Below are 144179 nucleotides of genomic sequence, written 5' to 3'. Positions count from 1 at the left end.
TCAACAGGATACCTATCTGACTTCTCAAATTTCTACAAACATGAACTATTCTATCTCTCAACAAGATTGTAATGCAGTACTTCAAATGCTGACCCTGGGGGTGTGGTCATCTTGGTCAGTACAAAGATCCCGACCAAACAAATTGTTTTTCAAATTGAAATTAAAGTTCTTGTCATAAGTTTGATAACCCAGGTTGCACTAACACTAGTATCAAACTATGTCCCACCAAGTCATGCCTTCTCTTACCAAGATCTTGAAAACCTGCCAATGCAGTTAACTTCCCCTGTCTCTCTCTTAGGGCATTTCAATAGCCACCACCCCTTATGGGGATCGACTAAATTCGATAGACGTGGCTGACTACTTGAAACCTTTCTGAATAAGCAAAGCCTTACTGTTTTCAATACTGTTGCACCCACTCACAATTACCAACTGGGCAAACTTCTGCTATCGATCTATTGATATGCACCCCGATTCTGTTTCCAATCATGGAATGGTTTGCTATGGATGATCCCATGGGAAGTTACCATTTTCCAATTGTGATCTGTTCGCTGCACAACCACCACTAGCCCAACTCTGCAGGAAACGGAAGTTCTCAATCCAACTGGGTCAAATTTAAGTCAGATGCCACCCTGGACAAGAAATTTATACAAACACAGTTGATAGATGTGTTTGTATAAACTTAACTCCTACTATTTGCAGCTAAATGTTCAATTCCATATTTGAATCCTACGTCCCAACGGCACTACATCTGTTGATGGAATGAAGAATGCACAAAAGTAAAGAAGTTAAAAAATAAAGCATGGAATTTATTTTGCAGATCCCCATCCACCGCTAATCTTATTAACTACAAGAAGCTAAGGGCAAAAGAACGTTTCATTCAAAGACAAGTCAAGAAAAATTCTTGGATTCGGTTTGCATCTACCGTGAATAGATGCAAACTTAAGCAGATTTCCGGGACGTTTCCAACCAACCATTCACCAATTATTTCGTGGAATGGGCAAGAACTCTCTCTGCTTCTGTAGATATAGCAAATGCCTTGAGCAAAACCTTTGCTCAAGTTTCAGCGGCATCAACTTATTCTCTGGATTTCCAGAAAATAAAGACCATGACTGAACAGTGAACCATCAACTTTCAAACCTCAGTATTCCTTCCATATAACCAGCCTCTACAATATTCTGAACATCTACAGGCCATTAATACAGCACGTAACAGTGCCTTACCTAGGTACGGGCGAACCGGGTGGTCACCCAGGGCCTGGGAATGTAGGGGGCCTGAATTACGATATTTTAATGTTTTTAAATATATATATATAAAAAAAAAATGGTTGTTTCTTGATATAATACTATAAAACGGGTCAGTGGCTTTGTACCATTATTTTGTTCGTAGTGAACTGTCCAAGACGATAATTGGCATCATTTTAATTGTATCTGTTATTGTGATGTCCTTCACAACGAGTGGGTGAGGTATTGCACTGCTTCACCAGTGGAGAAGACTAATGTTACTTATTATCGGTGGTTGCCATCACCCAGACGGCACTGTTTCGAAGCTTGTTGGCTTACTCGTCGGTGGGTGGGCAGGTAGTTTTGCAATAGTGACAACCAACCCAGTTATGAAGTATAAGTCCACAATACAAAATGCCTGATGGTGTATAGTGGTATCAACCAGAGGTGCCCAAACTTTCTCAGTAATTTTTTCACGGTGCCCCTAGGCCAAAGAAATACCTAACAGTTCTGTTTTTAAGTAGTTAGGTCCAAACAACTTAAGTAATGTTGAAACTGTGAACTATCTAGAACTAGTAGTTCTCGCGGCGTCCGACAGATGTCAAGTATCCCTGTGTTTCCCTCGAAAATTTAAAATATCCTGTGGCGCCCTGCAGCACTGCAGCGCACAGTCTGGGAACCGCTGATAGAAACTAAGGCGATTATTTTGCATGAAACATGGGACTATGCTTAAGATTCACTATTGAAGGGTTAAGTGGCACAAAAAATGGTGCAAAGGCATTGACCCATTCAATAGTGAATCTTAAGCGTAGTCCCATGCTTCTTGCGAAATAATCGTCTCAATATAATAAAAAGGTAAAGTGCAGCCATTATCAACCCACTGCACTGCGGAATTGAGGAATCCTTCAATTCAACAATTCATGCTGAGGGAAATGGACCATAATCTATCGACCGTATTCAGCAGTCAGGGGCTTGAACCCCGGTCTACTCAAAGAGTGTGTGCTACTCAGTATAATACTATACTTTAATTGTACAAAAAAATTCAGTAAATGTATTTATTTATAATCAGATGTTAAAAGAAATTAATTTTTGCCTATTTTTATTATTTAAAAATAGTTTTAATGCAACAAAAACTCATAATAGGTTAGCTTTCATCGAAACGCTATCCCAGCGATGCTTATCACCGACGGTTTTCAACTGACCATCGTTTCAGGACCTTAAAAAATGGCGAAAAGCTTGAAAGGACTCCGTTGATATACAGTACAAAAACAATAAAACCGTATTTCTAGACCTGAATTTTAACTCACAAAAAATGCACTGCCTAAATCTTAAGAACGACAAGTGTGCACGTCATTTTGTTTCTTGCAGTTGGTAAAAAGAAAAACTGAAATCTGCCCCGCTTATCCGAAGTGCCTGTAAATCCGTACTTGTCCGTCTATCAAAACTGACAATCTCCACCATGTCAAACAGCGAACCGGCAAATTAGGAACGAACATTGACTGCCCCCCTAACAAGATCCCGGGGTGACTTTGCACTAAATGAATCTGTGGAAGATCAAGAAGAAAATAGGCTTGCCTGCATGAAACGCAATAGGGAAACTGCAGCCAAAGCGGATGGCGTTCCCACGATGCCATTAGAGAATAGCGTTTCCACAGATATGACAGCCATATCAAATACCGATAAAACTTACCAATACAATCGTGAATCTGAACACCTGTATGCAGAAACTGTAACTGACGAAGTCTTTTCCCTTAGATCCGGCTTGGAAGCTCTCATGGCCAATCCGACCAACCGGATTACGTCTGCGACTCGCGGAGATATAATAAAGATATGGAGTCAGATGGAACGCTTCCTTTTTGACCTTCACGTCAACAACGAGCGGCTCAAAGCCAAAGTGGAAACCTATCAGGAAGAGTGTGGAAATGAAATGCTACAGCGCACCCGCTCTTATGCAGATGCGCTGAGGAATCCTTCAAAAAAGATTACTGAAGCACACAAGCCAACCCAGATAAAGAAAACGATACTAAAGGAGCAACACCTGGTTGTATTAAAACCAACAGAAGACAGCCCCATGGAATCGAGTGAAGCCGTCAAGACGGCCGTTGTACAAAAATTACCAAGCGACTTAAAGAACACCCGTATTAAATCAATAAGAAAAACCAGGAACAGCGGAGTAATAATTGAGACTGCAACGCGACACGAAGCCCAGACAATACTGGACAATCCAAAAATTTCCACCATGGGACTCACAGCTGAGACACCGAAAAAGAAAGGCCCAGCAATTAGTTTTCGGCATCAATAAAAACCTCAAACCGGAATAAGTGGCTGTAGAAATCTATTGTAGAAACCTTGAAGGTGAAAGCGAATTTACCAGCATAGAAGATGCGGCACAACCAAAGCACCAGACCAAAGGAAAATCCTCCCAGAATGTAAACTGAGTCATTGACCTCTCAACACAACCTTGGCAGGTAATTAAACAGCAGGACAGGGTGTACCTCGAGTGGGCCTGCCATTGGTTCAAAGAAACCCCAGGGACTCACATCTGGTGAGTATGGGCTTGGCACACCCAGGGTCCTGAGCTGGATATCATCATTCTTCTCTTTCTTGGTGATTCCCTTCTAATTTTTCTCTCTCTCTCTCTCTCGGGGTAATTCAGAATTTTTTTTTTGGCTGGTGCAGCATAAGCCTCAGGCTTCCTTGCACCATATAGCTAATAATAATAATAATAATAATAATAATAACACCAAGTCGTCCCAAAGTGCTTTCACTGCTGCAGGTTCGGCCATACTATACACACATGTACACAGGTCGATTCCATGCGGGCACTGTGCCCAAAAAGGACATAACTTTAACACCTGCCCTAACAAAACTGAAGAACCGGTTTGCGCCAACCGTAAACTAGCAAAAATGGATTACAAGCATTCGATAAGGGATAACAAGTGCCCGGTTTATCTGAAAGCAAGAGGCACACAACAACAAAGAATGAACTATGGCTCCATATAAGACATATAACTGTAGAATCATGAAATTTATGCAGCTAAATGCTCAGCGAGCGCGTGCTGTCATGGACCAAATAAGAATAAAGGCTGACGAAGACAATACAGACGTCCTGTTCATCCAAGAGCCCTATACAAATGCAAGAAAAGTCAGGAGATATCCGCTTACGTATAAAATTATACAATCAGAAGAATACACTCCGTGGGCGGTTATCCTTGTTAGGAACCCGCACATAACTGCCACCAAAATCCACACCCTCTGTACCCCATGGGCGGTGTGTGCCCAGCTTATAGGACCTATGGGATCGTTCCACGTCATCTCACTGTATTGTGGTCCAGGCGAAGACAGCCCCTGCCATTAGGTATGTGCAAGCAGTCCAAGCCCTCCTCCCAGATGGGAAGATTATTCTCTGTGCCGATGTCAACTGCCGTTCTGCAATGTGGCTTCCTTGCACCATATAGCACAGAAACTCGGAAGACCGCCCGAGCAATCAGAACGGCCGGCAACTCGAGAACTTTCTCGCTACATCCTCTTCTGTAATCCTTAACAAGCCTAAAAACATGCCTACCTTCAGTAATACCCTATGGGAGTCCACAATAGACATCTCAGCAGCCACAAGATCCATTGCCACTAAGTTCACTGACTGGAAAGTCCGCGAGGCCTTGACAATTTCCGACCATAGGGTGATTACTTTTACCCTTCAACGCTCAATAGAATCAGCACCTCCGCCTAGAAACAATATCATCCGTTATGCAATTAACAAAGCAGATTGGAACCTCTTTAATTTAACGGTCCAAGCTTCCCTTCAAATTCCTGGAAACACCAATTTCACCAACCTCAACCACATACAGCATCAGAGGAAAATAACATCAATTATAACCAATGTCTGTGACAAAACAATCAAGAATAAACACCCTTTCCCGAGTGCTGTCCCATGGGGCAAAACAACCAACTGGATCATCTCCGCCATCAGGTTCATACAGGACGGAAATCATTTCAACGTGCTCGCCGTACCTGGCCCCTTCATGAAGTTGATGCCCTACGCAATAATTATCGTAGGCTAAGAAATGACTACACTAGTTTAATTAGAGCCAAGAAGAAACAGTCTTGGGAGCACCTGGTCTCCACGACTGGAAACAGCATCCCCTGGGGAGTTGTGTATCGCATTGTTACGAACAAGCTCCCCAGGGGTGAGGTCATCTCTTCTAGAGTCACCCCGCAGGGCATCACAACTTTCACATGGAAAGAGTCAGTAAACAACATCTTGGACACCCTGTTCCCGCTAAACACAGATCCTCAATCCAGCCAGCAACAAGAAATCTGTACTGAAAACGCATCCTACAGCACCACTTCTATAGAACAGCCTTTCAACTTAGATGAATTAAAACTTGCCATTGACAAAACAAAAAACAAAAAAGCCCAGGGTTAGACTTCATTGAAGCAGAAGTAATTAAGAAGCTTGCAGAGACGCAATCAAATCTCCTTCTAAGCCTGTTCAACTATTGCCTGGAAACTGGACTCTTCCCAGATGACTGGAAAGAGGCAAATCTACACCTCATTTTGAAGAACCCAAGTAAACCACCAGAGCAGCCAAGGTCATACAGACCCATAGCACTCCTTCCCGTTTTAAGCAAAATATTTGAATGTCTTCTCTTATCCAGATTGGAAAAACACTATAAAAATGCAAATCTCCAGTCCCCAAACCAGTTCGGTTTTCGGGCAGGCCGTTCAGCAGAAGATGCTCTTCGACAGCTCACGGATTCAGTCAAAAATTCAGCCACCAAATATTTCTTAGTAATATGAGTGGATTTCGCCGGGGCCTTTGACTTGCTCTGGTGGCCAAGTATACTACGAAGACTCAGAGAAGCTAGCGTTCCAGCAAATCTTTACGGCTGCATACAGGACTATCTTCACAACAGACGTGTTAGAGTCAGAAATGTCTATCGAAAAGTTTCCAGAAATGTCTATAGGGGATGCCCCCTAGGGCTCTGTCCTTGGCCCTTTCCTATGAAATGTGGTCATGGACGAGTTCCTGAATCAAGACCTGGGGGATGTTTCCACCCGAGCCTTCGCAGACGACTTGATACTGACAGTCACTGGAAACTTCAGAGCTTCCCTGGAAACAACAGCCAACGGAGCCCTTACAAAACTACAAGAATGGGCCAGCCTCCATAAACTTCATATATCCCCTGAGAAAACTACTTCAATTCTACTCAGAGGAACCCTTCAAATAAACAGGCCGCCGCAGATTAAATTTGCTGGTAGAACTATCAAACTGACAACTGAGTTGAAGTACCTTGGGGTAATCCTCGAGCCGAAGCTCACTTTTACCCACATATAGACTACCTTCATCGCAAAATCAGGAACTACACGGCAATGGTAGGTGAGGATCAGCGGGTCTGACTGGGGCCTAAATCGCCGCTCACTGCAAATGCTATACAAAGCTGTATTTATTCCTACTATAACCTATTGTGCAGGTGTCTGGTATCATAGTGCACTCATTGTTTGTAATCAAAGGAAGCTCACCTCCATCCAGCATAATATCCTTCTCATTATCACCTATGCCTGCTGCACAGTAAGCAACCCAGCGCTCCAACTCTTGGCAGGAGCTCGCCCTCTGGATCTGCAGATAATTCGCAAAGGCGTGCACTACCGGCTCGCAAAGAGACTCCCTACCACCATCCTGGATTTCGCTACAAACCCAGCAAACACCATCAAAGAAGAAAATAAGCGCCTTGCAGTCAAGAAAATAAGCGCCTTGCAGTCTACCTTCTTAACGCCTGGCAAAACAGATGGAATACCACCCCCAAAGGTTCCATCACTAAAAAATGATGGAATACCACCCCCAAAACCCGAAACAGATGGAATACCATCCCCAAAGGTTCCATCACTAAAAAATTCTTACCTGAAATAGCCCAGATCTACCCTAAAGCTCCAGCATGGTACAGCCCAGGGTTATATACCACTTTCCTGATTACAGGCCATGGATCCATAAATCACAAATTTGCCTCTATAAACATCGTGGATGACCCTCGCTGTCTTTGTGGTGAAAACGAACACTGGGATCACCTATTCTATGTTTGCCCGCTCTACGAGGACCTGCGAACGTTGCTCATATCAAAAATGCATGCCTTGCCACGAGGAAATGAACATTTTCTGATCAATGAGGAAGACCAGTACCACGCTTTCTCTGCCTTTGCCCATGATCTCTTCACCAGAAGAAGATCACTGGTACAACAACATCCTGAAACTGATGCACATTGATCAATACCCTTTTCTCATATACTGAACATCTTCACCTAGATTGTGACCACTTCTAGCTACTCAATTTGACACTCAGGTCGCTTGAATTGTTTCAACCGGTCTCCCTTGAAACGTGGTTGTCTTCCCACCTCGAGGGCCCTCTTCTACTTCCGCTTAGGTAGGAGAATTCCCACCCAACCTGCGGAGAATGCCTTCCCTTACATCCTCCATCGCTCTGTCTATACCTCATTTCCTTTATCCTCTCCAGTACATCCTGTATTCCCTGTACCCAATACTGAACGGTATCTATCTTAGAGGGGCTATGTGGAATTGGCTTACTGCGTGAACTAGGTTGATGACAAAGTACGAAGGATTACTTGATTTCACGTATAACTGCATTTGTCTGCATTTCGACTTGGGCAGTTTAATACCACAGGAGTAGACTGTTGTTAATACCACAGGAGTAGACTGTTGTTAATACCACAGGAGCGGACGCGCTTAGACAGGGCTCCTCAGTTAAGTGTTTTACTTTTGGATAGTGCTTTTAAATATTTGATTTATTTAGATATTGTTGGATTATTTTGTTATAGGTTTTCTTGTAACTGTTTGATTTTAATAATATTATAGATATAATTTTTTAAAGTTACTTTCATTGATATTTATTTAATTTTATAATGGTAGTTACGAGATCTGCCTTAAACACATCTCAGGGTATCGTGACTCACACGGGAATAGCCGATGACGATTACGGGTGAGTCATGATTTATTCCGTTGTGGAACCTGTGGAATGTTTTCCAAGGTCGACCTGGTGACTAATCTTACCTCACTTGGGGTTTCTTTTCTTTGTGATCGATGTAAGGAGTGCACTGATCTTAAATTACAATTTGGTGCACTGATGGAACAATTTGAGTCCCTGAAAAAACGAGTGCTTGCCCTCGAAAATAATGCATCTGGGAGCTCGTCAGGGACTCAATACTCCAGCAATCTACCAAGTGATGCACACCCCATTCGAGCCTCAAAACAGCAAAACCAAGTGCAAACTACTTTGGTTAAAAAGGACATTGTTTTATTAGGAGACTCCATTGTCAGGGGAATGGGGAATATTTTTTGTAATAAAGATAGGTGGAGCAGAACCAGGGTATGTCTGCCGGGAGCAACTATTGATGATGTCACCAACAGATTGTCAGATTTTAAAGGGGTTAAAGAAAATATTATTATTCATGTGGGGACAAATGATATTAAACGTATACGATCTGACGATTTGTTGGAAAAATACAGGACCATGCTGAGGCAATGTCGCGAGCTAGGCCATAATGTCTATGTGTCTGCAATACTGCCCAGACACGATAGGAGGCATTATATGTTAAGAGCCTTGTGGATTAACTCAAGACTTGAAGGAATCTGCAAGGCTTTAGGGGGTAAATTTCTATCAGCATGGCCCACACTTGTAGGTAGAAGGAATTTGTTTTGTAGAGACGGGATACACTTAAACAAAGGTGGTGCAAACGTTTTTGCCAGTATTATTGAGGATACCTTAAAGGTTCAGGGAAACTGCTAGTTAGGGGGGTTGTGGGTAATACTGACACGCGTTTATCTGATAATATTGGTCAATGTAACCCTTGCACATACCTTAAGAGTTCATATCGGTTACCCCAACTGGACGTATTATCTAGATGTTCTGGGGGCAGAAACATTTCACGTGAGCGGGTAGCTAATATCAGGGAAGAGAGACTAAAAAACTTCAAGGGTTGTTTTAGGGTTGTTAAATATACAAGAACAGTAAATCTTAATTGTTTATACAGTAACGTTAGAAGTGTCGTCAATAAAATGAGCGAATTCGAACTGCTGGTTAAAACAAGTAACGCGGACATAATAGGGCTTACAGAGACGTGGTGCCACCCGGAAATTGGGGATGATGAGTTTCAGTATGGCTTGTATAATGTATTTAGGAAGGATACGTTAGATAGAAGGGGTGGTGGAGTAATGCTTCTTATCAGAAGCAGCCTGAGTGCGACGATAACTTTCCGGATTCAGACATTTCACATGCTAGTATAGAGTCTGTATGGTGTGAAATAGTTGGAAACAAAGGTATAATGCGAGTAGGAGTAATCAACAGACCAGGTGATTTTGAAGTTTATGACGAAAGCCTCTACATGCAAATGAAATGGGCAAGTAAGCATCAATGTCTTATTATGGGTGATTTCAATTTGCCTCTAATTGATTGGAGTAAATGGGAAGGAAACTCAACATGAGGAACAAAATTTTTAAATCAACTAGATGACTGTTATTTGTATCAACATGTCAGGGAAAGTACTAGAGAAAAGAATATCCTAGACCTCATCATCACACATGAATCAGATGACATAACAGGGCTGACAGTAGAGGAACCAGTAGCAGGAAGTGATCACGGAGTTCTACGGTGGATGGTGACGAGAGAGGTAGCAGAAGTAAAAGACAAACGAATGGGTTTTAATTTCAGAAAAGGAAATTACGATGCCTTAAGGTACTACATGGCCTCTATTAACTGGGTAGATATCGCGCAGAGAATGAATACAATTGAACTGTGGTACGCTTTTAAAACATTAATAACAGATGCCTTGAATGCGTATATACCATTAAAAAATAGTCCACGAGAAGGGTTCCAAGTTGGATGAATAGTGAAGTTGCCACATTACTTGAGCAGAAAAAGGTGGCATGGAAAGGTTACAGAGCAATAAAAAGTACTGAAGCCTATAATAGCTACAAGGTGATGTGTAATAGAGCCACAGAAAAGGTTCGACAGGCAAAGGCAGTTTATCAGAAATCACTAGCAAACAGAGCAAAGAGGGGGGATAAAGAATTCTTCACATATATAAATGCCAAGAAGAGCAGGACAAACCAGATGGGACCTTTACGTAAGGGAAAGGGGACAGTATTAAACACACCAGCTGCCGTTGCAGATGAACTCAACAGTTATTTTGCATCGATATTTACAAATGAAAATCCTTTTGTGGCAATGGGAAATTGTGGGAGCGAAGTTGAAAAATATGTAATTAATGATATTGAAATTTCGCAAGACTATTTAATGAAAAAACTTTCGAGCCTACAGACCAGAAAGCTCCTGTAGCTGATGGAATATATCCTATAATCTTAAGAGAGGCGGCAAGCGAGTGCATTGAACCATTGAGGCTAATTATGCGAGCATCACTAGACTCTGGGGAGATTCCCTTGGATTGAAAAAGTGCAAATGTATCTCGCATACATAAGGGTGGCTCTAAAAGTGAAGTTGGAAATTATCGACCTGTCAGTCTGACTTCAGTAGTAGGGAAAATCATGGAGGCAATGATCAAGGGTGGAATTCAGGATCATTTGGATCGAATTGAAATTTCTATTCGATACTCAAGGATACTCAGCATGGTTTTGTAAAGGGAAAATCATGTTTAACAAATCTGGTTCGCTATTTTGAAAGGGTCACTCAAGAGCTGGATTTAGGGAATAATTTCGACATCGTTTATTTAGATTTCAGCAAAGCTTTTGACTCAGTCCCACATGAGCGGTTGCTTTATAAGCTGGAACAGGTTGGAATCACTGGGAATATCCTTAGATGGATAGAAGGATGGCTTCAGGGCAGGAGGCAGAGGGTTGTGATAAATGGCTATTCCTCAGATTGGGTTGATGTAAGAAGTGGGGTTCCCCAAGGATCAGTATTAGGACCACTGTTGTTTTTAATTTTCATAAACGACATTGATGAAGGGATAGAGGGCGTGATGTCTAAATTTGCAGATGATGTTAAAATTGGTAGAGTAGTTAATGATCACTGTCTAGCTGAGCTTCTTCAGAGAGACCTAGATAGACTTCAAGAATGGTCAGAAAAATGGCAGCTGTGCTTTAATCCAACAAAGTGTAAGGTATTACACCTGGGAAACAGTAATCCCAAAAAAAACTTATTCGCTTGGTGGAGTTCAACTAAACCCAGTACTGGAGGAAAGGGACTTGGGTGTTACGATACGGTCAGACATGAAATTCTCTGAGCATTGTAAACAGGTTGCAAGGAAGGCCCATGGTGTCCTATCGATGATCTATCGAACTTTTGCAAGTAGAGATAGGGACGTGATAATCCCATTATATAAGGCTTATGTTAGACCACACTTGGAATACTGTGTTCAAGTATGGAGACCGCACCTAAAGAAAGACATCGAGCTTCTTGAAAGGGTGCAAAGAAGGGTAACTCGCCTGGTGAGGTCGGCAAAAGGGAGTCCTTATGAAGAAAGACTTCGAATATGTGGGTTGCAGAGTTTGGAAACTAGACACCTTAGAGGAGATTTGATTGAGGTGTTTAAGGCTCTGAGAGGCATCAGTAAAATGAATGAGGACGAAATTTTCAAGATTATAAATGATGCTAGAACTAGGGGACATAAATTCAAGTTACGGGGGGGAAATGTTTAGATTGGACTGCAGGAAGTTTTATTTTAGCCAGCGAGTTATAAATTAGTGGAATAAGTTGCCTTCATGGGTGGTAGAGGCCGACAGTTTGGGGAAATTCAAAGGTCATCTGGATAGTACTTTCGGGTAAGGGAAGCACATAGGATGATAGTTTTAATTTCCTTTTTTTTATTTTATTAATTATTATTATTTAGTTATTTATTTTATTTTATTCATTTATTTTTTTTTGTTTTTATCATTGTTTCGTTCGGAATTTTTTTTTTTTTTTTTTTAATTTTTATTTTGGCTGGTGCAGCGTAAGCCATAGGCTTTCTTGCACCATGCGGCCGTTACTAATACTAATACCCTTTTTTTTTTTTTTTACTTGGTCTCTTTCCAGGAAGCTCAGGCGACCTGGAGGAGACTAGCCAGAGAATTATGGGCAGTCTGGCTACCTCCTAGTGGTGTGTGCGGGCAACGTGGGGTCCCATCAGGGGCCCTGCGGCGAAAAGCCAGGACACCCAACAGAACCCTGTACAATACTTCATTTACAACACAAATTTTTTTTCTGGCTTTCACAGTGATACTGTTTGTCTCCACAGAGTTCATATGGCGCAGATGTGGGAAACCACCGGAGGCGCCTTTCCCCCCAACACTATGCACACTATACACTATGCAGTACAGTACTTGGGGGGGGGGGGGGTGAAGGACGTAATTTTCTGCTTTTACTGCAAATTATTTAGTCATGCAAATATTATCTTGAAAACTACTGGGTTCCGTTCTTTTAGATGGTCATTCTCAGATAGCTGCCGAACTAAATGAGTAATTTGCATCTATATTCACACACGAGTTATTCAAAGACTCCTCCTTGAATAACTGATGTGTGAGTTATTCAAGGGCCAGATGTTTATAAAACTCTAACAGGGATGGTAAGTTATTATGTAGCACAGAGCGAAACAGAAGACAAAATAAAATAAATGAGAAGTTTAATGTTAAATTGTAAAACACAATATGTTAAATACATACAGTACAAAAGAGCTTTCGGTTATTATGGAAACCTTCATCAGTCATGAGTGGCACTACACGCCCTTATGTTCTACGTCTTCTAAACTGTCAGTTTGACTGATGCAGGTTCCCATAATAACCGAAAGCTCTTTGTACTGTATGTATTTAACATATTGTGTTTTACAATTTAACATTAAACTTGTCATTTATTTTATTTTATTTTGTCTTCCGTTTCGCTCTGTGCTACATAATAACTTACCATAATGAATCCAGAGCGCACAGGCCTCTTTACCTATGCTCTAACAGGGAGTTAAATGATTTTGTAATAACTGAGAGCAAAGTGGAGGAGAAATTGTTGCAGTTAAACATAAGAAAGGCACCTGGAGTAGATGGAATCTATCCAGTTATATTAAAGGAGTTGCAAAGGAAGTAAGCAAACCGTTAGCCATAATTTTGAGTGCATCCTTAGACTCGGGCCCCAAGTTCCCACGGACTGGAGATGTGCAAATTATTATTATTATTATCATCAGTTCATTCCCATAAGGAAACCACCCCGGGACGGCAAAGTGCCAGGAGGGTGCAATTTACATACTAGAGTGCGAGATACTACGGGCTTTTTCACTCGAGATAGATATCTCGGTGAAAAAACGAAGTCCATCCTGTTGGAAGGAAACTTCAAATCCGCAGAACCCCAATCATGAAGATAAACAACACACCAATCCGACTATATACTGAAGTTAAATACCTAGGTCTCCACATAGATGCAAACCTCACCTTTTATCCTCATCTGAAGTACCTTGCCGTTAAAATAAGAAAATACGCAGCCATGATCAGAAGAATAAGCCGGGCTGACTGGGATCTGAAGCATAAGGCCCTCTCTCTCTAATCTACAAAGCGGTATTCGTACCGATTGTCTGCTATGGGACCTCCATATGGTGCACTAGAGTAACACTAGAGCGGAACAGTCATAAACTCGATTCAATCCAGCGATTTATGCTTCTGTCTGTTACCAAGGGCATACCTCACAGTCAGCACCCCTGCTGTCCAAGTCATCGCAGGATCACTTGCCCCTCTATCTGGAAGTACTGAAAAGCGGCCTCTACCAGCGCCACAAGAAAGGTATTCCCACCGAACTACTGGATCTGCATCTGGACCTCACAAATGAAATTAAGCTACAAAAAAGGCGTGTCGCCAGCCACCTGCAGCGTGTATGACAGGAGTCCTGGAATGTAACAAATAAAGGACAAGTAAATAAGACGTTCTTCCCCACAATCACCCCTTACCTATACCAAGGCTCCTCCCTGGTATTCACCTGGACTGCAGGCAACTTACTGGTGAAACTTTCTGCTTATTGGGCATGGCCCATATCAGCAAAAGTTAACAGCGCTCGGTATCGAAAACAATCCTTACTGCCACTGTGGAGATGAGGAGTCCTGGGTCCACGTCATGATAACTGCGCCCTCCGGTGCGGGTTGTATGAATGAGCGACACTTCTTCAGAGAAAAGACCATAATAACCATTTTTGGGGGATTCAGTTTAAGACCGAAATGGTTGAGGTTGTTAGAGAGAGCTATATGATCTTATTATAGATTTCCGATGTGATCACTCCTCTGTCGGCTGATGGTGGTATTTCCGTTAGGAACTTTATATCGTCGGCGTAGGTAATAACATCATCTCTGTTACAAACGAAATAAGGGGATGCGCTCTACATTGTAACAGCAAGTGTCTGATTCTGACCATTTGTGTTCCTTCCATGTAATGTTCACCAATATAGAGGTACGATTGTAAATAATTTTAGTTTTTTGTAAATATTTGTATAGTTTTGCATTGTATAATATACACTGTGCTGCCACTTTATTAAGTACACCCCTGCTGTGCACACAAATTGTTTGTCCCACAACGTTGCAAGTCACTTGACCACAGTTGTGGATATAAATGCAACAGAACAACCTTTCTACTATCAGTTAAGTGTACAAATCGTAGCAAGAATGGAGGAAAGGAGTGATCTAACGGACTTCTAGCGTGGCATGGTACTAGGTGCAAGACGTGCTGGACAAAGCCTCTCTGAAACGAAAGTTCTCCTAAACATTTCACACACCACAGTTTCAAGGTTGTATCGAGAATGGTGCAACGAACAGAAAACATCTCAATGGCGCTCCTGTGGAAGAAAATCGCTTGTTGATGAGAGAGGTCAGAGGAGGATGGCTAGAATTGTACAAACAGACGGGCCACAATGTCGCACGTCATGTCAGAATACAACTTTGGTGCGCAGAACAAAATATCGCAACGGACCACTAGTCGCACTTTGTCGCGAATGGGCTACAACAGCCGACGGTCACATTGCGTACCTTTGTTATTAATGAAGAACAAGAGAGCACGCTTCGTGTGGGCACAGCAACACCAGAACTGGATTATCGAGGATTGGAAAACAGTTGCTTGGTCTGACGAGTTCAAGTTCCTGGTGCATCATGTTGATGGAAGGCTCAGAATTTGGCGAAAACAACACTAATGCATGGACTGTCATGTCTGAAGACTACTGTGCAAGGTGGTGGGGGCAGTGTTATGGTGTGGGGAATGTTTTCTTGGCACACGTTGGGTCCATTGATACCCATAGATTCACGTCTGAATGACACATCGTACCTAAACATCGTTGCTGACCAAGTGCATCCGTTCATGTTGACAGTTTATTCTCAGTCAGATGGTTACTTCCAGCAGGATAATGCGCCGGTGCACAAAGCCGAATCAACATGGAATGGTTCCAGGAACATGATAATGACTTTTCTTTCCTGCAGTGGCCCGCTCAGTCCACGGATCTCAATCCTATTGAATATCTCTGCGATGAGGTTGAAAGGGCTGTTCGCTGCAGACCTACACCTCCATCAAATCTCAAGGAACTGCGTGACGCACTCATTGCTCCGCCCACTTCTCCCATTAGCTCGAATAAATATCACTAGGAGGAAAACGTTTTTAATATATAGAGAGATAATAATGGAATGCCACCATTAAGGTCGAGAAACTCACAACCACACCGATCCCCAATCGGGAGAGGAATCTTTCAGGGAGCTGCCCTGAGCCCATTGTGGTTCTGTCTAACACTCAAACCACTATATAGCATGCTCAACAGCAGCAAGCATGGATATAATTTCAAAGGAAGGAAAAACCTGTACACCCTCATCCATCTGATGTACATGGATGACATCAAGCTCTATGCTGCAAAAGAGAAGCAACCCGAGCAACTACTTCGGATCACCGAATAATTCACAATGCAAAACCCATGGATTGCATTAGGGGAAATTAGTCGTCCAAAATTACCAGCTGCCTGGTAAAGAGATCGAAGCCATGACAACAGGAGAGACATACAAATAACTGGGAATGATGCAGGCTCAGCAGTTACACCAAAAGGAAACAAATGCCTATCTGAACGAATCCTGAAAGCAAAAGTGGAGGAGGGAACGCAGTTAAAGCCATAACCTATGCAATCCCAGTGCTAACATTCTCCTTTGGGACATAGATTAGACTAACTCAGAGCTGGAAAATATCATGAGAAAGACAAGGACAATGATGACGGAGAGCTGCCAACATCACCCGAAGTCAGCCGAGGGGAGAATGAAAATAGCTTGGAAAGAGGGAGGAAGGGGCCTGATAGACCTCACCGAGCAACAGAAAACCTGACGGATTACTTCCAGAAAAACCCAGCAGCACTCTACCAGGCCATAAAGAAGGTAGACCAGCAGCATACCCGATTCAACTTAAGCGCGTAGTCCTCTCCTGCCCAGTCCTCCCCAAAGACGGCGCAGACGAAGCTAGAAATTTGATAATTTGATAATTTATTTATCCCTATTTTGTGTTACAATTGTTGGGAGATAACAGCAAGAAGGGAGGGAGAACACATAAGCCAGAGGCTTTTTAGGGGGTGTTCCCTTTGAAAAAGATAACAATAAAAACAGATACATCATGAATCGGACATGTTTCTACATTCCATTACCGAGACTACATAAACCAACCACACATGTCGCGTGGTTAACAACAGTACATGCTTATAATTACATTGTGAGTACTTTTACAATAACAAGTATGAAAGAAAAGTTATGAAATAATTGCATAGAATGTTACAATTTATGACAGCTATTCCTTCAACTTGTTTACACAATTTCCAAACTGGTATGCATTGTGGAAAGTTCAGGAGTTGAGTGGAAGGTGATTTCGATCAGACCTCCCTGGTGATGTGTTCAGTCAGGAGCTTCTTGAACTTGTTTAGTGAAATGGCATTTTTGATGTTTTCAGGAAGATTATTCCAGGTTTTTGCGCCTCTGTATTTTATATTTTTCTGCCCGATGGCTTTTCTGAAAAGCGGAACCTTCAGGTTCGCTTCATTTCTTAAATTATATCTTATTCCTTCTTCTTCTATTGTTATAAAAAAGGATCTGAAGAGAGGAGGAAAGTTTGGTGTTTTCAAAGCATTGTAGACAAAGACCGCTTCAGCTTTTTGTATCAGTTGGTAGATGCTTAAGAGTCTCGCTTCCTTATATCTCGAAGTCACCGATGCATTCCAGGGAAGGCCCAAAATTGAACGAACACATCGATTGACAATTGAATTGATCCTCGTAAGGTTGTATTGACTGGTCGTACCCCATGAGATAATTCCATATGTGAAGTGAGGCTGTATTAAGGAAAGGAATACTAGTCGGAGAAGGGAAGGAGGTAGCTAGGCAGAGGCTCGGGCGAGTATTCCTGCTAGTGACGAAGTTTTCTTTCGTAAGGTGATCATTTGTTTATCCCAACTCAGCTTGTCATCTAGCCAGATTCCTAGAAACTTGGTATCATTCACCCTTTCCAGTTGTTTTCCTTTGTATGTTATTTCGAAATCAATATTCAATGGTTTATTTTTCGTCCTAAACACCATATATTTGGATTTTTCTGGGTTTAGTATCAGCTGATTCTTTTGAAGTCAACTATGCATTTCAGAGAGCAGGGCAGAGATCTTGCATTGAAGTTGGTTAGGGTCTTTATCAGTGATTAGAATGGAAATGTCATCGGCATACGCTACTAGGTGGGAAGATGGAAGATGAGAGAGAAATTCATTAATGTAAAGAATAAATAGGATCGGTCCGAGAAGTGAGCCTTGAGGTACTTCCCTAGAGAAATAAGAAATGTCTGAAAAAGACTGGTTTGTTTTAACGACAAATGGCCTATCACTAAGGTAGTCTTCAAGGAGAAGGTTAATTTTTCCTCTCAAGCCAAGATTGTTGAGCTTGTTGAGTAGGATATTATGATTTATGCAGTCAAAAGCTTTTGATAGGTCTAGAAACAGTGCTATTGCATAGTGACCCTTTTCAAGACAGTCCGTGATCCTGGAGCAGAAGTCAACAATTGCCAGGTCAGTGGATCTTTTTGAACGATAAGCGTACTGTTGTTGATGGATAAGCTGATTGACTTCCAGGAAGCCCATGAGTCTGCCGTGAAGAATTTTTTCGAATAATTTTGCAAAAACTGAGAGTAGAGCTATTGGACGAAAATTGTTGATAGAGTTACAATTTTTCCCCTTAGGAACAGGAACAATGACTGCTTTCTTGAATTGAGACGAGAATTTACCAGATTGAACGGAAAGATTGTAAATATACTTCAGTGGTGTTAGAATTGAGTTAAGGACCTTTTTCAGCAGAGCAGGAGATATTTCATCAAAGCCAGGGGCTCCCTTTTCTTTTAATTGATGTCCTGCTTCTAAAATCTCTTGATCTGAGAGCGGAGCGAGGAAAAAAGAGCTCCTCATTGAGTGCTTGACAGATTCTTTCGTTGCATTATCTCTAGAATCAACTTCGTCTTTAAAAAGGTTATTCACGCTTGAGATAAAGTGATTACGGAATGCTGCGGCTTTTTCCTGGTCATCCGAAATGAGTACCTCGTTCTCAACTACATCTCCAACGTAGCTCTGTGGTTTCGTTTTTCTTCCAGGTAGTAGCTTGTCCAAGACTGCCCACTTTTCCTTGCTTGTAATGACGCTTTTAAGTTGGGAACTATAATATTTCCTTTTCTCCGACCTAATACTGTCGGTGACTTTGTTTCTGTACGTTGTGTATTTGTTTTTATCCTCCTCCTTTCCTGTTTCTCTAGCAATTCTTGCAAGTTTGTCCCTTTTCTTTAGCATGTTACAAATTTTGTTTGACATAAATGGGCATAATTTCCATCTTGGCCTAGTGGTCTTTTTATTCCCTGGGATCCTGATGTATGACGCGCATTTTTCGTAACTATTTAGGATATACTCAAAGAAGAAGTTCGTCGCAATTTCAGGATCATCTGTAGCAGCCACTCCATCCCACGAAGACTGCTGGAGATCATAACAGAGCTGATTGAGAGAGCCTGGAGTCACAGATCTGTGAGTGTGCATGATCTCTTCCACAATTTCTTCATTTTCAATTACCATTAAGATGGGACGATGATCAGAAATGGTTGCATCCAGTACTGCATAGGTTAGTGAGCATTCCCCAATTGCGAAGTCAAGAAGGGAATTGTGGGACTCTCCCATTCTAGTCGGGATAATTCCGTCAGTCAGAAGAGAAAAACCATTGGAAGAAATGACATCTAGGAGGTCTTGCACTTGAGAGGAAGAGCTTTGAAGTATGTTAATATTAAAGTCTCCCATCAGCAGAAGACTAAGGGATTTGCTTGTGAAGTGAGATAGAATATTGTCAAGAATTACAAGGAAACTGTTTATTGAAGCTGAGGGAGGTCGGTATAGACACCCAATCACCAGAGAAGCAATGCGGATAAAAGCGATTTCACAAGCTTGATCAGGCAGATTTGTGATAGGAAAGGCAGAGCATCGCAGATGATTGTGAACGTAAATAGCAACTCCACCCCCTTTAGAATCACATCTGCAACTGTGAAAGAGAGCATAGTCTTGAAATCGGACTGAAACTTCAGGGGAGAACCAGGTCTCAGTAAAAACCATCAGGTCTGGATGGAGATTCCATGATGTCAGTTGCGCGAGGATTTCATCATTATGTTTTACAAGACTGCGTGCGTTCATATAGAATACAGTAATTGCATCTTTTGATGCTGTAGTAAGGCATAAGTTATTTGGTTTAATTGTTGGCAAGTGACATGGCAGAAAGGTATTTTCACAAGAGTTAGAGTCATTCAAATTCTGGTAGGATGAAGAGATAGATGAATCGTTTATAGAAGTTCTTCCCAGTTGAGATTTCAGAATATCTGAAAAATGCTCGATATGTCATTCCCGTTGACTAGTTTCAATTGCTAAGTCACTGGCTGATGCCCCAGTACGAGGAAGAGGGGGGCGTCCATAGAAAGGCCGAATAATGGCTCCCTCAGGCCAGCAGTGATCCTTTAGTAATAGATCAAAATCCGTTTGTTGACACTGAATATAGAAAGAGCTGTACGAATCGTGTTTGGAATTCATTTTTATTACGTTTACTTCTATCTGCAGTTGAGTTCTGATATGCTGCTCTACTTCTGTACCGCACAGTTGGGGTTCGAGTCACGAGACGAAAATACTCTTGGTTGAACTTTTAGTTCATGGGACTGCTCTGATTGAAGAGTTGGTAGCTGTTCTCACAACAGCAGGGGTGTGTCGATGTCTTCCTGCCTGATTATAGGCAGATTGATTCCGTTGTCCTCTGATGTTATCTGCCTGCCTCCTGGAGAAAATGACATCTTCTAGGAGTGGATTGACAGATCTATTGCCATATTTACACGCTTTCTGAGATTGACTAGTAACTGGGCCATATACTGGAGTATGTGGAGGTTCCTTTACAATAGATGCATAAGTGGCTTCTGCTATAGGAGTCGGTTGAAATGTGGGATTTGCCATAGATTTTGCCAAGTTTCTTGTAGGACTGGAGTTTTGAATAAGTCTACTGGAGTTTTGGATAAGATTTGTTAAATCCAAAATTTTTTGTAGTAAGATATAATTTATTTCGCGAAGTTGGGCGTTTTCTGACCTGATTTTTTTAGTTTCGTCAAGACGAGAAGCCATCATGGATTTTTGAGTGTCCAGGATTTGAAAAATCATTTTCGTGGTCATCTCATTTGGCTTTTCAACTTGTGAGACTTCGTGGTTAAGAAGGTGAGAGAAGGAGCAATTTGTCTGCTCTGATATCACGTCATGAGGTATGTCCTCGGATGGCCCACTCTGTTGAGTGCCATTTGACGATGAGGTGAAACACTGAGATTCGCCGTCGGAAAGACTTAAAAGATCCGTTGGGGTTGAATCTGAGTTATTTTCATTTTTCGTCTGTTTTTTCTTCGTCTGCCTGTAATTTATGCAACAGGGACCTTTCCACGAGTCGATAGCTGCCTGTGACATCTTTTTCCAGTTTACGGTTGACAAATCTATGCATTTTATACAGTACACAATACCGCATTCCGCATTGCACTGGAGGAAGTCTTTGCATTTCTTTTTACACATATGGCAAATAATTTGCACTTGCGGAGCCATTGTAATTAACAGTAAAACAATAAATTTCTTTTTTATATTAAAATGAAAATTAAATATGCAAGGTAAGATGAAACATTAAATGCAAAATATAAAATATGCAATATTCGAAACAATATTATTGCTATTTGAACTAATTTTACAGTAAACTAATCAGAGAATTAGTTGAAATACTTTAGAATTCTTTAAAATACATTCAAAGATTTGAGTGCGATTTCTGAGATAAGCTTAGAACAGTCCTAATTTGAACTACACGTAGTACTTAAGGTCACACCACTGCAGATTAGTCAGTAGTCTTTTGAAAGGCACGGTCCTCTTTGTAGGAACAATGACAGGTGACCTTGCGGGCTGTAATCAGACAAAAACAGTAAAGTGACTGACCTTGGTTAACCTGTGAGACAGTAATCCTTACGCTGAAAACTTCCCAGCTTCGTGACTGCCTATAGAAACTGTATGAGATACCTTGTTGAAGAGGAACATAAATTTCGTTTACTATCGCTTGAAAACTATCTTTCGAGTACTTCTTTCTTCAGAGTTGTGAAGAGCAACGCTCGCTGACCCGTAGTGTATCAAAATGTTGGAACAGATTCATCTTGAATCATCAATTCTAGCATACATTTGCAGGAGAACGAATACAACACCACAGTAACCATTCGCGCACGCGAATGGTTACTGTGGTGTTGTGTTTGTTCTCCTGTGGTTAAATGTGGTACTGTGGTTAAATAAGACATTCCATGGCAGATACTACAATGACCTCCATCAAGATCACATAGATAAAATCGCTTCCAATGCATGGCTCACGAGTGGGAAGCTTTTTCCCGAGGCTGACGGATTCATGCTCGTTATCCAAAACCTGATACCAGAAACTATAGAAAATACATCTCCAAGGAGTCTGGAGTGTAAGATGACGCATATCGATTACGCCACCTGGCCTCAGAAATGACGAACACATCACCGTGGGATGCAATGTGATCACCCAGACTGAGTACACTCATAGATACGACCAGTAGCGAGGACGTAGTAGTTGACCAGTCTTGCGAGTAGCACAGTCATTTTGCCACCGTCCTCCCCACACCGGGGTGGAAAAGGCCTGGGTTCGAGTCAGTCGATCTCAGGCTTAGATAGCAAGTTTTTTCCTCCCCAGAAACTGGGTATATTGCGTCCAGTTATACAGGCAAATCGACCAGAGAACACACGCAATTTACAGACACATTACTTAAATGATTATATAGAAGAAATCCTGGGTAACTCTAATAAAATAATTTGAAAAATTTGAATATCAGTTGATCAAAGAAAGTGTACCGTATTACAATTTCGAACCTCAGGCAGTACTAGAGACCCCAACCCACAAGGCTACAACCCTCAAGACCCCACCCCTACTGACCCTTGCCATAATAACGGACAAGACAAACCCGCACACCAGATGGGACATAACCCTTGTCGACAAGAAGGAAAAGGACAGTTATATGAATGTCATAGCTGTACCCAACACTGGCAACCTGCAGAAAACCCATGCAGAAAAAATCAGGAAGTACACGAACCTAAGATGAAGATCAAAGAGGTGTGGTATATGCAACAACTAACGACCATCTCGATCATCGTGTCATTCACCGGTATGGTGTCAAAGACGCTATATAATAGCCTAGAAGCAATAGGTCTCCCAGCGAACATATACACGGAAATCCAGAAAGTCGCAATTCTGAACACCTATAGGTTGGTCAGAGAGTTCCTTGACCAACAGTAATACCAGACAAAACAACCATATGTGTACTTGGTAACAATATCCCTCACTGGATGGAACCCACCAATCAAGAAAAACAATATAAGAGCAACAACAACAATAATAATAAGGGGGCGTGATTTACCCAGAGGTTACGATCCTGTATCACAAATGTGATGGACCTGAGTTCGAATTCCGGGGAAAGAAATCGCGAAAGCCGCTTCATCGGAACTTCCTTCCTTAAAGTAGAAGTCATGGCTGAGGCAGAATGTTACCTTTTGGTGTCACTCTACTGATCCCAATTACTACCACTGGATACAAAATACCAAAGCTAAACAAGTGCACATTCAGAGCTGGATGAAGATGAAAAGTATAAATATTGAACATACTGCATCGAGAGTGGTGGAGGATAAAGTCAATTGTGTTTAGGCCTTAGGCACAGTGGGGATCGCTTCCAAAAGTCTTAGACAGTGCCCCCCTCTGGATACTGTCAAAAGTCTTAGACAGTATCCAGAGGGGGGCAGTGGAGCAAGTGGCGATGTCACATATACAACAAGTGAAGGACAAGACCATCCCAACCAGCAAATGGAAGCGCTTCTTGGGCAATTGCATTAGTGACTACTCAGAGAGGAAGCTGGGGTTTTTTTGACCAGCAAAACAGGCAAATCAACCAGAGAACACACGCAATTTATAGACACTATATATATGGGTAGATGTAATCAATTACGGTCGAACCTATATAATTTTTTTTTATCTAGGAAGGAAGAAAAGCCGAAGCATGGAGTCAATAGAGCATAGAAATGAAAACTTTCATCGTGTGAGCATACTATTAAATTACCAAGCTCAAGGCTGATATGAATATGAGAAGAAAGGATGAAACTAATCATCAAGTTATTGATCCAGGAAGAATACAAGGTTATTACCGTGTTGGCCAAGATTTTTGTAGCTCTGGCGAACGCTACGTTTTTATATATATTTAGTCGTTTTATTGACTTAATTGTTATACTAAATTATTTTGTATAGTTCTAGTCAAGCTCCTTGGTTTATTTGAATTTAGACAGCTTTCAAAGTTAATACTTAGTGTCCGTCGATCTTACCTTCCGTAATTTGCGGCCATCGTTACACGATACGGAACAGGGTGTCGGAAATCCCATGACAGAGTACCGTTTTCATGGGACTTGAATTCTGAAGTCACAGGATCTCCTGCTAGATCATTGGTATGGCTTTCGAAAAAAGAGATCAACCCTAGACATGTCCATCAAGGCAGAATCTCATATCCATAATGCCTTTGTCAGAAAACAACATCTAGTCATGATCAACTTAGATCTTGAAAGGGCATTTGACACTACCTGGCGTCATGGTATCATTATGGATCTTTATCATCTGGGACTTAGGGGTCATTTGCCTAAAATAATTAAAATATCCTGCATTTGCGCTCTTTTCAGGTCCGATATAAAACCTTGCTCTCTGTTTCTCATTCAGTAAGGAGTCCCGCAGGGATCAATACATAGTTTTTTTTTATGAAAACCCCAAACACGAGAGATATTAGAACCTATAGTACTTAGTACCGTGCTTAGGTTGCAGGTTGAGAAGACAAAAGAAGATATTTGTTGACACTGGACTTGAACTTGTGTGGACTGTAGTTTTCAGGAAATATGTATGAAGGAAGGTTGTTCCAGAAAACGACAGATGAATGAATAAACGAAGAAGATGAAAAGTTGGTTCTGTCAATTTGAAGTTGGACAGTAAATGGATGTTGGCTGGTGGCAGCACGTGCTCGGACTGTTTTGAAAGAGAGAGCCGGAATTATAGAAACCAATTCAGAAGAACATTGCCCATGGAAATATCTGTAGAAAAGGCATGCAGCAGAAACAGTACATCTATGAGACAGTTGTTGTTGTTGTTATTGTGGTGTTTTCTGGGCAAGAGCTACTTAGGCCATATTGTGCCTCCCAAATTATTTGAGTTACTCTATGAGACAGACAATGGAGAGACTCTGTTAGAGAGGAGTCATTAATTAACCTAAGTGCCCTCTTCTGAATGGAATCTAGAAGCATGAGAGAGATTTTGGGGGCACCACCCCAGATGTGGGAACAATATTGCCCATGGTAGGGCCGATTTTTGCGATTTATACAGAGTGAGCAGCTGTTTGGAAGAAAAGTAACGCCGAGAGCGAAAGAGAAAACGAAGTTTTTTAGATGCAGAGGAAGCAATGTTTATAATGTGCTTGTGCCAAGAGAGATTAGAAGTCAGGGTAATTCCCAAAAGAGATATTATTTTGCCTAGAAATCGGAGTGTCACTAAAGATAAGCACAGGAGCAGAAGAATCCTTTTTGCGAGATATAAGACACGACTGAGTTTTACAAGGGTTCAATTCAACTAAGTTGTCTTTGCCCCACTGGAGAATTACCTGAAGATCGGCATTTAAGGAATTGGTAGCAGATTTTCGAGAAGTTGAAGCTGATTGAGCAGGGCAAAGTTTCACCAAATGGAAAGTGAAATGCAATGTGCTATCATCGGCAAAACTATGGATAGGATTTCCAGTCCATGGAAGAAGGTTATTAATATACAGGAGGAAAAGAACTGAATCGTGGAGGAAACCAGCACTAGTGGAGAAGTTAGAAGACAGAAGTTAGAATACAGAGAGCCATTTACCATCACCCTCAGTGAGCAATCAGTGGGAAAACTGGATAACCAATTACAAAAAACAGTTGGAAAACCATTAGATGGAAACTTTTTTAGACTTTTATGCCAAACTCAATCGAAAGCCTTTGAGATGTCCATAAATGGGTAACATAAACCAGAATATCAGCAGTGGATCGACACTGACTGAATCCATACTGGCGATCGTTGATCAGACGGAAGGTTTCTAGGTAGTTTAAGAGTTGGCGGTTAATTGATTTCTCCATTACTTTAGAAAGAGTAGAAGTAATTGTAATTTGCCGATTGAGGTGGTCTGCAGCTCTCCACAAGGTTCTATTCGGTCTCGGCTTCGGTATCATGTGGCTTTGTGGGGTACATTTCTTCGAATAAGGCCCCTCTTCCACTCATCCTCTATTCTGGATATCATGACCTCGTCTCTTTCCACTTCAGCTGCTGTGTGTTTTATTTCTTCTTGCTCTTCCTCCTCTTGTTCCATGGTATGCTGTTCCTCCTCTGGTTCCATATTGACTATATTTTTTTTGTGCTTTGTAGCAGATCGCTGACATCCTGTTGATTTTTCCCAGATGGCAGTAGCCATTACGTTCTTCGTGATGATGGTCCTTCTTTGGTCTGCTAATTGCTGTTCGGTGACCTGAATATCCGGGTATCGTACCAATCACTTGGTATGTAGTCGCGATCTGTACATTGTCATATCGGTCTCTAGCTTGGTTATTTCATAGTATGTTCGCATGATGTATGTATTCATTTTAATGCCCAACTTTAAGCGTTGGCGTTTTCTTCCTTCCTGGGTGGTCACTAGCACAGTTGTGCAGGAAACACTTCCAGTTGGTGGGCTGTATGTTCTTGCCCTTCTCTTGTGGTAGCCTTATGGGGAATAGCAGCACTTGCTCCACTGTCTTCCTCGGGACCCCTCTGCCTAAGGCCTGAACGCGAGCGACTTTATCCTGCGCCACACTCGATGTAATATGAATAATATTTAGCTGCGACATCATCCATCTATGGAGGTGGACTTGTTTAGCTTCGGCTTATGTCCTATGTTCAGCGGTTTAATTTTTTTATTTATTTAGTTTTCGCGAGTGACACCGGACAGCGCCACTATCTGCTCAGCCATCACTCCTACCTTTGGGAAGGTAAGTCCAATGGGGTAACTTTCGCGATGTTTTTTTTTTATCATTTTAATATTATTATTATATCGGTCTCCTAGAGTAGTAGTAGAGCCGCGTTCGCTTCCACCAATGCAGGATTCGAATCTGGGTCTACCAGGCTGGTAGTCCAATGTCCTAACCACTGGGCTATTATTATGATGATGATTGTTGTTGTTCTTATATTATTTCCCCCTGATTGGGGGGCTTCCACCCTGTGACGGGTACTGCTACCAAGTACATAGGGTGGTTGTAATGTCTGGTGTTACTGTCGGTCGAGGAAATCTGACTATCCTACAGGTATTCAGGATTGCGACTTTCTGGAGTTCCTTGTAGGTATTCGCTGGGAGACCTATTGCTGCTAGACTGCTATGTAGTCTTTGGTATCATACCAGTTGTTGACACGATGATCGGGATGGTTGATACTTCTTGCATATGCCACATCTCCTTGATCTCATATCTCAGGTTCGTGTACTTCCTAATTTTTTACTCATGGGTTTTCGGGACATTGCTAGTATTCCGTACCGCAATGTCAATCAGGTACGTAGCCTTTTCCATCTTGTCCACAAGGGTTTTGTCCAGTCTCTTGTGCGGGATGGACTTACCCGATATTATTTGCGCAGTCCTAGTACAGCTTGTGAGTTCGGGTCTCTGGTACTGCCTGGGGTTCGTACTTGTAGTATGGTACACTTTCTTTGGTCAAGTGGTATTTCCTCACTAGCTTCTGATGTATTATCCTGGCTACCGGGTTGTGTCTATGAGTGTACTCAGTCTGGGTGATCACTTTGCACCCCACGGTTATTATATTAACGTATCAACTCTGTGGTACTACACTGGTAGAGAATGAAAAGGAGCTGGGGGTAATTGTGCAGGCAGATATGAAGTTTTCTGATCAGTACAGACGGTCTGCAAAAGTAGCTCACGGTGTCTCTTCAATGATATACAGGAATTTTTCTAGCAGAGATAAGGTGATTATCCCTTAGTATAAGGCAATGGTCAGGCCACACCTTGAGCACTGTATACAGGTGTGGAGGCCTCATTTTTAAGAAGGGGGTAGAGCTGCTGGAATGAGTAAAATTTTGCAGACGTGTCTGGAGACTAGGCCGGTGTGAGGTGATGATTGAGGTGTATAAAACTTTGAATGGTTTGAGCAAGCTGGATGCTGATGGGATTCTTCCCCTGGCTCAGAATAATCACCTGAGAGGGCATAAATTGAAATTGAGGAGACATTTGTTGGATAGATGTGTGGAAGTTTGCTTTTAGACAGTGGGTAGTTCATTGGTGGAACAGACTTCCATTTTTTGTTGTGGAAGTTGATAACCTAAATTTATTTAAGGCTGGGTTGGACAGGTATTTGGCATGAATGGAGGAGCTAAATCAGTTTTTTTTTTTTGTTTTTCGGCCGATACTGCATAAGCTTACCTTCTTCCATCGTGTGCCTCTACTAATGTTAATGCTAAGGTCTGGATGCCTCATTTTAGGATGTAGTGCTGCTGGAAGAAGTACACAGAAGGCCAAGATTTGTTAGTGGAACAAAGGGTTGATCTTACCAAGTGCTGCAAATTGCAGAATTTGGAGACTAGGTACTTCCAAGATGATCTCATTGAGGTGTACAATGTGTTGAATGGTTTAAGCAAGCTCAATGCTGATGGAATTCTTCGTCTTGCTCAGATTGCATATTTGAGTAAAGAGAGTCGTAAAATAGATGTGTGAAAGTTGATAGCTTAGAGAACTTCAAGGTAGAAATAGACAAACTTTTGGATTGAATAGATGGGTGAAATGGGTTTTTTTTTTTTTTGGCTGTGCTGGATAAGCTTCTACAATGCTAACTTGAAAGTGTCTAAAATTATGTACATGCATGATAGGAGGGAGTATATGATGAAAGCGTTGTTGATCAATTCAGCCCTGGAGAGATTGTGCAAGGCTCAAGGGGTAGAATTTTTCTCAGCCTGGTCTATGCTTGTTAATAGGAGACTTTTTCTTCAGGGACGGGATACACTTAAATAGAAAGAGTGCAAGAACAGTTAAGTGGGTCGGAACAATGCTAGCTTGGGGGGGGGGGGTTACATGGACTAATAGTTAACGGTAGCCTCTGGCAGAAGTGAAATGCAAGTCAATGGGAACTTCCAGTACTGCTGGAAGTCATAGTGGAACAAGTAAATACGAGTGTTAGGAAACTAAGTGTAACAACAAGTGTGTGTATACTTGCATGTCCACCAATGCTATGAATATAGTTAATAAATTCGATGAGCTTGAAATGCTAGTGAAGACATCAAAGGCAGATATTGTTGGAGATGTGGTCACACAGACATAAGCAGTGCAGAATTGTAATTTGGGGAGTACAATGTGTACAGAAAGGATTGACAGGACAGGGAGGGTTTATGCTGTTAGTTAAGAAACACAAAATCTAAGCAAGTGCATCCAATTGATGTCAGTGGACAATGCAATGTTGAGTCTGTCTAGTGTGACATAAGCATTGGGAAAGGAAAAATGAGGTGTGTTTTAGGCCTAATGAATCTGATGAGTATAATGAGCACTTGTACAGAGAAACAGAGTGGGCAAGTAAATCAGCGTCTTATAATGGGGGATTTTAATTTTATTTCCCAGATATTGACTGGAATTTGGGGACTGGTCACTGACACACTAGCAAGGTTTTTGTGGATTTATTGTTTTCTCATCAGCATGTCCTGGAGGCAACTAGGAGTAATACTCCTGATCTGATTATCAGTAGTGGTTCTTCATGCATTAAGAATCTGCAGATAATGGAATCACTAGGTGGCAGTGAACAGTCTGCTGAAGTGGGATTTACTCAAAGAAGTAACTACCATCAGGAGTAAAGGCAACTACGGTCGTCTGAGACAGTATTTAAATTCTACACGGTGGGACCAACTGATGATGTTACCAACAGCAAATTCAAAATGGAAAGCATTGAAAGAATTCATCTTGGAAGCTACTAGGCGTTGCATACCAACTAAGAAATATTGTTCTAGTTTAGGCCTAAATAGATGTCAGATGAACAAATTAGACATGTGACAGAAGAAAAAATGCATGGGATACATATGAAATAACAAGTGACACTGAAGCCTATGATAGATAATAAGCTGGTCTGTAACCAAGTCACAAAGTATGTTAGGCAGATTACGAGAAATCTGGCAAAGGATGCAAAGAAAAAAAAACAGCAGGGTTCTTTACTTATGTAAACTCTAGAAGGAAGGGGATGAAACAGATTGGTCCACTTGATATGGATGGTTCAACTGTCGATGATCCTGCTCAGGTAGCTAACAAACTATTGCAACTACATTCACACGAGTTATTCAGGAAGGGGAATGCCAGAGGTGAAGTAAATTCTGGCAGTGAGATAGGTGGCGCCTCCGTAGCCAGGTGGGAAGGAGCAGCAGTGCAAAGCACACGCTTCTTGATTAGACCAGGGTTCGCGCCTGTCACCACAAAATACGGAGGATGCGGAAAGGTCAGGGAATGACCATCGCATATCTCGGAGCAATATGGCCTTAGTTGCTAATGCTCTTCAAAAACCAAATAAACAAACAACAAGCAGTGAGCTAGATGATTTTGTAATAACTAAGAGTAAAGTGGAGGAGAAACTGTTAAGATGAACATAAGGCATGTGGGGTGGATGGAATCTATCCAGTTATATTAAGAGGCAGCAAAGGAAGTAAGTAAACACTTAGCCATAATTATGAGAGCTTCCTTGGATTCAGGGGAGGTACCCATAGACTGGAGATGTGCAAATGTGACCCCAATCCACAAAGGAGGATCAAAGGTAGACATAGGTAATTACAGTAACTGTTAGTTTAGCTTGTTCCTTGGGAAATTAATGGAGGCAATGTTTAAAGAAGTATTGCAGGATCACCTGGACAAGAATTCTGTTATAGCTCGAATACAGCCTGGGTTTGTTAAGGGGACGTTTTGCCTGACTAATTTGATTGGATACTATGATGTAGTCACAAAGGAACTGGATGCAAAGAATAACTTTGATATTATATACTTGGATCTTAGAAAGGCTTTTGATACTGTTGCACATGGAAGACTGCTGCACAAATTGGAGCAGTGTGGCATTGGAGGCAAATTGCTGCTATGGATAAAGGGGTGGTTGAGTAGGAGAAGACAGGGTGGAAATCAATGGACACTGGTCTTTGTCCACTGTTATTAGTGCAGTCCCTCAGGGTTCAGTGTTGTTTTCTGTATTTATAATTGATATTGATGATGGTATATCAGGCTTAATGTCCAAGATTGCAGACAATAAGGTTGGCAGGGTTGTTAATGACAATTATGCTGCTGCAACAGATCTAGAAATGTTGAGCAGATGGGCTGAGAGTTCGCAAATGAAATCTAACATTGACAAATGTAAAGTATTACATATGTTGTTTTGGTTTTTAGGAGCATTAGTAACTAAGGCCATATTGCTCCGGGATATGCAGTGGTCATTCCCTGACCTTTCAGCATCCTCCCTATTTGGTGACGGGCTCGAATCCCGGTCTAATCAAGAAGCCTGTGCTACGCACTGTTGCTCCTTCCCAACTGGCTACGGACGCACTAGTATTACATATTGGAAGCAGTAACCCCAGAGTAACGTATCAACTCCGTGGTACTACACTGACAGTGGTAGAGAATGAAAAGACCTGGGGGTAATTGTACAGGCAGATATGAATTTTTCTAGCAGGAATAAGGTGATTATCCTCTTGTATAAGGCAATGGTCAGGCCACACCTCCTTGAGTACTGTCTACAGGTCTGGTTGTGTCATTTTAAGAAGGATGTAGAGCTGTTGGAACGAATACAGAGAAAGGCAACAAGATTAGTGAATTGAACAAAGGGGTTAACTCTTACAAAGAAAGGCTTTTGCAAATTAGTGTCTGGAGACTAGGCACCTGCAAGGTGATCTGATTGAGGCATATAAAATTTTGAATTGTTTGAGCATGCTCAATGCTGATGGGATTCTTCCTCTCGCTCAGAAGAATTACCTGAGAGGGCATAAATTCAAATTGAGGAAAGACTGTTGTAGGATAGATCTGCAGAAGTTTGCCTTTAGCCAGCAGGTGGTTGATTGATGGAACAAACTTCCATCTGTCGTAGAAGTTGGTAGCTTAAATAGATTCAAGGCAGAGCTTGACAAACATTTGAAGCGAGTGGATAGGTGGAAATAAGGTTTTTTTTTTTTTTTTCTGGCTGATGCTATATAAGCTTGCTTTCTTGCATCATGTGCCTTTGCTAATGTCAAATTTCGTTTAAATACATCTATAGAAATTTAGCATTAGCTAAATTTCTATATATGTATTCTCTCGTGACACCTACTTTTTGTCTTAAATATGCCACTGACTCTCAGGTAGTTCTCAATGATAAATACTATTATTCTTTTCTTTTTTTTTCCTGCTCTACTTTTGTGTTTAAGTGTTAGCAGCAGTAGTCATATAGTATGTCTGATGATTGGCAGCATCTGGAACATCAGTTCAACTCTGCCATGTTTCTCTGGGGTGATACAGGACACCCTGTAAGTAGAAAAAAACAAGACATGAAAGAAACCATTTCAGGTTATGTTTGGAATGAGATTTGAAGGAAATTTTGATGAGAGTTAGACTTTTTCATTTAAAAACAGGAGAATCATTTAGAGATAGATAACCTGAAATATTTAAGCAATGGCATGACCCAACTGTTTGCAAGAAAAGGAATATAACCTAAAAGAAATAGTGATACAAGGTGTTTGCAACAAAAGAAATTATACAGAAAATTTACTACAAAATTTAATTCAAATTCTAAAGAATGTAAAAGTGTGAGCAGATCTCTGTTCTGGCACCATAATCCTTGTGCAGAACACAGGTCTTTTTGGATGCATAGTATAATCCTTGAAGTTAACTGCAGTTTGTGATTAGTTTGGGCTGGTCTGCATGTGGCATTGATGGGTACCAGACAACAAGCACCAGGACTCCATGGTGTTTATTGCGTGGTAGTCAAATGGCCAGGAATAATATTGCACTACTCATTTCCGCCCTCTACACAAAGTTCTTTATTATCAGATTTAGAATGGTAGAGTGTAACTAGTGTTGTTTGGAAGCCACACTGATACTATACATCTTATTCTTGCCCCTTCCAAATAGCTGGTCCTAGACAATTGTGTTATATGCCCAAATGTAAATTCAGGCCCTTGCAGGTGGCATAGTGGATATATTCTCCACTCTTCCCATGCCAGGTGTGAAAATGGCAGCTTGAATCCCATAAATGATGCAAAATTTTATGGCCTTTTTCACATGGATGCTTGCTTTTTTTTTTTTCACCTTGACATCTGTCCCATGGCAGCTCATTGTCAAAAAAATTAAATATATCGTGGTTGCAATGAGTAAATTTTTCTGGATATGTGATGGAAGCACAGATTGTAAATGGATATTTTATACAATACTGTACTGCATTCATTGAAGATTAAAGACCATATTTTGGGAAATAATTTTCCATGGTAAATGAGGTAGGGCTATAATCAGAATTAGAGCTGACTTTTACCAGCATACTTCTTTGGGTTGTGAACAGCAGCCAGTAACAAATTACATTTTTTTTAGTGTTCATGTATCTTTGTGTTAAGCCTGCAATTTTTGCAATACTAAATGAAACTTCCTGTATGTCACAGGCTAAACAGTAGCCTTATCCTCTCCCAGATGTAGCCGTTGATAATTAACATTTCACTGATATATTTATCGTATCACTAGTTGAGGAAACTGGGAAGATACTGTAACATGTCTGTTGTTTACAAAAATTTACTAAGCGAATACAGTAGCTGATGTATCCTCTTGGAAGTAGTAGATGTGTATTTACTTTTGCCAGTTTCCAGGGAGAACTGCTGAATCTTTGAACACCAATTTTCTTTGTCAGACATGTTCATATCTCACAGTATACCCAAAACAGCAGTATGAGGTGTGGTGTAATGAAAGTACTCTGTTTGAATTAAACAAAATTTCAAATATTTCTATTGGAAGCTAGGTTATAAACTAGCATCAAATTGAGGATGAACTGGAATAAATGCAGTTTTTAAAAAATAACTGCTGCATTCATTAAATGTAATATTTTAGTTTTGCAAACCAGACAGTATTACAAACAGAAGAGAAAAAAAATCTGCCAATGTGCTACTGGGTTTTTAAAATTGGAGTATCAATCTTTCAGATCCTGTATGTATGGAAATGTAACAATTTCTTGCGGGAGCCACCTCAGAGTTAGAGGATCATCATACAGAAACCTTCATTCATACGACTGTATATTCTGTGATCTTAGGGAAGTGTCAAACTAACACTGAAAGAGGAATGTGACATTGCTTTGCCATCTGAGCCCACTGTTCAGACAGTTTACACCATTCCCTAAGTATAATTCCTTGGGGGGGGGGGGGTAGATGGGAAATGAGTGCTTTATATTTTTTATTTATTTAGTTAAATACAAGTTTTTGAAAACAACAATGTTAACAAATCTTTTTGTACATGTGTAATTGATAGGGGAAAAATAAAAAGAAATTCAGTATCGGGATGGTAAAGTTATTGACACAAGCTGACTTCTGGAAATGAAATAAAAAATATTTAATTTCTCTAGTCAGTCTGAGGGCATTATTTTAAATGACTTTCCTCTCCACTGTCTTTAAGATAACACTTCTAATCTAAATTTAAACTATCAAATTTGCATTTCCCTAAACCAGTGGTTTCCATACTTCATGGAGTGGCATCATTATAGATCAGCAAAATGTTTACTGCATCCCCTCTTCAAATTGAAACATTTTTGCAAGTAGTTCCACAAATTCAAACAGTTTACTCATTGGTGCATTTATACCTTTTTTAATCGAAATGTTGGTGGAGGTAGTGTGTGTGGGGAGGGGAGTTCCCCACCCCAGCCACCAGTGTTTCCAGTCATAGCTGCACTGCATTATAATCTATTACGTGTGAAAAATCAGCCCCAGAATCTGCCAGTTTATGAATTTATTTCAAAAGTTAGCATTATGAATATAATATTGCAGTACTTATAGTATTATTAACCCATTTAGTGCTACACCAGATTACAATTTGTTTCACCAAGGAATGGTGACACGTGTTGCAAATGCTGAGCAAAACTGATAAAAATTGACACATGCACTTTTGCTTAAAATCTGCAATTTGTTGGTGGAGGAAGCATTTCAAGACAGTGAGAAGGTGTTGATTATATTTTGGCTATGATTATTGGACAATAGTGGAATGAATCAGGCATGAAACAAATTTTAATAATTCTTTATCAACTGTGGCATAAAGAATCAGGCTTAACTCTGGAAAAAATTGGTACATAGCTACCAGCAGATGGGGGGGAGGGAAGAACTATGTTGACTGACAGTAAAATGCATGTAGATACATCCCATATTTTTTTCCTTTTTATATATCATTACAACAAAACTTGTTCCATGTATATTCTGCAAGGAATGCAGTATATAATACTGGATGATACAATTATTTAAGTTAGAAAAAGAATTTAATGTTGCACGGCAATATTTTTTGCTCTTAGTTCTTATTTGCAACAAAAATTTAGATAAAAATTTTTGGGCTATCACAGCAAAATTCCCTTCACCCCCAGTCTGGAAACCACTGGCAAAACCTTTTAACACTGACTCTTTTATTATTTCAAAATGCATGAAGATAAGAATAAGAGAAAGGAAAACTTTTGAGTACATTATATATTATAGAAACAGAAGCACATAGGTGCACGAAGTCCTCAATTTAAGACAGAACTAATCAACAAACTAATATGTCAACAACCTTTCATACTTTCACAGCATTTAAAAATACAGCCAAACTTTATAGAATTCCAAAGAAAATAAATTTCTAAACTTCACAACACTGGGTTCATTAATCCTAATATCATATATATTACATCTCTCAACTTCTGTCTTCTTGATATATAACTGTGAAATTAATATTACCATTTCAAGTATTAAACTAATGCATTGGACAACAAATGTTTTTTTTGTTCCAGAGTAAAATCAGAAACCAAGAAATATCTCAGATTCTGTCGATTTGCTATATAACTGTGAAATTAATATTACCATTTTAAGTCTTAAACTAATGATTCATCCAGACAACAAATGTTTTTTTGTTTCAAAGCAAAAACTGACAAATTACTTCAGTGGACTTAATGTCCAGTTTAAAATTAAGTTAACCAAAGTTCTAATAAGTATACCATTTATAGACAAAATTGAACTACAGAGCTATCATCACTGTTATAAGAGATACTTCTGCTGAATATTAATTCAAATAACAAGCTTTAAATTCTTATTTAACATCAGAATGGAGAGATGCATTTCCTCCAACTTATAACATTTTAATCTTTTTGGTCTAACTTTAAGTGTTATACCAGTTATTGAGTAACTCAGGAAAATGTTCTATCCATCACCAGAATACACAGCGACAATTTTGTTTCTCTCCTTGAATTATCTAAGTGAGACTACACCTTGCAAAGTTTTGTAGGATTCTTTGAAGTGAAATGAATCCATTGAATACTTCTGAGCCCAGCCATCCCACCAAATTTGACCAATTTTATAGCATTATACTACAAGGAGTTGAAGTGGAACTTTTACATAATTGATTTAAAATCTTTTAATTAATTTTTCTATTATCTTTCCATGAAAGTGTTAAGGGAGGTTGCCATTCAAACTATATTTTTCTTTTCATTAGAATACAAAATATGAACTGGTTTAAAGAGACCTTTTTTTCGTTTTCAGGCACATCAGTTGTATTTTTGTGGTTATATTAACTGTGTAAGCTGTCATATTTCATATAACATATAAATAAGATCCACCATTTGTACATAATGGAGACTGTTTATCATCATAAATACAAGAAATTAAAACCGGAGACCCCTTCCAGTTACCTGCTGCATATTATCCTGCAGAAAACAATTCAGAGGGTGCATAATAATCCCTACAAATATACACAGGGTAAACAATGAAATATCCCTGCAAAATTCAGTGATCAAGTACAATTCATATATATATATTACGACACGCAAGCACAATTTAGTCTAGATAATAGGCCATACAAATGAGATCTCAAAGGGAAATAAAAAACATCGATTTTAATATACTCACTCCCCCACCCCAAACTTCCCACAGTGAAATGTACCAAGTCATGTTTTTCTGTCCTGGAGATGAGATTTACTGAAAATTTATGCATTTGGAAAAGCTAGCTGCTTTATTGTTCATCAAGAGCATTCCACTAAAAAAACTTTGTGAAAGTCACTACCTACTGTCACATCACACACTGAGGCTTGGCAAGTCAGAAATGCACAGGTCCACCACACAACATACAAAAACACCACAATACGGTGGCAATGTGAGCAGACAATTCCTATTTCTGTACAGGAAAGATGAACACATTTTAAAACTGAACACGGGGATCCATACCATTGACATTAGCCATACCGTGATATCATCTTCGTTCAGACTGAGTATCTCCATTTCTTATGTCACTATGGCTGGCTGAATCAGACTGACTGCTGTCTGTGCTATTCCCACTACTACTGTGTGGCCCATTTGCAGCATTATCCGAAGACATCCGACGTTTTGGTTGAAATTCTGTAATTATTACAGTGACATTGTTGACTGTCACTGCCTTCTGCTGTGCACTGCTTCTATCAATGTTCTTTAGTCTGGGTCTACAAAAATAAAATGTTTAAAATTATGAATAAATATGAATTTTTTTAGTACAACAGGTATATACCAAAATATATAAATTGCAAAGTAATGATAAAATGAGTAGCCTTAAATTATTTTAACAGAGCATTAATTTGCAAGTTATAGTGAGTTGCCTATAATTCAAATAAGTGGACCAGTTAATGTAATATACTTTTTCTAAAGTGATGATGTTAGCTACATGAAAGACCAAAAAGCTAAGGAAGCATTATAATTAAACTAGCCCATCATTTTATGGTAGCAGATAGCCACTCTAACAATGAGGTATAACACCACCCCTCACCATTTTGACGAGGAGGAGTGAATTACTCTTACAAGTTGGCAAGCTTGTGATAACAGTAGTATTCATCATATAGTACAAGGAAGCCACAGGCTTTTGCTCCACTGGCAAAAAAAAAAAAAAAAAAAACCCCAAGTAGATAAGAAAATACAAATTACACGCTTTCCTTCTCACACAGGTAACTATCCAGTTGACCATTGAATTTATTCAAATAGTCAGGTTCAACTATCTACAAGGGCAACTTGTTCCAGCAATCAAACCTTCCTACAAATGTAGTCACAAAGGAACTGGATTCAAAGAATAATTTTGATATCATATATTTGGATCTTAGAAAGGCTTTTGATACTGTGGCAAATGGAAGACTGCTGCAGAGATTGGAGCAGTGGGGTATTGGAGGCAAACTGCTGCTAGGGATAAAGGGATGGTTGAGTGGGAGAAGACAGATTGATAATCAATGGACACTGCACTTCGTGGACTAATGTTATTAGTGGAGTTCTCCAGGGTTCAGTGTTAGATCCACTGTTGTTTTCTGTATTCATTAATGATATTGATGATGGTATATCAGGCTTAATGTCCAAGTTTGCAGACGATACGAAGGTCGGCAGGGTTGTTAGTGACACTAATGACAATACGCTGCCTGTAACAGGATCTAGAAAAGTTGAGAAGATGGGCTGAGAGGTGGCAAATGAAGTTTAACATTGACAAATGTAAATTACTGCATATGGGAAGCAGTAACACCAGAGTAACGTATCAACTGTGTGGTACTACACTGACAGAGGTAGTGTGAAAAGGACCTGGGGGGGGTAATTGTGCAGGCAGATATGAAGTTTCTGAGCAGTGCAGATGGTCTGCAAGAGTAGCTCATGGTGTCTTGTCAATGATATACAGGAATTTTTCTAGCAGGGATAAGGAGGCGATTATCCCCTTGTATAAAGAAATGGTCAGGCCACACCTCGAGTACTGTATACAAGTCTGGAGGGCTCATTTTAAGAAGGATGTAGAGCTGTTGGAACGAGTACAGAGAACTGCAACAAGATTAGTGAATGGAACAAAGGGTTGCTCTTAAGAAGAAAGGCTTAAGTTTTGTAAATTAGTGTCTGGAGACTAGGCACCTGCAAGGTGATCTGATTGAGGTGTATAAAGCCTTGAATGGTTTGAGCATGCTCAATGCTGATGGGATTCTTCCTCTTGCTCAGAATAATCACCTGAGAGGGCATAAATTCAAATTGAGGAAAGACAGTTGTAGGATAGATGTGTGGAAATTTCCCTTTAGTCAGCAGGTGGTTGATTGCTGGAACAAATTTCCATCTGTCGTAGAAGTGGATAGCTTAAACAGATTCAAGGCAGAACTAGACACATTTGGAGCGGGTGGATGAGTGAAATGAGAAGGGTGTGTGTGTGTTTTTTTTTGGCAGATGCTATATAAGCTTGCTTCCTTGCATCATGTGCCCTTGCTAACGCTAATCTAATCTAATCTAAACCTCAACCTTTGTAATTTGAATTTATAACTGCTAGTTCTGAAATTCTTTATAACAAAATGTAAAGTGTGTTAGTTGTCTGATGGCACTGGGGTTTCCTCCCCCATCTCCGTATTGTATTCTTTGTAAGTGACAGAGAACTCTGTGGAGGCCAGAGGTTTAAAAAGTGTGTGGGGGAGTGGTTTGTTGTTTCTCTGACTGTTTAGCCGTTGGGCCCCTATTAGGACCCACCGTTGCCCACACTTTGCCACGAGGAGGCGGGTCAGGCACCCAGTAGATTATTTAAGTACTCTGGCAGGTCCCCACCACCTATTTTTCAAAGATTTCAGTGGCTAGACCTAAAAAAAAAAAAAAGGGGGGGGGGGGACTAGAACTTGGAAAGGCCAAAAGAGGTTTATGAGAAAGTGGTGTTGATTAGAAATTGGCAGCATTGTTAGGGGCATACTTAGTCAGTTTTGTTAGAGTGGCGGGAGACCAGAAACTTGGGGGGAGACAGGTAGAAGGATGGGGATGATAGAGTAGGCACCCCCAAAGATGTCAGTGAGGGACGATCCCCATCAGGCAAAGTATGGGGAGCAGGGGGGAGCCATACTCTTCTCCTCCCCTCCTGCCTGGGGATGGGGTTTTAAAGGGAACCGGGTTAGAGTATCCAGTTCAGATCGCCAAATAGTACGTTGGCAGCAAGGCTGCTGTATGTCTTTGTCGGTGATGGTTGTCAGGTCCATGCCTTGTCGAATCCGGTAAGAAGGTCAAACTGCCCATCCTGCTCCAGGGGTGGGATATGTTGGCTGGTAGTGGGGAACCCGCCAGTCGAAGAGGGTGGTGGGGGGGGGGAGAGGGATTTACTTCATTCATAATCCACATTCTCACTCTACTTGCATTCTATTTTTATACTTTTTCTCTTGTAGTTTATAATTTATTTTTTCTGTTTGGTTATATATATATATATATATAGTGCTTTTTTTTTGTAAAAAAAAAAAAAAAAAATAGGTGATGGTACTCATTCTTTGCTATCAGGAAAAATTGAAAATGAAAAGGATATGAAAAGGACTCCGAAATTTTTTTTTTTCCCTGAATAAGAACAACAAATTAAGTGTATTAACACACAGTTTACTTAACATAAATTTATTATTCAAGTACGGGTAGTACTTGAATAATACTCGGTAGTACTAGACTTTGAGTTAATTCATTCCTAGCGTGTGCTCGTAAAGCAGGAATTTATTTCCCATAGACATAAGGTTAAAAATATGGGTTAGGTTCTCAACAATGATTGATTTATTGAAAGAAATGAAAACATAGTCTGTAAAATCAAGCAAATTATAATAACAGAGAAATTATTTACGACTTGCAAATGTTAAAGAATGTTTATTCTTCATCACCATCGACTAAATGCATACTCGTTGATCACTCATTATTGGCTCGGCACTCGTTCGTTTGTTGCACAAGGAGTCATCTTCTTCAGAAATGTTTCAAGAGGAGTTTGTTTCCAAGACAATCTTCTCTTTTCTTTATAAATTTCACGATTGCATGCATAAGCATTTTTTAACGGCACACACAAATTGCAACTAACACGATTCGCGAGAAGTAACAAGTTTACGAAGCTTAAAAAAAAAAGGAATGAAGAGAATATTCTGAAAATTTATTTGTTTTTTATATGATTGAAGATTTCAGTAAAGGGGAAAAACATTTCACCATAATAACATGAAAAACCACACAATTCCAGCTATCGGTAAATGCAATAAGATCAAGTTTACTACCCGTTTATAATTGCTTGCAGTAAGAAAAGCCCAATAAACCAGAAAGTGCAAATTGTTTTTACTGTTTTATGGTCTGACCTTCAGAACTGTACTTTAGAAAAATATTACAAAGGCATTTAAAATTGATTCTTATAACGGAACATATGATAACGATGAAAGGGTAGTGCATTTTAATGATTTGAATTGGTAACTAATACAATTTATAAACCCCACTCATGACCTTATATGGCCTTAAGGTCACGCTCGTGACCTTAATTTTTTAGAGACACAAATAGCTTAGTTATACAGCGAAAACTTCAACTTCCGAGATCTTGAAACGAATTACCAAAAAAAACACGTTTTTTGGTAACTGGGTTCACATTATGATATTTTAACAACGATACGATGGTGTCTCTGGAACTGGTTAATATCATAAAGCAGGGTATACCATATTGTATAGCTACACATGTGGTTGGAATGTGGTATTTATGAATGTTTAACATTCATATTTTTGCAATCAATGTTCATATTTTTGATTTTGTTGATACTTGGGTGGAAAAAAAAAAAAAAAACTCTTAAACCTGGGGACTCGTAAAGCAAGAACTGCCTGTATATAAAAAAATAAGTAAAATGTGAGTAAAATAAGTAAAAATAATTTTATAATAGTTTTTGTAGAATATTCCAAATTTTTATTAAGTTCTCACCTGACACCCTATGCCAGGGGTCGGCAACCTTTTTTGAGTGAAGAGCCATTTTTGATCTAATTACAAAAAAAGGAGAGAGAATCCAGAGCCACACCTAGCTCAAGCTGGGAGGGGGGGGGAACGAGAGTTTAAGAAATGGAATACAGTGGGAAGGTGTTTATTAAAAAAAAATATATTCTTTGAAATATTTATTAATACTGAAAAAAACGTAAGAAACATCCAATTAGGTACAATTTAATGTGACTTTTGCTGATGAACTTCTTGAGCAAGTCTCTCTCAACATCATGAGAGTATGTTGTAATTTAACATGCTTGCATTGTTTAGACGACGGTTTCTTGATTTATTTTTAATATAGCTCGTGTTCAAAAATATTTGCTCACAGAAATAAGTCCAAGTGCAAATATTTTCAAATTTATATATGGGTTGGTAAGCTACTCCATGCACTGAACACAATTTGTTCTGCATATTAAAGTCATCTATCGCTGTCCATTTGTGTAGAATTGCAAGGGCAGCCTTTTGCCTCTCCAAATCCTCAATTTCAGTTTTAAGGCGCACTCCACATGTCCTTGATTTTTTTAAGTCATCTAACTCCATTTCAAATTGTGCTTCATGTGAGCTGTAAAGTTAAAGAGCCACAGGTTGCCGACTTCTTTTCTTCCTCTTTGCGTGCCAGTTGTTGAATGACGTTTCTGAAGCATCCACGAATGGACATATTTTACTGGATCGAAGCAAGCAGGTCAGCGGTGGGCCTACAATTAGTGAAAAAACTGTTTTTGTCATCAACGAAGCACTGGTTGGACTGGTGATCAGATTCATTTGTGAAAATCCTCGTTCACATTCACTCGATGAAACTGGTATCATACTCCACCAATAACATTAGTCCACGATGAGCAGCGTCCATTGATTACCACTCTCACTCTCTCTCTCTCTCTCTCTCTCTCTCTCTCTCTCTCTCTCTCTCTCTCCCCCCCACTCAATCATCCCTCCATCCATAGCAGCAACCCAGCTCCAATGCCACAATGCTCCAATTTGTGCAGCAGTCCTCCATGTGCAACATTATCAAAAGCTTCTCTAAGATCCAAATATATGATATCGAAGTTCTCCTTTGCCACCACATCACAGTATCCAATCAAATTGGTCAGGCAAGACTTTCCCTTAACAAAACCATGCCGTGTCCGAGCCATAAATGAAGTCTTGTCTGGATGATCCTGCAGTGCCTCCATTAATTTTCATAGAACAGAAGTTAAACCAACAGGTCTATAATTACTTGTGTCGCCCTTTGATCCTCCTTTGTGAATTGGGGTCACATTTGCACATCTCCAGCCCATGGATACCTCCCCCGAGTCCAAAGAGGCTTTTTTTTTGGTAGTTGTTGGTGCATCGGCTTCTGTGGCCATAATGCACCTCCCAAGGTTTTTGCAGTACTTTGATCCAAGCCCGAGGGGGATTCGAACCCGCTTCCTTTGGGTTGCCAGGCAGGCACTTTACCCACCCGGCTAGCACGGTCGGCAAAGAGGTTCTCATAATTATGGCTAAGGGTTTGCTTACTTCCTTTAATATAACTGGATAGATCCCGTCCACCCCAGGTGCCTTTTTTATGTTCATCTTCAACAATTTCACCTCCACTTTCCTCTCAGTTATTACAAAATCATCCAGGTCACTGCCAGAGTTTAACTCACCTCTGGCATTCCGATCCCTGAATAACTCCTCATGGGTGAATGTAGGTGCAAAATACTCATTTAGTTTGTTAGCCACCTGAGCAGGATCATCAACAGTTTAACCATCAATATATAGTGGACCAATCTGATTCATCCCTTTCCTTCTACAGTTTACATAGGTAAAGGACTCTGTTGTTTTTCTTTGCATCCTTTGTGACTTGGTTACAGACCAGATTATATCTAACATAGGCTTCCATGTCAACCATTAATTTATATGTATCCCATGCATTTTTATTCTCAGCCACATGTCTCATTAGTTCATCGACATCCACTTAGGCCTAAACCTTGAACAATATTTCTTAGTTGGTATGTAAAGCCTAGTAGCTTCCAAGATAAGTTCTTTGAATGCTTCCCATTTTGAATTTGCTGTTGGTAACATCATTAGTTGGTCCCACCGTATAGAATTTAAATACTGTCTCAGACCACCGTAGTCACCTTTACGAAAGCAAAAACCCTTCCCTTTATCCCTGATTGTAGTTACCTCTTTAAGTAAATCCCACTTCAGCACACTGTGATCACTGCCACCTAGTAGTTCCTTTATCTACAGATTCTTAATGCATGAAAAAAATCACTACTGATAATCAGATCAAGAGTATTACTATCTCTAGTTGCCTCCCAAACGTGCTGATGTAGAAAACAATCATCCAATAAATCCACAAAAGCCTTGCTAGTGTGTGAGTGACCAATCCATAAATTCCAGTCAACATCTGGGAAATTAAAATCCCCCATTATAAGACTCTGATTTACTGGCCCACTATTTCCCTGAACAGTTCCTTATTATACTCATCAGAGTCATTAGGCCTATAACACACTCCTACTCTCAATTTTGATCTCCCAATGCTTATGTCACACCAAACTGACTCAACACTGCACTGTCCAGCGATGTCGACTGGCTTCACTTCCTTGGATTTTATGTGTTTCTTAATTAATAGTATAACCCCTCCTACCTTCCTGTACACACTGTACTCCCCAAATTCCAGTTCTGCATTCCTTATATCTGTGACACCTTATATCTCTGATATCCCAACAATATCTGCCTTTGATGTTCTTAGGAATACCTCAAATTCATCAAATTTATTTACCAAACTCCTGGCAAGGGTGTACATGCAAGTATACATGCACCTATTCCTATTCTTAGCTATCCTACCACAACCCATGTGTTTACTTGCACCGCAATGACTCCCAGCAGTCTCTGAAACAGCCTGCATCTTGTTTTCCAGGATGCTGCTCATTCCAATACAAGCATTGCGAGAATCACTCACCTCTGCCAGTGGCTACTCTAGTTAATCTATTAATCCTTGTACCCTCCGAAGCTAGCAGTTTTCCGACCCATCTAACACTGCCTCGATAGCATCAGCAAATATTCTTGCACCCTTTCTATTTCAGTGTATCCCTGTTAACAAGTACAGACCAGGTTGAAAAAAAAATTCTATCCCTTGTGCCTTGCACAATCTTTCCAGGGCCGAATTGATCGACAAGGCTCTCATCATATACTCACTCCTATTATGTCTGGGCAGAATTGCAGACACTTTCAAATTCAACCCTAATTCACGGCTTTTTTTTAACAGTGACCTCTCTAATTAGAATATTCCTCGGATAACTTTATTTAAAGCATTGCAGAAGCTGTCACGTAATTGTTTATTCATAGATGGAGTGCAATTATCAGTAATTTCCATGTTCTCTGCTTTAACAACTTAATGCCCTTTCCTAATTTCCGCAATGAATAGTACAAATTGCTTTTTGATCTTGCAACTCATATCATCAAGTCCCATAACTGTTTTAGCTTGGATACACCATCTCAGGGATATCTAATTAAGTTCCCTATGTCAGATTGTCACATACGACATACCCGATATTCTTCCTGATGAGGTAGAACATGCATTGAAGAAAATGAAGAATCGAAAAGCCCCGGGGGAAGATGAAGTTACTGTAGAGTTGTTAAAATTGGCAGGAAGAGACATAACACAAAAACTGGCAAGGCTCTTCACACAGTGCATTAGAAAAGGTGTGATGCCTAAGCAGTGGAATAATGCAATCATAGTTTTGCTGCATAACAAAGGAGATAAATCAGAAATTGGAAATTATAGACCAATTAGCTTGTTATCCCACATCTACAAGTTGTTCACAAGTACATTAAAGGGTCATTACTAACAGATTAGAAAGAATACTTGATGAGAATCAATCGAAAGAGCAAGCTGGCTTTAGGACAGGATTCTCAACTATGGATCACCTTCACGTAATATCATAGCTAATGGAGAAAGCAAATGAATATAAAACACCATTATGCCTGGCATTTGTGGATTATGAAAAGGCATTTGACTCCATACAGCATAAGGCAATGTTTCGGGCACTGGAAAGACAAGTCATAGATACTCCATATATTATGATTTTGAAGAAAATATATGAGTGCTACATCCTTTATTAGACTAGACAAAGACAGTAGCAAATTTAAAATCGAGAAAGGAGTTCGACAAGTAGACACAATATCTCCGAAGCTGTTTACTGCTGCACTTGAGGAAGCTTTCAGAAAATTAGACTGGTCGCAGAAAGGAGTCAATGTGAACGGAGAGTGCCTAAACCATTTACGATTTGCAGATGACATTGTGGTCATAAGCCACGATCCCAAAGAATTAGAGGAAAATCTTAATCAGTTATGCACAGTTAGTAAGGATTTTGGACTAAAGATGAATATGGCTAAAACAAAAGTAATGATGAACAAGTATGCCACAGAAAGGGAAATAATGATTGAAGGAGCAGTAATTGAAAAGGTGGAGTCATATACTTATCTGGGACAAGTTATTAGCTGTAATAATGATAAATGGCTGGAAGTCAAGAGAAGAATAAATTTTGGATGGATAGCATTCAGGAAATATAGTCACATACTGAAGAGCAACATCCCAGTTTGTCTGAAACGTAAAATAATGAATCAATGTATACTCCCCACCATGACTTATGGAAGTGAAACTTGGGCACTCACCAAAAGAATGGAAGAGAAGCTGAGAACTACACAGCGAAGAATGGAACGAATTATATTGGGAATCAGACTGTTAGATAAGAAGAGAAACACATGGATTAGGCAGCAAACTCAAGTAAAGGACATTCTTATCAAAACTAAAGAAGTAAAATGGTCTTGGGCAGGACACATAGCTCGAAGAAATGACAGATGGACTAAGAAAATAACAGAATGGTATCCAAGAGGAGCTAGAAGAAAACCTGGTAGACCAAAGCGGAGATGGATAGATGAAATTCATGAGTTTTTGAGTAGTAAATGGATGGCCAGTGCTCAAAACAGAAGGAACTGGAAAGTTGCTGGAGAGGCCTTCATCCTGCAGTGGATTGAAAATGGCTGATGATGATGATGATGTCAGATTGAGCTTGGGGGACGATTTTGATTTAGATCTTTATCTTATTTCTGTTAACTGCACAATTGTTTATCCCATTGACAATATTTCTAGTGCAGATTTTAACCAGCAAATTATCCGTTTGTGGAAACTGTTTGTTTGCCCATTCTGTTTCAGCCTTGCTTTCACCTTTAACATTACGGCTTATTTATTTTAATCCATTGAACCTCTTTTTGATGATATACTCGTATATACAGCGTAAACACAGAACTAATATTTGCAAATGACATTGGCATTTCATGAATTTCCTATTGTGACATTACCATGCCTTATAGATGTGGTGGGAACAAATATCGCAATATCTGACTAGAAAGACATTGTATTATTGTCATGTTTACGTGTACAGAAACTGTCTCACATTTCCGTGCCCTCTTACACCCACTCAGAATATCATTTCTTAAAAAGTATATAAAAGATATCTGGTCCAGTGACCGCAAATATATTGTTTAATTCAAAATCTTCAATCACACTGCATGTTTATGTGGAAGGTTTCCATGCGCAAATAGCATTTTCGTTCTCCGTTTACCAAGCTATACATTGTCGGTTTATTGCACGCTTGCTCAAGGTCATTCCAGATTACTGAAGTCAGCATGGGACATAGTCTCAAACTCCAGAAAGCATGTCACGGTAAGTTGCATCATTAATGGTTTTTTTATTTTATTATTTTTTTTTAGTGCAGGATTTACAAGGTTCTACTGTATAAATTTTAAATGCAATATAATACAATACTATCGTGTGTTAGATTATATTTCATATAGGATAAGCTGGTAGCTACTTAACCCTATAATAGCCATAACTGGTCCACGAGGCCAAACCTAGTAAAGGATGAACGTTAGTCAAAGCAAAAGTAAAAATAAAAATAAAAAAAATTAATAAACATAATATATATCAAGTCAATTATAGGTAATAGGACACATTGAAAGGGAGTTTATCAAGGGCTAACCCTCTCAATATGTCCCCTACAATTAACCCGGCTATCAGTTTCTGATATCATCTGCCTGTTTAACACAATCAAAAGGTAATTCATGCGATAAATGGATCAGTATAACTAAAGTTAGACAATAATTTTGTTGTTAACAGGCTGGATGACTTTAGCCCGACAGATAGCTAAGACAGCAAAAGCATATATTAAGGAAGAAGAGAAATAAATGAGAACCAATAACCTTCAATTAATGTCGTATTCATAAGTACAAAAGGAGCATAAGCTAAAAAAGGAGAACAGATTCGAGGTTTAAGAATAGCGATAGTACCTCAATCCCCCTCGAATTACTCTAATAGTTCATGAGGTAAGAAAAATATAAGGTTATTGGTTCTCATTTATTTCTCTTCTTCCTTAATATATGCTTTTGCTGTCTTAGCTATCGGTCGGGCTAAAGTCATCCAGCCTGTTAACAACAAAATTATTGTCTAACTTTAATTATACTGATCCATTTATCGCATGTGTTAAACAGGCAGATGATATCAGAAACTGATAGCCGGGTTAATCGTAGGGGACATATTGAGATGGTTAGCCCTGGATAAAGTCCGTTTCAATGTGTCCTATTACCTATAATTGACTTGTTATATATTATTATTATGTTTATTAATTGTTTTATTTTTACTTTTGCTTTGACTAATGATCATCCTTTACTAGGTTTGACCTCGTGGACCAGTTATGGCTATTATAGGGTTAAGTAACTACCAGCTTATCCTATATGAAATATATTTTACTAATTGTACTTAAACTATACAAAAAATAAATATTTAAGTGCACCAGCTTCATCAGGCAGTGTTAGGTGGGTCGGAAAACTGCTAGCTTGGGGGGAGACAAAGACCAATAGATTGACAGTAGCCACTGGCCGAGGTGAAAGAGATTCTTGCACTGCTTCTATTAGAATGAGCAGAAGCCTGAAAAACAAGATGCATGGTATTTCAGAGACTGCTGGGAGCCACAGCGGTACAAGTAAACACATGGGTTGTGTTAGGGTAGCTAAGAATATAAACAGGTGCAGGTATACTTGCGTGTACACCAATGCTAGGAGTTTAGTAAATAAATTTGATGAATTTGAGGTATTGCTCAAAACATCGAAGGCAGATATTGTTGGGATATCAGAGACGTGGTGTCACACAGATATAAGGGATGCAGAACTGCAATTTGGGGAGTACAACGTCTACAGAAAGGATAGACAGGATAGGAAGGGGGGAGGGGTTATGCTATTAGTTAAGAAACACATAAAAACCAAGGAAGTGAAGCCAGTCGACATCGCTGGACAGTGCAGTGTGGAGTCAGTTTGGTGTGACATAAACATTGGGAGATCAAAATTGAGAGTAGGAGTGTGCTATAGGCCTAATGACTCTGATGAGTATAATAAGGAACTGTACAGGGAAATAGAGTGGGCCAGTAAATCAGAGTGTCTTATAATGGGAGATTTTAATTTCCCAGATATTGACTGGAATTTGGGGGCTGGTTACTCACACACTAGCAGGGCTTTTGTGGATTTATTGGATGATTGTTTTCTACATCAGCAAGTTCGGGAGGCAACTAGAGGGAGTAATACTCTTGATTTGATTATCAGCAGTGATTCTTCATGCATTAAGAATCTGCAGATAAATGAACCACTAGGTGGCAGTGATCACAGTGTGCTGAAGTGGGATTTACTCAAAGAGGTAACTACCATTAGGGGTAAAGGGAAGGGTTATTGCTTCCGTGAAGGCGACTACGATGGACTGAGACAGTATTTAAATTCTATACAGTGGGACCAACTGATGATGTTACCAACAGGAAATTCAAAATGGGAAGCATTCAAAGAACTTATCTTGGAAGCTACTAGGCTTTACATACCAACTAAGAAATATTGTTCAAGGTTTAGGCCAAAATGGATGTCAGATGAACTAATGAGGCATATGGCAGAGAAGAAAAATGCATGGGATACATACAAATTAACACATGACACAGAAGCCTATGATAGATACAAGTTGATATGCAACCAAGTTACAAAGGAGGTTAGGCAGGCGAAGGCAGATTACGAGAAATCCTTGGCAAGGGATGCAAAGAGTTCTTTACTTATGTAAACTCTAGAAGGAAGGGGATGAATCAGATTGGTCCACTTGATATTGATGGGTCAAGTGTTGATGATCCTGCTCAGGTAGCTAACAAACTAAATGAATATTTTGCATCGACATTCACACATGAGGAGTTATTCAGCGAGGGGAATGCCAGAGGTGTATTCAACTCTAGCAGTAAGCTACAGAATCTTGAAATAACTGGGAGTAAAGTGGAGGAGAAACTGTTGAAGATAAACACAAGAAAGGCACCCGGGGTGGATGGGATCTATCCAGTTATATTAAAGGAGGCAGCAAAGGAAGTAAGCAAACCCTTAGCCATAATTATGAGAGCTTCCTTGGACTCAGGGGAGGTACCCATAGACTGGAAATGTGCAAATGTGACCCCAATTTACAAAGGAGGATCAAAGGCTGACAAGTAATTATAGACCTGTGAGCTTAACTTCTGTTCCAGGAAAATTAATGGAGGCACTGGTTAAAGAAGCACTGCAGGATCATTTAGACAAGACTTCAGTTATAGCTCAGACACAGCATGGTTTTGTTAAGGGGAAGTCTTGCCTGACCAACTTGATTGGATACTATGATGCAGTCACAAAAGAACTGGATGCAGGGAATAACTTTGATATTATATACTTGGATCTTAGAAAGGCTTTTGATACTGTTGCACATGGAAGACTGCTACACAAATTGGAGCAGTGTGACATTGGAGGCAAATTGCTGCTATGGATAAAGGGGTGGTTGAGGGGGAGAAGACAGAGAGTGGTAATCAATGGACACTGCTCATCGTGGACCGATGTTATTAGTGGAGTCCCTCAGGGCTCAGTGTTGGGTCCATTATTGTTTTCTGTATTTATAAATGATATTGATGATGGTATATCGGGCTTAATGTCCAAGTTTGCAGACGATACAAAGGTTGGCAGGGTTGTCAAGGACACTACTGACACTATGCTGCTGCAACAGGATCTGGAAAGGTTGAGCAGATGGGCTGAGAGGTGGCAAATGAAGTTTAACATTGACAAATGTAAAGTACTACACATGGGAAACAGCAACGTATCAACTCTGTGGTACTACACTGACAGTGATAGAGAATGAAAGGGACTTGGGGGTGGTTGTGCAGGCAGATATGAAGTTCTCTGAGCAGTGCAGACGGGCTGCAAGAGTAGCTCATGGAGTATTGTCAATGATATACAGGAATTTTTCCAGCAGGGATAAGGAGGTGATTATTCCATTGTATAAGGCGATGGTCAGGCCACACCTAGAGTACTGTATACAGGTCTGGAGGCCTCATTTCAAGAAGGATGTAGAGCTGCTGGAACGAGTACAGAGAAGGGCAACAAGATTAGTGAATGGAACAAAGGGGTGCTCTTACGAAGACAGGCTTAAGTTTTGCAAATTACAGTGTCTGGAGACTAGGCACCAGCGAGGTGATCTGATAGAGGTGTATAAAGCCTTGAATGGTTTAAGCATGCTCAATGCTGATGGGATTCTTCCTCTAGCTCAGAAAAATCACCTGAGAGGACATAAATTCAAATTGAGGAAAGACAGATGTAGGATAGATGTGCGGAAATTTGCCTTTAGCCAGCGGGTGGTTGGTTGGTGGAACAGACTTCCATCCCTTGTGGTGGAGGTTGATAGCCTAAATAAGTTTAAGGCTCAGCTGGACAGGTATTTTGAACGAACAGAGGGGTGAAGTGGAAGTGGGGGTTTTTTTTTTTTTTTTTTGGCTGATGCTGCATAAGCTTGCTTTCTTGCATCAAATGCCTCTACTAATGCTAATGCTAATCAGTTGAAAGTGAAAGAATATTCAGTACTGGTGGTAATTTGTATGAACCCGCAAGAAATAGGCTATGTCCTGAAAATGGGGAACTGATGTTTTTGAATTACAATTTAAGAGTATTCAATTTTGATTACTCTGTGCAAAAATATTTTTAAAAATGTTTACGTAATCCATTTCAGTATATATATAAAGTTATCTGATGAATTTCTTGGCAGTGATTAACTGACTTAAATTTAGCAGGAAATGGCTGATTACCTACAGATTCACTGGTGCATCCTTAACTTCTACACATGAAACTGAGTACACTTTATACACACAGTTAAAATAATATAATAAAGAAAAAAAAAAAAAAAAAATAGCATGTAATGTCACAGTATAACATACAGAAGTAATTTGTCAATGTGTGCTTGTTCCAGAAACATTCATAGCAGTTTTAAACTGACTTAATGTTCCATGGAATTGTCCAGACCCCTGGCTAGTCACTCTTCATGGTTTTTGGAAAAGAAAACCTTAATATTAATAAAGAAAATAGGTCTATATATATGTGAATGTAAGAATGAAGTTTCAAAGACATACTTCATTCTATTTCTTTATATGTATTAAGCAGTTTCTGAACTTCATCTTTGTACATAAAAGACCTGTGGTTACAGGTCTTTTATGTACAAAGATGTTAGCCAAAGGTTTTATGTACAAAAGAGGTTACCCAAAAGGTTTCCACAAAACCATTCTTTTAATTCTAATCTATATAATATCGGTGTAGATACAGCACAGATGCCAAAAGGTATATATACACCTTTTGGCATCTCTCAATATTATGTGATTATCTTCACAACTGGGTCGTCATTTCCGCAATACCAGGGTACCTGCCCATCCACTGATGATAGGCCAATAGCCTTGAAATGGTGCCACCTGGGTGGTGGTACTCACTGAGAATAAGTAACAATAGTCTTCTCTATTAGTGAAGTGTTACTTATTCGAGGTAGTGCAATATCATGGCAACTCGTCATGAAGGAAGAGCACAATATGAAAAACAGAGCAAATGATGCCTACCACAACAACTATTTCATAGTTTCTTAAGAGTTGTCTATGGTGTATCTACACCGATATTATATAGATAATAAACTCTTAAAGTATTATGCCTTGTGCATTTAGTTATTTTTAATTCTAATATGCTGAGGCATTTTTCAAAGCTTTTTTCCTGTAGAAGCTCCACAGGAAGAAGGATTTCAGGCTTAAAAAAGTTCTCTTTCACTTTTGTGGAACTGAACTTTGGAAATTTCTCACTTAAGTAATGAAACCTTGAATTCATTTTATCCATCACATTCACAAAACCCTTCAGATATTCCACTGATGAATGCTGCACTAAATTTGAGCAGTGCCATTATGTTATAGTATGTCTCTTTCAGATGAACAGAGTAGGCAATGGAGATGAATGTGTACTTGTGACAGTTTCCTAAAAACTCCATTGATATCATGGAAGTAGCAGACAGACCATTTATTGTACAGAATATTGCCAAACTTGGTTTCTTTTTTGATAGTGAGATGCGTTGATGTATTTCTTAACCATTTCTGGTATAGTCCCGAGGTGAGAAATTTGCCTTTATCTTTGGAGTGAATTATATCTAATTAAGTCAATCAACTCAACTTAGGTTAACAGTGCCGGCTGCAGTGCCTCTTCGTCGGGTGTGTACTTGGGATCAGCTGAAATTCTCAGGACTCTGTCAATTGTACCTTCATTGCATTCTATTTGGTCCTCTGAAGAATCTAGTCCATGTTGTGGAGGTACTAGAATTGGCATACTGTCATTGCGAGAGATATGGTTTTGTTGCTGGGAATCCAGTTATCTTCACACTAAAAAGCATCACAGGCACTTTTGTAGCATAAACATCACTGGCATTTTCCTTTTGTTTCACCAATCATGTAATCCATTCAAACAAGCAAGTGAAAATAACGTTATATTCAGAACTTATTCTGGTTAACTAGAGGACATCCAAAGTATAACTAGTAAATTTTCAGAATATCTATTGTGATTTAGTTAGGAAAGAACTGCACATGGCAGGATTTGTTGGGGTGATTTTTATTTACCCTTATGGGGCATGATGATGAATATGTTTCAGTAATTCACCAAATCTTACCTAAAACAATTTATAATAAAATATTTAAATTATGAATAAGGATAGAGATATATTTAAACAATTACATAAATATGAACGTATAAACAATAATAATTATATTAAAGAAGGTTAGCTGAGTTTATGTGAGTGGTGCAATCAGACTCATGTTACAGACTTCTAGAGGAAAATTGAAAAACATATTTGGAATTGGCATCCAAGGATCTATCTACTGCAGAGAATTTTTTTCCAATGAAAAACCTTTGTTAACCTGTGCAATCAAGCAAGCTTTCTTTCAAATTTATTAGAGGTACGCAGCAAGGTGTAAATTTATGTTAATTTATCTGATACAAATTTGATTACACAGATATCACACAAACCTCATTTTCTTTGCATTTTTATCTGGTGTTGAAGGTTTTTTGTCTTTTTCTGGCTTTGGAGTCATCTTTTGTTTTGGCTGGGCTTGAGTGAACTGCTGGGCTACTTGCTGGGCAACAAGTTGGGGATTGATACGAGGTTTCCTGCAGAGATGACATTTTAATAAAAATTAAAGGGATGAAAAGGGAGACAAAAACTTAATAGTGAACAGTGACTTTAAAAAATAATTTGTATTTCATTGAAAGTTGTATAATTATTAAGGTCTACAGCCATTCTCATAACACATTTACAATGATAAAACATGTATAATGAAGAAAGTAAGTCAAAATGCTTATTGAAAGGGACATCTGATAACCATGATTACAATTTTCTAAAATTTCCTCATCTTACATAGACAATCTGATATAAAGTTCTATAATAACATTTTCGTCACTGAAATTGTCCCATTTAAAATGATCCTGTATATGCTTTGAACTCAAAGTAAGTGGAGTGGCAGATCAATGTACACAAGAAGTGAGTCTGCTACATTTACAAAATGCAGTACACATTAATGTCAAATATGGCCTCCACAAAGTGATACAAGTGGCCAAGCACTGCAAATGCTGTGTTCAGAAGTTGGCAAATGTCACTAGCATTAGTAGGCATATGATGTAAGAAAGCAAGCTTATACAACATCAGCAAAAAAACCCCCTTTCCATTTCACTAATCCACTCACTCAAAAAAATTTTTGTCCAGTTCTTCCATGAATTTATTAACTTCCACAATGACAAATGAAGTTTACTTCACAAATCAACCACCCGCTGCCTAAAGGCAAATTTTCAACATCTATTATACAACTGCCTTACCTCAATTTGAATTTATGTCCCCACCCCGCATGTGTGTAATCTGAGCAGGAGGAAGAATCCCATCAGCATTGAGCTTGTTCAAACCATTCAAGGCCTTATACACCTCAATCAAATCACCTAATCTCCAGATGCTGCAATTTGCAGAACTTAAGGGTTTCTTGGAAAGAACAACCCTTTGTTCTCACCAATCTTGCTGGCCTTCTCTGTATGCAGTACTCAAGGTGTGGCATGACCACTGCCTTATACTAAGGAATAATCACCTTCATATCCCTGATATGCAACATTCCCATATATCACTGACAAGAGCTCATGAGCTGATCTAACAGCCTATCTGAACTGAGCATAAAACTTCATATCTGACTGCACAATTACTCCCAAGGTCTTTATCATTCTCCACTACCCTGAGTGGAAGAGTGTAAGTGTACTTAGGGTCAAGAGGCACCAGGGGTTTCCCCCATCTCCATGTAGTTTACATTGTGGTGTGTTACAGTACGCTGTAAATGCCAGAGATTTAAAAGTGTGTGGGTCTTGGATCGTTTAGTGTCGTATACCGTTGTTCTTCTGGGCATTTAGCCACTGGATCCCAATTGGGAGCCTAACGTTGTCCCACTTACACCCCGTGGAGACAGACCAGGAACCCAGTAGCTTATATATACTCTGGTTTTCTGAGATTTCGGTGGCTTTCGGAGGGCCTTAAAAAAAAAAAAAAACTGGTAAGGATGAGCTGGAATTAGAAAAGACAAATGAGGTTTATGCGGTTTAATTTGGACAAAATTAAGTTTTTGCAGTTTGTGTGGGGTATACGCTGGCATATTAGGGAGAGTTGGGGGGAGAGACTGAAGACAGGGGGAAAAGACAGAAGTATGGGGATGATAGAGAAAGCGACTCCAGGATGTTCAGTGAGGCAGTACCCCACCGGAAGGATAAGGGTTGGCGGGGGAGGGAAGGAGACAGGACTACTCTCCCCAGTGGGAAAAAAAAGGGGGGGGGGAAGGTACCAGGCAAGGGAGCCCGGTATAGATCGGCATTAGGAATTGGCAGTAGAGAGCACATTGTCACTGTTGGTAAAGAGTCCAATTTGGGTATTTGGTGTGATTTGGCGTCATTGATGGGACAGGGGTTCCGTCCGAGACAGGTTAATGATCAGGGCAGTCTTCAAGTGGGTGGTGGGTGCCAGTTGATCTCAATGGCAGGATACATTCCAATTCCCAGATCTCTTACATTCTGTGTAGGGTCTTTTGCTTCTGGAATAAGTCCTTTGCAAAGGTGGTGAAGGCTGCGTATTTTTCAGCTGTGTCAAGCAGGTGGTGCTCCATATTCATGGGGATGTAGTGAATTCTCATCATAAGAGAGCACCCAAGGTCCTCGTAAATGTCACAGTGGTAGAGAAGATGCTCCCAGGTCTCTGGGGAGCCACAATGGCAGTTTGGGTCTTCCACAATCCTAAACCTGGCCAATTTAGCTTTGAAAGACCCGTGCCCCATGAGAAGGAAGGTGACGTGGAGTTCTGGTGAGAACCATGTGGGTAGCTGGGGGTAGATTCTTGAGATTTCAGGGATGAATTTCTTGGTGATGAATCCCTTTGTGGTTTGGTCTCATCTCAGTTGCCATGTCCTTTGAAGGTGAAGGGCGAGTTGTGCTTTTTCCACTCTGACACTATTTGCAGGGTCGGTGGTAGCAGGTAAGGGATCTGCCCTTGGAGAGATAATGTAGTAATTCACACTTAACTACCTCTAGGTCCAGGGATAGTGCACCAGACAGCACCTGTAAGGCATGTGTGCTGACAGTGCATCACGCTGTAGTGATGGAAAGTAGGATGGTTCACTGGATTGATTCTAATTTTATTGTATTTACTGCAGTTGTTGCTTTGGAAAACCAAGCTCCTGCCGCATAAGTGATGATCGGTACAAATACTGCTTTGTAGTAGAGGGTTAGGGTTCGCCGTTTCAAGCCCCAGTCTCGCCGAGAAACTCTTAACCACGGCACTATAAATTATTTATTTTTTGGTGGAGATGAATCAGATATGGGGTTTAGAAGATGCTTGAACAGTTTTCTGAGCACGGATAGCAGTTTCTGTCTAGAATTACTCCCAGGTATTTCAGCTCTGTGGATAGTTTTATGGTCGTTTGTTGGATTTTAATTAGGGGAGGTCTGGTGACTTGCAGTGTTCCCTTCAGTAAAACTGAGTTGGTCTTGTCCAGTGAAATCTGCAAGTGGTGCTGTTCAGGCCAAAATTGGAGAATCATAAGGGCTTCATTTGCTGCATGTTCTAGTTGTCTATAGCAGTTGGCTGCCCATCAGATCATCAGCAAACACCTGGGTGGAGACATCTCACAGACTGGTGTGCAGGAATTCATCTAAAATAATGTTCCAAAAAAAAAAAGGGTCCCAGGACAGAGCCCTGGGGACACTCTGTGCACTAGTCTGGTCACCTGGCAGAATGGTGTTTTGACAGTTACTTTCCTTTGCAAAAGATAATCCTTAATGCAGTAAAATAGGTTATATGGTAATTTGGATTCCCTGAGTCTGCCAAGGACACTTGGCCACCAAAGTCAATGGAAATGACCTTCCATGAGGATGGAAAGCATCCTGTTTTTAGGAAATGGTTGAAGAGATTTAAGATTATGGCCAGGGTATATTCCACGACTTTTTTTTTTTTTTTTTTACTATCTCTGGTTCTAGCATGTCAATTCCAGGAGATCTCATATTCTTGAGTTTGTTGGATGCTAGGCAGAGTTCTTCCAGTGTGAAAGGCAGATCTATTGTGTGCATGCAATACTTTTCATTTTCCTGGCACAGGTTAATCTGCTTCGGGGTGGCTGGGGAAGCTGGTGTCTTGAATGTGGTATTTAAGATATTATTAATGCTACTATGCCATGTGGTCATGGAACTGTTTGGCACTATTGTGGAGGGGATAACCTATCCTCCGGAGAGTTTGTTTGTGGTCACTCTATAAACCATGCCCCAAGGATCTTCATTGCTGGTAGCAGAAACCAGGTCCTCCCAGGACTTCTGCTTCCTACGCCTAATTAGCATGGTATAGCGGTTTCTTGCCTGTCTACGTGTCTGTCTGAGTAAATTTGATGTATGACAAATGTCAGTAGGATGTCTTGAATGAAGGAGACGTCCAGTGACAACACTTCTATTGAGTTTACTTAATCACTGGCGACTGCATTCACACCGAATAGATTGGTTTAATTAAAACAAACATTGAGCATTGCACTACAATAAGTCCAGCGGATGTTGGTGTTTTAATCTTCTGGGAACTTCGCTGTTAGACAACAGGTTCATCGCCAGGTAATTTGGATGCACTTCTAGTTGTTGTTAGTATTTCTCACTGTAATTGCGTATTTCTTCTTTTATTGTTGGCATGTTCAGGTCTCTATGTATCGTTTTATTGGTGACATACCAGGGTGAGTTGGTAATGATTCTCGGCATCTTTGATTGAAAGCGTTGTAGTATTTCTATGTTTGAGGTGCTGGTGGTGCCCCAAAGCTGGATGCCATAGGTCCACATGGGTTTCAGTATGACTTCATATATAAGTAGCTTGTTTGCCAATGATAACTTGGAATGTCTTCCAATTAGACAATACAGCTTGCTAGCCTTTAGCCCAAGTTGTTTCCTCTTTGTCCAAATGTGCTTTCTCCAATTTAAGCACCTGTCTAGATGGATGCCAAGGTACTTAGCATCGTCTGCTTGCAGTATGGCGTGGCCATGTTTCCTGTCTCATTGTGAATGTAACGAGTAGATTTTGTCTCACTGGTTTTCATCCGCCATTTTTTTTTGCCAAGTTTGTGTCTAGTTAAGCTGTTCTTCAGCGGTGTTCAGGGTATACAACGCTGGTCCCAAGACACTCCCCTGTGGCACTCCAGAGAATAGTGGGTATAACTTGGTTTGTTCTTCTTTCAGTTTCACTTGGTAATATCATTCTGTGAGGTATGATTTTATAATTATATATAATTGGTGAGGTAGTACCTGCTTCAGTCTGTATAGTAATCCTGCATGCCAAACCTTGTCAAATGCTTGGCTGATGTCTAAGCACACAGGCGAGCAATATTTTTTTTTTTGTTTCCAGACAATTGTTGATAAAACTGACAACTCTATGCACTTGTTCAATAGTGCCATGTTGCTGTCTGAATCTGAATTGATGTGATGGAATTAAGTTTTCTTCTTCTAGGATCGGTTTCAGCCATTTAATATTAGTTTTTCTATCTGAAGATTGTTAATGCCTGAATAATCATTGCTGATAATTAGATCTAGAGTATTATCCTCTCTGGTTGCCTCTCAAACATGCTGCTGTAGAAAACAATTGTCCAAAAAATCCACAAAAATCTTGCTACTGTGTGAGTGACCAACCCACAAGTTCCAGTCAATAGCTGGTTAAAATCCTCCATTATTAGACATTCCGATTTACTGGCCCACTCTAATTTCTCTGTACAGACAGTTTTGTTGTACTCATCACAGTCATTAGGCCTATAATACACTCCTCCTTTCATTTTTGCTTTTGCAGTGCTTATGTCACACCAAACCGACTCAACACTGCACTGTCCACCCATGTCTACTGGATGCACTTCCTTAGATTTTGTTTCTCTTAACTAATAGCATAATCCCTCCTTCCTTCCTATCCTGTGTATCTTTTCTGTACATATTGTACTCCCAAATTCCAATGTTGCATTCCTTATATCTGTGTGGCACCATGTCTCTGACATCCCAACAATATCTGCCTTTGATGTCTTGACCAGCACTTCAAATTCATTACTATACACCTAATGTTGGTATACATGCACCTGCTCTTACTCTTAGTTACTATAACACAGTATTTACTCATTCCATGATGACTCCCAGCAGTCCTGGAAATCCCCAGCACCTTGCTTTCCAGGCTGCTATTTATTCCAATATAAGCACTGCAAGAATCAGTTTCACTTCTGCCTACGGCTACTATTAATCTATGTCTGTGAATCCCCAAAGTTATTAGTTTTCCGACCCACATAACAGTACCTCAATAGCCTCAGCAAATGTTCTTGCACCCTTTCTATTTAAATGTATCTCGTCCCTGTATAAAGTCTCTCCTGCTAACAAACACATAAAAAGTAATAAAAGTAGAGGTCGGTGCATATCTTATATCCCTAATGTGTTCAATGGGTAACAGATCTGAAGAACATGGAGGCATGGTTGGGATATGAGAACCATATGTGGATAGGCAGTGTCCCCTGGAGCACAGAAATCCAGATGGAGCACCAGTCTTAGAATGGTTTCAACACAATGTCTTGCTGTCAACATGCTATAAATAACGACAACAGCGGCTATAGTGGCTACTAGCACTAGTGGTTATTGGCCCCAATGATTTTGAGTACTAACCCAGTATGCTACTCCCTAAGCACAGTGTATATAGTGTTAATTGTAATAAGGGTTCACCCCAACTTTGTGATGAATCACATTGGGTGAATTCAATCATCACACTGTATTATATTCATCATCCAATGTGATGAATACAATCTCTGTAAAGGCCAGATTTATGTAGGTTAGTGATTGTTCATGTAGTATTAGTGTGCATTGTGTTGTTTATATGGCCTCTTAGTCTAGGGTTATTGTCCAGAGCCATGAGGAGGCAGATTGGGCAATAGGGAGTATGAAGCACTTGTGGGGCAAACCCTGAGGTAGCCAAGGCTACAGGCAGGGAAGAGGCCATTAAAAAAAAAAAGAAAAAAAAAAAAAGTGAAACTGGGAGAGATAGTGGGGGGGGGGAAAGAGGCCATTAAAAAAAAAAGTGAAACTGGGAGAGATAGTGGGGGGGGGGAAAGAGGTAGAAGAATAGAGGGGACAGTAGTAGAGGTTCCCACCGGGTGAAGGGGTAACCCAGGGTTGGGGAGTGAGAGAACAACCACTGCAGGTGGTAGGAGTGAAAGATCATTGGGGAAGAGATCCCTATGTTGGAGCCAGTGTGGGATAGACCACCTGTTTGGTGGTCTATCCCACACTGGCCAGGAGTCAAGCCCTACTAACCAGTGTCTGCATCCCACACCACCGGCAAAGTAGCCACAGAATGGTGTCTGCTTGGATGGGCATGAAGCCACCATGCCATGGCTACTTATGGCCCACGTTCTTGTTCTAAATTGTTTTTTCCCGCCTCTCATCCATCTTTCTCGCACCAAGGGGGGGGGGGAATGCAATTGTGTGTAGTGCAACTCAGTATACCAATATGCACAATAAGTGTAGGGTTTGTGTTCTCACACATCCTTCAGGCATTCATTTCATCTGTTCAATTTTTTCTTTCTGTACTTCACTCCCCAGGCACCTCAACTTACTATTACTTTTTGGTTGAAGAGCAGCTCTGGCTGCAGGCCAGGTGTGGGGGGGAGATGCAGTGAGTGTATTGGTGTTGTTAGTACTAAGATCAGTTTGGGTTAGTAGGTATACACTAAAGTATTGTTTAATAATTGTCTTTTCATACAGCCAGTTACTCATTCCTTCACTCACTCTCATTCACTTTCTTTTGCTTCCTTACTGGATTACTCGCTTTCACTATAACTAGCATCATTCCTTTTTACTACAATTTCTGTTTCACTGTATCAAATTCATTCATAGCCATTCTTTTACTCTCACCGATCCATTCATTCCTTTCACCCTTCTTTCATTCTACATTGCACTGCCAGGCAACAAGCTTGCTTATGTTATTTAGCTGATCAAATGCTTTATGTTACTCCCTGAGCGTGCTGGGATAGTCAATAGCAGTAATTGCCCAGGCATATTACTGCTATGGACAATAATGGTATTGTCTTTAGAATAAGAAACGTGTCATCTTTAGTGACAGACCATTTCTTGTTGAGTTCCAGTTCCAGTTCCCTAAGGAGCTCTTTCCCTGCATTACTGCAGATGCTGATGAGGCAAGAATGTAACCCACTTCTTGTAGTGGTCTGCTAACTGTGCTTCCTGACATGGACATAGACCCTCCCCCATTGTATTCTTTTGTTGCAACCAGAGTGTGACAACATGTCCAAGTACCACTGAACATTGTTAACAGCATCCAAATATTAGCGCATCATAACTCACATGAATGGTAATTTGCGATGTTGACTATCCAGCTTCTGAAAAATCCAATTATCCAATTCATTTTAATTACATAACGTAACATACATGTAAAAGCATACGCAAGCTTAAACAGTCATTTGCTCACTGTTTTGTTTACCTGCTAACATTTATACAAGTTTCAATATTAATAGTTAAAACCAGCTATTCTCCTGTTACATAAGATGGGCATATATAGGTCTAGAAAAAATATCAAAATTATGACAATGACAGTGGGTAGATACTATAGTGTCATAAAATGGATGGTGTTCAAAGGATATGAGCTCCATTTTGAGAGGAGGGACTATAACGAATTAAAATATTTCTTGGACTCCAGGATGGCAACTGTATTCTGTTGGCCACATGCATTATGGGAAATATTTAAGAGAATAATTCTGGATGCCACAAACACAAGATTTCAAGATTATAAATGATGCTAGAACTAGGGGACATATATTCAAGTTATGGGGGGGGGGGGAATGTTTAGATTGGACTGCAGGAAGTTTTATTTTAGTCAGCAAGTTATAAATTACTGGAATAAGTTGCCTACATGGGTGGTAGAGGCTGACAGTTTGGGGAAATTCAAAGATCATCTGGATAGTACCTTGGGGCCAGGGAAGCGCATAGGATGATAGGATAAGTTATGTTAAATTTCCTTTTTTTTATTAATTATTATTTTTTTTTTATCATTGTTTTGTTCGGTTTTTTTTTTTTTTTGGGCTGGGGCAGCATAAGCCATAGGCTTTTTTGCACCGTGCGGTCATTACTAATACTAACACATTCATTCTGGTGGGGAATGTACTACAAAAAGAGGATACCAAAATGGATGACAAGACAACTAGCAGGATTAACTGAGGAAAAGAAAACTGCATGGAATAATTTACATATGAAACCAATTAATATCATGTAAGGGATTTTATTAATAACATGGGGCAATGCCCCTGTTTTCACTGTGTATTAAAGATATTGATGAGGGAATAGCAAGCATATTGTCTAGGTTTGCAGATGATATAAACATTAGCAGGGTAGGTAATGACAGGAATCAAGGTGTACTGTAGCAAGACCTGGAAGATTTAGGCAGAGGGACCGAGAAGTGGTATTTGAGATTTTAAATCGATAAATGCAAACAGTAATATCAGAATAACATACCAATTGGTTGGTACCACACTGAAGATGGTGGAAACAAAAGGATATAGTTACAAAGGATACATTCGTCAGGCATGAAGTTCTCTGAGCACTGCAGATGGGTTTATTCAACAAGCTCATGGGGTTTTGTCAATGATATAAGGAATTTTGCCAGCAGAGACAAGGAAGTGAATTCTCCTATTGTATAAAGCAGCAGGCCACATCTTGAGTACTGCATACAGGTCTGGAGGCTTTATTTTAAGTGCGTGGAACTGTTAGAAAGGGTGCAAAGAAGAACAATCAGATTATTCAAGAACACAAAAGGTACTCTCTTACCACAAACAACTTCAGTTCTACAAATTGCATCACTTGGAAACCAGGCACATACAAGAAGACCTGACTAAAGTGTTTAAGGCTTTAAATGGATTGAGTAAACTAATTGCTGTTGGCGTCCTTACTCGTTTTTAAACAACACATAAGGGTGATTTTCAGAGAGATGTGAAAAAATCTGCCCTCAGCAAGAAAGCAATTGATTATCCTGAAAAAGGCCTCTGAGGCTGGGTAAATTCATGTCTTGATGATAAATAAACTCATACACCAACCATTAATTGAAATAGCTCTTTACTGTGACTAGAATTTACAAATTAAAATAACATATTTACAATAAAATTTAATACATAAAATAATGTTATTTGTTGTTATTTGGTTTTTAGGAGCATTAGCAACCAAGGCCATATTGCTCCCGGTGGTCATGGGCTCGAACCCCGGTCTAATCAAGAAGCGGATGCTACGCACTGCTGCTCCTGCTCACCTGGCTATGGAGGCGCCTCTACATAAAATAAAACTGCTATGATACACTATATAAGAATTAAAACTGTAATAAATTTACCTAAAATAAACTGGATTAAAAGCGATAAAACCTGTAGCTTTTGGAAGCATCAGCTTCCTTCCTCAACAGTAATAAATCTTCTGGCAACACTTCCTTATATATAACAGGCTCACGATATTTCACCACATGGTTCCATCGGCGCATGGTCAGAACTGGAAGCGGAAATCGCTCGAGAGGACGAAAAGCAAAACCGTTCATCCATACTTAGGACAATAGTTTCAAATAGAGGATGCAAACGCATACCCCTGTCCCTATTCATGGTATTGTTGTCAGATGAACAGATTTGCAGGCTCTCGAGCCATTTACGGTCCCAGGGTCACAGCAGACCTTAGAAAATGCGGATACTCCCAGAGGATCATGGACAGATACAGCAAAGGAAGTGTCCAACTGTAGGGAACCGTTTGTTCCTGTGGCTACCGCATACATTCCTTACTGAGCGGTTAACCAGAATTTTATGGGGTTTCAAAGCAGCTTCCCGGGCGGAGGTTACACACAGTTTTTTTTTTTTTTTTGGTAGTTGTTGGCGCATCAGCTTCTGTGGCCATAATGCCCCCCAAGGTTTTTGCAGTACTCTGATCCAAGCCCAAGGCGGGATTCGAACCCGCGACCTTTGGGTTGCCAGGCAGGCACTTTACCCACCTGGCTAGCCCAGTCGGCGCACACAGTTGTGTCCCAGGTAAAAGATTCAATCGCAAAGGACCTTAGTAGTGGAGTTGTTTACAGGATAAAATGCCTGGATTGTGGAGAATGCTATGTGGGCGAAACAAAATGGCAGTTAAAAGATTGTCTAGGGAAGCATTTAAATGCTATAAAAACCGCTGATTATAATGTCTGCTGTGGCTGAGCATTATTGGGAGAGGCACCATCAAATCTCCCCAGGGGATGCGGTTATTGTAAATCGAGCGCATGGATTCTGGGACCGTAAATGGCTCGAGAGCCTGCGATGGTTGGTTGTTATTTGGTTTTTAGGAGCATTAGCAACTAAGGCCATATTGCTCCGGGAATATACAGTGGTCATTCCCGGACCTTTCCGCATCCTCCGTATTTGGTGGGGATGTCGAGAGCCTGCAAATCTGTTCATCCGACAACAATACCATGAATAGGGACAGGGGTATGCGTTTGCATCCCCTATTTGAAACTATTGTCCTACGTACGGATGAACGGTTTTGCTTTTCGCGCTCCTGAGCGATTTCCGCTTCCAGTTCTGACCATGCGCCAAATGAACCACGTGGTGAAATACCGTGAGCCTGTTATATATAAGGAAGTGTTGCCAGAAGATTTTACTGTTGAGGAAGGAAGCTGATGCTTCCGAAAGCTACAGGTTTTATCGCTTTTAATCCAGTTTATTTTAGGTAATTTTATTACAATGATTTTATTACAGTTTTAATTCTTATATAGTGGATCATAGCAGTTTTATTTTATATATTAAATTTTATTGTAAATATGTTATTTTAATTTGTAAATTCTAGTCACAGTAAAGAGCTATCTCAATTAATGGTTGGTGTATGAGCTTATTTATCATCAAGACGCAATTGATTGTTGGACAGACTTCCATCTAGCACTGTGAAAGTGGTAGTTTGATAGATTTAAGGAAAATTTAGACTAATTATTAGAGGGGATGGGCAGATAAGGTTGGTAGTGGGGTTCCCCCCCCCCAAAGTTTTCTTTTTGGCTGGTGCTGTATAAGTTTGCTTCCTTGCACTTACCCCTACTAATACCAAAAACCACCAATGGAGTTAAATAAGCAAAAACTGAGTATGATATCACTGGCAAGGAGAGCTAAGAAACAAAGAAATGTTAGTACCATTAGATCATTATCAGAGTCCGGAAATAACACAAAAAGCATAATGTTTACTCATCAGACAAAGGACAAGTCAAAGAGGTGACAGCCAAAATATACCAGTGAGTGTGAACCTAGATGAATCCACATAATGCAAATGTTGATATCATTGGTGCTCACAGGAGAGGAGAAAAGACAGTAAACTAAACAGGCACCTTTACAAGATGAACTTATAACTGAATCAGCAGAAATCAAGGATAGCAAATCTGACTGATATAAAATAAATGACATGATTTCGGAGAAGTCTATTAGAAAAATAGTGAAACCAAGCAGGAAAAGTCCCAGAAGTGGAAGGTGTACACTTCATAATAAGGTATTGAATTAAACTCAACAGATAGCATACTGATCCACAGTTGATGGTGTCAACACCAACAACAATGAATGTTGCTATTTGGTTTTTAGGAGCATTAGCAACTAAGGCCATATTGCTCCAGGGATATGCGGTGGTCATTCACTGACCTTTCCGCATCTTCCGTATTTGGTGGTCACGGGCTCAAACCCCGGTCTAATCAAGAAGCATGTGCTATGCACTGCTGCTCCTGCCCACCTGGCTACGGAGGCTACAACAATGAATGCTGATAAGCCTTATGCTCATATTGGAGAAAGCCACAAGTCTTTTTTTAAGAACTAAAGCGTAAACATGGTGACTGTTGCCGGTGATACATTCATTGCAAACCACGGATGGTTTCAAAGATTTAAGGCATGTGCTAAACTATATAACATCAAAGTGACTGGGTTATTGTTATTTTGGTTTTTAGGAGCATTAGCAACTAAGGCCATATTGCTCCGGGAATATGCGGTGGTCATTCCCTGACCTTTCCGCATCCTCCGTATTTGGTGGTGACGGGCTCGAACCCCGGTCTAATCAAGAAGCGTGTGCTACGCACTGCTGCTCCTTCCCACCTGGCTACGGAGGCGCCAAAAAAGTGACTGGGAAGGCTACTAGTGCAGACACAGTAGCAGCTATAGAGAAGACTTTGGCAGAAATCATCAAAAATGAGAATTACCTGCCACAATTGGTTTCTAATGTGGATGAGACTGGGTTATTTTGAAAAAAACATGCCAGCTCATTATTACAGAGCACAAAATCAAGAAAAAACTGTCAGATTTATCAAAGGACAGGCAGACACTTCTATTTGGTGGAGACTGCAAAATAAAACCACTGTTAGTTTACCACCGCAAAAACCCAGGGGCCTTCAAAAATATTTCAAAGACATCACTACCTGTTGTACCAATCAAAGGGCATGGTTGACTCAAGATTATTTTCAAGACTGGTTTCTCCATCATTTTGTGCATGAGGTTGAAAAATATTGACCTACCATTTAAGATATTGTTGTTAGTTGATGATGCACGAGGTCGTCCAATAACTGTGCATAACTATGGTGAAAACAAAGGTTTTCACCTTTGTTTTTATCCTTGCCTACAACTTCCCTCATACAACCCATAGATCAAGGTCTCTTACTTTTAAAAAAGCATTACCTACGAATAACATTTATAAAGCTGTTAAAAACAGTGATGCTGCCTGAAATCATATCTACCATGAAAGCACTCTGGAAGAAGATCACTTCCCAGTTTGTTCAAGATGCTATGAGATCAGAAAAGCACAAAAGGTTTAATTAGCAAATTCATAGATAGAAATTACCAGGAAATATGAATTAAATCTAGAGGAAAATGATTTTATTAAACTGCTGCAAAGTCATACAAAGGAAATAAGCAACAAACTTTACCAGAGTTTTAAGGCCAGAGAAACGGAGATGACGTTTTAGAGAAAGAATAAGACTCTGAACCATAAAAACAATTTGAGCCGCAGACAGTAGAATGCTTTAACATGATCAATAAAGGATTGGATAGCTGAAAAGCCCAGGATCCAAACATTGAATGGTTTACGAAAGTGTTTAGAGCAGTCCATAATGATATTGCATGTTATAAGCTGATTTATGATGAGTATATTTACTGGACAAGTAAATATACTTCGATAAATCAGAGAATAAAGGTCCAACACCATCAACAACTGCAGAGTTTGAGCACATAATAATTGAACAGTATGTATACGTATTCATAATTTCTTACAATTACGTTTTTATATGTACTCTATAGGTATAATAAAATTTTCATTTTCATAAGGGTTTTTTCCATAAGTAGTACCTGTTTAGTTTCAACTACTCTTTGAAACAAATATATATGTCAAAAATATATCTTATTTGAGCACTGCTCCACTTACACGATTTTTCAACTTACATGGAAACCTTCAGAATGAATTAACCACATAAATTGAGGACTAACTGTATACTGAAAAGGGCAGCATGTGAGTGGATGAGAAGCACTAACCCTAGGCCCAAACTTGTTTATATTTCAGTGATGGATCGACAGGAAAGGGTGCACTCAGGTCTGTGTAATAGTTGACCTACCTGCCTGCTGTGTTGCTGCAAGATGTAGTTCCTGAGATCCCCATTAGATTTCAGAAATAACGTGAAAATTATATGATTCTCCCCTATTACATAAAGAACACGCTAAAGAGGTGATGGCCAACTATAAGCCAGTGAGTTTGAACCTAGCTGAATCCACACTATGCAGGAACGTTGGTGACATTGGTGCTAAAAGTAGAATAACATGCTATTAATATTTCAGTAGGGTAATTTAAACACAGACTTCACTTTTAATCACTACCCAGTATATAGTTATAGTTATTTTTATTTTATGGGCATTTTCTTCTGAATTGACACCAAGATAAACTTGTTTGTTATTGTATGTGTAGAACTCAACTTGCAATTCTGTACTCACCATACCAATTTTCCTCCTCGTGATGTTTCCAAAAAACTGAAACACAAAAATTCAATGATGTTAATTTCTTTCCCCTTTCCATTCTTCAACTTGTATAGAGTACTGGGAGCATCAAGCATTTGGGATTACCATAAAAAAATAAAAATAATAAAAAAATATAGTAAATACTAACATAACTTACCTAGTAGAAGTTCCTTTACGCACATCACACATCAAACACTTAAAAGCCTCTGCTGAGTTGCGGTATGTACACACACTACAGTCCCAGTAGTTTTCTTCAGCACCTTTCGATTGGCGTTTAGTTCTCCTTAAGATAACAAATGATTATTCATAAAATGTTACGAATTTATCATCCAGTGAAATCAAATATATGACTATGAATAGTATAAAACCAGTAAATGAAAATTACAATTAAAACTTCGATTTCAAAAAAATCAAATATGAGCAATTCTTTATGGGTAAATTCAAACTGGACCTACCTACCATATTTTTAGAAGTTTTAGACAACCACCAAATAGCTTTATATATATATATATATTATTATTTTTTTATTTTTATTTTTTATGTAAACCCCAAACACAAGAGGTATTAGAACCTATAGTACTTAGTACCGTGCTTGGGTTGGAGGTTGAGAAGAAGAAAGAAGATATTTGTTGACATTGGACTTGAACTTCTGTAGATTGTAATTTTCAGGCAATACGTATGAAGGAAGGTTGTTCCATAAAACGGCAGCTGAATGAATAAACACGGATGATGAAAAGTTGGTCCTGTGAGTTTGAAATTGGACAGTAAATGGTTTTTTTTTTTTTTTTTTTTTGATTTGGTAGTTGTTGGCGCATCGGCTTCTGTGACCATATTGCACCTCCAAAGGTTTTTGCAGTACAGTGATCCAAGCCCGAGGCGGGAATCGAACCCGCGACCTTTGGGTTGCCGGGCAGGTACTTTACCCACTCGGCTAGCCCGGTCGGCGACAGTAAATGGATGTTGGCTGGTGGCGGCACTTGATCGGACTGTTTTGAAAGCGAGAGCGGGAATTACAGAAGCCAATTCAGAAGAACAGTGCCCATGGAAGTATCTGTAGAAGAGACATGCAGCAGAAACAGTAACGTCTATGAGACAGCGAGTGGAGAGACTGTTAGAGATGAATCATTAATTAACCTAACTGCCCTCTTCTGAATGGAATCAAGAAGCCTGAGAGAGGTTCTGGGGGCACCACCCCAGATGTGGGAACAATATTCCATGGCAGGGCAGTTTTGCGATTTATACAGAGTGAGCAGCTGTTTGGAAGAAAAGTAACGCCGAGAGCGAAAAAGAAAACCAAGTTTTTTAGATGCAGAGGAAACAATATTTGTAATGTGCTTGTGCAAAGAGAGATTAGAAGTCAGGGTAATCCCCAAAAGAGATATATCATTTTGCCTAGAAATCGGAGTGTCACTAAAGATAAGCATAGGAGCAGAAGAATCCTTTTTGCAAGATATAAGACAAGACTGAGTTTTAGAAGGGTTGAAATCAACTAAGTTGTCTTTGCCCCACTGGAGAATTACCTGAAGATCGGCATTTAAGGAATTGGTACAGATTTTCGAGAAGTTGAAGCTGATTGAACAGGGCAAGGTTTCTCAAAATGGAAAGTGGAATGCAATGTGCTATCATCGGCAAAACTATGGATAGGATTTCCAGTCAATGGAAGAAGGTCATTAATATACAAGAGGAAAAGAGTGGGGGAAAGAACTGAACCTTGGGGGACACCGGCATTAGTGGAGAAGTTAGAAGACAGAGAGCCATCTACCATCACCCTCCGTGAGCGATCAGAGAGAAAACTGAATAACCAATTACTAAAAAAAGTTGGCAAACCATAAGATGGAAGTTGTTTAGAAGACCTTTAAGCCAAACATGATAAAAAGCCTTTGAGATGTCAAGAGCAACTACTTGTGTTTCACCGAACTTTTCCATTGAATTAGTCCATAAATGGGTAACATAAACCAGAACATCACCAGTGGATCGACACTGACTGAATCCATACTGGCAATCGTTGATCAGATGGAAGGAAGAGTTGGCGGTTAATTGATTTCTCCATTACTTTAGAAAGAGTAGAAGTAATTGCAATGGGACGATAATTGGATGGGAGGGATTTGTCACCCTTTTTAGGAACTGGCTGGATATGAGCAAATTTCCAAGCAGAAGGAAATAAGAAACCTTTGGAATAAGAAAGTTAAAAAAGGTGGCAAAGAATAGGAGTAAGTTCAGGAGCACAGGTTTTGAGAACAAGTGGAGAAATACCATCGGGACCTGGAGCTTTCTTAGCATCAAGATTCGTCAAAATCTTTCTGACATCCTTTTGACGGAAGACCACAGGAGGCATTGAATGGAGAGTGTTGGGAATGGTGGGAGGTGTTTTACCAAGATCATTAATATATGAGTTGGAAGAAAAATGGGATGCTAGCAGGTCAGCTTTATCCTTGGCTGAAGTGACAACAGCACCATCTGGTTTGGACAGAGGTGGGAGCAGAGATGGCCAAAAGTTGCGGCCTATAGCTTTGGCAAGGGACCAGAATGCTCAGCTACCATTAGGGCAAGAAGCAAGTTTTCTAATTTTAGTCTGTTCAAACTTTAGTTTGGACTGATTAATAACTGCTTTACAATTGTTGCAAGCTTTGGTGTAGGCAGAAAATGAAACTGAAGAATTAGAAACAAGCCAATTACGATATGCAACATTCTTCTCTTGTACAGCCTTAGCACATTTATTGGAAAACCAAGGTTTAGATAAAGGTACGAGATTTTAAAGTGGAGTGTGGAATAAAGGATTCCATTCCTGCAAGAATAATTTCACTGAAACGATCTGAGCAAACGTTGAGATCAGAAGTTTTGAAACATTAATCTGACCAAGGAAAAGAAATCTCGCAGGTCATTCCATTTTGCATTCTTGTAATGCCAAACTTAGAGGGGAACTTAGAGGGGCTTAGAGGGGAACAGGTATCCTGTGTGTTATCAGACACTCAGCCTAAAACACTGATGGATCCAATATCTCTCTATTACAGAAGATTTAGGAGAAGTCCGGTTGGCCTGCCTCCCTAAAATCCACTCATGCACACCTTCTCGATGGTAAGCCCTGTTACGTCACTTAGGTGGCAACGAACGTGTAGAGTGGTTCTCTTCAAGACGCCTGGTCAGCGTGAAGAGGAAAAGACCAAACCCTCCAGCAATGAGAGCACAACAATACAAATGGCCCTCAGTCCCCAGCAGCTTTCACTCTCCCTCTTACGGCAGCGAGAGGATCAGAGTGGAAGCAGAGGGTGCTAAGAATCTCTGGGTACGACCAGGCTGCCATGCACGGAAATTGAACTTGGCCTGTTATAACGTAAGAACACTCATCGGTGAAGACAGGATATTAGAGCTGGAAAAGGAATTAGAAAATGTGAATTGGAATATCATCGGTTTGGCTGAAACAAGAAGAAGAAATGAATCACTTATAAGTTTATCAAGTGGAAATCTGCTGTACACCAATGGAAACAGTGAAAGGAGTGAAGGTGGAATTGGGTTTCTGGTCCATAAAGATTTTAAAAACAACATTTTGGAATTCAAAAGTACATCACCAAGAGTGTCAAGACTAATACTCAAGATTTCTAAGAGATACAAGCTAAAGATTATAATGATTTATGCACCAACATCGAGCCATGATGATGAAGAGGTTGAAGAAATGTACACTGAAATTGAGACTCTTCTAGATGAGCAGAAAACCCACTACACTATTATTATGGGAGACTTCAATGCTAAGGTTGGAAAAAGACAAAACAGCACAGAAAGGGGAACTATAGGAAATTTTGGAATTGGTGAAAGAAATGAAAGAGGTGAAAGACTTGTGGAATTTGCAGAATCTCAAGGACTGTCAGTAATGAACACTTTTTTCAAGAAACGGGTGAACAGAAAGTGGACATGGAAGAGTCCAAATGGATTAACTACTAATGAAATCGACTTCATCCTCACTAACAGAAGATATATTGTGAATGATGTTACCGTCCTGAATAAGGTAAATGTTGGAAGTGATCACAGAATGGTAAGATGTACACTTGATATAGATGTAGGAAAGGAAAGGAAAAAACTGACTCGAGTAAATAATACAAAGGTCTTTGAAATAACAGAGGAGGAGAAAAAGCAGTATGTACTGGAACTTAAGAACAAGTTTGAGCTTCTGCAGACTGCTGAGGACCAAGATATCAATGAGGAATATTACAACTTTTTGAAAGTGATAAAGCCCAAGAAACCTATAGGGAAAAAGAAATCCAAAGAAGAAAAAATTAGTCAAGAAACACTTGTCATGATGAACCGAAGACGACAAATGAAAAGCAAGAAAAACACTGACAGGGAGAAAATCGAGTATACTGAGTTATGCAAAGCCATTAGAAAGAGACTCAGAGAGGACATAAGAAGATTTAACACAAGAAAAGTAGAACAAGCATTAAGGGAAAACAAAGGATTTAAATCAGCAGCCATGAGCAGTAATACAGAAAGACAAATGATACTGAAACTGAAGAATAGCGATGGTGTACTTATAAACAGCAGAGAAGGCATAATTCAAATAGCAGAAGACTACTATAGAGAATTATACAAGGAGCAGGGGAATGATGCCAGCAGTGGGGAAGATGGATTGCAAAGTAGCAACACGTACGACATACCCAATATTCTTCCTGATGAGGTAGAACATGCATTGAAGAAAATGAAGAATCGGAAAGCCCCGGGGCAAGATGAAGTTACTGTAGAGTTGTTAAAATTGGGAGGAAGAGACATAACACAAAAACTGGCAAGGCTCTTCACAAAGTGCATTAGAAAAGGTGTGACGCCTAAGCAGTGGAATAATGCAATCATAGTTTTGCTGCATAAGAAAGGAGATAAATCAGAAATTGGAAATTATAGACCAATTAGCTTGCTATCCCACATCTACAAGTTGTTCACAAGGGTCATTACTAACAGATTAGAAAGAATACTGGATGAGAATCAACCGAAAGAGCAAGCTGGCTTTAGGACAGGATTCTCAACTATGGATCACCTTCATGTAATATCACAGCTAATGGAGAAAGCAAATGAATATAAAATACCATTATGCCTGGCATTTGTGGATTATGAAAAGGCATTTGACTCCATACAGCATAAGGCAATGTTTCGGGCACTGGAAAGACAAGGCATTGATACCCCATATATTATGATTTTGAAGAAAATATACGAGAGTGCTACCTCCTTTATTAGACTAGACAAAGACAGTAGGAAATTTAAAATTGAGAAAGGAGTTCGACAAGGAGACACAATATCTCCGAAGCTGTTTACTGCTGACCTTGAGGAAGCTTTCAGAAGATTAGACTGGTCGCAGAAAGGAGTCAATGTGAATGGAGAGTACCTAAACCATTTACGATTTGCAGATGACATTGTGGTCATAAGCCATGATCCCAAAGAATTAGAGGAAAATCTTAATCAGTTATGCACAGCTAGTAAGGATTTTGGACTAAAGATGAATATGGCTAAAACAAAAGTAATGATGAACAAGTATGCCACAGAAAGGGAAATAATGATTGAAGGAGCAGTAATTGAAAAGGTGGAGTCATATACTTATCTGGGACAAGTTATTAGCTGTAATAGTGATAAATGGCTGGAAGTCAAGAGAAGAATAAATTTTGGATGGATAGCATTCAGGAAATATAGTCACATACTGAAGAGCAATATCCCAGTTTGTCTGAAACGTAAAATAATGGACCAATGTATACTCCCCATCATGACTTATGGAAGTGAAACTTGGGCACTCACCAAAAGAATGGAAGAGAAGCTGAGAACTACACAGCGAAGAATGGAATGAATCATATTGGGAATAAGACTGTTAGATAAGAAGAGAAACACATGGATTAGGCAACAAACTCAAGTAAAGGACATTCTTATCAAAACTAAAGAACTAAAATGGTCTTGGGCAGGACACATAGCTCGAAGACATGATGACAGATGGACTAAGAAAATAACAGAATGGTATCCAAGAGGAGCTAGAAGAAAACCTGGAAGACAAAGGCGGAGATGGATAGATGAAATTCATGAGTTTGTGGGTAGTAAATGGATGTCCAGTGCTCAAAACAGAAGGAACTGGAAAGTTGCTGGAGAGGCCTTCATCCTGCAGTGGATTGAAAATGGCTGATGATGATGATGATGATGAATGCCAAACAACACGAGGTTGGGAATAGCCATGAGATAAAGGCTCCATTGGAGAAGAGACAATCACCAATTATGATCTGAAGTGCCTAAAGGATCTCTCACTTCAACCGTGTACTTATAAGAGTTGTTTGTGAGAAAAAGATCAAGCGTGTTGGCTGTATGATTAGGATTGTCCGGTATTCTTGTAGGTAAATGAACAATCTGTGCAAGGCCATTAGTAATTGCAAAAGCCTCAGCATCTCGACCTACTGGGTCGGTGTGACTAGAAAACGGAAGCCAGCTGGAGTCGTAAATAGTAAAATCACCAAGGAAAATTGCCTCACTGTTAGGAAAGTTGGACTGGAGAAAGTCAAGTTGCAAAGAGAGGAAGTCAAAAAGCTCCAAGTGATTAGTGGAGTTGGGAGATTTGTTGTTATTTGGTTTTTAGGAGCATTAGCAACTAAGGCCATATTGCTCCGGGATATGTGGTGGTCATTCCCTGACCTTACCGCATCCTCCGTATTTGGTGGTGACGGGCTCGAACCCCGGTCTAATCAAGAAGCGTGTGCTACGCACTGCTGCTCCTTCCCACCTGGCTACGGAGGCGGCAGGAGTTGGGAGAACAGTAGAGACAACAGATGAATTTTACACAATGAGGTAGAGTGATTTTAAGCCAGAGAAGATCAAGAGAGTAGATTCCAAAATGCCAAGTCTCTGACAGGGAATATCAGAATGGACATATGCACAAATACCACCTTTGAGGCGAAAGGAATCGCACAGCGAATAATTTGGGCATCTGATATGAGCAGTAGTTGAATCAACCAATAACTGAGATTCTGTCAGAAAAAGTACACGGGGTTTGGCAGACTGCAAATGGACATCGTTAAGATTAGAATTGAGACCACGTATATTTGTGAAATGAATTAGGAAGTGCTTGGGAGGTTTAGATCTTTTAGCAGATAAGCTTGTCCTATTAGTTTGACAATTCATGGTATATTCAATAGGTAAGAAAAAGTGGGTGAGACATGCTGTATGAAGTAATGAAATTTTTGGATATGGTGTACACATGGTAAGAATATACCCAGATCCCTTACATAATGTGGCCTTGACAATGCTCCCTGCATACACACTACTCGGACTCCCTCCAGTCACTATCTGGCAGAGTAGAGGTAGCAAGATTATACACTAGTTGATGCGGAAGCCTCCTAGAGAGTACCAATAGGTTCGGTCCAGTGTACTAACTAGCGGCCGGCCTGCGAACACCGTTTTGGAGCTGTACCCTCAAGATGTAAGGAATATTGGATCTCGCCACAATGCTCATCATAACCTCAAAAGTCATCAATCATACTGCATGATGGAAGGGATAGGGAAGGGTTGACTGGAACTTAGCTCTAGAGAGACTAAACATGTGTTCCACCACTTCAAGCCTCCAATAGCCTTCCGTCTCCTTCAAGCCTTCCGTCTCTGACAAAATTCGTGTCTCTGCTGAGGACCATGAGATCGATGTTATCGCCATCCAGGAACCCTACACCGCTAGAATACAATCTGGACCATCAACGAGGATTATGGGCTTTCCCATCACCACCAGAGTCATTCAGCCTGTCCCTGAGGACCCAAAATCCTGCATTGTCGTCTTCAACCATGAACTGGACATCTTGGTCGTGCATGGGCTCTGTAACAAATTTGCTACCTGTGTTCAAATCATTAGCCCAGTACTGACATTTTATCTTATTTCACTGTACTGCCCACCATCTACAGACTTCAATGACTCACTGAATTACCTAGAATTTGCACTCAATTTCCTTGAAAACAAGTCAGTCCTTCTTGTCTCCGATGTCAATGCCAAATCCCATTTCCGGCATAGCAATACCACGGACCTTCGAGGAATAATGCTAGAGGATTTCATTGTCTCCCACAAACTCATAGTCCATAATCAGCCAAACCAGCACACCACCTACAGCAGCTCCACAGGCGAATCTAATATTGATGTCACTGTCACCACCAACAATTTAGGCCCGTGTATCCATGACTGGCAGACTATACAAGATTGGACCCTTAGCATTCATAGAGTTATCACATTCGATCTAACCCCAAATGCAACTAACACATCTAGGATGCCCAGACCACCTGCATTAGTGCGGTTCTCCATCAAGAGCATCGACTGGTCTTCGTTTGATGACTCTGTAGTCAGACTTTATTTCACATGAACCAAACTACCTGAACTCCTGCACAGCCACTGAAATAGCAGACATGATGCAGCAAGTGTTGTTGAAGGCCTCCTACAGGTCGGCTAGGAAAAAATCTATCCATCCGACTGCCTGCTCTTGGTGGTGTCAAGAGCTTACTGCACTCCGCAGAGAGGTCCATCGTGCCCGTCGACTTTATCAATGCCATCGCGACTGGCCTCCCTGTGAAGTAGCTAGATTCCACGGCAATTATATCGCTAAAAAGAACGAATATACCAAAGCTATAGCTGCCCAGAAGAAAACCACCTGGTCGGAGTTTGTCCGAGACTCAGGGAATTCCAACCCCTGGGGACTTCTATACAAAATAGCGAGGGAAAAGACTTTCAGGCCTGAAATCTTCGGCACTGTAACTACTGGGAACACCGAGACTTCTAATAACTGGACCGACTCCATCAACTCCACACTTGACAGACTGTTTCCTGAAGATAATCCAGCAGACGATCTACCTGAGCACAGAGCAATAAGATTAGCTAATCAAACCTATGCTTCCGAGGAAGAAACAAATCCCTTTACAATGGAAGAGCTCACAGCCGTCCTCAACAGGATCAATCCCCAAAAATGTCTAGGAATGGACCTCATTGAGTACGTCTTTGTCCTTCGTTTGTTCAAGCTTAGACCCCTATATCTCCAATTGCTCTACAACAAATGTCTTCAAGAGGGAGTTTTTCCCAAGGCGTGGAAAGTGGCCCTGCTGCGACTCATAAGGAAGCCCGGAAAACCCCCAGGAGATCCGCACTCTCTTAGACCAATTGCACTCTTGGCAAATCTAGGCAAAGTTCTAGAAAGGCTCATGGCTCTCCGAATCACACAACTGTTCCAGGAAAAGAACGTATTCTCCCCAGCGCAGTATGGCTTCACACCAGGGCGATCTACAGAAGAGGCGCTGTTTGACTTCGTCCTCCATATTGAAAACTCCACATCTAAATATGAACTGGCCATCTTGGTGGATTCTGAAGGTGCCTTCGACACTGTCTGGTGGGACAGTGCATTGGCATACCTCCACCTAGCTAACTGTACCTCCCATCTCTACAAGCTCTTCCAGAATTATTTCACAGAGCGCACTATCGTGGTTAAATCCAATCTTCTGCAGATAACTAGACCAACCTCTCGGGGTGGCCACAGGGTTCTGTCTTGGGGCCCTTTGTGTGGAACATGGTCCTGCACAGCTGGCTTTCTAAAACTTTTGAAGGATGCAAAATTGTGGCGTTTGCAGACGACCTGACTATGGTTGTTTCTGGGAAATCACGCTCCGACCTTGAAAACAAAGCAAATCTTGTCCTAGCAGATCTCTACTCCTGGACAGTTCTCAACAAGCTTCAAATCAGTACCAGCAAAACAAAAATGATGCTTTTTAAATCAAAGCTTGACCTACGTCGCCCACCACAAATCAAGATCTCCGGAAAACAGCTTCCTACTGTGACACAGGCTAAAGTCCTAGGGGTGATCATTGACCATAAGCTGAGCTTCCTTCCACATCTACAATACCTAGGGGTCAAAACGAAAAGATTTTCAGCTGCAATCATGAGAATCTCCAAGAGCAACTGGGGACTCTCCAATAAAACACTCTCTCTGTATTATAAAGCTGTTTTCATTCCCATTGTGACCTACGCAGCAGGAGCGTGGTTTCACCGGGTTCAACGAGTACATATGAAAGTCAAGGTCAACTCCATTCAACGTGCTATGCTCTTGGCCACTCACAGATTATGCCGAACGGTGTCTACAGCTGCCATCCAGGTGATAGCTGGAACTCTGTCGCTTGATCTATTTGTTATCTTCAGAGGGCTGAAGATAACAAATAGACCTTAGTTGGTATTTTCTAAATACCAACGAAGATAACCCTGTATCTTCGTTGGTATTTTTACCAACGAAGATACAGGGCCTAGAACTAAATCTCAATACTGACCCCAAAGCAGAAAGAGCTCGCTGTTATAAGGAACTCGTCAACATTTGGCAGTCTAGATGGAACACCTCACACACACAGGTTCTGTTACCAGAAAATTCCTCCCTGATGTCACTTTCACAACCGCTGAAAACGGTAAAGACCTGGCTTTCTCTCACCTTGGAATCCTCCTACTTGGTTACCGGACACGGGTCCCTCAACGAAAAGTTACATCTACTGGGTTTGCTACCAACAGATCGCTGTTTCTGCGGCAGTTCAGAGAATTGGAAACATCTTCTTTTCGAATGCAGGTTGTACGATGACTTAAGGACCCTGCTGCAGGCTGTGCCAGGTATCTCAGAACAGCAACCAGAGCCTCTACTCCAAACACCTGACAATCTAAAGGCATTCCAATCCTATGCATCTGAAGTCTTTGAGCGCAGGAAGCAGAGCTACATAGTTGTTACTGCACCTAACAATACCTCTTCGGTGACTTAAAGAGTTCTATATTCGCATGCCACCATCTTCATTTTTTTTCCTTCTTTTTCTTCTCCACGTGCTGTCTGGAGTTCCCACTCTAGTGCAGCCAGTTTATTATTCATTCATTTTCACTTCATTTCATTTATTTATTTATTTTATTTATCTTTCTCTTTATTTTCTAAATCAAATTATTCTTTTCTTTATTTTTATTAAATTATTATTGTTCTTATTTATTTAATTTGTTCTTCACGCGCTCTGCCTTGAGATCCCACTCTAGCGCAGCTGATTTATTTACTTATTTTATTATTTTATATCTATTTTTTTTTTTCACGCGCTCTGCTTCGAGTTCCCACTCTAGTGCAGCCAATTTATTTATTTATGTTATTTTATTATTTTTATTCCTTTTTTTTTTTATTATATATATATATATATATATATATATTTTTTTTTTTTTCACGCACTCTGCCTTGAGTTCCCACTCTAACGCAGCCAATTTATTTAAATTGTTTTTTTTTTCCTTCTTCTTCTTATTTCTTTATTTTTTATTATTATTTTTTTATCATTATTATTTAATACATACATATATATATATATATATATATATTTTATTAATTAATTTATTATTATTATTTTACTTTTTTTTTTTTTTTTTCCCCTAACTGAAATATGACTCTAGGAGAGTCATATTTCTCCTAGGAGACGCCCGGTTACAGCCATTGACTAGGGGGTGTAGATACATATTCTGTTATGCAACAGAGAATAATATTATACGTAACACTCGTTACTAAATTATACAATGCATGTAGCACTTATTATCAGAATTATACGATATATTAATAACTTGTAATCTGCTTAAGACAATAAATAAACGAGAAAAATTTTATACTACTGCGTTTAAAGCATAACATCACCATATTTACATTAGCATGGATATTCCCAGCAGAACAGTATATAGAATACAATATAATACAGAGTAAAATGTTCATTTTTACTGTTTTCAGCAGTCTGTTTCTTCTGTGGGAGTAGAGTGGAGTGGAGTAGGTGAGGCATATCCAGGAGAGTGTTTCCAGATGAGGTCGGGATTCCTGTCAGCTACTGTATGGAGGTTCTTAGTCCTGTTTATTTTTTCTTACATCTGTATCTGCAGGTAGCAGTTCTCAAGAACTTCTTTTCTGTATGTTTTGCTTGTGCAGAGTTTTTCAGGGTTGATTTTTTAGGGTATTAAACAGCTTTAGAGTGTTTGCTGAAAAAAATCTTCCCAGACTATCCAACTGCAAAAATGCGGGCTTGAGTTGCTGTTCCTTACCTGCAACTCATCTTTGTTTTTCTCCAGGTGTTACTATCCACTCTCGGTGAATCCAGCCGTCCCGTTAAGATCTGAGCAAGTGTCATTATATTCAGTAGTGATCGTTTGTCTCCAAGAAGTCACTTCTAAATTGGAGTATAGTATACCTCTTGAGATGGTAAAAGGCTTAGCTGAAAATCTGTTCAGCCATCTCAAGAGCAAGTATTCTATTCTTAGAAAAGCGTTGATAGTGCTTTTGGGAGCTGAAGACCAGATTTGTGACGTGTACAGAGGAATAGGGATAACACATCTATTAATATACTGAATCATTAAATTGGTGTTTCTAATGCTGGTGAGCTCCTGCCTGGTTGTTCAGAGCGGCGCATATGTTTTCCTATGGATGTAAGCATAGTGCGGAAGGAAGTTCCGTCCTTCGTCCCACTTGAGTCCAAGATCAACATGTGACAACCTTTTGGACAAGGATGTCGTTCATGTATATTCTTATTTTGTTTGGATTTATTTTATTTGTGAAGGTCATTTGTGCAGTCTTGTCTTCGTTTAGGTGTAGCCCGATAGAATCGAGGTATTTTTGTAGTTCTTTTATTTTGGCGTTGGCTTTTTATTTTATTTTTGTTTTTTTTTAGGAGCATTAGCAACTAAGGCCATATTGCTCCGGGAATATGCAGTGGTCATTCCCTGACCTTTCCGCATCCTCCGTATTTGGTGGTGACGGGCTCGAACCCCGGTTTAATCAAGAAGCGTGTGCTACGCACTGCTGCTCCTTCCCACCTGGCTACGGAGGCGCCCTTGGCGTTGGCGTTGGCCTCTTGGTTGCAGTAGCTGGCAGATTTTTGGTCTCCTGAGGTAATAAAAAATTTCACATTGTCTGCATATGTGATGAATTGCTTCCTGTTTCGAGCTAAGAAGGGTTCGTTCAAGGGCTATGGCAAAGAGTGTGGCAGATAATACGCTGCCTTGTGGGACTCCTTTATCGACTTGGTACATAGCGCACACATTCCCGTTTGTTATTGTGATTTGTCTGCGCAAAAGAGTGTTCATAAAAAAATGGAGGACATTTTCCGTAATGGATATGTTGTCGAACGTGGCTGCTACATCTTGAAAAACAACATCCAGTTGCTGCTTGTTATTTAGCGCTTGCTGGATACTTAGTAGTGTTCCCATTAGGTTGGGGATGGTTGATCTCTGAGGAAGTACTGAGTGCAGGTATTCAGGTCAGTGTTTGAAGCAATGTTGGATGATGATTGTTTTTTCGAATATTTTTTTCAAAGAGCATCCAACAGCGATTGGTCTGAAGTCTTTTACAGATTTAGGGTTTTTTATTTTGGGGATAAGGTTTTACGTAATAGCTTTTCCACAACTTCAGGAAATCTTCTTCCACCATTATTCTCTGAAATAGATGTAATAATATATCGATGATGAAACAGCTACAGATTTTAATCATAAAAAGTGGGAATTTGTCTGGCCCGATTGTAGCTTTATTTGGGAGACTGTTGATTGCTCTTTTTAAGTTGTCTCTGCTGATACTGATTTCCTTCAATTCTTCGTTGTTAGTCACAATTTGATTAGTGTTGATAATGTCTTTAATTTTCTTGATTACATCCTGCATTTTGTTAATGTTAACTTGATTTTCCTTGAGGAGTGTTCCGAACTTAGCTTCAGCCCAATCCTTAGAGGTTTTCTCAGTCATTTTATGCATGTAGATTTTTTTGTTGGCAATTCTTTTGTCCTTTTTTAATTTTGTTATAATCATTTCAAGGTGTGCCTGTTTCTTAGCCTTCGTGAAACGTGCTCTTTCATGCTCTTACCAGATGCGATCCTCTGGATGCCTTGTTCTTTTCCATTTCCTGTACAGTTTTTGTTTATTTTTGAAAATTATTTTTAATTGTGGGCTGAACTAAGGGTTTGCCCTCTCTGACACTTTTAGTTGCTTAAGAGCTGCTTCTTGCGCTATATGTAAAAGTGATTGCGAGAGTGTTGTTACGGCAGCATCGGTGCTCAAAAGGTATAGGTTTTGCCGGTTGTATTCGGTAAGGTGTTTTAGAATTACATCATTTTTAATATATTTTGTTGAGAAGATTACCTTTGTTATACTTTTCGAATGCCATCCAGATTGTCGGATGTCTCGTTGTCTTCTCAATGTGGCTTCAAATGTGAGTGGTCGGTGAACTGACGCAAATTTCATAATGTTCTCCTTCAACTTTATATCTGAAGTGTTATAGTAAATCAAGTCCAGGCACTGAGTTCCTCTTGTTGCTGGTGTTTTCAGTTGGCTCATATTTAAGACGTGCATTTTATGACGTTGTAGAGCAGATATCATCTTTTTAGGGCACAAAAGGTGATATTGTTGTAAATGTTGGAACTAATGACATTAAGAGTAAGAGATCTGCAGAGTTACTCGACAAGTACAGGTCAATGTTGAAAAAGTCGCGAGTTAGGGTTGAATGTGAAAGTGTCTGCAATTCTTCCCAGACACCATAGGAGAGAGTATATGATGAGAGCCTTGTCAATCAATTCAGCCTTGGAGAGATTGTGCGAGGCTCAAGGGGTAGAACTTTTTCAGCCTTGTCTGTGCTTGTTGACAGGAGAGACTGCTTCTACAGGGATGGAATACACTTAAATAGAAAGGGTGCAAGAATATTTGCTGATGCTATCAAGGCAGTGTTAGGTTGGTCGGAAAACTGCTAACGTGGTGGGATACACAGACTAAAAGGTTAACAGTGGCCGCAAGCAGATGCAAAAGTGATTCTTGCACCGCTTCTATTAGAATGGGCAGCAGACTGGAAAGGAAAGTAATGGAGATTTCCAGGACTACTGGGAGTCATAGTGGAACAAGTAAATACATGGGCTGTATTAGGGTGGCTAGGAGCAGGAACAGGTGCATGTACACCAATGCCATAAGTATAGTTAATAAATTTGATGAGCTTGAAGTGATAGACAAGACAACAAAGGCAGATATTGTTGGGATATTAGAGATGTGCTTTCACACAGACATAAGCAGTGCAGAATTGGAATTTGGGGAGAACAATGTGTACAGAAAGAACAGACAGGAAGGGAAGAGGGGTTATGCTGTTAGTTAAGAAATACGTAAAATCTAAGGAAGTGCATCCAATTGATGTTGGTAGACGATGCAGTGTTGAGTTTGTTTGGTGTGAAATAAACACCGGGGAAAGGAAAAATGAGAGTGTGTGTTATAGGCCTAATGAATCTGATGAGTATAATGAGAAATTGTGCAGAGAAATAGAGCAGGCCAGTAAATCATAGTGTCTTATAACGGGGGATTTTAATTTCATTTCCCAGATATTGACTGGAACTTGTGGGTTGGTCACTCGCACACTAGCAAGACTTTTGTGGATTTATTGGACGACTGTTTTCTTCAGAAACATGTTCAAGTGGCAACCAGAAGGAGTAATACTCAATCTGATTATCAGTAGTGATTCTTCATGCATTAAGAATCTGCAGATAAAGGAACCACTGGATGACAGTGATCACAATGTATTGATGTGGGAATTATTTAAAGATGTAACTACCATTAAGGCTAAGGGAAGGGCTTTTGCTTTCGTAAAGGTGACTACAGAGGTCTCAAACAGTTTTTAAATTCTGTACAGTGCGATCAACTAATGATGTTACCAACAGTGAATTCTAAATGGGAAGCCTTCAGGGACTTAATTTTGGAGGCTACTAGACTTTTCCTTCCAACTAAGAAATACTGTTCAAGGTTTAGGCCTAAATGGATGTCACATGAATTAATATGGATAGTGGCAGAGAAGAAGAATGAATGGGATGCATATAAAATATCAGGCAATACAGAAGCCTATGGCAGGTTGTTGTTATTTGGTTTTTAGGAGCATTAGCAACTAGGGCCATATTGCTCCGGGAATATGCGGTGGTCATTCCCTGACATTTTCGCATCCTACGTATTTGGTGGTGACGGGCTCGAACCCCGGTCAAATCAAACGTGTGCTACGCACTGCTGCTCCTTCCCACCTGGCTATGGAGGCGCTAACCTATGGCAGGTATAAACAAGTGTGTAATACTATCCAACTGCATAAATGTGGGCTTGAGTTGCTGTTCCTTACCTGCAACTCATCTTTGTTTTTCTCCGGGTGTTACTATCAACTCTCGGGCTTTCGGTGAATCCAGCTGTCCCGTTAAGATCTGAGCAAGTGTCATTATATTCGGTAGTGATCGTTTGTCTCCAAGGAGTGACTTCTAAATTGGAGTATAGTATACCTCTTGAGATGGTAAAAGACTTAGCTGAAAATCTGTATAGCCATCTCAAGAGCCAGTATTCTATTCTTAGAAAGCCTTGATAGTGCTTTCGGGAGCTGAAGACCAGATTTGTGACGCGTATATAGAGGAATAGGGATAAAAAAAAACGTAAAGTGCAGCCATTATCAGCCCACTGCAGGATGGACGCCTCCTCAACAATTCATGCTGAGGGAAATGGACCATAATCTGCCACACTGGTCCAGTGCGGGTTGGCAGATCGACCGTATCAGCAGTCAGGGGCTTGAACCCCGGTCTACCCAAAGAGCGTGTGCTCCTGCACTCCCGCTCCAGCCCACTCGGCTACGGATAACACATCCATAAATATACTGAATCATTAAATTGGGGTTTCTAATACCAGTGAGCTCCTGCCTGGTTATCCGGAGCACCGCGGATGTAAGCATAGTGTGGAAGGAAGTTCAGTCCTTCGTACCACTTGAGTCCAAGATCAACATGTGACAACCAACGGAGGTTAGGCAGGCGAAGGCAGATTATGAGAAATCTTTGGCAAAGGATGCAAAGAAAAACAGCAAGGAGTTTTTTACTTATGTAAACTCTAGAAGGAAAGGGATGAATCAGATTGGGCCACTTAACAAAGATGATCATGCTCAGGTAGCTCATAAATTGAACGAGTATTTTGCATCTACATTCACACATGGGGAGTTATTCAATGAGGGGTGTGCCAGACGTTTATCAAACGCTAACATGGAGCTAAATGATTTTGTAATAACTGAGAGCAAAGTGGAGGAGAAATTGTTGAAGTTAAACGTAACGAAGGCACCTGGAGTGGATGGGATCTATCCAGTTATATTAAAGGAGGCAGCAAGGAAGTAAGCAAACCCTTAGCCATAATTGTGAGAGCTTCCTTGGACTCGGGGGAGGTCCCCATGGACTGGAGGTGTGCAAATGTATCACCAATTCACAAAGGAGGTTCAAAAGGTGATACAAGTAACTACAGACCTGTTAGTCTAACTTGTGTTCTGGGGAAAATAATGGAATCACTGGTTAAAGAAGCATTGCAGGATCATCTAGACAAGACTGCAGTAATAGTTAAGACGCAGCATGGGTTTGTCAAAGGGAGGTCTTGCCTGACCAATTTGATTGGATACTATGATGTGGTCACAAAGGAACTGAATGCCAAAAATAATTATGATATCATATACTTGGATTTCAGGAAAGCTTTTGATACTGTTGCATATGGAAGACTGCTGTACAAATTGGAGAGGTATGACACTAAGGGTAAGTTGCTACAATGGATAAAAGGATGGTTGAGTGGGGGACAACAGAGGGTGGTAATCAATGGACACTGCTGTTCGTGGACAAATGTTATTAGTGGAGTTTCCCAGGGTTTAGTGTTGGGCCCATTATTGTTTTGTATATTTATGAATGAAATTGATGAAGGTATATCAGGTTTAATGTTCAAGTTTGCAGATGATACAAAGGTTGGCAGTGTTGTTAACAACAGTAATGACAGTATGCTACTCCAACTGGATCTAGATAACTTGGGAAAATGGGGTGAGAAGTGGCAAGTGGAGTTTAACATTGACAAATGCAAAGTACTGCATATGGTTAGCAATAATTGAAGAGAAATGTACCAACTGGGTGGTACTACACTCAGGGAAGTGGAAAGTGAAAAAGACCTGGGGGTTAATTGTGCAGCCAAATATGAAGTTCGCTGAGCAGTGCAGACTGGCTGCCAGGGAAGGTCATGAAGCCTTGTCAATGATATATATATATATATATATATTTTTTTTTTTTTTTTGGTAGATGTTGGCGCATCGGCTTCTGTGGCCATAATGCACCTCCCAAAAATTTTTGCAGTACTTTGATCCAAGCCAGAGGCAGGATTCGAACCCGCGACCTTTGGGTTGCCAGGCAGGCACTTTACCCAACCCGGCTAGCTAATGTCAATGATATATAGGAATTTTGCTAGCAGGGGCAGGGAAGTGATAATCCCGTTATACAAGGCAATGGACAGGCCACCCAGAGTACTGTGTACAGGCATGGAGACCTCATTTTAGGAAGGATGTAGAGTTGCTAGAATGAGTACAAAGAAGGCAACAAGATTGGTGAGGGGAACAAAGGGGTGCTCTTACCAAAACAGGCTTAAGTTCTGCTAATTGCAGTGCATGGAGAGTAGGCACCTGCGAGATGATCTGATTGAGGTGTATAAGGCCTTGAATGGGTTGAGCAAGCTGAATGCTGATGGGATTCTTCATCTTGCTCAGACTAAGAACCTGAAGGGGGGGCACAGTTTCAAACTGAGGAAAGATGGTTGTAGAATAGATGTGAGTAAATTTGCCGTTAGCCAGCAGGTAGTTGATTGGTGGAACAGGCTTCCATCTTTTGCTGTGGAAGCTAATAGCCTAAATAAATTTAAGGCTGAGCTGGACAGGCATTTGGAACGAATGGAGGGATGAAATCGAAGGTTTTTTTTTTTTTTTTTTGGCTGATGCTGCATAAGCTTGCTTTCTTGCATCGCATGCCTCTACTAACACTAATGCTAATATTTTTCTAAAACATATTTCTGGAGGTCACTACCATAAACCAATAAAAACAATTTGCACTTTCCAGTTTATTGGGCTTTTCTGTTAGCACAATCTATTATAAATGGGTAGTAAATTCGATCTTATTGCATTTGTGATAATGATTATAACTGGAATTGTGTTTTTTTACATGATGGTATTATGATGAAATGAGCCCCCCTTCACTGAAATCTTCAATCACATAAAAAATAAATCAATTTTCAGAATCTTCTCTTCATTCCTATTAACTTATTACAATGGTGGAGGGAAAGGGAGCAAAACCTTGAATTAAGGTTGAATTTGAAAGTGACTGCAATTCTGCCCAGACACGATAGGAGGGAGTATATGGCGAGAGTCTTGTCAATCAATTCGGCGCTCGGAGAGATTGTGCAAGGCTCAAGGGGTAGAATTTTTCTCAGCCTGGTCTGAGCTTGTTAACAGGAGAAACTGCTTCTACAGGGATGGGATACACTTAAATAGAAAGAGCGCAAGAATATTTGCTACTGCTATCGAGGCAGAGTTAGGTGCGTCAGAAAATAGAGGACCTACACGGACTAATAGATTAACAGTAGCCGCTGGCAGAGGTGAAAATGATTCTTGGCACTGCTTCTATTGAAATGCAATTGAGCACCAACCTGGACGGCAAGGCAATAGGGATTTCCAGGACTGCTGACAGTCACAGTGGAACAAGTAAATATATGGGTGGCGTTAGGGTAACTAAGAGTAGAAACAGGTGCATGTATACTTGCATGTACACCAAAGACATATTGTTGGGATATTAGAGATGAGCTTTCACGCAGACATAAGCAGTGCAGAATTGGAATTTGGGGAGAACAATGTGTACAGAAAGGATAGACAGGACAGGAAGGGAAGAGGGGTTATGAAATACGTTGTTAAGAAATACGTTAAGAAATACGTAAAATCTAAGGAAGTGCATCCATTTGATGTTGGTGGACGATGCAATGTTGAGTCTGTTTGGTGTGAAATAAGCACTGGGAAAAGAAAAATGAGAGTAAGTGTGTGTTATAGGCCTAATGAATCTGATGAGTATAATGAGAAATTGTGCAGAGAAATAGAGTGGGCCAGTAAATCATAGTGTCTTATAATGGGGGATTTTAATTTCATTTCCCAGATATTGACTGGAATTTGTGGGTTGGTCACTCACACACTAGCAAGGGTTTTGTGGATTTTATTGGATGACTGTTTTCTACATCAGCATGTCTGGGAGGCAATTAGGAGTAATACTCCTGATCTGATTATCAGTAGTGATTCTTCATGCATCAAGAATCTGCAGATAAAGAAACCACTAGGTGGTAGTGATCACAGTGTGCTGAAGTGGCATTAACTCAAAGAGGTAACTACCATCAGGGCTAAAGGGAAGGGTTTTTGCTTTCGCAAAGGTGAATACGGTGGCCTGAGACAGTATTAAATTCTATACGATGGGACCAACTGATGATGTTACCAACAGCAAATTCAAAATGGGAGGCATTCATCTCAAATGGGAAGAATTCATCCTGGAAGCTACTAGGCTTTACATACCAACTAAGAAATATTGTTCAAGGTTTAGGCCTAAATGGATGTCAGATGAACTAATGAGACATGTGGCAGAGAATAAAAATGCATGGGATACATATAAAAACAAACTCAGGGGGATCACATCTGGTGAGTATGGGCTTGGCACACCCAGGGTCCTGAGTTGGATATCATCATTCTTTTTCTTTCTTGGTAATTTCCTTCTACTTCTCTCTCAGGGTAACTTAGGAATGAATTTTTTTTTTTTTGGCTCTTGCAGCATGAAGCCTCAGGCTTTCTTGCACCATATAGCTAATAATAATATTAATTATTAAAAGGTGACACAGAAGCCTATGACACATATAAGCTGGTCTGAAACCAAGTCACAAAGGAGGTTAGGCAGGCAAAGGCAGATTACGAGAAATCTTTCGGAAAGGATGCCAAGAAAAACAGCAAAGAGTTCTTTACTTATGTAAACTCTAGAAGGAAGGGGATGAATCAGATTGGTCCACTGGATATCAATAGTTCAACTGTTGATGATCCTGCTCAGGTAGCTAACAAACTAAATGAATATTTTGCATCTACATTCACAAATAAGAAGTATTATTAAGGATGGGCAATGCCAGAGGTGTATTAAACTCTGGGAGTAAGCTAGATAACCTTGTAATAGCTGAGAGTAAATTAGAGGAGAAAAATGTTGAAGATGAACATAAAAGCACCTGGGTGGATGGAATCTATCCAGTTATATTAAAGGAGGCAGAAAAGGAAGTAAACAAACCCTTAGTCAAAATTATGATTGGACTCAGGGGAGGTACCATGGACTCAATCCACAAAGGAGGATCAAAAGAAGACACAGGTAATACAGACCTGTTAGTTTAACTTCTGTTCCAGGAAATTAATGGAGGCACTAGTTAAAGAAGCATTGCAGGATCATCTGGACAAGACTTCAGTTATAGCTCAGACACACCATGGGTTTGTTAAGGGGAAGTCTTGTCTGACCAATTTGATTGGATACTATGATGTTGTCACAAAGCAACTGGATGCAATGAATAATTTTGATATCATATATTTGGATCTTAGAAAAGCTTTTGATACTGTTGCACATGGAAGAACGCTGCACAAATTGGAGCAGTGTGGCATTGGAGGCAAATTGCTGCTATGGATAAAGGGATGGTTGAGTGGGAGAAGACAGATTGGTAATCAATGGACACTATTCTTCATGGACTAATGTTATTAGTGGAGTCCCTCAGGGTTCAGTGCTGGGTCCATTGTTGTTTTCTGTATTCATTAATGATATTTATGATGGTATATGATATTTATGATATATATAGATATATATTCATTATATATCTATATTTATAGATATATATTCATTAATGATATTTATGATGGTGGTTGGTTGGTGGAACAGACTTCCATCCCTTGTGGTGGATGTTGATAGCCTAAATAAGTTTAAGGCTCAGCTGGACAGGTATTTTGAACGAACAGAGGGGTGAAGTGGAAGTGGGGGTTTTTTTTTTTTTGTCTGATGCTGCATAAGCTTGCTTTCTTGCATCAAATGCCTCTACTAATGCTAATATCAGGCTTAATGTCCAAGATTGCAGATGATACGAAGGTCAACACGGTTGTTAATGACACTAATGGCAATACGCTGCTGCAACCGGATCTAGAAAAGTTGAGCAGATGGGCTGAGAGGCAGAAACTGAAGTTTAACACTGACAAATGTAAAATACTGCGTATGGGAAGCAGGAACACTAGAGTAACATACCAACTGTGCAGTACTACACTGATAGTGGTAGAGAGTGAAAAGGACCTGGGATAATTGTACAGGCAGATATGAAGTTTTCTGAGCAGTGCAGACGGTGTGCAAGAATAGCTCATGGTGTCTTGTCAATGATATACAGGAATTTTTCTAGCAGGAATAAGGAGGTGATTATCCTCTTGTATAAGGCAATGGGTCAGACCACACTGAGTACTGTATACAGGTCTGGAAGCCTCATTTTAAGAAGGGTGTAGAGCTGTTGGAATGAGTACAGAGAAGGACAACAAGATTAGTGAATGGAACAAAGGGGTGCTCTTACGAAGAAAGGCTTAAGTTTTGCAAATTACAGTGTCTGAAGACTAGGTACCTGCGAGGTGATCTGATTGCAGTATATAAAGCTTTGAATGGTTTGGGCATGCTCAGTGCTAATGGGATTCATCTTCTTGCTCAGAATAATCACCTGAGAGGGCATAAATTCAAATTGAGGAAAGACAGTTGTAGAATAGATGTGTGGAAGTTTGCCTTTAGCCTGGTGGTTGATTGCTGGAACAAACTGCCATCTGTCGTAGAAGTTGATAGCTTAATCAGATTCAATGCAGACTTGGACAAATATTTGGAGCAAGTGAATGGATAAAATGAGAAGGGGTTTTTTTTTTTTTTTTTTTGGCTGATGCTATATAAGCTTGCTTTCTTGCATCATGTGCCCTTGCTAATGCTAATGGTAACAGAAAATGCAAGTGCAGGTCAAAGTTGTCCCCAATTCACAAAGTGGGATCAAAGGGTGACACAAGTAATTACAGACCAGTTAGTTTAATTTCTGTTCCAGGTAAAATAATTGGTTCACTGGTTAAAGATGCATTGCAGCATCATCTAAACAAGACTGCAGTAATAATTCAGACACAGCATCAGTTTGTTAAGGGAAATTCTTGTCTGACAAATTTGATTGGATGCTATGATTTGATTACAAAGGAACTGCAAAAAATAATTTTAATATCATATACTTGGATTTCAGGAGAGCTTTTGAGATTGTTGCACATGGAAGACTATTGTATGAATTGGAGCAGAATGGCATTAAGGGTACGTTGCTACAATGGATAAAAGGGTGCTTGAGTGGGAGAAGACTGAGGGTGGTAATGAATGGATGCTACTCTTTGTGGACTAATGTTATTAGTGGAGTCCAGAGGGTTCGGTGTTGGGCCCACTGTTGTTTTGTATATTCATCAATGAAATTGATTAAGGTATATCAGGCTTAGTGTTGAAGTTTGCAGATGGTACAAAGGTTGGCAGGGGTTGTTAATGACAGTGTTTTTTTTTTTTTTTTTTTTGATTTGGTAGTTGTTGGCGCATCGGCTTCTGTGGCCACATTGCACCTCCCAAGGTTTTTGCAGTACTTTGATCCAAGCCCGAGGCGGGAATCGAACCCGCGACCTTTGGGTTACCGGGCAGGTACTTTACCCACTCGGCTAGCCCGGTCGGCTAATGACAGTGTGCTACTGCAATAAGGTCTAGAAAATTTGGGCAGATGGGCTGAAAAATGGCAACTGAAGTTTAACACTGACAATTGCAAAATACTGCATATGGGTAGAAGTAACCCCAGAGGAACGTACAAACTGTGTGGTACTACACTTAGGGTGGTAGAAAATGAAAAAGACCTGGGAGTAATTGTGCAGTTAGATATGAAGTTTTCTGATCAATGCAGACAGGCAGCAAGAGCACTACATGGGGTTTTGTCAATGATATACAGCAGTTTTGCTAGCAGGGTAAAAGGAGCTGATTATCCCTTTGTACCTCCTTCCTAAAATGACGCATCCAGACCAGTACTGCATGCAGGTCTGGATGCCTCATTTTTGGAAGGATATGTAGATTTGCTTGAGCATGTACAGAGAAGGGCAACAAGATTGGTGAGGGGGAATGAAGAGATCCTCTTACCCAGAGAGGCTTAAGTCCTGCAAACTGCAGCAACTGGAGACTAGCCACTTGTGAGGTGATCTGATTGAGGTGTATAAGGCCTTGAATGGGTTCAGCACTCTGAATTCTGATGGTATTCTTCCACTTGCTCAGATTACGAACCTAAGGGGACATAAATTCAAACTGAGGAAAGAGCATTGTAGAATAGATGTGCAGAAATTTGCCTTTAGCTAGTCGGTGCTTAATTGCTGGAACAAACTTCCATCTGTCATTGTGGAATTTAATAGCTTAAATAAATTCAAGAAGGAACTGAACGAACTTTTAGAGGGAATGGTTGTAATTTTTTTTTTTATATTTTATTATATATATTTTTTTGGCTTATGCTACATAAGCTCATACTCTTGCTTTCTTGCATCATGCCTCTTGCATCATGCCTCTATTACTATCTATTGCAATTTATTTAAGATCAACAGTGATCACAAAACAGTGTTCAGGTGCTATATCGAAGATGGAAAAGCTATTAATAATATGGATGGAAAATCAGATTCAGAAGCGAGTGCCTCAGTCCAATGGCCATTCAAGCAAAACAAGAAGTATTTATGAAGATATTAAGGATAAGTATGGCGCACCTCAAGCCAAGTTCGTGGCAAGCAATGGTGGTTTAATAGCGCTGGTTTCCAAAACATTAAAGTATGTGGTGAAGTCATCAGTGCTGATTCTGCTGCTGCAGAGAAATTTTTTGATGTGTCGGAAAAAACCTCTTCTAAATCTCCACAGTTCTCAACTTCTGCAGTGGCGTGCTTATCAACTGGAAAGTTAATTCTGGCAACGATGCTCGAAAGGTAAAACTTGATGTTATGCCTGTCTCCTCTCTTTCTGTAAATTTTATAATTTCTGTAATTTTGTACACTTTTGTAATTTTATTTACATGTTTGTTAAAAATTTATCTTTTGCGTTAAGCAAGCATAGTTTCTGGCAACACTGGTAAGCAGGCATAGACTTGCATGCAGTCAGTAGTGGTTTCTGGACTCTCAGCTCTGCAGAATGTGATTGCAGCAAGTGTATCATGCGTTCCAATGACAATGTCAGTGACTAGTCGACAGATAAAAGTAAATAATTTGGCGTTGATTTACTATTTTATTCCAGGAAGGTATTTATTGAAACCTATCACAATGCATAATTGAAAATATAATAATCTGATTTAATTCTTTTATAATTGTATATTATAATTGTATTTTTGTAATGATATTTGTAATTTTACTTTTAATTTAAATTTATTTAATTTTTTCTTATTAATAAAATTAATTATGCATATGAATACGTATAAATATTACAATAAATTATAAAACTGTTTATGACAATTTTTCATTATACACCATTTTAAATCCTAAAAAATTTTTTTCCCATGTGTACCTCACAGACATTTTATTTTTATTTGGCCTTCCATTTAAATAGGTTGTCTATTCCTGGTGTAGTGTATACTGTTGATCATCAAGCAGCACTGGGGACTACCCTAATTCCATGTTTGTATACTCTGCGTCGCAATACAAACTCTGCAAAGGCCAGAGACAGTGAGAGTTTTACTATTGATCTGCACAGTAGTTTTGGGATGTTCTTCCGGCCATTTGGCAGCAGGGCTGTAGTGGGGTCCACACTGCCCATCCTCTCCCTGTGGAGGTAGGTTGTGCAAAGGGGAAAAAAAGGGGAGAAAAAAGAGAGAGAGAGAGGGAGAGAAAAAAAAAGGCACTTGATTCGGTTCATCCCTCACGAAAGGTTACTGTATAAGCTGGAACACAGGATTACTGTAAAAATTCTAAGATGGACTGCCGAGTGGCTGCAGGACAGAAGACAAAGGGTTGTGATTAATGGATTCTTCAGATTGCTATAAAGGCAGAGCTCCTTCAGGATGACTTGAACAGGCTACAATAATGGTCAGAAAAATGGCAGTTATGTTATAGTAACCCCCAAAATAAATTATATGCTTAGTGGAGATGAATTAGAAACAGCAGAGGAAGAAAGGGATCTAGAAGTTATAATATGGGCAGATATGAAGTTTTCTGAGCAGTGTAAACAAGTAGCCAGGAAAGTCTATGGTGTCCTACTGATGATGAATTGAACATTATCCTGTAGAGATTTGGAGGTCTTAGTCCCCCTGTATAAGGCAATTGTAAAACTACATTTGGAATAGTGTGTTCAAGTATGGAACTGATTGCAGTATTGATTGGGAATTAAGTGGTTAATATACATCGATGAGCCAAAACATTATGACCACCTACCTAATATGATGTGGTCCTCCACATGCAGCCAAAACAGCTCGCACCCGGCAAGGAATGGATGCTACAAGATTTCTAAATGTGTGTTATGGTATCTGGTACCAACATGTAACCAGCAGATCCTTTAACTCCTGTATGGTCCACGGTTGAGATGGCACAGATCGGAATTGCTGTTGAAACACAAACCACAGATACTCGACGGGATTGATGTTTGTTTGTTTGTTATTTGGTTTTTAGGAGCATTAGCAACTAAGGCCATATTGCTCCGGGAATATGCAGTGGTCATTCCCTTGACCCTCCTCCGTATTTGGTGGTGACGGGCTCGAACCCCGGTCTAATCAAGAAGTGTGTGCTACGCACTGATGCTCCTTCCCACCTGGCTACGGAGGCACCTGGGATTGATGTCTGAGGAATTTTGAGGCCAGGGCAATATCTGGAAGTTTTTCCCCGTGTTCTGCAAACCAGTCTCGAACAATCCGGGTGGTGTGGCATGGCACATTATTCTGCTGAAAGACTGCACCAACAGAGGGGAAGACCATTGCCATGAAACCTGGTCAGCAATTATGTTTAGGTAGGTGGTAGACATCAGAGTACCTGGCACATGGATGACTGGACCCAGGGTATCCCAGCAGAACATCGTTCAAAGCATGACACCGCCACTGGCTTGTTTCCATCCCATGGTTCATCCAGGCACGATCAATTCCCCAGGTAGACGACGCACACATACCCAGCCATCCACATGGTGCAACAGAAAATGTGATTCATCAGACCAGACGACCATCTTCCAATCACTCAAGATCCAGTTTCGATGCTCGCGTGCCCATTGTAGGCACTGTCGCTGGTGAATTGTGGTTGGCATGGGCACTTGGAGCGGCCTGCGGCTACGCAGCCTCATTTTCAGCAGGGTTTGATGTACTATGTGTTGTGACACATTACTCCCGTCATCAACATTCCAATTACCGGCAAGTTGCACCACAGTCACCCTTCTGTTGCACGTACCATCTGGAGAGCCTTGCTCACCCAACACTTCGCCAGTGGTTTGTGGGTTTCCCCTCCTCGGACCACTTTCGGTAGGTACTAAACATGGCTGACCATGAGCATCCCACTAGCCATGCTGTTTCGGATATGTACTGACCCATCCATTTCGACATTACAATTTGGCCTTTGTCAAACTCGCTTAAGTCTGCTACCTTTCCCATCTGAAGAGAGTAACACTAATTAATGGAGCTCAGTATCAAGTGTTTTTTATACCATGTCTTGACTTGAGTGTGTGTGGCAGTTCACCTGCTGTTGCTTCTTTCTGCATAACGACTCACTGGTCAAAATATTTTGGCTCATCGGTGTAGTATTTCTCCAGGAATGAATAAAAAGATGCTTCCCCCCCCCCAATGATCATTACTATAAATTAAAGCTTAAAACCTAAGATTACAGGGACTTTAGCATTAGTAGAGGCATTTGATACAAGAAAGCAAGCTTATGCAGCATCAGCCAAAAAAAAAAAAATAAAAATAAAAAATAACCACTTCCACTTCAACCCTCTGTTCATTCGAAATACCTGTCCAGCTGAGCCTTAAACTTATTTAGGCTATCAACTTCCACGACAAGGGATGGAAGTCTGTTCCACCAACCAACCACCCGCTGGCTAAAGGCAAATTTCCGCACGTCTATCCTACATCTGTCTTTCCTCAATTTGAATTTGCCCTCTCAGGTGATTATTTGCCCTCTCAGGTGATTATTCTGAGCAAGAGGAAGAATCCCATCAGCATTGAGCATGCTCAAACCATTCAAGGCTTTATACACCTCTATCAGATCACCTCACTGGTGCCTAGTCTCCAGACACCGTAATTTGCAAAACTTAAGCCTTTCTTCGTAAGAGCACCCCTTTGTTCCATTCACTAATCTTGTTGCCCTTCTCTGTACTCATTCCAGCAGCTACATCCTTCTTGAAATGAGGCCTCCAGGCCTGTATACAGTACTCTAGGTGTGGCCTGACCATTGCCTTATACAAGGGAATAATCACATCCTTATCCCTGCTAGAAAAATTCCTATATCATTGACAACACACCATGAGCTACTCTTGCAGCCCATCTGCACTGCTCAGAGAACATATCTGCCTGCACAACCACCCCCAGATCCCTTTCATTCTCTACCACTGTCAGTGTAGTACCACAGAGTTGATATGTTGCTCTGGCATTGTTGTTTCCCCATATGTAGTACTTTACATTTGTCAACGTTAAACTTCATTTGCCACGTCTCAGCCCATCTGCTCAACCTTTCCAGATCCTGTTGCAGCAGCATAGCGTCAGTAGCGTCCTTGACAACCCTACCAACCTTCGTATTGTCTGAAAACTTGGTCATTAAGTTTGATATACCATCATCAATATCATTTATAAATACAGAAAACAATAATGGACCCAATACTGAACCCTGACGGACTCCACTAATAACATTAGTCCACGATGAGCAGTGTCCATCGATTACCACTCTCTGTCTTCTCCCCCTCAACCACCCCTTTATCCATAGCAGCAATTTGCCTCCAATGCCACACTGCTCCAATTTGTGCAGCAATCTTCCATGTGCAACAGTATCAAAAGCCTTTCTAAGATCCAAGTATATAATATCAAAGTTATTCCCTGCACACAGTTCTTTTGTGACTGCATCATAGTATCCAATCAAATTGGTCGGCCAAGACTTCCCCTTAACAAAACCATGCAGTGTCTGAGCTATAACTGAAGTCTTGTCTAGATGATCCTGCAGTGCTTCTTTTACCAGTGCCTCCATTAATTTTCCAGGAACAGAAGGTTTTTTTTTTTTTTTTTTTTATAAAAACCCCAAACACGAAAGGTATCAAAACCTATAGTACTTAGTACCGTGCATGGGTTGAAGGAGAAGTATGGGGGAAGGGGGATGCCGGAAACTTTGCTCTAGAGACTAAACATGGGTTTCACCACTTCAAGCCTCCAATAAGCAAAGTGGTGGTATTTCACCAGTTGATGTTAAACTAACAGGTCTATAATTACTTGTGTCGCCCTTTGATCCTCCTTTGTGAATTGGGGTCACATTTGCACATCTCCAGTCCATGGGTACTTCCCCTGAGTCCAAGGAAGCTCTCATAATTATGGCTAAGGGTTTGCTTACTTCCTTTGCTGCCTCCTTTAATATAACTGGATAGATCCCACCACCCCAGGTGCCTTTCTTGTATTTATCTTCAACAATTTCTCCTCCACTTTACTCTCAGTTATTACAAGATTCTCTATCTTACTGCCAGAGTTGAATACACCTCTGGCATTCCCCTCGCTGAATAATTCCTCATGTGTGAATGTCGATGCAAAATATTCATTCAGTTTGTTAGCTACCTGAGCAGGATCATCAACAGTTGACCCATCGATATCAAGTGGACCAATCTGATTCATCCCCTTCCTTCTAGAGTTTACATAAGTAAAGAACTCTTTGCTGTTTTTCTTTGCATCCCTTGCCAAAGATTTCTCGTAATCTACCTTCGCCTGCCTAACCTCCTTTGTAACTTAGTTACAGATCAACTTGTATCTATCATAGGCTTCTGTGTCAAGTGTTAATTTGTATGTAATTTTTAAATTCAGTGTTTTTCTTACATTTGTAGTCTTCTTACAGTGTCCAGACGTTGTTGCTTTTTCATTCTTATCTGCCATTATTAACTCTTCAAAAATGTCACTGCGTTGGTTGCATTAATTATGATACAACGTTCGAGTGAACTGTCCGTTATGCACGATGTCAAATATTGTACTGAGTGATGACTAGACTTCGGATAAATGCATATAACGCAAATATTACAAGCAATATACTTGATCATTTTTTAAAATATTGATCTCGGAACTACATAACAAGTCACTGTACTGCAATTAAATTAGCATGCAGAAAATTTCACAGAGCGTGGGAAAATTACTCAAGTCAGCATAGGAAACGTTTTAATGCTGTTTTGCTATTCAATTTCAAGCTATGGACTCCATCAAATGAAACGATTTCGTTAAATATGCCAAAAGAGCGTTATAGCAATTAGTTACAGCGTTATAATCAGATATGGGTTATAATACAAGAACAGCGTTACGGCAAATCAGCGTAAAGCGAACCGCGTTATAACGAGGGCCCGCTGTATATTAAAGGAGGAAGCAAAAGTAAGCAAACCCTGGAAATCCTATCCATAGTTTTGCTGATGATAGCACATTGCATTCCACTTTCCATTTTGAGAAACCTTGTCCTGCGCAATCAGCTTCAATTTCTCGAATATCTGCTACCAATTCCTTAAATGCCAATCTCCAGGTGATTCTCCAGTGGGGCAAAGACAACTTAGTTGATTTCAATGCTTCAGTCTTGTTTTTAAATCTCGCAAAGAGGATTCTTCTGCTCCTATGCTTATCTTTGGTGACACTCCGATTTCCCTGGAACAGAAGTTAAACTAACAGGTCTGTAATAACTTGTGTCGCCTTTTGATACTCTTTGTGAATTGGAGTCACATTTGCACATCTCTAGTCCATGGGTACCTCCCCTGAGTCCAAGGAAGCTCTCATAATTATGGCTAAGGGTTTGCTTACTTCTTTTGCTACCTCCTTTAATATTTGTAAAATAATAAGAGGAGTTTACCTCAATATAGTACGTAGAACACTTCCTTATGATACTCTCCAGAAATTAAAACGAAAAAATCAAAAACTTACATTAGAGTAAAAAATAAACAATTAAAAATCAATTTAACGCACAATTTAAAACAATTAAAAATCAATTTAATGCAATTAAAAATTAAAAAGAATCTAACAAAAATATTCAAAACAATTTCGTCAAAGGAAGCTGACAACGCTTTGACTGTATGTTGTGATCACAGGAATGAAAATTACCGAATAGGGTTGAACCTGAAACTTGAATAGTGATTATTTGTCTTCGCGCATGTGCGTAAAGGTCCACTTGCATCGGAGATCAAATATGGCCACCGAACATTAACAGAATTCTCGTGTAATTTAATTTCTAGGTTTCTGCAATTAATAGTCGCATATAATTACGTTGAATATTAAGTATTTTGGCCTCGTTAAATAAAAAAGTGTTTTTCATTAATGGCATGAAAGGCTAATTCTGATGCTGCTGAACGAGAAGCACGAACTGAGGCTTCACGTTGATTTACACAAATATTCAGAGAAAATAGAGTCAAACCTTGGTAAGATGAGTCGCAATCACCGCAAGAAATGTTGTATATACCATATCATTAACTTGTGTTGCGAACGCGGAAAGAACCGAGCGATTGTTCAGTATAGTGCGTAATTTCCGTATTGGCCTGGCCACAATTTTAAATTCGGCATCTTTAAAGAAAGTATTAAGCTGTTTGTGGCACTGTTCATCATATGGGACAGAAATAAAGTATTTTTTGATATTACTATTGTTGGTTGGTGTAGTATTTTGTATCCTATCCTTAGCCTATACGCAAATTTGGTTTATTGTGGCAAGGGGATAACCCCGTTTAAGAACCTGCTAGTTAATATTTTTATTTCAGAGCCAAAAGCAGATTCCGTCGTTGAATATTTATAGGCATTTAGAAATTGATTAAAGATAATTGATCTTTTGTTGGTAAACTGGTGATAGCTATTATAATGTAGAAGCATACTGGTGTTTGTAGTTTTCAATAGATGTTAAGTTGGATATCATTCGAGTCCTGAGTAAATTTTCATTCCTGTGATAACAACATACGGTCGAAAAGCATTGTCAGCTTCAGGAAGGAAAATTGTTTTGAATATTTTCGTTAGATTCTTTTAATTTTTAATTGCTTTAAATTGATTTTTAATTGTTTATTTTTTACTCTAATGTAAGTTTTCGATTTTTTCGTTTTAATTTCTGGAGAGTATCATACGGAAGTGTTCCGCGTAATATATTGAGGTAAACTCTTATTATTTTACAAATATTAATATCAACTTAGAACGTATTGAGTATTACAGCTCTAATTCATACTATCTGCCTTCTTTAATATAACTGTATCGATCCCATCCACCACACGTGCCTTTCTCATGTTTATCTTCAACAATTTCTCTTCCACTTTTCTCTCAGTTATTACAAAATCATCTAGCTCACTGCCAGAGTTTCATTCACCTCTGGCATTCCCCTCGCTGAATAACTCCTCATGTGTGAATGCAGATGCAAAATACTCATTTAGTTTGTTAGCTATCTGAGCAGGATCACCAAAGGTTGAACCATTGATATCAAGTGGACCAATCTGATTCATCCCCTTCCTCATAGAGTTTACATAAGTAAAGAACACTTTGCTGTTTTTCTTTGCATCCTTTGGATGCAAAGAAAGGTAGATTACGAGAAATCCTAAAGATTTCTCGTAATCTACCTTTGACTGTCTAACCTCCTTTGTGACTTGGTTACAGACCAGCTTATATCTTGGTTATAGGCTTCCATGTCACCTGTTAATTTATAGGTATCCCATGCATTTTTCTTCTCTGCCACATGTCTCATTAGTTCATCTGACATCCATTTAGGCCTAAACTTTGAACAATATTTCTTAGTTGGTATGAAAAGCCTAGTAGCTTCCAAGATTCCAAAGAGCCATGTCCCGACACTAAAAGTACAGACATAGCATGTTTTGGCTACATCTGTACAGACTGTAATGCCTTTTGTGTTTAAGGTTTCATTAAGAGAGAGAGAGAATAAAAATTACAAATTTTACAAACTACCAAATTCTTTTAAAAAACAGCATCCCATGACACATGCATATGGTCCAGAAATCCACTCATGGGAAGGTTAAATAAAAATTCAGTCCTGGAACTTTTTTTGTTGCTACCCTGTATATCTGATCATTCTGAAACAAATTTGCACCCTTCATATACTGGGATATTTAACCCCAGGGGCTCAACATCTGGTGAGTATGGGCTTGCACACCCAGGGTCCTGAGCTGGATATCATCATTCTTCTCTTTCTTGGTGATTCCCTTTTACTGCTCCCTCCCTCTCTCTCTCCCTGGGTAACTTGGGAATTTTTTATGGCTGGTGCAGCATAAGCCTCAGGCTTCCTTGCACCATATAGCTAATAATAATAAATAATAATATGATATTAACTAATACATAAGTTTCCTAAATAATAAACAGTAAAATATAGAGATATTTAGTATTTGTTAGTATCTCCTAACAAATGCACTTAATGTCCAAGATGTACACAACACTAACTTTTACTGACAAAGTAAAACTCATATTCTATAAATTTAGATTACTATTTCCAAGAGGTTACTCCCAAATAAAAAAATATTTACAACAAAGCACCTCCAGAAAACTGATAATTTTTTTGCATTGCATCACATTAAAGAACAATATAGGTTGTTAATATGCATGAGAATTGCTTTTGTGGGAACTGCTGTTCTATGAAAAGAACAAATACTGTACTTCCACAGTAAATAAACAAGTTAGGTAATGTAAGCATCACATTACAGGTGTACTGTATTTTTTTTTCTTAAATTAATTTAATTTCCTTTTTCTGTTTAATTTTCTTTTTCTATATTAACTTTTCACTTCTTTTTAAAAGAAGTGAAAAGTTAATATATTTACTTCTTATCAATTAATTGCTAAGATTATAACTTTATAGAACACTTAATAAAACTTAAACTGAATGGTTAAGCTTAGAATACATAAAACTATATGTACTCTAAGCTTAACCATTAAGTTTAATTACGACTGTATAATATTTATTACTCTTCTCCCATATACTTTTTTTTTAGTTTCTTTTCTCTCTATATATACGTATTGCTTCACAAAATGACACCATTCACAAATTGTCAACAAATATGACGTACCTGATATCCTTCCTGATAAGGTCGAACATGCATTGAATAAAATGCATGTTCGACCTAAAAAATAATCAAAAAGCCCCAAGTCACGATAAAGTTACTGTACATTTGTTAAAATTAGGAGGAAGAGACATAGAACAGACACTGGCAAGACTGATTGCCCTCAGCACAATATACATTAGGAAAGGCGTCACACCTAAGGAGTGGAATAATGCAATCATAATTTTGCCCCATAAGAAAGGTGATAAATTAGAAATTGGAAATTACAGACCAATTAGCTTGCTGTCCCACATCTACAAGTTGTTCACAAGGGTCATCACTAACAGATCAGAAACAATATTTGAAGAGAATCAACCGAAAGAGCAAGCTGGCTTTAGGGCAGGATTCTCAACTATGAATCACCTTTACATAATATCACAGCTAATGGAGAAAGCAAATGAATATAAAACACCATTATGCCTGGCATTTGTGGATTATAAAAAGGCATTTGACTCCATAAAGCAAAAGGCAATGTTTCAGGCACTGGAAAATCAAGGCATAGACATCCCATCCCGTACATTAAGATTTTGAAGAAAATATATGAGAACGCTACCTCCTTTATTAGACTAGACAAAGTAGTAAATTTAAAACTCAGAAAAGAGTTTGACAAGGGGAGATAATATCTCCGAAGTTGTTTACTGCTGCCCTTGAAGAAGCATTCAGAAGATCGGACTGGTCGCAGAAAGGTATCAATGTGAATGGAGAGTACCTAAATCATTTACAATTTGCAGATGACATTGTGATCATTAGCCATGATCCCGAAGAATTAGAGGAAAATCTTAATCAGTTATGCAGAGTAAGTAAGGTTTTCGGACTAAAGATGAATATGGTTAAAACAAAAGTGATGATAAACAAGTATGCCACAAGAAGGGATATAATCACTGAAGGAGCAAAAATTGAAAAGGTGGATTCATACACTTATTTTGGATAAGTCATTAGCTGTAATAACAATAAATGGCTAGAAGTCAAGAGAAGAATAAATTTTGGATGGATAGCAACTGGATGGAAATATAATCACATAGTGAGGAGCAATATTCCAATTTGTCTGAAATTTAAAATAATGAACCAATGTATACTCTCCATCATGACTTATGGAAGTGAAACTTGAGCACTCACCAAAAGAACAGAAGAGAAGCTGAAAACTAAACAGAAAACTACACAGCAAAGAATGGAATGAATTATATTAAGAATCAGACTATTGGATAAGAAGAGCAAGCAACACATGGATTAGGCAACAAACTCAAGTACAGGATATTTTTATCAAAACTAAAGAACTGAAATGGACTAGGGCAGGACAGCTCAAAGACATCATGACAGATGGACTAAGAAAATAGCAGAATGTCGGCCTCCGTAGCCAAATGGTCAGGAGCAGGAGTGCAGTAGCAAACGCTCTTTGAGTAGAATATCACCGGGGTTCAAGCCCCTGACTGCTGAATATGGTTGATCTGCCAACCCGCACTGGACCAGTGTGGCAGATTATGGTCCATTTCCCTCAGCATGAATTGTTGAGGAGGCTTCTATCCTGCAGAGGGTTGATAATGGCTGCACTTTTTTTTTACCTAACAGAAGCTAAAAGAAAATCTGGAAGCCAACAATGGAGATGGACTGATGAAATTCAAGAGTTTGTGGGCAGTAAATGTTTGGCGGGGCTTAGAGGGAAAGAGGCTTTCTGTGTGTTATCAGACACTCAGTCTAAAACACTGATGGATCCAATATCTTTCTATTTCAGAAGATTTAGGAGAAGTCCGGATGGCCTGCCTCCCTAAAATCCATGCACACTTTCTCGATGGTAAGCCCTGTTACATCACTTAGGTGGCAACAAACGTGTAGAGTGGTTCTCTTCAAGATGCCTGGTCAGCTTGAAGAGGAAAAGACCAAACCCTCCAGCACATGACAGTAAGATGAAAAAAATGGCCCACAGTCCCCAGCGGCTTTCACTCCACCTCTTACGGCAGCGAGAGGATCAGAGTGGAAGCAGAGGGTACTAAGAATCTCTGGGTACGACCAGGTTCCCCAAAAACTGAACTTGACCTCTTACAACGTAAGATTGCTCATCTGTGAAGACAGGATATTAGAGCTGGAAAAGGAATTGGAATATCATCGGTTTGGCTGAAACAAGAAGAAATGAATCACTTATAAGTTTATTAAGTGGAAATCTGCTGTACCCCAATGGAAACAGTGAAAGGAGTGAAGGTGAGTTGGCTTTCTGGTCCAGAAAGATATAAAAAACAATATTTTGGAATTCAAAAGTATATAACTAAGAGTGTCAAGACTACTACTCAGGATTTCTAAGAGGTATAAACTAAAGGTTATAATGATTTATGCACCAACATCGAGCCATTATGATGAAGAGGTTGAAGAAATGTACACCGAAATTGAGTCTTCTAGATGAACAGAAAACTCACTACACTATCATTAAGGGGGACTTAATGCTAAGGTTGGAAAGAGACAAAACTGCACAGAAAGGAGAACTATAGGAAATTTTGGAATTAGTGAAAGAAATGAAAGAGGTGAAAGACTTGTGGAATTTGCAGAATCTCGAGGAATGTCAGTAATGAACACTTTTTTCAAGAAAAGGGTGAACCGAAAGTGGACATGGAAGAGAGTCCAAATGGAATAACAACTAATGAAATTGACTTCACCCCCACTAAGAGAAGATATATCGTTATATCTTCTGTTAGTGGGGGAAAAGAATGATTGAGTGGTAATCAATGGACACTGCTCTTCGTGAACTAATCTTATTAGTGGAGTACCTCAGGGTTAAGCGTTGGGTCCATTGTTGTTTTCTGTATTTATTAACCTGAACAAAGTAAATGTTGGAAGTGATCAACAGAATGGTAAGATGCACACTTGATATAGATGTAAGAAAAGAAAGGAAAAAACTGACTAGAGTAAATAATGCGAAGGTCTTTGAGATAACAGAAGAGGAGAAAAAGCAGTATGTACTCGAACTTAAGAACAAGCTGAGCTTCTGCAAACTGCTCAGGAATAAGATATCGACAAGGAATATTACAACTTTCTGAAAGTGATAAAGCCCCATGACACAAAAACTGGCAAGACTTCACAAAATGCATTAGAAAAGGTGTGAGACTTAAGGAGCGGAATAATGCAGTCAGAGTTTTGCTGCATAAGAAAAGAGATAAATCAGAAATTGGAAATTATAGACCAATTAGCTTGTTATCCCACATCTACAAGTTGTTCACAAGGGTCATTACTAACAGATTAGAAAGAATACTTGATGAGAATCAACCGAAAGAGCAAGCTGGCTTCAGGACAGGATTCTCAACTTATGGATCACCTTCACGTAATGGTATAGCTAATGAAGAAAGCAAATGAATATAAAACACCATTATGCCTGGCATTTGTGGATTATGAAAAGGCATTTGACTCCACACAGCATAAGGCAATGCTTCAGACACTGGAAAGACAAAAAATAGATACCCCATATATTATGATTTTGAAGAAAATATATGAGAATGCTATCTCCTTTATTAGGCTAGACAAAGTATTTAAAATTGAGAAAGGAGTTCGACGAGGAAACACAATATCTCTGAAGCTGTTTACTGCTGCCCTTGAGGAAGCTTTCAGAAAGGAGTCAATGTGAATGGAGAGTACATAAACCATTCACGATTTGCTGATGACATTGTGGTCATAAGCCAGGATCCAGATTATGAGAAATCTTTGGCAAAGGATGCAAAGAAAAACAGCAAAGAGTTCTTTATCTATGTAAACTCTAGAAGGAAGGGGATGAATCAGATTGGTCCACTGGATATCAATGGTTTAACTGTTGATGATCCTGCTCAGGCAGCTAACAAAACGAATATTTTGCATCTACATTCATATATGGAGTTACTCAGGGAGGGGAATGCCAGAGAGCTAGATAATTTTGTAATAACTGAGAGTAACGTGGAAGAGAAATTGTTGAAGATAAACATCAGAAAGACACCTGGGGTGGATGGAATCTATCTACCCCAGTTTTCAAAGGAAGTAAGCAAACCCTTAGCAATAATGGGAGCTTCTTTGAACTCGGGGGAAGTACCCATGGACTGAAGATGTGCAAATATGCCTCTACTAATGCTAATGGAAAACGAGAGCAGGAGTGTGTCATAGGCCTAATGATTCTGATGAGTAGAACGAACAATTGTACAGAGGAACAGAGTGGGCCAGTAAATCAGAATGTCTTGTAATATGGGATTTTAACTCTCCAGATGGAATTTGTGGGTTGGTCACTCGCATGCTAGCAAGACTGTTGTGGATTTATTGGACAATTGTTTTCTATAGCAACATGTTCGAGGGGCAACAAGAGAGAGTAATACCCTTGATCTGATTATCAATAGTGATTTTTCATGCATTAAGAATTTGCTATATAATATCGGTGTAGATACACCATTTCCTCTGTATCTCATATTGTGCTCTTCCTTCACGAGTTACCATGGTATTGTACTACCTTGAATAAGTAACACTTCACTAACAGAGAAGACTATTGTTACTTATTCTGACAAGGAGTTGAGTTGAGTACCACCACCAAGACGGCACCGTTTCAAAGCTATTGTCCTATCATCAGTGGGTGGGCAGGTACCCTGGTATTGCACACAGCTTTTAAATGGTGCCATCTGGGTGGTGGTACTCACTGAGAATAAGTAACAATAGTATTAGTGAAGAGTTATTTATTTTACACATAATAGTGATAGCCAACTTGATAATCTTAATAACAGACTTGATTTCTCACTGTGTAGTATACAAAATATCACAAAAAAATTCTTTATATGTTTTTAATACAGTTCATGGCATATCTCTCAGTAGTTAACTTCTTGAACATTAGTATCACCAGTGGTATCTACTTCAACGGTACCATTTAACTTCTCAATGTACAGTGGATCTACCAAACATTTATCTTGTTCATGATCTGCAGAAGATTCAAGATTATCATCATCATCCACAGTAGTTTTACCTATTGATAAAGTTTGTTCATCTTGAGAAGGATTAGCCATTTGCCATGAAGGAATACTAACATTAAAGCAAGGAGTTGCGGGAAACTGCCATCTGCTCAGCATCAATGATTTCACTGAAGGTATTTCTTTTTTCAGATGCATCAGAGTAACGAAACCTGGAAGACTTTTCTCATTTGTAGGCCCAAACTTTATTTTGCTTAACTGATGCTGCTGATGGTTTAAAGATTATTCAACTATTTTAAGAGAACCATTCAATTCAGAGAGTTTATCACTTAATTCTAATAAATGTTTCTCTATGCACAACAATTTGTCATGCTCTTTGGACTTTCCGTAGAGCCATGGCCTCAGGTACAACTTATAAAATCGATAGCAGGCAACCCCAATCAAAACAAAAGATGAACATAATCTTTGTAACTTCACAAGTATAGAGGATGGTGGTGGAGGAGGATTTAGCATTAGCATTAGCAGAGGCATTTGATGCAAGAAAGCAAGCTTATGCAGCATCAGCCAAAAAAAAAAAAAAAAAAAAAAAAACCACTCCCACTTCACCCCTCTGTTCGTTCAAAATACCTGTCCAGCTGAGCCTTAAACTTATTTAGGCTATCAACTTCCACGACAAGGGATGGAAGTCTGTTCCACCAACCAACCACTTGCTGGCTAAAGGCAAATTTCCGCACGTCTATCCTACATCTGTCTTTCCTCAATTTGAATTTATGCTCTCTCAGGTGATTATTCTGAGCGAGAGGAAGAATCCCATCAGCATTGAGCATGCTCAAACCATTCAAGACTTTATACACCTCTATCAGATCACCTCGCTGGTGCCTAGTCTCCAGACACTGTAATTTGCAAATCTAAAGCCTTTCTTCGTAAGAGCACCCCTTTGTTCCATTCACTAATCTTGTTGCCCTTCTCTGTACTCGTTCCAGCAGCTCTACATCCTTCTTGAAATGAGGCCTCCAGGCCTGTATACAGTACTCTAGGTGTGGCCTGACCATTGCCTTATACAAGGGAATAATCACCTCCTTATCCCTGCTAGAAAAATTCCTATATATCATTGACAATACACCATGAGCTACTCTTGCAGCCCGTATGCACTGCTCAGAGAACTTCATAACTGCCTGCACAACCACCCCCAGGTCCCTTTTCATTCTCTACCACTGTCAGTGTAGTACCACAGAGTTGATACGTTGCTCTGGGGTTGCTGTTTCCCATGTGTAGTACTTTACATTTGTCAATGTTAAACTTCATTTGCCACCTCTCAGCCCATCTGCTCAACCTTTCCAGATCCTGTTGCAGCAGCATAGTGTCAGTAGTGTCCTTGACAACCCTGCCTACCTTTGTATCGTCTGCAAACTTCGACATTAAGCTTGATATACCATCATCAATATCATTTATGAATACAGAAAACAATAATGGACCCAACACTGAGCCCTGAGGGACTCCACTAATAACATTAGTCCACGACGAGCAGTGTCCATTGATTACCACTCTGTCTTCTCCCCCTCAGCCACCCCTTTACCCACAGCAGCAATTTGCCTCCAATGTTACACTGCTCCAATTTGTGCAGCAGTCTTCCATGTGCAACAGTATCAAAAGCCTTTCTAAGATCCAAGTATATAATATCAAAGTTATTCCCTGCATCCAGTTCCTTTGTGGCTGCATCATAGTATCCAATCAAATTGGTCAGCCAAGACTTCCCCTTAACAAAACCATGCTGTGTCCGAGCTATAACTGAAGTCTTGTCTAAATGATCCTGCAGTGCTTCTTTAACTAGTGCCTCCATTAATTTTCCTGGAACAGAAGTTAAACTCACAGGTCTATAATTGCTTGTCAGCTTTTGATCCTCCTTTGTGAATTGGAGTCACATTTGCACATCTCCAGTCTATGGGTACCTCCCCTGAGTCCAAGGAAGCTCTCATAATTATGGCTAAGGGTTTGCTTACTTCCTTTGCTGCCTCCTTTATTATAACTGGATAGATCCCATCCACCCCAGGTGCCTTTCTTGTGTTTATCTATTTACATATACAACTTCAGATTTTGATGGATATTTTTCAAATGCTATTTGCTTGGAATCTGCACCATCTGCATTGTCCACTGCTATATCTATTTCTTCACTTGGGAGGCCTTTTTTTAGTAAAAAGGCTCTTTTCTGTGAAAGAGGACTATCTTTTACTTTTGGATTTTGAAGAAAAGCGCACTGCTGTTGCTATCAGATTTTCACGAGGGATAGTGGGTAGTGATGGGGCAGTTGTATTCTCATTTATTTCTTTTGTTTCCAAGAAATGTCAACTTGGTGGCAGTATTACTTCAAGAAAAATTAATAATTATAATTATTTTTCTATTAGATGCATTTTATTCAAGGTAGTGCAATACCATGGCAACTCGTTGTGAAGGAAGAGCACAATGAGATACAGAGGAAATGATACCTCCCAAATTACCAGCATAGTTTTTCTTAAGAGTTATCTATGGTGTATCTACACCGATATTATATAGATATTAGGTTCTTACTCAATATATTATGCCTAATTGCATTTCGTTATTTAAAAAAATTAAGAATTTTCAGATAAAGGAACAACTAGGTGATAGTGATCATAGTGTACTGATGTGGGATTTACTTAAAGATTTAACTACCATCATGGGTAAAGGGAACGGTTTTTGTTTTCGTAAAAGTGATTAAAGTGGTATCAGACAGTTTTTAAATTCTATACAGTGGGATGGTCCTTGAGGATATCACAGACATTCTCTCAGATATGCCAGACAAGCTTTACTTGCTACTTAGGAGTCTAAAATGCTGATGGAACTGATATTCGGGTGACACTCAAGTCAAGTGGACACAATTCGACGAAGTCCGGATGGTCTTTGACAGCCAAATCCTCTGCTTGCACCTTCACGATGGTGGGACTGTTAGTAATCCTGGGTATAACCTCCATGCACAAGCACATGTTGGGTGACCACCCAGGTGTGAACCAAAGCAAGCATGGGTCGAGGTATGGCGCCACACCAGATGGAGGAAAGCCGCACCTCCGTGTTACCAGGCAGTAATAGAAGACTCTCATCAACCAGTGCAATACCACCCCTTTGCTTATTGGATGCTTGAAGTGGTGGAACACATGTTTAGTCTCGAGAGCTAAGTTCCAGTCAACCCTTCCCTATCCCTTCCATCAATGCAGTATGATTGATGACTTTTGAGGTTATGATGAACATTGTGGCGAGATCAAATATTCCTTACATTTCGAAGGTACAGCTCCAAAACGGTGTTCGCAGGCCGGCGGCTAGTTAGTACACTGAACCAAACCTATTGGTAACTCTCTAGAAGGCTTCCGCATCAGCTAGTGTATAATTTTGCTACCTCTACTCTGCTAGATAGTGACTGGAGGGAGTCCGAGTAGTGTGTATGCGGGGAGCATTGTCAAGGCCACGTTATGTCAAGGATCTGAGTATATTCTTACCACGTGTGCACCATATCTAAAAATTTCATTACCTCATACAGCATGTCAACCCCCACTTTTCCTTACTATTGAATACACCATGAATTGTCAAACTAATAGAGCAAGCTTATCTGCAAAAAGATCTAAATCTCCCAAGCACTCCCTAATTCATTTCACAAATATAAGTGTCTCAATTCTAATCTCAACGATGTCCATTTCCATTTGCAGTCTGCCAAACCCCATGTGCTTTTTCTGAGAGAATCTCAGTTATCGGTTGATTCAACTACTGTCCATCTCAGTTGCCCAAATTATTCGCTGTATGATTCCTTTCACCTCAAAGGTGGTATTTGTGCATATGTCCGATCCGATATTCCCTGTCAGAGACTTGGTAATTTGGAATCTCCTCTTTTCGATCTTCTCTGGCTTAAAATCCCTCTACCTCACTGTGTCAAATTCATCTGCTGTCTCTACCGTTCACCCAACTCCACTAATCACTTGGAGCTCTTTGACTTCCGCTCTTTGCAACTTGACTTTCTCCAGTCCAACTTTCCTAACAATGAAGTAATTTTCCTTGGTGATTTTAATGTTCACAACTCAAGCTGGCTTCCGTTTTCTACTCATACCGACCCAGCTGGTCGAGATGCTGAGGCTTTTGCAATTACTAATGACCTTACACATATTGTTCATTTACTTACAAGAATACCGGACAATCCTAACCATACAGCCAACACGCTTGACCTTTTTCTCACAAACAACACTTCTAAGTATACGGTCAAATTGAGAGGTCCTTTAGGCACCTCAGATCACAACTTGGTGATTGTCTATTCTCCAATGGAGCCTTTATCTCATGGCTATTCCTAACCTCGTATTATTTGGCATTACAAGAACGCAAAATGGGATGACCTGCAAGATTTCTTTTCTTCTTTTCCTTTGTTGGATTACTGTTTCAATACTTCTGATGTCAATGTTTGCTCAGATCTTGTCAGTCAGATTATTCTTGAAGGAATGGAATCCTTTATCCCACACTCACTTTAAAATCTCGTCCTTTATCTAAACCTTGGTTTTCTAATAAATGTGCTAAGGCTGTTCAAGAGAAGAACATTGCATATTGTAATTGGCTTATTTCTAATTCTTCACCTTCATTTTCTGCCTACACCAAAGCTCGCAACAATTGTAATGCAGTTATTAATCAGTACAAACTAGAGTTTGAACAGGCTAAGAGTAGAAACCTTGCTTCTTGCCCTAATGGTAGATGAGCATTCTGGTCTCTTGCCAAAGCTATTGGCCGCAACTTTTGCCCATCTCTGCTCCCACATCTGTCAAAACCAGATGGTTCTGTTGTTGCTCAGCCAAGAATAAAGCTGACCTGTTAGCATGCCAATTTTCTTCTAACTCACGTAATAATGATCTTGGTAAAACACCTCCCACCATTCCTAACACGCTGCATTCAATGCCTCCTGTGGTCTTCCGTCAAAAGGATGTTAAAAGGATTTTGACGAATCTTGATGCTAAGAAAGCTCCAGGTCCAGATGGTATTTCTCCACTTGTTCTCAAAACATGTGCTCCTGAACATACTCCTGTTCTTTGCCGGCTTTTTTTCACTTTCTTATTCCAAAGGTGTTTTCCCTTCTGTTTGGAAATTTGCTCATATCCAGCCAGTTCCTAAAAAGGGTGACAAATCCCTCACATCCAATTATCGTCCCATTGCAAGTACTTCTACTCTTTCTAAAGTAATGGAGAAATCAATTAACCGCCAACTCTTAACCTACCTATAAACCTTCTGTCTGATCTACGATCAGCAGTATGGATTCCGCCAGTGTTGATCCACTGGTGATATTCTGGCTTATGTTACTGATTTACGGACTAATTCAATGGCCTTACACAGATTGTTCATTTACTTAATGAACAATCTGTCTTCTAACTTCTCCACTAATGCCTGTGTCCCCCAAGTTTCAGTTCTTTCCCCCACTCTTTTCCTCTTGTATATTAATGACCTTCTTCCAGTCACTGGAAATCCTATCCATAGTTTTGCCGATGATAGCACATTACATCCACTTTCCATTTTGAGAAACCTTGCCCTGACCAATCAGCTTCAACTTTTCATAAATCTGCTACCAATTCCTTAAATGCCAATCTCCAGGTAATTCTCCAGTGAGGCAAAGACAACTTAGTTGAGTTCAATCCTTCTAAAACTCAGTCTTGTCTTATATCTCGCAAAAAGGATTCTTCTGCTCCTATGCTTATCTTTGGTGACACTCCGATTTCTAGGCAAAATGATATATCTCTTTTGGGAATTACCCTGACTTTTAATCTCTCTTGGCACAAGCACATTACAAATATTGCTTCCTCTGCATCTAAAAATTGGGTTTTCTCTTTTGCTCTCTGCGTTACTTTTCTTCCAAACAGCTGTTCACTCTGTACAAATCGCAAATCCGCCCTACCATGGAATATTGTTCCCACATCTGGGGTGGTGTCCACAAAACCTCTCTCAGGCTTCTTGATTCCGTTAAGAAGAGGGCAGTTAGGTTAATTAATGATTCATCTCTAACAGAGTCTCTTCACTCGCTGTCCCATAGACATACTGTTTCTGCTGCATGGCTCTTCTACAGATATTTCCATGGTCACTGTTCTTCTGAATTGGCTTCTATAATTCCAGCTCTCTCTTTCAAAACTGTCCAAACACGTGCTGCCACCAGTCAACACCCATTTACTGTACAACTTCAAACTCACAGAACCAACTTTTCATCTTCCTCGTTTATTCATTCAACTGCCGTTTTCTGGGACAAACTTCCTTCATAGGTATTTCCTGAAAATTACAGTCTACAGAAGTTCAAGTCCAATGTCAACAAATATCTTCTTTCGTCTTCTCAATCTACAATCCAAGCGCGGTACTAAGTACTATAGGTTCTAATACCTCTCGTGTTTGAGGTTTACATAAAAAAAAAAAAAAAAAAAAAAAAAAAATACTTGTTTCTCCCTTTGATCCCCTTTGTGAATTGGGCACACATTTGCACATCTCCAGTCCATGGTGACCTCCCCTTGGTCCAAGGAAGCTTTCATAATTATGGCTAAGAGTTTGCTTATTTCCTTTGCCGCCTCCTTTAATATAACTGGATAGATTCCATCCACCCCAGGTGCCTTCCTTATGTTTAACTTCAACAATTTCTCCTCTGCTTTGCTCTCAGTTATTACAAAATCACTTACATTCCTGTTAGAGTTTGATGAACTTCTGGTTTTCCTCTCCTTGAACCAACTCCTCATGTGTGACTGTAAATGCAAAATACTCATTCAGTTTATCATCTACCTGAGTATGAACATCAATAGTCAAACCATGTATGTTAAGTGGATCGATCCGATTCATCCCTTTCCTTCATGAGTTTACATAAGTAAAGAACACTGCTGTTTTTCTTTGTATCCTTTGCCAAAGATTTCTTGTAATCTGCCTTTGCCTGCCTAATCTCCTTTGTGACTTGATTACAGACTAGCTTATATCTGCAACAAGCTGCATTAATTCATCTGATATCCATTTAGGCCTAAAGCTTGAACAGTATTTCTTAGTTGGTATGAAAAGCCTAGTAACCTCCAAGATTAAATCCCTGAAGGCTTCCCATTTAGAATTCACTGTTGGTGACATCATCAGTTGATCCCACTATATAGAATTTAAAAACTCTGAGACCACTGTAGTCACCTTTACAAAAACCCTTCCCCTTATCCCTGATGGTAGTTACATTTTTAAGTAAATCCCACATCAGTACACTGCGATCACTGCCACCTCATGGTTCCTTTATCTACAGATACTTAATGCATGAAGAATCACTGCTGATAACCAGATCAAGAGTATTACTCCCTCTGGTTGCTTCTCGAACATGTTGCTGTAGAAAAGTCATCCAATAAATCCACAAAATTGTTTGTGTGCGAGTGACTAACCCACAAATTCCAGTCAATATCTGGAAAGTTAAAATACCCCATTATAAGACATTCTGATTTACTGGCCCACTATTTCTCTCACAATTGCTCATAATACTCATCACATTCATTAGGCCTATAACGCACACTGGGTTGCCAGATGTCCTTTATTTCCACGGACAATACTTTATTTTAGCCAAACTGTCCTTGTCCTTTATTGAAATGAGAAAGGACCCAATTTGTCCTTTATTTTCCTTTATCAATGGCTGCGCCAGATTTCTGAACAGGCATAGGAGGCAAACGCTTCAGACCTCTCATACGCAGGGCCCCCAAACCGACAAAAAAAAATCAATTTCATTTCAAAGCTTTAAAGGGGGGAATATGTTAAAAACCCAGTTAAATGCAAAATACACCACTGAGAAATGAATCATAGAGAGAATCTTAACCTATTCTAGCCTCTCTGGCTCATATATGTAGTTTCACAAACACCATGCACTTAACTTCATACTTCTCGACGAAATTATATTTTTTTGACAAAGCATAAAAACTTGCACATGTGTGGCCATGATCTAATTTTCACAAAAAAATCGCGCGACTGGTAGATAATTAATAAAATCATAGGTATCAGAAAAATCACTTTTTATAATACAGAGTTCAATGGCTTTGTTTAAACTCTTTATCCTATAACTTTACAAAGAAACATTTATCTAATTCATTTATACGGTTATAGGCACCTACATATTTCATGTTATATACAAACATATTTTGAAAACAGATTTTATTTTTTAGCCAACAAAACTGGAATTTCCCCCAAAAAAGAAGAATAGGCTTTGTTCTTATAACAAAAATTGGCTAGCTTCAACAAGTGATCCTAATGAGGCACAATGTCTCCTATGCAGAAATGTATTTAAAGTTGGTTATATAGGTATCTTAGCAGTTACTCAGCATAGAGACTCACAAGCTCATAAATCGGCTCAAAAATCAGAAAATTCTTCAAATCTTCTCGATAGGTTTCTTGTGAAAAAGAATACGAAAGGAGGATTTAGTTACTGCAGCTGAAATAACTCATATTTATCATTCAGTTAAGCATCACCATTCTTATAACTCATTAGATTGTAGCATGAAAATGAACTCTAACCTTTACAATAATTCAAAAATTGCACCAAAAATATCATGTGGAAGAAGTAAATTGCTGCCACTGTAATGTTTTAGGTAAAAAAGCATTGCAAATTGTTTTGTATGATTTAAAACATCATGATCCACCATTATTTTTCTGTTCACAGATTGATGCTTCTAATAGAAAAAATATGAAAATGTTTCCTTTGTCAATTCCATACTTCAACAAAGAATATGATCCTACAAACTATTTAGTTGATTTTTTTGAAAATGTTAATTAAAGTGAAGATGGAATGTTTGAGTGCTTAAAAAATTCAATGAGTAATTTAGGACTGGATTATCAAAGGGTATCTAGTTTCAGTGCAGACAATGCAATTGTAATTTTGGGAGTAATGAATCCTTATTCCAAAATATTAAGAAATTAAATGAGGATGTAATTAAAGCAAATTGCCATCCTCACATTATTCATAATTTAGATAAATATGCTTTCAGTAATTTAAATATTGATATAGAAAATAGTCTTGAAAATATATTGCAGGCGAAGGCAGTTTACAAGAAATCTTTGGCAAAGGATGCAAAGAAAAACTGCAGTTCTTTACTTATGTAAACTCTAGAAGGAAGGGGAGGAATCAGATTGGTCCACTTGATATCAATGGTTCAACTGTTGATGATCCTGCTCAGGTAGCTAACAAACTAAATGAATATTTTGCATCTGCATTCACACATGAGGAGCTATTCAGGGAGGGGAATGCCAAAGGTGTATTCAACTCTGGCAGTAAGCTAGATAATCTTGTAATAACTGAGAGTAAAGTGGAGGAGAAATTGTTGAAGATAAACATAAGAAAGACACCTGGGGTGGATGGAAGTTATATTAAGTGAGGCGGCAAAGGAAGTAAGCAAACCCTTAGCCCTAATTATGAGAGCTTTCCTGGACTCATGCGAGGTACCCATAGACTGGAGATGTGCAAATGTGACCCCAATTCACAAAGGAGGATCCAAAGGGAGACAGGTAATTACAGACCTGTTAATTTACCTTCTGTTCCAGAGAAATTAATGGAGGCACTGGTTAAAGAAGCACTGCAGGCTCATCTAGACAAGAATTCAGTTATAGCTCAGACACAGCATGGGTTTGTTAAGGGGAAGCCTTGTCTGACTAATTTGACTGGATACTATGATGTAGTCGCAAAGGAACTGGATGCAAAGAATAACTTTGATATCATATATTTGGATCTTAGAAAGGCCTTTGATACTGCTGCACATGGAAGACTGCTGTACAAATTGGAGCAGTGTGGCATTGGAGGCAAGTTGCTGCTATGGATAAAGGAATGGTTGAGTGGAAGAAGACAGTGGTAATCAATAGACATTGCTCTTCATGGACTAATGTTATTAATGGAGTCCCTCAGGGTTCAATGTTGGGTCCATTGCTCTTTTCTGTATTTATAAATGATATTGAAGATGGTATATCAGGCTTAATGTCCAAGTTTGCAGACGATAAGAAGGTTGGCAGGATTGTTAAGGACACTAATGGCTGTACGCTGCTGCAACAGGATCTAGAAAAGTTGAGCTGATGGGCTGAGAGATGGCAAATAAAGTTTAACATTGATAAATGTAAAAAGTGTTGCATATGAGAAGCAGTAATCCCAGAGTAACGTATCAACTCTGTGGTACCACACCGACAGTAGTAGAGAATGAAAAGGACCTGGGGGTAATTGTGCAGGCAGATATGAAGTTTTCTTGTTAATGCAGATGGTTTGCAAGTGTAGCTCACGGTGTCTTGTTAATGATATAAAAGAATTTTTCTAGCAATGATAAGGAGGTGATTATCCCCTTGTATAAAGCAATGGTCAGGCCACACCGTGAGTACTGCAGAGGCTTCATTTTAAGAACAATGTAGAGCTGTTGGAACGAGTACAGAGAAGGACAACAACATTAGTGAACAGAACAAAGGGTTGCTCTTACGAAAAGGCTTAAGTTTTGCAAATTACAGTGTCTGGAGACTAGGTACCTGCGAGGTGATGATTGAGGTGTATAAAGCCTTGAATGGTTTGAGCATGCTCAATGCTGATGGGATTCTTCCTCTTGCTCAGAATAATCGCCTGAGAGGGAATAAATTCAAATTGAGGAAAGACAGTTGTAGGACAGATGTGCGGAAGTTTGCCTTTAGCCAGCAGGTGGTTGATTGCTGGAACAAACTTCCATCTGTCATTGTAGAAGTTGATAGCTTAAATAGATTGAAGGCAGAACTTGACAAACATTTGGAGCGAGGGAATGGGTGAAATAAGTTTTTTTTTGGCTGATGCTATATAAGCTTGCTTTCTTGCATCATGTGCCCTTGCTAATGCTATATCGTAATTTTTCTGTTTCAGCTAAAAGAAGGGATAACCTTAAAGAATTCCATGAGTTTGCCGAAACAGTTTACGGAAATTTTTGGGCATGTACCAACTAGATAGCTTTCTTTACAACCATGTATAGAAAGAATTTTGCTTTCATGGAAAGCTTTGAGCCTTTATTTCGTAGCAAACCAAGACTGTTCCAAACAGCTTTTTAAAATCCTTCAAATTAATGAAAATTAAATAGAGGTCCCTATAATTAAAGAATTATACAGTGAAACTTCTCTTAAAGGACACCTCTCTTTAACGGAGATTTTCAAATTCCCCAACTCTCCTCTATTGGTTTTAACGTGTTTTCAGCCTCTGTCTAGCGGACATTCTCTGTAACGGACGCGGACAGGCAATCTACACTGTTCCGTTTAGATTAGCACTTAATTTGATCTCCCAATAAAGGACAGCGGGCGAGCTCACGGCCTTTTTTCTAGCAACGTTTCTTCCACATATTGCCTCAATCATGTGTTTATTTTCTATTTCCGATTCTCTGAATTTTATCAAGGTTTACGTCGCGGTTCTAAAACCTTTTTCAAGAATTTTAAGGCACGTGTAAAACTTCTGATGAATTTGGTGTGTGCAGGGGGGGGGGGGAATTTGGTCGGCCTTTCGTCTTTTGAGTTTCAGTTTTCAGTTTTGTTCAGTGTTGTGTGAAGTGCACAATGTCTTCTCGTAAACATTTAACTTTAAAAGATAAAGTCGAACTCATTAATGCGCATGATCGGCAAAAAAATAGTGTTCGCAATCCTGCTGCAAAATTCAAAATCGGGAAAACGCAGGTAAGCGACATCCTAAAGAAAAAAAATGAACTGCTCAAACAATTTTGGCAACACGTAAATGATCAGGTTCAAAAATCATTCCCGAAAACTGTTGGACTTCAAATCGACAATGTTACATATGAGTGGTTTTGTCGCGCACGTGCTAAAAAAATTGCCATTAATGGGCCTATTATTAGGGAAAAGGCTTTGGAGGTTGCAAAATCTATGGGAGTAAATGAGTCCAAAGCTTCTGTGGGATGGCTAGACAAGTTCAAAATTCGGCATAAAATTTCTTGGAAAACCGTAAGCTCTTCCTGAAAAAACAATGAGTCTAAAAAACAATAAGTGCCAGGGCAGAAAAATTTCTATGGAATGCTTGACTTTACTATTGTGTACAAATATGCTGGGAGACTTTGAACAACCTCTTGTTATAGGAAAACCACAAAATCCTCGTTGTTCCAAGGGCATAAAGTTGAATCTTTTGAATGTTGACTGGAAGTCTAATAAAAAAGCGTGGATGACACAAGATATCATGAGCGAGAGTCACTTTAACCAAAACATGATTCATCAAAACAGAAAAATTATTCTTTTCATGGATAATGCTGCATCTCACCCGCACATTGAATTGTCCAACATTCAAATCGTTTTTCTGCCACCAAACACATCTGCAGAGTGTCAGCCCTTGGATCAAGGGATAATAAAAATTTTAAACTTCACTACAGAAAACGTGTTTTAAGACATCTCACATTGCAAACATGAACGATGTAACATGTGCGAGTGACCTTGCGAAGAAACTCAGCATCCTAGATGCGATTCAATGGATTTCCTCTTCAATAAACGCAATTAGAAAACAAACTGTCGTGAACTGTTTTGTAAAGTCTGGCTTCTCAAACGCAAAAATTGAAGTTGTGAACAGCAATGTGGAGCACCAAGAAGAACAAGAACTTCAACATCTATTGATAATGTACAATACTTCCGCTACAAGTGACCCTGGCTACAAAGATATAGACTCGAACCTCATTACAGAAGATGGTGCTCTAGATATCAATGACATTATCATCGATATTTTTCAAGAAGTTCCTCACGAGGATGAAGAAATGGAAGGAGGTCATTCTGTCGAAGAACATATTAATGACAAACCACCGATGAAAATAGAAGCTCTCATACAAATCAATCGTTTAAATATGTTTTTCACCGCTGAAGAAGATACTGAAGGACTTTTGATGGTTTCTTCACTTCAAACAAATGTTGAAAACAAAATTATCAGCCGGAAGAAGGTGCAGAAGAAGAAGAAAATAAGTGATTACTGTATGTATTTTTCTTAAGATAAAGTCATAATATGCAGAGCACAATTGTATGTATATTATTCACAAAAATATTGTGCAAAATCTGTATATACTGTAATTTAATTTGATTTTACATTAAACGTTTAACAATTTTTCTTTATCTCGTGTATGTAATTGTATATTATTTACAAAAATATTGTTCAAAATCTGTATATATTTTAATTTAATTTTACATTAAACGTTTAACGATTTTTCTTTCTTTTTCTCCCTCAGACTTCTTGTTAGCGGACACTTCTTTCTAATGGACACATTCTTGTTCCCCATGGCTGTCTGTTAAAGGGAAGTTTCACTGTATTTTCTTTTCTCAATGTATGATTTGAAATAATTTGCAAAGCAATAAAAGAGCTTGAAACGATTTGAAATGAGTGCCAGTGATATTTTTTATATAATGAATGATCTAAAAAATTCACTGAAGAATGATCAAGAATTTTTTGGGTAGTTAAAAGCTCAGTAGTTAACCCTGTGGTTAAAAGCTTAGTAATAAATGATTTTCCAAATATTTTATAATGCTGCATTGAAATATTTAGGAAAGAAATTTAATTTTAATGAAAATACCCCTTTTTTGAAACTCAGCAAACTAATGATCTACATTCAGTCCTGCTATAACGCTATATCACATGGCTGTAAAGGAATGTTACCTTCCTAATTCTTCCTAGCTATTTTCCTAACTTTTTCTTGACTTCATCTTTAATAATTCCCTTTATTTCCTCTCTCCTCTTACTTTAAATCTCTAATTTTTCCAAACTTTGCATTTATATACTTGTTAACTTGATTCTATAGATGAACCAACAACTTCTAGAACAACTATGGCTAGCCATTTAGTTAGGCCTTAATTACCAGTAATGCTTCCCGCCTGAAACAATACAAATTTTCACCATCACTCGCAAAACAAAAATCAATCGGGTCTTTGATCTAATATATCAATGCACGTATAATGTTTAATTCTACAATAACATTAATGCCACATAACCACAGCATTGTCACAACTGAAAATTTAATAAAAATAGAACATAGGCTGAAAAGTAGTGTTCAAGAATATATATATATTTTTTTTATTGTAAAATTTAAAACAGTAAAAAAGATAAGCAATCAATGATGAGGAATGAGACACACAAATTGTGCAAGTGAGATAAGCAGTAACAATTTTGGGCATTAAAAATAGCACTCCTCTTATTCTTTTACAAATATTGATATCAACATAGAACGTATTGAGCATTATAGCTTTGGTTCATACTATTAAAAATAGCAATGAGGAGAAGATTCTGAAAATTTATTTATGGTTTTTATATGATTGAAGATTTCATGGAAGGGAAACACATTTCACCATAAAGTAAAAACCCAGGGCTCACATCAGACATCTTGTGAGTATGAGCTTGGCACACTCAGGATCCTGAGCTGGATATATCATTCTTCTCTTTCTAGGTGATTTTCTCTCTCTCTCTTTCTCAGGGTAACTCAGAAATTTTTTTTGAGCAATATATATATATATATATATATTGCTCCAACAACAAAATTGAAAATTGCACCATATGGCTAATAATGATAACCCATAGAATTCCAGCTATCGGTATATCGCAAAAGCAATAAGATGAAGTTTACTACCTGTTTATAATTAGATTGTACTAAGAGAAAAGCCCAATAAACCAGGAACTGCAAATTGTTTTTGTTTTATGGTAGTGACCAGAAATGTACTCCTGTGCTCACGCTATCATGCCCAGTGGTGTATCCAGGTATCATCGTAACAGGGGGATGGCAACAACATCCAGGTGTCATCGTAAGGGGGAGGGGGGGCATGGCGACCAGGCCTTTCAGTTTTTAAGAACACAGGTGTTCTAAAAAAATTTAAGGTTAAGGAGGGGCATATGCCCCTGCCCTTCACAGCAGCAATGCCAGGGGTTTTACACTGGCCGGTGGACAATAGCCTTGGAGCCCACATCGAGGTTCGGGCTCATCCCCCAGAGCCAACAACAGAATCAGTGGCAGATTATTTACAGTATATTGATAAGGATATTATGCTTTTGACAGTATTCATATACATAAAGATATTCACATGTATTCATAAATACAGGTGACCATGCTTAAAGCTGATAATTCGTTCCGGAAAAACAGAGCGCTAAGTGAGCTCCACATTCCCATAAGGTAACATATGTATTTGTAAGTTGCGGTCGGTGCCATAGGATATTTCCTAATCAATAATAAATGGTAGTGAAAAGATGCACAAATGTCGGGCAAAATATTTAATATTCAAATATTTGTACATATAAAATATTCTGCATTATGTATATAATTATGTGGTAACTACTTACGAAAATTAAACTTAAAATTCCAATTAAAATCATGAAAAATGTGTCGATTTTGGGTTGAACATTGGCCCTCTTCTAAATAAACTAAAAGGGGTATTAATTTTAAATCCCCCGCAGCGTTACCACCCAACAATAAAGTCACCCGATCCTTCGCCGCTTTGAAACCTGGCATGTTTTTTCCTTCTTTCAATATGAAACTTCTTTTAGGCATTTGTTTCCACAAAAGTCCTGCTTCATCTATGTTATAAACTTGTTGAGAAGTACAACACATAATACCCCTCTTCAATAATTTTAACAAGTTCTTTTTTGAAAGTTTCAGCTCCTTGATCTGCATTTGCGGCTTCTCCCTGGACTTTAAATCTATTCAACCAGCCCTTACAAGTTTTAAATGGTTGCACATTTTTTTTTTTTAGGTGAGTTTTCTTCAGATAATCATATTGGCTAATATCTTCCTCTCTCTCTTTTTTTTTTTTATAATATTTAACTTAACTGAATTCTGCATTGGATATTATCTTGAATAATAAAATTAGTTAACGTCTTTCCATTTCAATCCTAATAGCCAGCCTAGCCCTAGATGCTTGCAGTAGATCAGCTATCTTTCCCACTGCTAAAATTAATTCTTTATTTTTTTAAAAATTGTTTTTACAGTTAAACGTGCAGGTCCTAAATTATGGCACACATCCGCTTATCGTTGACGGGAATCAATTCGCTTCAAAACGCCTTAATTTAATTTTCAAATTCAGTCTTTTTCTTACATTTATAGTCTTCGTAGTGCGCCCAGACGTTGCTTTTTCATTCTTATCGGCCATTATTAACTCTTCGAAAATGGAACTGTGTTGGTTGCATTAATTACGATACAATGTTCAAGTAAACTGTCCGTTGTGCACGATGTTTACTACTGTGCTGAGTGATGACTAGACTTTGGATAAATGCATATAACGCAAATATTACAAGCAATATACTTGATCATTTTTTAAAATGTTAATCTCGGAATACTAACAAGTGACTGTACTGCAATTAAATTAGCGTGCGAGAAAATTTCACCGAGCGTGGGGAACGTTTTAATGCTGTTTTGCTATTCACATTTTCAAGCTATCGACTCCATCAAATGAAACGATTTCGTTAAATATGCCAAAAATGCAATCTGTAAAAGAGCGTTATAGTGATCTGTGACAGCATTATAGTCAGATACGGGTTATAATATAAGAACAGCGTTATAGTGAATCAGCGTAAAGCGAACTGCGTTATAACGGGGGCCTGCTGCATATTCATATACTCTTGACTTTATACACAACACATTCATAAAGACATCATACTTTGAATATTATTTGCAATATATTGGGCATTATTATACTGCCCATATAAATGTGCAGTTTGCCTGGCCAAGGTCGGACTCAAGGATTTGTCTTCAGTACCTCTGATCCTTTGCAAACTTGCATAGGTCACCGCCAATTGATTGGATTGTGGTCATTATGTTCCCCGGCAGTGGGCCCCTTTTTAGTTGTACGTGTACAGCATACCGTATTTTTTAAAAGTGCGATAATTTCTAGTCCGAGATTTTGGGTTGACCTGCTCTCAATCCTAAGAACATTCACTTGTAACACTTTCTAACCGCTTCTTTGCTTTGGAGATTAGCTCGGTGTGAGCAAAATTTTTACAACTCCAGCTCAATAGAAAAATGTTTCTTAAATTTTTCATTTTATTGACTAAATTGGCATATTAATTTATTTTCTAGAAGTAGCTTTATATTCCTAGTTACAATACTTAGTTTATTTTGAACTTAGATAGAGATGTTGTACGTTATTACTTAGTATCGGTAAGACTTGTAACGTTCAAAATGGTTCCCTGACAAACGCCCACACGAAAATTCTGCACTGAATTTTCGTGTGGGCTTTCGTCAGGGAACCATCAAAAACCTCACTGTCATAAATGCTCACATTTTTAGTTTACAAAAAACAAATTATTTCATATTTCAAAACACAACAAATTGTTGAATTTATATATTTTATTTCTACTTCTATATGATGTATTTTAATATAAAGTAGAATATTTGGATGTAAATGTTTGTAATGCAAATTACAATAAAATAAAATGCTCTGGTTTTATTGCAACTAAAGCCTTTTATTTTATTTATAAAAATTAATTATTTTTTCTCTGTCTTACAAAGTGAACTGTCAACACTTTTTTTGGTTGTTTTTTTTTTTATCAACAAACAACTAATTCAGACATATTTCAGTGATTTATTTATTTGTCAAGGATTTGAATAGAATTTTCAATTTGTCTTCTACCTGCAAAAAGAGAAGATATGATGCACTCCATGACTTGATTGCCACCAATCAAGTCATGGAGTGCATCATATCTTCTCTTTTTCACCTCTGTACAACCTGCCTGTACATTAGCCAATCTTGGCAAGCCATGTTCATCCCTCTTCAGTTCATCAAACCAAAACTACACACTGGGATGACTGCAGTGGAATAGGGAATTAAGTGCAGTGTGAAATCCTTCACAGCAGTTTGTAGTTTTAGGCGACCAATCCAGAGTTGCATCATGATGATTCCACATTCTTATTGAAAACTGGGGATCTCTACCTGCTGCACCCTCAATTGTCATTCAGTTATGAAGACAAAAGATAACAACATAGTACAATAACTAACCGAACATTGTCATGATTCATGTCCTTAAAAAACCAGAAGCCAGAAGCATCTGGTTCTTATATATTGCCTCATTTTGCCAGAAGCAAAATGAGGCAATATATAAGAGTAGTTAGTTCTACTCCTCGCACTGTGATGGGGAATGTGTTGTCAGGTTGAGTAACGATGTACTGGCCCATATGCCCAAACAATCATCCCTTGCAAAAAATCTTCTCAATCACAGAAAAGATGGTCATTTCCCTAATCCAACAACAATAAATTTTGACATTCCTGAGAAGTACCATCAACTGATACTTCATGATCCAGACAGAATTCTGGTTTTGGATGATAAAGAACTCTTCGCTGAATTGAAGAAAGATAATCTATGCAGATGGCACGTATGATAAAGTTCCAAACATGTTTTAACCAACTGTATATGTGGCATGCCAAGGTGGGTAACTCATATCCGCCATGTATTTGCATTTTGTTACTGAAAAAGAACTTGGATACTTATAATAGAACTTTTGAAATCATGAAGCTGTTGGTTCCAAATCTGGTGCCTCAAAAGGTTTCAGTGGATTTTGAGAAAGCTTGCATGAATGCAGTGAGGACTGCCCTAGCACATGCTGAAGTTAAAGGGTCCTATTTCCATCTGTGTCAGAGCTCATCAGGAAACTCAGCAATGTTGCTTTAAAGACTGAATTTGAAACTGATATAAATATAAAACAAGCTGAAGTCTCTTGCTGCATTAACCTCTGTCCCAGTCTATGATGTGAGGAGTGTCTTTGATAAGCTTGCCACCACATTTCCAGAAAAAAAATTGATATAATAAGGTTCTCAAGTACAAGTAAAGGATAGCGGAAGCTTAAAAAGGTTCTCAAGTACTTCTTTTCCACACATTGAGAATGCAGCAGGTAGAGATCCCGTTTCCAACAAGAGCATAGAATCATCACGATGCAGCCCTTGAATGGTCGCCTAAAACTACAAACTGCTGTGAGGGATTTCAAAATGCACTTAGCATTAGTAGAGGCATACGATGCAAGAAAGCAAGCTTATACAGATCAACCAAAAAAAAAACCTCCCATTTCATCCCTCCATTTGTTCCAAATGCCTGTCCAGCTCAGCCTTAAATTTATTTAGGCTATTAGCTTCCACAACAAAACAAAAGATGGAAGCCTGTTCCACCAATCAACTACACACTGGCTAAATGCAAATTTCTGCACATCTATTCTACAACTATCATTCCTCAATTTGAAACTGTGTCCCCTCAGGTTCTTAGTATGGGCAAAATGAAGAATCCCATCAGCATTCAGCTTGCTAAACCCAATGCAAGGCCTTATACACCTCAATCAGATCACCTCGCAGGTGCCTACTCTCCAGGCAGTGCAATTTGTAGAACTTAAGCCTTTCTTGGTAAGAGCACCCCTTTGTTCCCCTCACCAATCTTGTTGCCCTTCTTTGTACTTGTTCTAGCAACTCTACATTCTTCCTAAAATGAGGCCTCCAGACCTGTACACAGTACTCTAGGTGGCCTGAGCATTACCTCGTATAACGGGATTATCACCTCCCTGTCCCTGCTAGCAAAATTCCTATATATATCATTGACAAGACTCCATGACCTGCCCTGGCAGCCCGTCTACACTGTCAGCAAACTTCATATTTGGCTGCACAATTACCCCCAGGTATTTTTCATCCACTTCCCTGAGTCTAGTACCACCCAGTTGGTACGTTTCTCTTCGATTATTGCTACTCATATGCAGTACTTTGCATTTGTCAAGGTTAAACTCCAGTCGTAAGCCCAAAGTCAGCCCATTTTCCCAACTTATCTAGATCCAGTTGGAGTAGCATACTGTCATTAACAACCCTGCCAAACTTTGTATCATCTGGAAACTTGGACATTAAAACTGATAAACCTTCATCAATATCAATGATAAATATACAACAACAATGGGCCCAACACCGAATTCTGGGGAACTCCACTAATAATATTTGTCCATGAATAGCAGTGTCCATTGATTACCACTCTGTTGTCTCCCACTCAACCATCCCTTTATCAATTATAGCAGCTTATCCTTGATGCCATACCTTTCCAATTTGTACAGCAGTCTTCCATGTGCAACAGTATCAAAAGCTTTCCTGAAATCCAAGTATATGATATCAAAATTATTTTTGGCATTCAGTTCCTTTGTGACCACATTATAGTAAGCAATCAAATTGGTCAAACAAGACCCCCCCCCCCTTTGACAAACCCATGCTGTGTCTTAACTATTACTGCAGTTTTGTCTAGATGATCCTGCAATGCTTCTTTAACCAGTGATTCCATTATTTTTCTCGGAACACAAGTTAAACTAACAGGTCTGTAGTTACTTTTGTCACCTTTTGAACCTTCTTTGTGAATTGGTGATACATTTGCACACCTCCAGTCCATGGGGACCTCCCCTGAGTCCAAGGAAGCTCTCATAATTATGGTTAAGAGTTTGCTTACTTTCTTTGCTGCCTCCTTTATTACAACTGGATAAATCCTATCCACCCCAGGTGCCTTTTTTATGTTTAACTTCAACAATTTCTCTTCCACTTTGCTCTCAGTTATTACAAAATCACTTAGCTCCCTGTTAGCGTTTGATAAACTTCTGGCACTCCCCTCATTGATAGCTCCTCATGTGTGAATGTAGATGCAAAATACTCATTAAGTTTATCAGCTACCTGAGCATAATCATCAATAGTAAACCCATCTATGTTAAGTGGTCCAATCTGATTCATCCCTTTCCTTCTAGAGTTTACATAAGTAAAGAAATCCTTGCTGTTTTTTTTTGCATCCCTTGCCAAAGATTTCTCATAATCAGCCTTCGCCTGCCTAACCTCCTTTGTGACTTGATTACAGACTAGTTTATACCTGCCATAGGTTTCTGTATCGCCTGATACTTTATATTCTCTATTCCACTGCAGTCATCCCAGCGTGCGGTTTTTGTTTGATGGACTGAAGAGGGACAGACGTGGCTTGCCAAAGATTAACACTGCACAGGCAGGTCCATCTTTTTTTTTTTTTTTTTTTTTTTTATGAAACCCCCAGACACGAGAGGTATTAGAACCTATAGTACTTAGTACCGTGCTTGGGCTGAAGGTTCAGATCACAAAAGAAGATATCGTTTGGCATTAGACTTCTGTAGACTGTAATTTTCATGAAATGCATATGAAGGAAGGTTGTTCCAGAAAACGGCAGTTGAATAAACGAGGAAGATGAAAAGTTGGTTCTGTTAGCTTGAAGTTTGACAGTATATAGATGTTGGCGGCACGTGTTCGCACTGTTTTCAAAGAGAGAGCGAGAATTACAGAAGCCAATTCAGAAAAACAGTGCCCATGGAAGTATCTGTAGAAAAGGCCTGCAGCAGAAACAGTACTTCTATTAGACAGCTAGTGGAGAGACTATTAGAGAGGAGTCATTAATTAACCTAACTGCCCTCTTCTGAATGGAATCAAGAAGCCTGAGAGAGGTTTTGGGGGCACCACCCGAGATGTGGGAACAATATTCCATGGCAGGGCAGATTTGCGATTTATACAGAGTGAGCAGCTGTTTGGGAGAAAAGTAACAGCGAGAGCAAAAAGGAAAACCAAGTTTTTTAGATGCAGAGGAAGCAATATTTGTAATGTGCTTGTGCCAAGAGAGATTAGAAGTCAGGGTAATCCCCAAAAGAGATATATCATTTTGCCTAGAAATCGGAGTGTCACTAAAAATAAGCACAGGAGAAGAAGAATCCTTTGATACAGAAGCCTATGATAGATACAAGTTGATATGCAACCAAGTTACAAAGGAGGTTAGGCAGGCGAAGGCAGATTACGAGAAATCCTTGGCAAGGGATGCAAAGAAAAACAGCAAAGAGTTCTTTACTTTTGTACACTCTAGAAGGAAGGGGATGAATCAGATTGGTCCACTTGATATTGATGGGTCAACTGTTGATGATCCTGCTCAGGTAGCTAACAAACTAAATGAATATTTTGCATCGACATTCACACATGAGGAGTTATTCAGCGAGGGGAATGCCAGAGGTGTATTCAACTCTAGCAGTAAGCTACAGAATCTTGAAATAACTGAGAGTAAAGTGGAGGAGAAACTGTTGAAGATAAACACAAGAAAGGCACCCGGGGTGGATGGGATCTATCCAGTTATATTAAAGGAGGCAGCAAAGGAAGTAAGCAAACCCTTAGCCATAACTATGAGAGCTTCCTTGGACTCAGGGGAGGTACCCATAGACTGGAAATGTGCAAATGTGACCCCAATTCACAAAGGAGAATCAAAGGCTGACACAAGTAATTATAGACCTGTGAGCTTAACTTCTGTTCCAGGAAAATTAATGGAGGCACTGGTTAAAGAAGCACTGCAGGATCATTTAGACAAGACTTCAGTTATAGCTCAGACACAGCATGGTTTTGTTAAGGGGAAGTCTTGCCTGACCAACTTGATTGGATACTATGATGCAGTCACAGAAGAACTGGATGCAGGGAATAACTTTGATATTATATACTTGGATCTTAGAAAGGCTTTTGATACTGTTGCACATGGAAGACTGCTACACAAATTGGAGCAGTGTGACATTGGAGGCAAATTGCTGCTATGGATAAAGGGGTGGTTGAGGGGGAGAAGACAGAGAGTGGTAATCAATGGACACTGCTCATTGTGGACTAATGTTATTAGTGGAGTCCCTCAGGGCTCAGTGTTGGGTCCATTATTGTTTTCTGTATTTATAAATGATATTGATGATGGTATATCAAGCTTAATGTCCAAGTTTGCAGACGATACAAAGGTTGGCAGGGTTATCAAGGACACTACTGACACTATGCTGCTGCAACAGGATCTGGAAAGGTTGAGCAGATGGGCTGAGAGGTGGCAGATGAAGTTTAACATTGACAAATGTAAAGTACTACACATGGGAAACAGCAACCCCAGAGCAACATATCAACTCTGTGGTACTACACTGACAGTGGTAGAGAATGAAAGGAACTTGGGGGTGGTTGTGCAGGCAGATATGAAGTTCTCTGAGCAGTGCAGACGAGCTGCAAGAGTAGCTCATGGAGTACAGGCATACCTCGATTAACGAATAGGATGCGTTCCACGAAATTACTTCGTTAAGCGAAACTTCGTTTTCAGAGGTAAAAATACTATGGCCAGAATAGGGATATGTTCCTACGTAAAGAAAATGAAAAGCTTTTTTTCGAACAAAGAAAAGTTTTATTAAATAAACAGTCAACTTACATACAAAGTGAAATCACATTTTAAAATATGAGGTTAAAGTTGATTGTTTATGCTTTTTTTCTCTTTCATTTAACAATGGCCTATATGGAGTTATTGCATTTAACACTGATCGCTTAACTATAACACTTCTTCCTAAATCAGGATCATTTTCACTAAAAAAATTTAAAACATTTTCAATGTCATTTAAGCACCTTTTTAAATCTTTGGTTGTTAACACTTTTTCGGCAGGAACTTCTTTAACTTCGCCTTCATTATCTTTGTCTTCGTTGCTAACAAGGTTTTCTAAATCTTCCACTGAAAAACCATCATCTTCTGCATTCAATAAATTTCTAACATCCTCTACATCGACATTTTCGAAACCTATTGATTGAGCCATCTGGATAACTTCATTTCTAATTTCTTGGATGTTATTTTCTTCTTCTAGTACAACTTCTGGCCATATTTTGCGCCAAACTCCATTTAAGCATTTCTTAGTGACTTCTTTCCAAGAACTATCAATGTTTTCAATTGCGTTTTTAATGGTGTAGTTTTTCCAAAAAGTTTTAACTGTCATTTCCTCTTTATCCTCTAGTTCAGGTAAATTGCTTAAAATTCGACGCAGATAATAAGCTTTAAATGATGCTATTACTCCCTGATCCAATGGTTGAATCAGGAAAGTTGTGTTTGCTGGAAGAAACACAACTTTGACAGGAATGCATGTGTCCAACGTGTTAAGATCAGTAGGATGTCCCGGAGCATTGTCTAACAACAAAAGAGCTTTTTCTTCAAAGTTGTTTTTTTTGACAATACCGTTTTACTCCAGGACAAAAGTGGTTAACAAACCAATCAGTAAATAACTCCTTGGTAACCCACGCTTTTCTATTTGCTTTCCATATTACAGGTAAATTCATTTTTATGTTACCTTTTAACGCCCTCGGATTTTCTGAATGGTAAACTAATAACAATTTTAATTTATAATCGCCAGAGGCATTTGATCCAAAGAGTAACGTTAAACGGTCTTTGGCTGCTTTGAACCCAGCAGCTGATTTTTCTTCAATAGAAATGAAGCTTTTTGTTGGTAGCCGTTTCCAGAACAAACCGCTTTCGTCAACATTGAACACCAAATTTGGTGGAAAATTTTCACGTTCAATTATTTCCTTTAGTTTTTCTGGAAACTTATTTGCAGCTTCTCCTGTTAATTTTACACTGGCCCGTTTTTTTAAATTTCTCGAACCAACCACGAGAAGCCCTAAAGGTTTCCGTAATTTCTTCAGTTTTTTTAGATTTCAGGTGATTAAACAAAAATGCTTTTTCTTGAATCACAATTTGACTTAAAGGCATATGACGTTGTGACATATCATCTATCCACAAACTTAACATTTTCTCCATTTTTTCTAAAATTGGATTCCTTAAGCGAGTTAATTTTGCCGCTGTAACATCTGTACAATTCTGAGCAGACTGTTTTATTTTTTCTGATTGACTTAGTATGGTTGTTAAAGTTGATTGCACTAATCCTAAAGAATGTGCCACATCGGATTTTCTTTCGCCGCTTTCAACACGTTGTACGATATTTAGTTTAGTTTCCAAAGAAATTGCTTTTCTTTTCTTTGATTCTGACATTAATTAACTAAAACAAAAATATTTCTATTAAAATTTACAAAATCTACGTTATGTAATGCTACAAAGAACCTACGTCGATTATTGCAATGCGCCACACTGAAACAACGTTTTTCGCGTCAAATTAACGCGAAAAACTGTTATAACAGACACGCCCGCAGCTCGGGAGCACTCGGGAATACGTAACGAGTCGCCGTCAGTCACCAATCGAATGATTGTCGGGCATTGGTCTTAAATTGGAATATTTTTTTATGTTAAATGGGGCTTGAAATTGCCGACTTCGTTATATCGAGGCTTCGTTATCAGAGGTAACGTTAACCGAGGTATGCCTGTATTGTCAATGATATACAGGAATTTTTCCAGCAGGGATAAGGTGGTGATTATTCCATTGTATATTGCAATGGTCAGGCCACACCTAGAGTACTGTATACAGGTCTGGAGGCCTCATTTCAAGAAGGATGTAGAGCTGCTGGAACGAGTACAGAGAAGGGCAACAAGATTAGTGAATGGAACAAAGGGGTGCTCTTACGAAGAAAGGCTTAAGTTTTGCAAATTACAGTGTCTGGAGACTAGGCACCAGCGAGGTGATCTGATAGAGGTGTATAAAGCCTTGAATGGTTTAAGCAAGCTCAATGCTGATGAGATTCTTCCTCTAGCTCAGAAAAATCACCTGAGAGGGCATAAATTCAAATTGAGGAAAGACAGATGTAGGATAGACGTGCGGAAATTTGCCTTTAGCCAGCGGGTGGTTGGTTGGTGGAACAGACTTCCATCCCTTGTGGTGGAGGTTGATAGCCTAAATAAGTTTAAGGCTCAGCTGGACAGGTATTTTGAACGAACAGAGGGGTGAAGTGGAAGTGGGTTTTTTTTTTTTTTTTTTTTTTGGCTGATGCTGCATAAGCTTGCTTTCTTGCATCAAATGCCTCTACTAATGCTTTTTGCGAGATATGACAAGACTGAGCTTTAGAAGGGTTGAAATCAACTAAGTTGTCTTTGCCCCACTGGAGAATCACCTGGAGATCGGCATTTAAGGAATTAGTAGCAGATATTCGAGAAGTTGAAGCTGGTTGAGCAGGGCAAGGTTTATCAAAATGGAAAGTGGAATGGAATGTGCTATCATCAGCAAAACTATGGATAGGATTTCCAGTCAAAGGAAGGTCGTTAATATACAAGAGGAAAATAGTGGGGGAAAGAACTGAACCTTGGGGAACACCAGCATTAGTGGAGAAGTTAGAAGACAGAGAGCCATCTACAATCACCCTCAGTGAGCAATCAGAGAGAAAACTGGATAACCAATTACAAAAAACAGTTGGCAAACCAACTGTTTGCCAACTGTTTTTAAGATGAAAACTTGTTTAGAAGACCTTTATGCCAAACACAATCAAAAGCCTTTGAGATGTCAAGAGCAACTGCTCGTGTTTCACCGAACCTTTCCACAAATGAGTAACATAATCCAGAATATCACCAATCAATTGACACTGAAGGAATCCATACTGGCAATCGTTTATCAGATGGAAGGTTTCTATGTAGTTTAAGAGTTGGCGGTTAATTGATTTTTCCATTACTTTAGAAAGAGTAGAAGTAAATGCAATGGGACAATATTGGATGGGAGGGATTTGTCACCATTTTTGGGAACTGACTGGATATGAGCAAATTTCCAAGCAGAAGGAAAAACACATTTGGAATAAGAAAGTGAAAAAAAGGTGGCAAAGAACAGGAGTAAGTTCAGGAGCACAGGTTTTGAAAACAAGTGGAGAAATACCATCAGGACCTGGAGCTTTCTTAGCAACTAGATTCATCAAAATCCTACTGACATCCTTTTGACGGAAGACCAGAGGAGGAATTGAATGGAGCATACTGGGAATGGTGGGAGGTGTTTTATCAAGATCATTAATATATGACTTGGGAGAAAAATGGGATGCTAGCAGGTAAGCTTTATCCTTGGCCAAAGTGACAACAGCACCATCTGGTTTTGACAGAGGTGGGAGCAGAGATGGGAAAAACTTGCAGCCAATAGCTTTGGAAAGAGACCAGAATGCAAGGCTACCATTAGGGCAAGAAGCAAGTTTTCTACTCTTAGCCTGATCAAAATCTAGTTTGGACTGATTAATAACTGCTTTACAATTGTTGCAAGCTTTGGTGTAGGTAGAAAATGAAACTGAAGAATTGGAAACAAGTCAATTATGATATGCAACGTTGTTCTCTTGAACAGCCTTAGCATGTTTATTGGAAAACCAAGGTTTAGATAAAGGAAGAGATTTTAAAGTGGAGTGTGGGATCAAGAATTCCATTCCTACAATTCATGACACATTCAAAATACAGTCCATTCCTGTTATTTGGGACACATCGGGACTAGTGCATTTTGGCCCGATTAAGCGGCTGCCCCAATTATCCGAAGTTTCACGTAGATAGTTAAAAATACAATGTACCCCCCCACCTTTATAATTGGTTCACTGTACGATCAAATCTCGTTACGACAAACTCAACATAGTGAAGTACCGTTCACTATGCGATGTGCAGTAAGCGCCAGTCATTGTGATCACGATTGTGAATTGAATTTTAATTCTATTAAACAGCGATCCTAATTAGCGAAAATAGGAGGAATATTATCCACAGGCTATAATAGCAAAGATATATTAAGCACAAATTTACCCTTTATTACCTTACCAATTAAAAAATTAAATGATACGTGAAAATCGGAAGAATATACATCATAATCGGAATAATTAATATGTACTGTAATATGTACATACGAACTAGTTGACATTTGTGGGTGGGGGTTAAAATTTAAAACAGTAAAAATATAAGCAATCAATAACAAAGAACACGGAACACACAAATTGCAAGTAACACGATACGTGCAAATGAGAACAGAGTAACGAGTTACAAAGCTTTAAAAATAGGAATGAAGAGAAGATTCTGAAAATTAATTTTTTTATATGATTGAAGATTTCATGGAAGTGTAAACACATTTCACCATAATAACCCACAGAATTCTAGCTGTCGGTGTCATCGCAAATTCAGTAAGATCGAGTTTACTGTCCGTTTATGATAGATTTCATTAACAGAAAAGCCCAACAAACAGGTGACTGCTAATTGTTTTTATTGTTTTATGGTTGTGACCTCCAGAATTTCGACCGAACCACGTGGTACCGTCGGAGACAATCGTAGGGTAATCTCTAGTGCTGTGGTCTCCTGCCCTGATTAAATGGCATGCTGTCCCAATTAAGTGAAGTAAACCGCGGCTATTTTCTTGATTGGTTTCTGTTTTTTAAGATTTGCCCCAAATAAACGGCTGCCCCGATTAAACGGAATCCACTGTATCTAAGTGATATATTGTACGGGGATTTTTGTTTTCTAATATTTCAATTATTTGGTGTTTAAAGCATTTAATTCCAATTTTAAACTGGTCTTGATTAAATTCAGGGTATTTTTCTGACAATAAAATAGCTTTAGTTTCTAAATCCTCACTTGTCATTGAATGGAATGCTTCACCAGTCAAAAAATGAAAGCCTTCTGCTATCTTTCATTTAACTGCATTATAATGGAATTAATTATTGAAAAAGAAGAAATTTTTATTCCATCGAAGTTCGACGATTCATCTTCAGCATACACATCTGATATTTTATTTCCTTTTGCCTTCCTCTTTTCAACTCGTACTATTTTAATTTTTTTGCAAGTTTCCTCGATTTCAGTAAAAACATTATAAATTTTGTTATTTCTTAGATCTTTAAAATAATCTACAAGTCCTTAAACTAATACGGATGATCAATAAATATACTGATCTTTTTTTTTTTACAGTGATATGTTGACTATTTATCCTTTCCAGTATCAAATTCCACAGGCTTAAAAATGCAATAAACTTATAACTACTCATTTGATGGTGCAATGATTTGGCAAGCGATAATGCATCACCAAGTAAATAATCATCTTTCATTTGGTCTAATAATAAAATAATTTCTTAGAGTTGTCCATATATGGCACGTATGGCATTTACTTTTGAACAGCACCTTGTATCGGTATGTCTCTTCAGGCTTAAGGGAATCCTCCTTTTGAAATATAGCTTGGACACCTTTGTACTTTCCCAACATATTGGCACCATTATCATAGCCTTGACACATATTTTCAATTAATAGGCCATCTTGAATTAGCTTTTCCTTAATTTCTGATGCAATTCACTCTCCCTTTTTTTTTTTTTTTTTTTTTTTTATGAAAGCAATGAACCTTTCTTCAATCGTATATTTATTGTCTGAAAATTTTACGTACCTAATAATTTCCGTTAATTGGTCTTTGCGTGATACATCTGGAGTGCTATCAAATATTATACTATAATATTTAGCCATTTTGATTTCTTTTATTTCACTTCATACTTTTGTTGCTAACAAATTAATATATTCATTCTGAATTTCTTGAGATAAATAATTAGTGTGGTGTTTAATATGTGATTCCAGAGCATTTTTTATACCAACGTCAAATTGGCTGACAAATTTTTATCAAGTTTAAAAATACGCCACGATTTTTTTTATTTGGCATCGATATTACTAGCACGTCCACGAAATGCCAAATTATTTCAATATTATTTCATATGCCTCATAACAGTGTAAAAATACCTCCCTTGTTCATTTTACTACTCCCTTCAGGGCCTTCCCTCCACTAACAAGGTATATGGTTGCCAAGTTTTACAATCTGCACCTGCTTGGCCATTCTTCATATGGGCATCAATTAGCATCTCTTACAAATCTGGTTGTCCTTTGAATCCTTTCTAAAACTTCTATGTGTTTCTTCAAGTATCATCTCTAGACTTGAATATAGGATTATACTCCATTTTATGGGTACACCTTACCGCTGGGTTGCGGGCATGGCTGAAGATCAGAGTGATTGTCTAGTCGAGTTCTGTGATTTGGCTGATTAATGTGAATGCGCAATTTGCCTTTCTGATTGTTTGATTGAATGCAAATTAGCTTCTGATTTTAGCAGTAAATGGGTAATTAGAGGTAAAAGCAAAATTATCATTAGCTTTGTTTTGTCAGGTTTAATTGTTATTGTTTAGTCATCGCCATTGTGCTGCCATCACTTATTTTTTACCTTTATTTTTTTTTTGGTGCGTGACTATTTTTCATTCATTGTTCAATCCCAAAGGAACAAGTGACTGAAAATGTATAGTTTGAAAAAGACAGATGTAAGGCTGTGATTGAACAGTTTATGAGTGTGAATTTGTTTTTGCAGTTATTGTATTAGTTGTTAGTGTAATATTCTCTTGATAGTAGGAGGAGTTGGGGACCAGAAAAAAGCATTTTTGTTGACATGCATGAGTAATTCTCATTGTTAATGCACTCAAATTAGGTTAGTAATGTACGGGTGAGAAGTATCAGTGGTTCTGTCTGGGACAAATTTTTGCTACTTGTTTTAAAAAAATCTGCATTTACATTCACCTATTTTTGCTCCCTATTGCTGTTTCTTTTTCTTCATTTCAGCTCTGACATATTGTGATGTTACATGACATCCACATATAACGTGAAAGTGAGGAGGGTGGAAAGAGGAGAGAAAGCAGTGAGTGGAAAGTGTCTTCACCTGCCAATCATTGCCTTCTTCCTCTCTTTCTTGCCAGGTATAACAGCATTACCAAATATAGTATTGGTAGGTTTAAAAACCTCAGAAAAGGAATGGGATAACTAAACTTTTTTTGCACACAGGCCGAGTTTTCAGCATCCTAACTGGCAGAGGGGAGGAAACTGTGTAAAAAATAAAATAAATGGTTATACTCCAGATTATGGATATACCTCCGGAGGAAGTGGCTTCTTTTGTTATGAATCCACCCCGAATTACTGGCAGAAACTAACCTAAACTGTTTTTCACTAACTAAAAATTAAAGTCTATTAAAAAACCCACACTTCTTTTACTTGAATCCTTTCTGAATTTGGCCATGCCTGCAATGCGGTGACAAGGTCTACCCATAACAACGCCAGAGCTTGCACTTGGTCATCACGCAACACAGCGTCAACCCTCAAGGCAGAATGCACTGGTTCCACGGGAACTAGTAGTTGTTGGTGACTATTGTCAGGGGAAACGGGGAACATGCTTTTTAAAAGGATACGTGGAACAGGACCAGAGTATGTCTGCCACGGGCAAAGGTTGATGACTTTGTAGGGCGGATTTCATCTTTTAAGGGCACAAAAGGTGATATAGTTGTACATGTAGGCACTAATAATATTAAGAGTAGGAGACTGGCAGAATTACTTAACAAGTACAGGTCACTGTTGAAAAAAAAAGCTGTGAATTAGGGTTGAATTTGAAAGTGTCCGCAATTCTGCCCAGACACAATAAGAGGGAGTATATGATGAGAGCCTTGTCATTCAATTCGGCCCTGGAAAGAGTGTGCAAGGCTCAAGGGGGTAGAATTTTTTTCAGCCTGGTCTGTACTTGTTAACAGGAGAGACTGCTTCTACAGGGATGGGATACACTTAAATAGAAAGGGTGCAAGAATATTTGCTGATGCTATCGAGGCGGTGTTAGGGGAGGCAATTAATGGAGGCACTGGTTAAAGAAGCACTGCAGGATCATCTAGACAAGACTTCATTTATAGCTCTGACACAGCATGGTTTTATTAAGGGGAAGTCTTGCCTGACCAATTTGATTGGATACCATGATGCAGTCACAAAAGAACTGGATGCAGGGAATAACTTTGATATTATATACTTGGATCTTAGAAAGGCTTTTGATACTGTTGCAAATTGAAGACTTCTGCACAAATTGGAGCAGTGTGGCGTTGGAGGCAAATTGCTACTATTGATAAAGGGATGGTTGAGGGGGAAACGACAGAGAGTGGTAATCAATGGACACTGCTCATCGTGGACTAATGTTATTAGTGGAGTTCATCAGGGTTTAGTGTTGGGTCCATTATTGTTTTCTGTATTTATTAATGATATTGATGATGGTATATCAAGATTAATGTCCAAGTTTGCAGACGTTACAAAGATTGGCAGGGTTGTTAAGTACACTACTGACGCTATGCTGCTGCAACAGGATCTGGAAATGTTGAGCAGATGGGCTGAGAGGTGGCAAATGCAGTTTAACATTGACAAATGTAAAGTACTACATATGGGAAGCATTAACCCCAGAGCAAAGTATCAACTCTGTCGTGCTACACTGACAGTGGTAGAGAATGAAAAGGACCTGGTGGTAATTGTGCAGGCAGATATGAAGTTCTCTGAGCAGTGCAGACAGGCTGCAAGAGTAGCTCATGGTGTCTTGTCAATGATATACAAGAATTTTTCTGGCAGGGATAAGGCAGTGATTATTCCCTTGTATAAGGCAATGGTCAGACCACACCTAGAGTACTGTATACAGGTCTGGAGGCCTCATTTCAAGAAGGATGTAGAGCTGCTGGAACGAGTACAGAGAAGGGCAACAAGATTAGTGAATGGAACAAAAGGTTGCTTTTATGAAGAAAAGCTTAAGTTTTGCAAATTACAGTGTCTGGAGACTAGGCACCAGCGAGGTGATCTGATAGAGGTGTATAAAGCCTTGAATGGTTTGAGCATGCTCAATGCCGACGGGATTGTTCCTCTTGCTCAGAATAATCACCTGAGAGGGCATAAATTCAAATTGAGGCAGGTCGGATGTAGGATAGATGTGCGGAAATTTGGCTTTAGCCAGAGTGCAGTTGGTTGGTGGAACAGACTTCCATCCCTTGTTGTGGAAGTTGATAGACTAAATAAATTTAAGGCTCAGCTGGACAGGTATTTTGAAGGAATAGGGGGTGAAATGGGAGTGTTTTTTTTTTTTTTTTTTTGGCTGATGCTGCATAAGCTTGCTTTCTTGCATGATATGCCTCTACTAATGCTAATGCATAATCTGGAGTTCAGCCAAATAAATAATCTTTATGACTTATAAATGTCCATAATACTGATTACAATGAATTACTACTACATGCCTGTAAATAGAAATGTTTTTCAGTGGAGTCATACATGCCAATCTCATGAGAAGACCAATGATTGAAAGTATACTAAAAATGGTGACGATTACTGGAGAGCTTTGCGGAGGGGAGGGGGGGGGAAGAGACTTAAATGGCTAGGAAATGAGAAGTTCGTATGGCTCAAAATTTATCAGGCTTAGCCCAGATAATGACGGTGAATTTCCATTTCGCAGAGTATATTTATGATTCTACTCTATATTAATTTGATTAGTTTGCCACTTCATTTTTCTATTAATTAATTAATTTGCCACTTCAATGTACATAATATATATTTTTTTTCTCTAAATATAAATTGTTTAAATGGCAAAGTTTAATCTGAAAACTACTAATTAAATTATTCAATAATTTTTAATCGGCAGCAGCTGGTAAAGAATGCATCCAAATCCAAGAGCCATGTTTTGTATTCGGAGAATGATTTTCATAATTTATTAATTCAAAAAAAATATATGAACAAAATAAATCAGTGTAAACGAAAGATCACATACGACCAAATATCAACAGAGGGGAGCGATATTCATCGTTTGTCACAAAAGCTATCAATACGTACCTGTTTGGACTCTTCTTGGAATCCATATTTCGAGGGAATACAAAAAAAAAAAAAGTTGTCCCACTAAACAGTTGCCCTCGTAACTGTTTATAGTGCTAACTACTAAAGAAAAAAAAACAATATATAACACACGAAACAAGGACGCTAGCCTATTTCTATTTGCTCAACTTCCATGAAGCCTTAAGATGGCGGTCCAATATCACGTGATAATTTAAGATCTCTGCTGCCATCTATTGGAAGTAGACAAAATCGCGAAAAAACATTTCAGGTTACTGTATTTCAGAAATGAATTTTTTTTTTTTTTTTTTTTTTTTGAATATAGTAAGTGCAATTTCATAGAGGGCGATTCAATACTCGCAAATGACGGATGGAAGAATGGATATAAAGCAAGAGCTAAAAAAAAAACAAAAAAACTTCCTATATCCTCTAATGTTAGTTTAAATTCTGTTCCAGGAAATTAAGGGAGGCACTGGTTAAAGAAGCATTGCAGGATCATCCAGACAAGACTTCAGTTATAGCTCGGACACAGCATGGTTTTGTTAGGCGGAAGTCTTGTCTGACCAATTTGATTGGATAATGTGATGTAGTCACAAAGGAACGAACTGGATGCAAAGAATAATTTTGATATCGTATATTTGGATCTTAAAAAGGCTTTTGATACTGTTGCACATGGAAGACCGCTCCAAAAATAGGAGTAGTGTGGGAAATTGCTGCTGTGGATAAAGGGATGGTTGAGTGGGAGAAGACAGAGAGTGGTAATCAATGGACACTGCTCTTCGTGGACTAATGTTATTAGTAGAGTCCCCCATGGTTCAGTGTTGGGTCAATTGTTGTTTTTTGTATTCATTAATAATATTAATTACGGTATATCAGGCTTAATGTCCAAGTTTGTAGACGATACGAAGGTCGGCAGGTTGTTAATGACACTAATGACAGTACACTGCTGCAACAGGATCTAGAAAAGTTGAGCAGATGGGCTGAGTGGTGGCAACTGAAGTTTAACATTGACACATTAAATTTGAAAGTGTCTCCAATTCTGCCCAGACACGATATGACGGAGTACATGATTAGAGCCTTGTCAATCAATTCGGCCCTGGAGGAAATGTGCAAGGCTCAAGGGGTAAAATTTTTTCAGCGTGGTCTGTGCTTGTTAACAGAAGAGACTGCTTTTACAGGAATGGGATACACTTAAATAGAAAGGGTGCAAGAATATTTGCTGATGCTATAGAGGCAGTGTTAGATGTGTCGGAAAACTGCTAGTTTGGGGGGATTCAGAGACTAAAAGGTTAAAAGTAGCCGCAGGCAGAGGTGAAGGTGATTCTCGCACAACTTCTATTCGAATAAGTAGCGAACTGGAGCGAGGGGTGCTGGTGGTTTCAGGGACTGATGGCAGTCATCATGAAACAGGTTGGTATATGGGATGTGTTAGGGTAACTAGGAATAGGAATAGGTGCATGTATGCTTGCATGTATACCAATGCTAGAAGTATATTAAATAAATTTGATGAATTTGAGGGGTTTCTCAAGACATCAAAGGCGGATATTGTTGGTATACCAGAGACGTGGTGTCACACTGATATTAGGAATACAGAATTGGAATTTGGGGAGTACAATGTGTACTGAAAGGATAGACAGGATAGGAAGGGAGGAGGAGTTATGCTGTTAATTAACAAAAACATGAAATCAAAAGAAGTGCATCCAGTTGATATAGATGAACAGTGCACTGTTGAGTCAGTTTGGTCTGACATAAGCACTGAGAAAGCAAAAATAAGAGTAGGAGTGTGTTATAGGCCTAACGATTCGAATGAGTACATTGAACAATTGTACAGAGAAATAGAGTGGGCTAGTAAATCAGAATGTCTTACAATGAGGGATTTTAACTTCCCAGATATTGTCTGAAACTTGCGGTTGGTCACTCACACACCAGTAAGACTTTTATGGATTTATTGGATGATTGTTTTCTGCAGCAGCAGCATGTTCGAGAGGCCACCAGAGAGGGTAATACTCTAGATCTGGTTATCAGCAGTGATTATTCGTGTATTTAGAATTTACAGATAAAGGAACCACTAGGTGGCAGTGATCACAGTGTACTGATGTGGGATTTACTTAAAGATATAATTACCATCAGGGGTAAAGGAAAGGGTTTTTGCTTCTGTAAAGGTGAGTACAGTGGTCTCAGACAGTTTATAATTCTGTACAGTGGGATCAACTGACGATGTTACCAACAGTAAATTCTAAGTGGGAAGCATTCAAGGAATTAATGGTGGAAGCTACTGAAAGTTTCATACCTATTAAGAAATATTGTTCAAGGTTTAGGAGTAAATGGTTTTCAAATGAACTGATGAGACTCGTGACAGAGAAGAAAAATGCATGGAATGCATAAAAATTATCAGGCGACTCAGAGGCCTATGGCAAATATAAGCTAGTGTGTAATCAGGTCACATAGGAGGTTAGGCAGGCGAAGGCAGATCACGAGAAATCTTTGGCAAAAGATGCTAACAAATATATCAAGGATTTCTTTACTTATATAAACTCTAAACGGAAGGGGATGAATCTGATTGGTACACTTGATTTCGATGGTTCGACTGTTGATGATACTGCTCAGATAGCAAACAAACTGAATGAGTATTTTGTATCTATATTCACACGTGAGGAGTTATTAATGTTAGAAGATGGCAGAAGGTTATCAAATTGTAGCAGGGTACTTAATGATTTTGTAATAACTGAGAGCAAAGTGGAGGAGAAATTGTTGAAGTTAAACATAAGAAAGGCACCTGGGGTGGATGGGATCTATATAGTTATATTAAAGGAGGCGGCAAAGCAACTAAGCAAACCCTTAGCCATAATTATGAGAGCATCCTTGGACTCAGAGGAGGTTCCCACGGACTGGAGATGTGCAAATGTATCCCCAATTCACAAAAGGAGATCGAAGGGTGACACGAGTAATTACAGACCAGTTAGTTTAACTTCTGTTCCAGGAAAAATAAGGGAATCACTGTTTAAAGATGCATTGCAGGATCATCTAGACAAGACTGCAGCAATAATTCAAACACAGCATGGGTTGGTTTAGGGAAATTCTTGTCTGACAAATTTCGTAGGATATTATGATGTGGTTACAAGGGAACTGGATGCA

At 39.3% G+C, this 144179-nt stretch overlaps 1 protein-coding gene and 1 pseudogene across 1 annotated transcript; both read right to left on the bottom strand.

The window, feature by feature from the left end:
* Positions 1–36142: 36142 nt before the first annotated feature.
* RYBP (ring and YY1 binding protein) lies at positions 36143–141237 on the bottom strand. The gene is made up of 4 exons (XM_090369143.1): positions 141048–141237; positions 68890–69015; positions 54166–54306; positions 36143–37501 (listed from the first exon to the last, which is right to left on the bottom strand). The coding sequence occupies exons 1-4, from the start codon at positions 141071–141073 to the stop codon at positions 37276–37278; spliced, it is 519 nt and encodes a 172-aa protein (XP_090225269.1). The 5' UTR covers positions 141074–141237; the 3' UTR covers positions 36143–37275.
* On the bottom strand, positions 107658–136646 carry LOC150090465 (peroxisomal membrane protein PEX14-like; annotated as a pseudogene).
* Positions 141238–144179: the final 2942 nt, after the last annotated feature.

This window comes from Mastigoproctus giganteus, chromosome 2 (genome assembly GCF_048544385.1).
Source record: "Mastigoproctus giganteus isolate SK-2022 chromosome 2, ASM4854438v1, whole genome shotgun sequence".
NCBI classification, from domain to species: Eukaryota; Metazoa; Arthropoda; class Arachnida; order Uropygi; family Thelyphonidae; genus Mastigoproctus; species Mastigoproctus giganteus.
The sequence above is the reverse complement of the archived record's forward strand: the minus strand, read 5'-3'. Positions and strand labels throughout refer to the sequence as shown.

Bases quoted from the DNA above. Each gene is read 5' to 3' on its own strand.
- RYBP (XM_090369143.1), bottom strand. From the start codon at position 141,073: ATGGATTCCAAGAAGAGTCCAAACAG. The intron at 69,016-141,047 runs GTACGTATTGAT...TGTTATCTTAAG, and splicing joins TCCAAGAAGAGTCCAAACAG to GAGAACTAAACGCCAATCGA. The intron at 37,502-54,165 runs GTTTGTGTGATA...TTATTTTTGTAG, and splicing joins AAAAATGCAAAGAAAATGAG to ACCCAGACTAAAGAACATTG.